The sequence below is a fragment of the Dipodomys spectabilis genome, unplaced genomic scaffold (genome assembly GCF_019054845.1).
Source record: "Dipodomys spectabilis isolate Male_0828 unplaced genomic scaffold, ASM1905484v1 ptg000089l, whole genome shotgun sequence".
Classification (NCBI taxonomy): Eukaryota; Metazoa; Chordata; class Mammalia; order Rodentia; family Heteromyidae; genus Dipodomys; species Dipodomys spectabilis.
The window spans coordinates 12,618,894-12,763,072 of record NW_024870766.1 but is presented as its reverse complement, the minus strand read 5'-3'; the positions used below and the strand labels follow the sequence as shown (position 1 = coordinate 12,763,072).

Here is a 144,179-nt window from a genome sequence, read left to right as displayed (position 1 = left end):
GTCACTTCATACTAAAAGGCTAATTGGCAGTAGTTCTCAAAGAAATTAGTGATGACCATTTCCTGCTTTTAAAAAGTCACTTTGATCATGTTTTAAGAAAGGAAATATGGTCCTGTGAAAAAAAGTCCCTTCATAGAAGCACCAAAAGAAACAATTAAAAAGATGCCATCCTTTTAATCCCAGAACTTGGGAGGCAGATACAAGAGGAAGATGAGTTCAGTCACCCTGGGATACATAGCTAAACACTGTCAAAAGAAAGAGGAAAGCAAGAGAGAGAGAGATAAAGGAGTGGGAAGGAGAGGGGGGGAGAGAAGGGTGGGAAGGAGAGAGGAAAGGAAAAAGGAAAGAATGAACTAACCAGAGGAACAGAAACAAAATAGAAACAGAAAGAAACAAAAGTATGTGGAACAAATTAAGTACAGCACAGTAGGATGACTACAGTTTACAATGATATGTGTGAAGAACTAAAAAAGGGATGTTCAAATTTTCTCAACACAAGAACAGACATGTATTTAGGAGCTGGAACTATTAGTAACCTTAATTTGATCATTTCATATGTATTTTGGATTATCATACTATATCTCATAAATAATATGCGTTATTATATGTCAGTTAAGATGTTTAATTAAAATAAAAGAAACACCATTATTGTCCAGTGAAATATGAAGTATTTGTGAGAAGACAATACCACTTGTAGAGTTCATGCTTTCCAAGCAACAGAAACAGAAATTGGACATTACTTATATGTGGGCAATAACTGATTCTAGTTTTAAAAATTTCATAAACCATCTGACTTGCAGTAGTATCATTACAAAGAGAACTCTACCAAATAGAGACAGAAGATATTCCATGTCTAGAGAATTCCCCCTCCTCAGTGTTATCTGGTTCTATGAAAAGTATTTTAAAGCTTTGTAAATTATAGATAGATAGATGATAGCATTAAAAACTGGTTGTTTTCTGTAGAAAGGCAAATCTTGCCTAGAAATGGCTCTGGTGAGTTCCTTCTCCACTGTAAAAACAGTTTATTCTGTCTACATTAGCTCATTTATTTAACCACATATCTTTACCCCTTGATCTTGAACTAGTTTTGATATCTTACTAGTTTCAACATTAATAAATATAATAAGCACATCTTCATTTTTTGTCTAAGAGAAATAAGATTATCCAACTTTATAAATTATATTTAAAGATACAATTTATTGTAATTATTATGAAATTATTTTAAATAATTTCAATTATTTTGGCCTTGAAAATCAGGATTGGCTAGTAGAATATATTTTCAAAGGAACATTCAAGATGTTCACTAATAAAAATAATATAGAATGGTTTGTTCTTATTATATATAATAGAAATTACAAACTGATTTAAATCCAAAATTATTTTGATCTTGACCATTGATATGGCAGCTATATTGTGATAGAAATGTTTGTCATATTTTAAGTATAAACTTTTTTTTTAAGTTGCTCTTTTCTAAAGAAAATATCTAGATAAGCCACTAGGTGGCAAAGTATCATTTTGCAATGTCAAATTTCAAGGAAGACTGAACTAAGTTCAATGTTATTGTAATTGAAAATAGGAATTTTCACTGGATTATAACTTGAAAACACTTATTAAACATTTCTTTATGTAAATTAACTTATGAACCATCATTGTTTTAAGGGAAAGAAAACAATCTTCACAAATGCTCTACAAACAATAACAGAAGTAAAATTATTAGGATAAAACTATTTCACACTTTTGCCTGGGCAGAACTCTGATCCTTAGCTTTCCCTCTGCCTCCTACATAGCTAAGACTATAGGCTTGCATCACTCCACTCAGTTATTTTGTTGTTGTTGTTGTTTTGGTTTGGTTGTGATACACTCTTGCTATCTGACTAAAGCTAACCTCACACTCCTGATATTCCTGCCTCAGCCTCCGGAGTGCTAGGATTACAAACATGCATAACCAGGCCTGACAGGTTTGCATTTTTCCCATTTCATTTTTTCTTTTTCTTTATTGTCAAGGTGATGTACGGTGGGGATACAGTTCCATAAGAAAGTACATTTCTTGTCAAACTTGTTACCCCTTCCCTCATTTCCCCCCTACGTTTTCTCCTACCACCGCCCCCCCCCCCCCACATTCCTGCAAATTGTACAGGTCATTTTAATTCGGCAAAAATTGCTTTAGATGCTATACATTTTAAGTGACACGATGTCAGTACAAATCTTCTCTGTGTGTGTGGAGAGGGAGGGTATCTGTGTCTGTGTGTAGTATCGGGGATCAAACCCTGGATTTCACACTTCTTCTGAGCTCTAGCAACATACCACAAAATCTGACCATACACTCTACCAAACTCTGTCCAGCTATTAAAGCTTGTGTAGCCAGGGAAGATCCAGGAGACCTGGTGAGGAAACAGGCAGAAACGGGGAAAGTGTCTATTCTTGGTAAAACTTCCCCTGGTAGGGTTTGAGAGTATGCTATAGGCTGCTGCTCCCTCCAAAGATGCTATCACTCTGAACAGAGCAAGCAGAAAAGGAAACAATCAAGCTTGGAGCCCCCAAGAGCTGAAGTTGGAGCTGGCAGAACAACTAAGAATTGAAAGAGATAGCCCAAAGCAAGGGAACTACAGAAAGGAGGAGCCCAAACCAGAGCATCGACTGTTTCAATCCTTGGTTCACCATGAAGTTGCTTAATTCAGGCTCAGAGGAGGCCTGCAGAGACCCACACTGAAAAGGAAGAACTATCTGGAAAGTGAGAGACTGAATAGAAATATTAACTGTTGTTACTATTGTTTTATTAGGTATACACAGTGAGAACACAGATTTGCTGTTTGGCTCTGTAAACAAATTATAAAACAAACTATAAAAACTATAAAAACAAACAAACTATAAAATATGTTATATAAGACCTCTTAATAAGTAAATAAATAAAACTTTAAAAAAAGAAGACATTTTCTTGGGAATGCAAGACATTCCAGAGCCACTGCAAAATATTAGCATAGTCTATTTGTTCAACCAAAAATTATCAGACATGCAAAAACAGAGTAGTGTAATTTCTGAAAGGTTTCATGTGTTAGATTTAGCAACGGAGACTTCAAAGTAACTGCTATAATTATGTTTAAATGATTAAACGAAGGTGCCACTTTAATGAATATACTAATAAGGGATTTTCGCAGAAAAAAAAGCAGCAGTATATCTGATGTTAGAATACAATGAAAATGAAAAATAAGGTAGGTGTCTATAGCAGTAGGTTTGGGATTACAGAAAAATCTGTAAACTTGAAGATAATTCAATAAAATTATCCAATCAAATGCTTATCATGGTGGCATATACCTGTAATCCCAGCTTATCAGGAGGCAAAGGCGTTTAGATTTGGACTTCCACACCCTGTCTATTCATAGTTAATGAAACTCTATCACCCAACAAAATACAATAATAACAAAAGACTGGCGTATAACTGATGGAAGACATTGCCCTTTGAATATGTGTGTTACTTTGACGCTAGTGTAGAAATACCAATGTTAGTAACTGCCCTGACCATTTTTCCTTCTAAACAAAATCATGCCAATCTTCAGCCCCAATTGGACCAACCCCATTATCTTAGACAGAAATTGGAAACACTGAAGATGGGGAAGGAAGTCAATCATAGCAGGAAGTCAAGGCAAAAGAATGCCAAGAAGTAGGGTTTGGGTGATTAGTTGCGCGTTGCATTGAATTTGTGGTAGGTAAGAAATGGTAAGTACAATTGGAAATTGAGAACATGAAACATCAAAGACAAGAAGGTAGAGAAATGAAGTTAGAAAAGATCTCCATATTCAACATGCCTCCAACTGAGCATGCTTGATATTTGTGGAAAACTGTAGACATTAAACCCCAGACCCCTGTAGAAAGGGATTGTGAAAAGACTTACACAGTAAACAGTGCTATGTTTGCTATGTTATACTTTTTTCCCAAGGTTCTTTTGATATTTGGTATCAACTGGAACCACAGTTAACATTTTCACCTAAGCCTTCTACCATGGTAACATTTATATGCAACACACTATGTTTGTTAAGCTGAAACAGCATTTTTTCCTTATGAGGTTGCTACTTATAAATGTCATCTGCACATTTCATTGCTACCAGCTCATTAAATCACTAAGCAAATATTTATTAAGATCTTTTGTATTCAAGGCACGTCATTACCTGTGGCTTTCTGAGAGTGAAAATTAGCAGGAACCACAGGAAGATACTAAATGAGAGAAATATTATCAAAGAAGAAAATCAGTTTGCCAGCTAATTTACAGCTTCTACATGCCTAACCACAGAAAGGAAATAAAGGAAAATTGCCTATTTGAATGCCAATTCTTCAGAGAATTAAGACATAAACAATCAGGGGAGACAAATTTAGCGTGCCAGACAAGAGTGAGCCTAGGCAGAAGAAATAGCCAGCATCAAAGCCCTGCTGAGAATGTGCATTTAACAGCTACATCTTAAGAGGAGAAATTACACTGCTTAGGTAATGAGTGGTCAAACCACAATATCTTCACTCAAAGTTGATTTCTCTTCCTAAAGCAATAGAACAGTGAGACAAAATGTGCTGAGATGACAGTCTACGTAAAATCAAATGTTCCTGCTCAAGTGCCTTCAATATTTACTATTGTAGAACAAAACATTCTGTAAGAATAGGAACATAGATAAAATGGAATATCAGAAAAGTTATCAAAGAGAAGATCAAGTAATGATAAGGGAAATGTTAATGATATATTATTTTAAAATGGCATTTGGAGAGTATGAATATAGTTTATCTCTTTCTACATTTCTCCTCCCAAGTTAATAGTTAAGTTTGGTCTCTGTGAGCTTTGCTTGTGAAAAGAGATGTAAGCTCCAAGGGTGAGTAAGGGGATATTTCCAGGGCCAGTGTCTATGTGTGGCATAGCATAAAACCTCAGACTGAAAGGTGAACTTGTGCTAGGAGGTATGCTGACACTAAATGTGGGAACACAAAAAGAGTTCTGAGGACTTTGGCACAGGAAGAAGGGGTTTGGCTCAGCATCTCATGGTGTAAGAGAAGCCAGGAAGATTTCCAAGAGGGAGTCAGCCTGCAGAGTAGTGCCCTGCCAGAATGGAAAGAGAAAGTGGAATGAAATAATAATAATAATAATTGATGATGATCATCATGCTGATTTACATATAAAGATACTGATAAAATTAGTAAGTGTATTAGAGATGAGTACTGCCAGGTTTCTCACTGTTAAAGAATTATGATATACACAAGAGAAAATGAAAATGAACCTTGTGGTGCTTGATTGAAATTGGAATTGTATTCCAGTCAGAAAGGGATTTCTACTAATTGGTGTTAGATTGGAATTGGAATGAGATACTAAGGTTAACTCATGTCTGAAAGAGAAAAAGGAGAGAAGGAAAGAGAGAGAATATATATGTAAATTTGTATAATGCAATATTCTCCCTTATCCATGGCTTAGCATTCTGCAGTTTTAGTTACATACAGCCAACTGTGGTCTAAAAATACAGTACAGTATAAGAAGATACTTTCAAAGAAGGAGGGGAAAGAGAGACATAAAGAGGTCACATGTGAATAACTTTTATCACAGCATGCTTTTATAATTTTTGACTTCATCATTATTATTGAAAACCTGCTGAACACAGTCTATAAACTAAACCATAAATAGGTATATATAAAACTAAATATATATTAAACCCATTTAGTACTAGATGAGACTAGTTATTCACTAGAAATCTTGGAACATATTACCAGTAGATGAGGAATAATTGCTCTCTTTCTGTCTCTCTCCTCTCCCGTCTCTCTCTCTCTCTCTCTCTCCCCCCATACACACACACACACACACACACACACACACACACCACACACTACCTTGGTCAGCCTAAGTTGCCATAACAAACTATTATACCCAAGTTATCTTAGAAATAACAGAAATTTATTTTGTGCCATTCTGAAGACAAGATAGGCACCCACACATCAGATTTTATGAGAACTTTCTTCCTGACTTGCAGACAGAAGATGCTTTCTTTGAGTCAACAGGTGGCCTTTTCTCTTTCACTGAGTGTTCATGTGGAGAAAAAGGTTCTTTCCTTCTCCCTATAAAACTAACAATCCCACCAAATTAGAATCCCACAATTATAACCTCTATTCACTCAAGAGTTTGTGAAAGTTGTATCCCCAAGTACAGGTATATGAGAACTAGGGTATCAACATATCAATGGGTGTCACAACGCAGTCCACAATATACTTGTATATAGGGATATATACACATGTGCAAGCATATGTACACCCAGCCTCCAGATCTTGATTATTTTGTTGTTGTTGTTGGTCATGGGGTTTGAGCTCGCTCTGAGCGCTGTCCCTCAGCTCTTCAGCTCAAGGCTAGGACTCTACCACTTGAGCCACAGCGCCAGTTCTGGTTTTCTGGTGGTTTATTGGAGATAAGAGTTTCACAGACTTCACAGTAAGTGAGTCACTAGCTTCTCAAGAGCCTAAGATCTAAGGATTGATTTTGAATCCTACCTGAGGAGAAAAATCTGTGAGACTCTCTCTCCAATTAACTGGCAAATTATCAGACTGTAGGTATGGTTATAGGTATGGTGATATAGCATCATATCTGAATTCAGGATCCAGGACAGGCACAAAAATAGGCTTATTTTCAAGATAATAATACCAATGACATTAGTCCCTTATAATTCATTAAATAAAATAGGAATCCAAAACTCTATAATAGTAAACATGGGGCCAAGTGTGGTGGTAAATGCCTCTAGCCTCTAAAAGGAACAAGGTTTAGCCACACTAGCCAAAGACCAAGACCTTACCTGGAAAACAAACAAAAAGCAAATGGACTGGGGATGTGGCTCAAGTGGTAGAAAACTTTCCTAGCTGAATTCAATCCCTCGTACTGCAAATAGCAGTGCAGTAGTGGCAACGGTGGTAGTTGTAATGAACTAATAATATACATTACGTCCATGTATCATACAATCTTCTGTTTCTCCCTGGTTTTCCCCCTCCTCTCACTCTTTTGGATGGCCCCATCCCTTTCCTCTGGCTACTCCATGCTGTCCATCTTCAGTCCCGAGTACCTCCTGTCACATCCTCTGGCAATCGCTCAGCTCAGCCAATCTTCAGTCTTTCTCAGTTCTCCCACTCCCTGCAAACCTACATCCCCAAAGCAAACATGCTTAATTAAATTTATTTTCTTACTTTTGCATGTGTTCCAACCTAACTACTTCTTCATTAGTACAACACAAATCACTGGCAGCTTCCTTTCTTCTAGTAAACTTATTCTGCCATTCATCAACTGTGTATTTAAGTTTTATTGTGCATTAGCATGAGACAAACAGCCCTTACTTTTATGTAACTTATAATACAGCAAGGACTGATGAATAATTTACTAAGTAATTAAAAACTGACCTTATAGGAAAACTGTGGTGACTGACATGAGGAAAGCTACAGGAGCCATGAGAATAAAAGATCACAATAAAAGATTTAACCTGGAGGATCCTAAAATGTATCCATAAGACAATTGTGCTTAAGCCATGGTCTGAAAGGAAGTACTTTTGATTTGTAGGATTAAACACACAAAAGCTCCAGGTGATGCCTACTTCCCATTCAAAATGTTCAGGGCAGGAAGAGGACAATGCACTTAGAAGTGGAACACGCCAGGAAAGCTGAAGAGCAGTGAGGGAGGCACAGGGAAGCGGGTTGAGAGGCACTTGGGGATGATTCAACATGAGTTTGAAGCTAGGTGAGAAGGAGAGAGAGAGGAGTTGAAGATGGCTTCCGAATTTCTGATTTTAGTAAGCGCTCTTATGATTGCAGCTATTTCCTTTCAAAGAGAACACGAGAGTGATCCCAGACTTGGAGTGAAGAGGATAGCACAGGTTTGCTTTCAGCTTCTCATACGATGCTATTTATTTGTCTGTGGAGCTTCTTGGTGACATAGAGAGCTCAAAGAAGACACGTGATAAAAAGAATCAAAGGGAGAACCTGCACAACAGTGATACGCACAAGACAATATGTTGGAAATGGTCTGTACCACTTGGGGGAAGTGGGGGAGGGAAAGAGGAAAGGGGGTAACAAGTTAGACAAGGAATATACTCACTACCTTACTTATATAACTGTAAGCCCCCCTCTACATCACCTTGACAATAAAGTAAAAATTAAATTAGTTTGGCTTACCCCTGCAATTCTAGCTACTGAGAAGGCTGAGATCTGAGATACATGGTTCAAAGCCAGCTGGAGCATGAAATTCCATGAGACCCTTATCTCCAATTAATTAACAAAAAGCGCTGGGAGTGCAGCTGTGACTCAAGTGGTAGAGTGCTAGCCTTGAGCAGAAAAAGATAAGGCACAGTATTCAAGGGCCAAGTTCAAGCCCCAGGACTGGCATCACAAACAAAAACAAAAAACTAAACAAACAAACAAAACACAAATACTCACACATTTGTATACAGCTATGTGGAGAAGAAGTTTCTGAAACTGAAGAGTCAAGACCTTTTATACCCAGAAGCCTAAGAACAGAAGTCTTTCTAAATAACTTCTAAAAGAAGTTATTTCCTGTCATAATTTCTCCTCTCACATGAGAAAGAATAAGGACTGAAATCCAGCCATTGGCATTAACTATTCAAAAATTATCATGCCTGTGGAATGGTCTATTCCGCTTTCAAACAGGCCAGTCAGTGAGTGGACTAGTACAGGGTGTGGCCATATCAGGAGCCATTTCTGACTGACTCGTCTCCATTTCATACCAGTTCACCACAGCATTTCTTCACCCCACCAATTGATTACCCTCAGAGATACTAACCTATTTTTCCAACTCTAGCTTGAATTTCTCCCCTCCACAAGCCCTTCTACTTTATGTTTTGATATATAGTTGCAATCATTCATAATCATAATCACTGTGATTCTTATTCTTTTATTTTTTAGTCTGCCAAGGGGCTTGAATTCTAGGCCTGAGTGCTGTCCCTCAGCTCTTCAGCTCAAGGCTAGTGTTCTACCACTTGAGCCACAGTGGCACTTCCAGTTTTCTGAGTGGTTTATTAGAGATAAGAGTCTCACTGACTTTTCCTGTCTAGATTGGCTTTGAACTGTGATCCTCAGAGCTCAGCCTCCTGAGTAGCTAGGATTGCAGGTGTGAGCCACTGGTGCCCAGCTTCACTGTGATTCTCTCTCTCTCTCACTCTCTCTCTCTAGATAGATAGATAGATAGATAGATAGATAGATAGATAGATAGATAGAGATATATAGGTATAGATATGTTTTTAATTGTAAAAATACTGTACAACAGAGGTTACAGTTACATGAGTAAGGTAATGAGTATATTTCCTTTCAAGCATTGTTACCTCCTCCTTTGTTTTCCCCTACCATACCTTCCCTCCCCACCTTCCAACTCCTCCCACTGCCCCCCTTCCAAAGTTGTAAAGTTTGTTTTCAACATAGTGTCTTGTACATCTCATTGTTACAATGGGTCAACCTGTATCCCTATTTAAGCATTTTGTTATTTCCCTTCCTCTTCCCCAAGTTAGAAAAATGTATATACAAGATGCAGAGCACCAGCATCAATACAGTGAAAACAGGGGTTATACCGTGGGGAAAGAATATACCGAAGAAACAAGAAAATCACATCGTACATTATAAGTACATTTAAAACAATAGCAAGCAAGAAAAAAAAACACTGTGTCCCTATCTTGGGGTCCATTTCGCTTAACATGCATAGTTATTTCTTCCTATAAAATAATCCTTGTCCTTTAGGGACACAGATAATGTGTCTTGCCTGCACCGTGACTTGCACATGGGGACACTAATACGAGTTTAGCTGTACTTTCCAGATTTTCTATTACTCATGAGTTGCTTTTCAATGGATTTTTTATTATCTTGTTTTTCCTTTCATGTGCTTTCTGACAAAGGCTGACAAGATGTTTCCAAGTGAGCTCTGCCAGGTGTCGCCTCACTCACAGTCACCATGGATACGAGTTTTGCTGTTCAGTTTTGTGAGTCAGAAATCTTAATCTCACCAGTTAATCTAATGGAGACACTAGGTTCTAGAAAGTATTCCTAGCAACCAAGTTACCCAAAAAGATGTATGCGCATAAATTCTTACCTATTCCAAAGATGATATGACACATCTATGTACTACATGTTCCAAATGCTAAGTGATCTTGACACAACAAAATGATAAATATAAAATATTTAACGTTTTCCATAGTTGATGTGTTGCAAAAAGAGAAAAAGAGTGAGGCAGGAAGCTGTAGATGCAATGATTGTACAAGATGAACTAAGAAATACATGGTGCATTTGGATCAGAGACCAAGGTATCAAATCTAACTACAAATCCTACACACTGAATCTCTTCATCAGTGTGAGCATCTTCCTTTTGTAATGATGCATATTATATACATTTCCACCCAGGTACATAAAGTATTTGGGTCCACATTTGCTGCCTCTATTTCTCTCCCATCTTCCACCCCCGCCCCCCTCACCATTTATCTCCTCCCTTTCTAACTTCTTACAAGTTGTTATGTCGAAAAATGAACTTTACAAGTTTGGCCGGAGTGGGGGGGATATGCGGGAAAGAGGGGAGGTGGGGGAGGAAATGGGAAGGGATAGGAAAGGGAAATAAAGGAGGAGGCAACAATGCTAATGCTTGATAAGAAATGCACTCATTATCTTGCCCATGTAATTGTAACTCTTCTGTACAGTATTTTCACAATAAAAAAAAAAAAAAAGAAATCCTCTCTTGAAGCTTCTTTGCGTACAACACAGCCTATCAGATAGAGCAACTGTGAGAATCAAATGATTCACACAATGAATGAGACCAGCCTGGGATGATATCTTTAGGATAGTAGGAAATACAAGGTAAACATTTATTCTCATTTCTTCACCTTTTGGTATGCCAATATTTTTTTCCAGTTCTACATTTTGAGAAAATGTATACTTACTCTTCCATCCACATTACTTTTGTGACTGAAATATGGAGAGTATTTTATTTTTTCAACATTATTTTTAGAGATCGTGGGGCTTGAACTCATGGCATGGGCACTATCCCTAAGCTCTTTTGCTCAAGGTTATTACTCTACCACTTTGAGCCACAACTTCACTTCCAGTTTTTGAATGGTTAATTGGAGATGAGTCTTAGGGGGACTTTTCTGCACAGGCAGGGGCTTCAAACTTCAATCCTCAGATATCAGCCTCCTGACCAGCTAGGATTATAGGCCTGAGCCACCAGCGTCTGGCATTTTTCAACACTTAAGGAATCATTGAGATAACAGATTCTAGTGACTCTGGAAAGTAAATACTATCATTTCATTTAAATGTATACACAGAACCAACAGGTTGACCTCATCTCTAAGCCCAGATTATCAAAGCATGACAGAATATCCAAAAGTTAGCTTTGGAAAATCGAAGTGTAGGTGAATATTCTTAGACCTTTTATATCTAGGAAAGCAGAATTTGCAAGTGTGTTGTTATCGATGTAAAACAAGATCAGGCTCTGAGACTTACTAACCTGCTGTTCTGGTTAAGATCATATATTAATTTGAGTGGGCTATGGCATCCAGACATTTTGCCAAGCATTATTTCTGCATATATCTGTGAGGATGTATCTGGATGCAATTGAATCAGTAAGCTGAGTAGAGAGAATTATCCTTCCTAGTGTGAATGAGTTTTATCCAATGATTTGAGAGCCTGAATAAAACAAATGTGCTGTAACGTCTTTTACCAAGAAAGAAGTTTTCTTGTTTGACTTCATTGACTGCATTCTTTCCTGTCTTTGGGAAAGAACTGAAATATTAGCTCTTAAGTCATGGGCCTGCTTGCCTTCAGATTGGGACTGCATTATTGCATCTCTGATCCTGACCATGCAGTCAGCCAGCCAGTTACAGATTTGGGGCCTTGTTAATAACCATAAAATGAACCAGTTTCGCGTGTGTGTGTGTGTGTGTGTGTGTGTGTGTGTGTGTGTGTGTGTGTTGTGAATGTATACACTATTTACTCTACTGCTTTGAATTCCCTGGAGGAACTGAGGAAATGAGAGCTTGGGTAGGGTGCTAGGTACTCTGTCCCTTAGTGTTGATTTCTGCCACTTAGTGTCTCCATCTATTTTAATTATAACATAGATTTTCTATGCATATTTAGAAGTCTTGCCTGGTCTGAATATGTTGCAGGGCACGCAGGTGAACAGATTTCTGCTTTGTTTCTCTACAGCTAACAATCTATTGCAGATTTTCTTTCTCTGAGATACGTGACTTCTTTTTTATATTTACAGCATTACATAATTATGTAATTTTTTACAAGGGAACTACATAGATTAGTTATGTTTTATTGAAGATACCTTAAATTTCAGTTAGCTAGCCACTATCAGAATCTGTACCACCTTTTGTTTTCCATTATAGAAATTGTTTTCTATATAAAAATTAAATCATTTCCTATAGTTCATTTTGCATAGTCTCTGGAATGTACACTGCAGGTGAACTGTAGTATAATTTTTTCAACACAAAAATTGTGTACTGAAGAACACAAATCTGTTGCTTTGAAGACAACACAAATCTTAAAAAATTAGTAAATATAATGCACTTTAGTTGATCATATAATATTTATTACAGACTGTAAGTTCTGACATGAATTTTCTTCTACCAGTTAAACTTGATAAATAAATAAAACTCTTTTATCTATCTTATAGCTAATGGAAAACAAATAAACATCTTTCTTTGATATTAGTCATTAATGTTAAATGATTTTGAAAAAATGGCAAAAATCATGACTCTCAGACAGATAATAAAAATGAACAAATATTAAAATGTTATTTAGTAATCAATGACAGAACTAGACAGATATTAAAACTTCTTCAAAGAAGAATCCAAAAAGCAGACACATTTATAGATGAAGAATATTGAATAAAAATGTACATGTGATACAAAACTGTTTTCTACAAGAAGGGAAAGGGAGAGTGGGGGTGGTACAATGGAGCCTTTCCTTAATAAGAAATAAGTTTTTCTATAGAGGAAAAAAATCTGTATTGTTATTAGTTATTTAAACCATTGCAAACATCTATAATTAGAATCATTAGTCAAAGAGGTATCTCATAGAGTCTACGCAATATTATTTTTCACAGAAACACAAATAAGTCTTTACATTTAAAATTTATTTCTTAATCTGTTTTTGAAAGCTATCTGTCATGGAAAATTTCAATATTTAAACCTGCTTGGTAGCTTTAATATGTACCAACCAGATATTTCATAGAATTTCTGAGGAATCTGTAAAAGTCTCATTCCTCCATCCCAGTCAGAGGCACATATCACTTCAGATGCCTAAATTAATTCTAAGAGAAAATTGTCCAACAGTCCAAATTCTGTGAGCTTGAGCTGGGGACAGCTTTTAGGAGCTATGAGAAGTAAAAAGAAAGAAGCTGGACAGTAAAAAGAAAGAAGCTAAGATTCCCAAACAAGGAGCATGTATATAGTATATATTCAGTTATAATAAAGTTTATGGTTTAACTGAGCTGAGTCATGCAGAGTTTTCTGTTTGTAGTTTTTTTTCCAAAATGAATAAATTATTTTACTGAGTCTCAGAACCTTTTACTAGATTGACTCTATTTCCTGTTTGTATCCCATTGCTTCTGATCTATGTCTAATCAGTCATACTGTTAAAAATAAAAGCACACAACAATAACACACTCCCACACATGCACTAAAACTTTTTCACAACAATCCTACCAAATGGAGAATAATGTATTTTGAACTTATTGATGAAAATGCTGAGCATTTCATTGGTTACATGGCCTATCCATGAAGCTATTAAACAGCTGAAACTAAATTAATTTTTTTCAGTGAGATTTTTATTATTACAGCTAGGCAATGACTAGATGTCAGAGTTACCAGAATGAAAAGAAGAGATCAACTGAGGCTAGCATTAAACATAGTTATTCAGGGACATCATGGATCTAGACTAAAAATAATTTATAAGCAATTAATCAATTTGACCATTAATCAATGGCTAAATTCCTTTGTAGATATTTTTTTACTCTTTTATTACAATGAACTTTTGATTTCAATGGACAGGAATATAAAAGCAACTCTATTCATTGTTCTTACATGTTCTGAGAGTAGGTTATCTGATTTAAGGTTTCAGACCTACATATGCATGTTAATGCTGTATCATTTCAAGCATTTAAGAAATATTGTCTTCTGAGATATGGATTTAGATCAAACTGTATCTGATGATTACTTTTTCTAAAGATATTTATCTAACTATTTTTGTCCAAGAATTTCCTAATGCATTGGTTTAAATTATGAATGGTTATGGAGTAGGCTATTGTGTTTCTCTTGATCATTTCTTGTTGTTGAAAGCATACACTGTGGGGAAAAAAAAAAAGAAACACACACTCTCAGTCAGCCGATGCATTAAACTTTCATCAGAAAGTGTTTCTCCTCTGTCTCGATCCCAGGGTGAATGAGATTACGATGGGAGGTGTAGAAATGCCTGCATATTTGAAGAAGTGGAGTCTGCCCTCACTCTGAATTCGTCAGGGAACAGGTTTGAGCTTTGCAAAAAAGGTATGTCCAGTGTGTTATAGAATTACAGCAAGTGGGGGAGGCGTTCCAACTGATGCATTTAAGCAATTCTCAGGCCCTCAGTTAAACTTGGTTAATTGTCGAGTGTAGTTTGTGTTAAACCATAGTAAATAATCAACACAATTTCCTCCACACGATGTGCCATTAGACGTTGCTTCCCTAAAGAGTTTGATTAGATCACAGCTTTTTTCATAGAATTCTTTCATGTATACATTTCACAACCAATTATTTATTTACTTATGTTTCTTCAAATATTAATTCAGATTTTCCACACACAGCTTCTTGAAAGCAGTAACATCATCATGCATCCATAATCAAACACATTGATCTATAGAGAACAACTGTTCAAAGAAGTATTGCTTGGCAAGTGCAATGCTACACACCTGTATTTACAGTACTTAATAGTCTGAGGGAGAAAGGTGAGATGGGGATTTCATAAGCTTTTTTTTTTCTGGGCTGGCCTGGAACTTGGATCCTTCCAATCAGCGTCCACATAGTTGGGAGGACAGACAGGCATCATCAACTATGCTTAGTAATTGAGATTGCTTCGCGTAAATGTTTTGCTCAACCTGGACTAGCACTGTTATTCTGTCAAAATTAGGTTTGTAAAGTAAAAAGAATCAAGCAACTTTAAATAGTCACATTTTACAATTCAATGATAAGCCTCCATGGTATTTTCACCAATAATAGAATGAGTCAACACAAATTCATCACTTTAAGGCAGAAGGGCATTTGTATGCTAATATGCTATCCCTTATTCTAAAATTATGGTTCCAAATTCTACTGTGATTGTTTAGCCATTTAAGTTACTGAATATTACTCTTACTACTTCAGATAATATTAGATTTAGCTTTGTTTCCTTCCTGTTTCAAAAGCTGAAGCACTGAGTTTTTATATTACAGGTTTCCTTTATCAAAACCTGAGAAGCAGCAGAGAGAAATTCATTTTAAAGGTACAAAAACATGAATAAAAAAGATTAGGTTCTATCTACCAAATCTCCAAACTGTTTCAGAGAGAATAGTTGTGACGGAATTAACACCCACCAAGGGCATTTGTGTCTGTAGTCTTTAATTCATCTCCAGTGTTGGAGTCTGCCTGCAAATTAAACTGAACGCATGGTCTCTGCCTCTTCAATTCCTGATGTGTCAGAGCGCTTCCTGCAAATCGTACCTTTGTTGTCTTAATTTCAGCTATTTCCTCTCTCTTTTTCTGTTCCTTTTGTCATGTCTATTTGTTATCTCTCCAGTAATCAATTGTGCCCTAAGTCAAGAAATATGATTTGGTGGCTAACACAAATAGATTGTTTTGAGCAAAGTAAGAAATAGAAGATTGTCATCACCACCTACCAACCCCTCAATAGATTTTTCAGAAAAGACACCCATATGAAAGCATTTATACGTATGACTTAATCTTCTTAAGGATACTTTTAATATTCTCAGTAATTACTGTATTCTAATTTACTTGTTTGATTGTTTTTTGTGCTCTTTGAGGAGGAACAATTCAGCTTGTTTTCTTTCAGTGTTTTTCAGAGCAATTTTATTTCTTTATACCAGGCTCCCAAATATCTCCATTAACACAAAGAGCTCTATTCTTCCATTCAATGTGAAAGAATTGTACAAATAACCATCCATTACACATCACTGAATTGTGAAGAATAAATAGCACCCTTGAAATACCAAACACATTATTTCATATTATGCATATCAATCATTTAAAAATCTATTGTTTCACACTTCAAACTTTTGCATTGGAAAATGTGAGCATTGACATTTATAGAATATTAATACAGTGACCACCATAGATGATTTTCCACCTTTGGCATATTACTTTTAGAGTCTATAGATTTCCAGAAACTTCACATCATTTTCTAAACATTTTAATTATTTTGAAACTGGAAAGTGGAAGAGTCACCAGACATTATATCTAATTTATGAGTTCCTAACATCATTGCAAGAAGTAAATGAATTGTGCCCCAAAGAGATCCCAGTCAGACATAATTTTACACATGGATAAACTTCTTTCCTTAATTACCAGTAAGTTGGCAAGAACATTATTTATCATGCATCCATTACTTTTATATTTTAGTTAGTATATAATTCAATTCTTATATTTAAAAGATGTTTTTTGATCATAATATTCTATTAATTGATCAAATGAGCCAGGTTAGATTTGCATTTCTGTTAGCAGAAATCTTGAATGTAAAGCAAATATTAGAGTAAGTACTGATGTGTTTGATTTTCAATTGGCCTTTCTACTTTGTAATCCTTGTGATGGTATAAGGTGAACAGATTCTCTTTTCAGGTAAATCTCCTATGACACTATAATTTCTTGATAATATCTGAGTTTGTGGCCTAGTGACTGATACATGGGAGATACAGGTATATTGACTCCATCAGCGCTAATTAAATCATTTGTATAACAAATTCTGACAGGTTTTCTAAATTGTCAGAAAACCATAGATTTATTGCAGTGTACATTCCTACATTCTTAGTCAAGATCTCCAAGGAATAGGCATCAAACCTGTTTCCTGATTGGACTGCTAGATTTTTGTAGATGGAATTAGTAACTACAGGAAACAGACAAAAGTACATTTGATAATGTGAACACATTCTGGTTTGCATTGTACATATTATGTTCTTGTCAGAGTCTCATTCAGAAATTAAGAAGTCAGTGTACCTGCAGGAAGCCCATTTCCTCTACAGTCAAGTCCTATGCTTAGGGTAGGACCTCTTCACTGTCAAGCAGTAGCTTCCAATGGCAGAGCTCAAGTAGGATAGATTGCACTAGGGCTTGACTGCAGAAATCTGTGCCTGCATCCTTATGAAAGAAATGGGAGCTCAGAAAGAGCTGTGTTCCTCATCAATCCTCCTGCCCCTTTTTCTCACAGGTTGTCCACCTTGTCTTCCTTAGAGATACCAGATCTGAATCATTATTCATCTTATACCAATTAATGGTCCATTGCCAAAAGAAACACACGTTTCCTAGAGTATGTAGCACTGCCCACTGCCTTTTCTGACCCAATGTCTCTTTCTTCCCATCTTCTGTTACTGTCATTACTGGGGTAAGTCTTGAAGGGCAAAGCATGGAAAAATCGATGTAAGAGACCCATCCAATGGGAGTATGGATACAGATAAACATAAATAAATTTCTGACATCTCTATGATATTCCTTACCAATCCTTGGTCAAATTTGTACTATAAGAATTGTCCTAGTGCATCTACACTGAGAACATCTACATATGTTCTAGCTGTGTTGGGGCAGGTGGATTTGATGGCCAATGCCTCCTGATTACCAATGGAATCTATGTCTTCTCTAGCAAGGAGTGCCATCTATGCTTTATTTTAGCACCATCTATGCTTTATTTTAGACTAGTATACTATCTTTTTTTTAAATGATTATCTTACAAAGTAGAATAAACTCTATTACATAGAAATGCTGGTCATTAAGCTAATACTTTTATGGATGTTTACAGCAAGAATATCTGAGTCATTTCCTAAATTATTTCCCAAGTTAGAAAATACCTGATATGATATTTTATTCTAATTTTAGCTTTCAATCTCTTTGATGTTTGGAATGTTGATGACTAAACGGAATTACTCATTTTAAAACAGCATTATTTTCTGCATTAGGATTCAGTTTGCATTCCTGCAGGAAGGATATTTTCTTCATTTCTGATTCTATTTTTAGTAAGCAATAAATAGGATAATATTTTATGTCAATGACTTGTGAGTTCTATATGGATTTACAAAATCAATATCCATGTTAGAAAGCTTTTATTGGCATTAAATTTTATTTCAAGCTATTACTGATTTGTAATGCTATCTCCCTTAATTACTCCAAGAACAAATCAGTCTACCTTAAGTCACTTAAAGCCCCTAAGTACTTACAATTAGTATTGACTAAATGAGGAATTTTAAATTCTTGGATAGATAAATGATCAAAACAATTTCACAATTTATCTTACATACAAGTAACTGATTCATCTTAAATTAGGAATGTACAAAATGTGTAGTAATCACTAAGTTAGATGATAGTAGAAATTTGATTATAATTTTTTAAAATATTTCAATAATTAATTCAATATAAGGTACTTTTATTAGGTCTGGAAATTTCTAAAAGTGGTTATGATATCAAGAACTTTCTAAAAGCAAAATCTCCACTTTTGCCTTCTTAGTTTCTTTAATACAAATTTTATTAACATACATATATACACCCTATGCATAGTAGTCATTCAAATGACAAGTTTTACATATCAGCGAATATATACAGAGTATAGTCAGCCTCTAGACAAAGGACAGAAATACTACAGATAACATTGCTTTTCTGATTAAAAAATGTGGACGTAGGTATTTATATGAATTTGTTTAATAAAAATAATATATTTCTGGGCTGGAAAGGTGGCTCAGTGATAGAGCGCTTGCCTTGCATGCCTGAGGCCCTGGGTTCGATTCCTCAGCACCACATAAGCAAAAAGGAAAAAGCTGGAAGTGGTGCTGTGGCTCAAGTGGTAGAGCGCTAGCCTTGAGCTGAAGAGCTGAGGGACAGCGCCCAAGCCCAGAGTTCAGGCCCCATGACCTGACCTCCCTCCCAATATATATATATTTCTGAGTTCATTTTAAATATAGTTATTTAAAAAATCATTTCTTTGGAATACAGTGATATGGATATCTAAATTTCACATTTATTGCTCAGGAGTGAACAAAAACAGAAAACAAATCCCTTTACTTGAAAGCTGTCTTACTTTGACAGTCTTTTATAGGCTAGATCAGGCACATTGAGGAACCTAAGCAACTCCATTTTACTTAAAACCCCATCTCAGTTCTAGACTTAACTCGTGACCCACTTTAGCCCCAATGCCAGGAATTATGACAGAAAGCCATGCACAAACAATTCTTGGAGCCATAGATGGTGTTCGCTTAAGGCAGGATGTCGAGATGTCTGAAATTCCAGAACAGCACTCCTAGGGTCCGGTGATCATTATCTAAACCAGAATCCCTGCAGTTTAGCACGTTTCCTCTTGAGAACCCCTGTGGTGCAAGCCAACCAGTTTAAAGTACATCGGCCCTCTTGAACTAACCAACAACCTGTTTCTGGTCCTTTCCCGCTTTGTGTAGTGTGTCAGTCATACTATAGAGTTGTTTTATGATTTTCCCGCGGATGCGTAGTGATTTGTTACAAGATGCTATAATGTATGCAAAGTTCCTGCCTTCCCTAAAAAAAGGTATACAAAGTGCTGTATCTGGGGCTCCAGGGCTCTGTCTCCAAGTCATTGGTTTGCTGCCTTGTCCGCCTGGGGACCAAGATCGAGATTGCACTAAAGTCTCCTTTGCTTTTACATTGGTGACGGTAAGGATTTCTGAATTCGGCATTATAACATAAATGTCCAAAAAATATCATTTTGAAGGAAAATTCACATAATTATTACTAGTTAAATTTTACTAGTAAAATTTCATTTGTCTTCTTAAGCCAAACTGGAAAATGGCACTTAGTAACACTAAGCATACACATTTTTTTTGAGGCATATGTTATCATTTTTTTTTAATTGAGAGAATACCATACAGAGGAGTTTCATATACATGGGTAAGATAACGAGTACATTTCTTATCAAGCATTGTTGCCTCTTCTTTGTTTCCCCTTCCCATCCCTTCCCATCCTCCCCCCACCCCTCACCTAATCTTCCCCCACCCCCCACCAAAGTTGTAAAGTTCGCTTTTCGACATAAAGACTTGTACATCTCATTGTTGCAATGGGTCCACCTGTATCCCTAGTTAAACGATTTTTTTCCCTTCCCCTCCACGAATTATAACAACATCAAATACAGTGAAAGCAGGGGTTATACCGTGGGGGAGGGACATACAAAGCAACAAAGGCATCATCTCATAAATATGTTAGAAACAATTGCATGAAAGGAAAAAAAACACAAAATTTGCAGAGCTTCTGCATGGCAAAGGACATACCTCGCAAGATCAATAGAAAGACCGCCGATTGGGAGAAGATCTTCACTAGCCATACAACAGACAAGGGTCTCATATCTAAAATATACTTGGAACTCAAAACATTAAATCCCCAAAAACAAATCTTCAAAGAAAAAACGGCCCAATAAATAAGTGGGCTAAAGACTAAAGAGAAACTTCTCTCAAGAGGAAAGAAGGATGGCCAATAGACACATGAAGAAATGCTCAACCTCTCTAGCCATAAAAGAAATGCAAATCAAAACAACATTGAGATACCACCTCACCCCATTTAGAATGACTATAATCAAGAACTCTAATAACAACAGATGCTGGAGGGGATGTAGACAGAAGGGAACCTTACTGCATTGTTGGTAGGAGTGTAAACTTGTTCAACCATTTTGGAAAGCAGTATGGAGGTTCCTCAAAAGACTCCACATAGAGCTCCCCTATGACCCAGCAATCCCACTTTTGGGCATTTACCCAAATGTTTACAAACAAGACCACACTAAAGCTACCAGCACGACTATGTTTATTACAGCATTATTTACCATAGCTAAGATATGGAACCAACCCAGATGCCCCTCAGTAGATGAATGGATCAAGAAAATGTGGTATATATATATACACAATGGAATTCTATGCCTCCATCAGAAACAATGACATTGCCCCATTTGTTAGGAAATGGAAAGACTTGGAAAAAATTATATTAAGTGAAGTAAGCCAGGCCCAAAGAAACATAGGTCCCATGGTTTCCCTTATTTGCAATAACTAGTATATGTCTGAGTCAAGCAGAAAAGGTCAAATAAGTTGATGTTAGGGGAATGAACCCCAAGAGAAGTATTCAAATTTTTTTTGTTTTTTTTTTCCCTTTCAAGCGTCCACATTTTTTAAGAGAAAAGTGTCTCCATGTATTCCAGGCTGTTTAAATGCTGATCAGCCTGCCTCCACCTCCCTGGCACTGTCATTGCAGATGTGCATCACAATACAGCTCAACAGCTTTCTTCTAATGAACAGTATGTAAGAAAATTCAGAGCAAGAAAGTTCATAACATATATTATGGTCAGGTTTGTAAACTATTATCCAATGATTTCCATTAAATCTTCATATTCAATCCATTAATAAGCAGTAATAAAATAGTTTACAATATTCCATTCTACTATAGAAACAAAAAAGGCAAATTTGTATTGCTTCCAATGTAAGTCTCCTTTAATAGTCTTTTGCTACAAAGCTTTGATAGTTGCACAAAGCGTAACATACTTATTTTTTGTAGCAGTAGCTCATTATCACTATCTGCATACAAAGATCTATATTAGGATAATTGTAAAATTAAAAGTAGTACTGTGGACAATAGGCTAAGTGCACTGCTGAAAATAAAAAATCAATTTAATATTATAAAATATTAAATAGGTATAGCAAGAGATTGAAATAAACAAATATCAATTTAACCAGTTATAGGCAATTAATGCAGATGCAAATAAAGCATTAGAAACAGTTTGGAGGATGGTTTGTACAGACCACTAGGTGACACTGTTTTGTGATAAACTCCTTGAGTGAAATAATTCATATCTAATTTATAGCTTTTTATGTTTCTTTTGTAGCCACATATTGAATTGGGAAGCTAACTAATTATATTTATTAGGTGTGTTATATTTTACCTGGAATAAGTTAAACCAGCACAGTAATGAAAGTAATACCATATTTGAAAGAAGTGATAAGCAGAGTTGATTAATATCAATGTAAATTTTGGGCTGTTAAAATCAACCAATTATCAATCAGTGATCAAGGGATGTATGAACTGAAACCTTCAGCAGTTGCAATGCATGCAGTAAAATGTCTCTATAAGCATATTTAAAGTGTTCATTATTTGATTCCAAAGTACCTTCCTTTCTTACAAGTGTTTATAGAAAGTGAAGAGTGAAAACACAAACACGATGATACACGAAAACTTCCTGAATGCAAATCTCCTTAATTTGTCAGTTAGCATTATGTAGGGGTCCATATCAAAGCTAAAGAGGGTGAGATTTTCTTCAGATGCCATCAACTTATTGATATCCAAATACAAAAGACACTTTTCTTATAAAAAGATAAGTATTGAAGTCTGATTTTATTGGTTCCTTAAAATGAGCCTAAATAAAATCATTAATCTCAGTGTCAGTTAGAGTTAACGCTCTGTTGGACTTACATGTAGCATTTTCTTAATAGCTGTGGAAATTTGGTAGAAACTTGTAAGTATGTGAGAATTTGTACTTTTTAACTAACACAAAAGTTTAAATAATTATTAACACTCCTTTGACTGCCCAACAAGATAATTAAAGGAGAAAGCTTTAAAGTCTAAGCTATTATTGTTAATAGACTATTGTAGTGTTAGATGATGATAATAAGCTGTCCTCTGATATCCACAATAATATATTGTCATAGCACAGGGTGCTGTATTTTTAGTTGTTTCTTCCTGTATAATATCTCAAAATTTGGCAGCTTAATGGTACTAACCATTTGTCTCTATCATTCAGTTTCTTAAGCTCAGGAATCCAGGAGTGGCCTAATGGTACAGTTCTAGTACACATTTTCTCACATGGTTGTTAAGCTGTCAGCCAGGGCTATAGTCATTTCAAGTCTCAACTGAAGGATCCACTTCCAAGTTCATGATCTCTTTTCAAGCATCTGTTTTACAGCCATCTTTGGTTGCAATCCGAAGGCTTTCATTTCTCACCAGATAAGTTTCTCTATTGGTTTGAGTACAATTCAGGTAGCTTGCAGGCTTGAAAAGGAGTAACATGAAAGTCAGTGAGCACCTGACAGAAGGTACTGTCTCTTCATAAGTGGCTTACCATTGTCACTCAAGCAAGGTGACTGTACCCTGGTACAAATACTCATGGGTGTGGAATCCTGGAAGTAATCTTAGAAACTACCTACCACATCAACACTGAAGTCCTCACATATTTCCTAAAGTTAACTAATGGTTTTCTAAAATGAATATTGCTTTATCAACTTTCAACTGATGACACAACTGATGTAATTAAAAAGTATTCATAAAATTAAAATTAAAAAATATTCACATAATGCTAGCATAGCACCAGGCTACTGATTTTGTGAACTATACATAGAACAGTGAAAAGAGTCTGTTGTTATATTTTATATCATCCTGGCAGATTTTCTGACTAATAAAAATGAATCACTAAAATAAGACAGAATAGCTCATTGACATTGTTTTCTAAAGTCATTTATTTCTTCTAATTATAATTGTATATGTTATATAATACATAATCTTGGCAAAGAGATGGCTTATTGTGAATTTGTCTAAATACTTTTCTTCTATATAAAAAATAAAATTTCCCTGACGAGTCTTGTTGAAATATGATTGTTTTAGTTTTACTTCTCAGTGCACACTGAAATGTTCAAGAGATTTGGCTGCACTAATTTTGCCCATTTTACTAATTTTTCTGATAAAACTCATTTGCTTTTTGCCTGTCCCAAGTATGTATTTCTCCATATGATATAAGATTGACATATATATTTCCAGAAAGTGCCAATTAAAGCTTTCACATTTCATTTTATTATCCTCTAGTGACTGGGAAAATAATTCCCCCAGAGCCTGAATGACCTGATAAATGATTTTGGCTTCTAACTGATATGTTACATGTAAAATATGTCATATGTAAAATGCCCGACTATGCAAAGGGAAGACTAATTTGACCACTCATATCCTTTACTTCCTTTTGAAGACAATTTCATGCCCTTTAGAAAACACAGTATGCTTTTTTCTTTGTTGTTGTCTCATTGCTACTTTCAATACATTCAGACTATATTCTCCCGTAAGTATTTGGTTATTCCATTAGACCCTGTCACATGCAACTTGATTATGGTAGAATTTCTGTGGCCTCTTGGGAAAGTGCATGGATTGGAAAGGTTACAATTCAACCCTATACCTTCAGCAATAGGATGTCATAGCTTCAACCTGATGATTATGTCATAAAAACTAAAGTTGGTGAGGTCAAAGGAGAGGTCAACACCATTTCCCTAGTCCACACCTCGCTTACCTAAACTAGTCTTGTTATGTTTGCATACAAAGCTAGAAGAATCTATTCAAATTCAGTCCAGAGCTAGGATGATAAAAATCAAACTAAATCAGAGTTAAAACATAGAATACTTCTCCTCTGCATTCAGAATTTACAAAAGCATTTATCTGCCTGTCAGATAAACAAAGCTATCATAACTTGAAACTATGTAAAGGTTTTTAGTTGCCTTGAGAAGAGAGCAGAAATTCTGTGACTTCTCTCAGTAATATGAAGTTCTGACATATCCATGCTATATAAGGACCTGAAAGATAAAATTATTTTATTCTGATTGGAGCCCAACTGATGAACCAGCAATACCAGCTGTGAATAAAAATAAGCAAGCCACAGAACCTGATAACATTATCTTGACATTTAAAGACAATCACAATTACTAATATCAAAGCTCAAGGCCACCCTGGAAAATAAACATGCATACACATATACAATTTATTCTAATCATTCCTTGGTTAGCTGTAAGAATATAAACATGTTATGTAATTTTTTTCCTTCTTCTTCAAAGAAAGGGCACCAGTTAGTATAAGTATTGTATTAAACTTCGCGTTTCAGAAGTAAATTATTTACATGCCTTCCGTAGCATTCCTTTCTGGGACTACCAAATGTTAGCCTTGTTCCTTTTCTAGGAGCTGTTTCAAAATCAATAGGAAGTTCATACATAAGTAAATTTTCCTTGTTTATTAGTGATCTAATTGACCTTCTCCCTTTGTGGAAAACTAGCTTTTTCTCCATTTGAAGTTTGTCTCAACATTCTTTCATTTCATAATGACTTGTGCAGTTTTCTCTTTTCCTTGGAATCAGTTATAACATCTACCTGATACCTTCATGTCTTATAAGAAAAACAAACTCACTAATATGCACTTGTTTTTATATTAATGTAAGTTTTAAGTATACCTTTTTCTCCAAAATTAGCTTTTAATATGTACAGAGTATGGCCCATAACAGAAATTCAAGAATATAAATCCCAGTCCTGCTTTTATGTACTCCTATTTTATTTTGAATTCTTCACACCATTATATTTTCACAAAATTACTGCCGAATATGTTTTAATAAAGTACCAATGTATGCGATGTATATTAGTGAGTCACAAAGATATTCTATCTCTCAAGCATTCACCTCCCACAAGCCATGAGCCATATTTATAACTTTTTTCTCTAGTACTTACCTCTGAATTCATGCAGCTATTTCATATCATCAGTTTTAGAAAGTTCCTATTGTGTTCATGCCATGATGAATTAGAATCTAGAACTCTCCTACCCTGACTGTTCAAATATTATTTAGAGCAGTTCAGTATTTATCATTGTATGTTGTGTGAATGGTACTCCTGAGGGTCTATAATGTAGGAACAGGAAATAAATCATTCTCTATCATGCAAGCATTATTTAGTTTTCTACCAAATAGTGAACTTCAATTATTCTGTCCTTTTTCATGTTATATTCGTTAACTATTGCTGCTTAACAAATGATTTAGAGCAGCAGTAAACATTTATTATCTTTCCCAACTTGTGTGGGTCAGGATTTCAGAAGTGGCTAAACCTGTAATTTTGGTTTGGAATCTCTCATGAGGTCATAGGAGCCTGGTCAGGGCTGCAGTCACGTAAGGACTTGAAGTGAGACTGGATATTACCTTACTTTCAGGGCCCTCTTTATGGGCTGCTTGAGCATCTTTGTAACATGATGGTTGCCTTCGTGCAAAGTGAGAAAGAGAAATGTGGAAAGAAGTTTTTTTGTGATCTAAGTTCAGAAATTACACTATCATATCTTTAGGAAACAAACAAATGGATGGAATTCCTTGAGACATAATTAATATACCACACAACCAGCCTATTAAAATTATTTTTCATAGAGAGGTCTAACTCTAGTTGGAGTAAGCCTTGAATGCATTATCCCTCTTCCTCTGCCTTCCAAGAACTAGCATTGAAATATACAGCACCATACCTGTTAACGCACCCATCTACCTTATTCAATTTAATGGTTTTTAGCATATTCAAATATATTTGCAGCCAACACCACAGACACAGCCTTCACAGCCAAACACCACAGCCTTCTCCCTTCTTTTTATCTCCTCTCCTCAAGGCATGATGACAGGCTTCTAGGTATATCTGTAACAGAAAAGTCATTAACATAGACTGCATGTGCTTACACACCTTTAATTTGAAGTTTATATCCTTAAGTCTTAAAATGTGTATACTGTTGGTAACTTATTCTTTTTCCCCTTTCCTCTGTAACATAATAAATGGATGCTGAACATCATGAAATTATTAATTTTCTATTATTTCCATGTATGTGTGTATGCATGTGTGTGTATGCGTGTGTCTGTGTATTGATGTTTTGGTCCTTTATCTTTCTATTATTTTATTTCATTTATTTTTATATTTTTGTTCTCTTGGGTTTCTTCCCATAGTATTCTAATTTTGTTACATCTTCTTGAGAATAGTAAACTTTTCACATTAAAATATTTTTTCTGAAGCTGGGTGCCAGGTGGTGGCTCACACCTGTAATCCTAGGTACTCAGGAGTCTGAGATTTTAGGATTACAGTTCAAAGCCAGCTCTGGAAAGGAAACTCCAAGAGGTTCTTATCTCCAACAACAACAACAACAACAACAACAAAAAAAAAAAACTACTCAGAAAAAGCTGGAAGTGGTGCTGTGGCTCAAGTGCTACCTTTGCAAAGAGGCTCAGAGAAAGTGCCCAGACCCTGAGTTCAAACCCCAGGACTGGACAAAAATAATCTGTAAATATTGTTTATGTTTTAATATTAGTTGCTTAACCTGTTTTATACCTTTGCTCAATTATTTATACCTTATTTCTAAATTAATTTATTCTTAAAACATTAGCCCACATTAGCCACTTTCATTGTAGCATTTCCATCCGTACATAAAATGTACCCCACCAATCCCTTCTTCTCTATTAGCTTCCCTTATTTCCTCCATCCCACTTTAAAAACAATTTCAACTGGTTTTATTATTTCTATTTTCATACACCCAGAGTAAGTATATTGATCATAATCACTCTCTCCATTTATATATTCAACTTCATACTGATTCTACTCCTTAACAAAACCTGCCACATTTTCTTGTAAGCATCTTTGCCAAGGTATTTAGATAAGTCTATATTATATTATAATGGAAATAATTCCTTTTCTTACTCTCTTGCTCCTAAATCCCATTTTTAAAGTTTTCAGTGAAATTTCTGGGACCATTTTCATTATATAGACAAAATAGATTTTGATACTACATCCTCCCCATTATTTAAGATACAGCAAAAATAACAGGAAATATAATATTTAATATTAACTAAAGTCAATGGTCTCAACTCTCCAATCAAATGACATAGAACAGCAAGTTGAATTAAAAAGTAAGACCCAATGATTTATTGACTACAAAAAAAAATACCTCAATGACAAAGACAAATATCAGCTTAAGGTTTAAGAACGAAATAAAAATTCCAAGTTAATGAAACAGAAAGTAGGCAAGAAAGGGTACATTTATTGATTACTATAGTTTTAGTAAGATGTTCCGAAGAAAATAAAGCTGCAGTGTAGGATTAATAACATAGGTTTTGCAAATATAAACAAAAATATTCATTTCTATTGTTTCCATTTGTAGTAGGTACATATTTTTCAGGAGGAATAACCTCTTCCTGGAACCTACGTCTTCTTAGAACCTGTAAGTGTGGTCTTCTTTGGAAATACTGCCTATGCAGATGTGATCAATTTAAGATATGATCATACTAGATTAGAGTGGACACTACAGCCAACCTGATCACTGAACCAATAAGAAAAGGGAAATTTATAGAAAGGAATGTGAAGACAGAAATAGTGAGTGGAATGATACATCTATAAGCCAAGGAATAACAAGGATGTTGACAAACACCAGAATGTAAGAGACAAGGAAGTGACCTTCCTTGGAAAATTCAGAGGGAACCAAGTCCTGCTGACACCTTGATTTCAACTTTTGCCCTGCTGAACCATGAGAGAATAGACATCTGTTACAAGTCACTCAGATATGGTACTTCAAGGTAGCCCTAGCAAACAAACACACCACTGGTACATGAAGATGAATGTAGAATTTAGCAGAAACAGAAAGATTAACTTACTTTTCGATAAACCTGTCTCAGATTGATACTCCCTTTTTTAAAAACCTTGGTTTTTTTTGAGTAACAGAAGACTCCGACAGCTCAGCGCCCAGCACCTCTTCCCTGTAATCCCAATAGCACTGACGATGTTAGCAACACCATATGAACACTGTCTCTCATGACCAGGTCAGCTAAGGCAACACTAACAGTATTTTTTTACTCTGATGATAATTAAAGATAAAATTGCAGTTTTATATCTTTAGCTAATTAGTAGTGTAGATAATGACTGTTTTCATATATAATTTTGGAGCCTGTGCAGTTTGATGCCTTCTTCTCTACAGCTGGATTGGCATGTATTTTTCTTTTATGCTTACAGAATTGTCTTGATGTTCTTATAATTTGACAGAATTTTTTTTTGCCTCAAGACTAGTGGAAGACTGAAGGAAATAAAGAAAACACGAAGACAACGCCAGAAAATGATGAGGTCAAGAAGCAAAGAGTCAACTTGATCAAATGTCATGGAGTCCAAGTAAAACACTGTGTGGAGAGTGTTTATGTAAAGGTAGTCTTCGGTATCTTGAGAGAGGCTGTGAGCGGGCAAATCACTACAGGCTTATAACTGAATTATAAGTGAGGAAATAGGTAGGTGTGGAATGTTCTGCTCTGTCAAGTAGTTTGGTTTTGACAGGAAAGAAAAGGGCAGTTACAGCGTAGTATTTTTAGAACGAAAAACACTGGGAGTGTTTACATGCAAAAGGGAAAGAAACAGTCTGACAGGAAAGGGTCTGTGTAGACGAAGTTGAAGACATAGGAAAGATGGAAATTAGAAAAGAGGGAGTGATGGACCTAACAAAGGTAGAGAGAGTTGATAAAGGATAAAAAGGAGAGAGAAAAACATAGACACAGATAATTAAGAGATAACAAATCATTAGATATTTTCTTGAGCACGTATGGATGTGAACAACTTGTATGGTTTTTAGTTTTGTGCACAAGCAAGTCTCTACAACTAAAAAAATAAAATAAAAAGAGTGAGTAGATGCATGTTTGTGTAGTGGCAGTTAAGTGGGAAAGAATAGGAAATTGAAAACTCTTGACTTTCTGTGGATTTAAAATCAAGTCATGTGTGAAGTACACTTATAGAAACTAAATTTAATAACCTGAAAATTTTATGTCAAAGTCAAAATAGGAATAAAAATTATCAAATGAGCAAAACCTCCAAGAACTCTCTTTAAAGCAAAAGGAAGAATCACTGAGCACATGGGTTCTTAGGGTGCCATTATCAGAAATTATGGATTTCATAGAGCCTAGCCCTCTTTTATTTTTAGTTCATTTACAAAAGAATAAATGACAGGTACTGACTGTGGTTCAGACACTAAGAGATCAGGAGGTTCTGTTATTTTACCTCTGAAGGCTTTAAGTATCCTGTTTCGATTGAAAAAATAAACAGTGCTTCCTCTAAAAGACATCCATTGAGGATGTGGCTTTAGAAGACAAAAGTTTTACTATTTTTGCCTAAGTACATGCTCTTAAGGATCTAAGAAAATACTCATGAAAATTATATTTAACTTTCCATCTAGTTGCATTATTTTATTTCAGAATAAATAAAACCTGGTAAAAAGAAGTCTATGGAACCTCTAAATAAAATAAAACTTTGTGACATAAATTTCAAATATCAGTAAAACTAGTTGCTTGAAGCACTTTATGCAAAATTGCTTTCTGAAAGGAGAAATGTACTCATCAGTTAAGCCGATGATTTATTCAATCCTATCAATTAAAGAAACGCATTTATAATTGAACATTACACAAATGTTCATCAGAACACCAAGACACATAATAAGACTGTTGTTTACGAAGGTAAATCTTACAGAGATTTTTATGAAGCCTAAAAATTGAAGAGGCATTGGGAAGATATTTTCGCAGTGACGTTTATATTCATAAATTCCCTTCTTGATTTTTATTATGCCGATAAGAGTGTTTTAGAGAAAATGGGGAAGTGCCACAGGTACAATTTTTGTACTGACTTCAGGCATATACTACATGGAATTCATCTCATTTCCAAGCGAAATTACAAATTGGTGCAAATCAATCCAAGCTTGAATGAAGACTCTGCCTGCTATAGCAGATTAAGAGATGGGTAATGGCAAAAGAGCAAAGTTGCATGAAATGTGTTACCTGATTTTTGGCTTTTATTTTTTTCTACTGAGGATTGTTTCTGAATGAAATTTAGTTGTGCAAATGAAAACACAATGTCATGTTCAAGAATTCTTTTTTAAAAAAAGGCTATAGAATTATGGAAATGATACCAGCCTCATTAAAAAAAAAAACTTTCTTGTACTCATGCAAATGAGACTGCTTTAACTCAAAGATTAGATACAAATTGAGGGTTCTGATTACTATAGGAAAAGAAGAATTGGATTTTTTTAAATGCCTTTTTTGTAATGTATCTAGGTAATAATATAAAGCATTTCAAGACATATTGAGAAAGAAGCAAAGAGTGAGCTGAAAGAATTGTTTCCATTCACTGCATAATTAAATGATAGTGAACATTAGTAGTAAGGTTTAGGATAAAATTGAAACTTAATTTACAGATTAGGAAGGAGTAGAGCAAAAGTTATGCACAGTGTTATCAAGCATCTTTGTGTTACTATTAGGATTAGGGCTATCGGTAAAAAAAAATAATATATATACAGTCTACATTGTATTTCTATTGCATAGCACTCATACACACATAATATATATTTATTTAGAGAGATTTTTAATAAATAATTTTTATGACAAAGATACTATTACTCTTACATGGAAAATGCAATTAGCCATCTTATCTATTCTCCTAACCATAGAGATATTCTGTATTTCCATTTTAAATCTTTACCCTCACCTCTATTTTCACTACTTATTTTTCTATTTTTTTTCTTATCTTCCCAGAAAAAAAGCCTTTTGCTTAATCTAACATAATTTCTCCAATTCATCCATTAAAGTTCTCATATTTAACTTTGTTCTCTTTTATCCTCACTCTATTTTTTCAAGGTCATCAAGATCAGACTTGACAAGTCCATAGGAATTTCTTTACTTTCAACCTACTTGGCTTTTGGTCAGAATCCCAGGCACTGGCAATGATGATCTTCTGGAAATCTCTCCTCCTGAACCAGCCTGTACATAATCATTAAGGACATTTCCTCTTACCTCACTATCACTTCAAATTCAATCTCTGATTTGGGTCCTCTTTTGCTCTTTCTGATTTAAGCTCTCATTTTTCATAATATTCATATTTTCTTTTTAGGATATTCCTTTCTTTCCTGTGGCTTTAAGGCATTCTTTTTTTTTTTGGGGGGGGGGGTCCGGTAGTGGGGCCTGAACTCTGGGCCTGGGCGCTGTCCCTCAGCTCTTCAGCCCAAGGCTAGTGCTCTAGTGCTTGAGCCACAGCACCACTTCCGGCTTTTTTCTTTTTGCTTATGTGGTGCTGAGGAATCGAACCCAGGGCCTCAGGCATGCAAGGCAAGTGCTCTACCACTGAGCCAACTTCCCAGCCCATAAGGCATTCTTCTCTATGACCTGAATCTCTACCTGAGTTGTCACTTAACCTCTCATGTGTTAAACTGCCTGTCTGATATCTTCACATAGATACCTAGTAGGAGTGAAATGCTTACACATCCCTCTTCTTTTGTTTTCCATCTTACAGTATGGCCTTGGCCAATTTCTCAAACAGAACAAAACAAGAACAAAAAATTCTAACAATCATGCTCAATTATTTTTCCTCTATACCATACAATTCCTGGCATCCAAATTGATCATCAGGTCCTGTTCACACTCAGAGTTACCACTGCCATTTTTTTAAACTTCTTTCTGATCTTTTCTGAAATAGTTACTATCCTTGCTTTTCTGTGCATCCTTTTAAAATAAATTAAATTACATCCTACTTTGCTTTATCCTCTCAAACTGTTCCCACTCCGTTTTCACATCACTAAGCTCTTCTCCATCTCACAATACAAATATGTCCTCCAGACCCTCTCTGAAAGATGCCATGGTTCAGCTCCCTGGCTTCACTATGCTGTTTTAGTATCCATATGAACTTCATTTTTGAGCTATCTATGAGTTTCATAATGTATGTTATAATGTACTATGTAAAATATAATATAGTTATAACTTATAAAATGAGACTTCCAACATTTGTAAAAAGCTAAGTCATTTCTAGTTTTCTGAAGAAATATATTATGGTGACAATTTCATCTCTCTAAGTAAACTTCTTTATAATTTAAAGCAGTAATTTTTAATAGAATACAAGTCTTTGGATTTAATTCATTTAAATTTCTTGTCTATTTCTGTCACTTTTGTCTGTGTTTGGGAATATACCCTAAGGACAATGTTCCATAACAAAAATAAGTGCATGTGCAGGTACCCTAAGAGCAATCCTGTTGAGAAAACACATTAGCTCTATACTGTTGTCATCTATTTAGGTTCTGTTCAGATGTTTGACAAGATGTGTAATGGAATGCTTCTTGGACCAGCTACAGGGAAGCCTTCACTCTCTGAGAACCCATCCTCTTTCATCCACTCCACTATACTCTAGAGCAGAGGAGATAAACAAAGTCAGACTGTCTTGCTTCTTCCAGTGTGCTTCTTCCATATGCTCAATATTTCAGTATTAGATGTTAAGTATGTATTTCAGACACCAATATTCAGTACCTCAGGGTCTTATTAGGTAGTTTTGTTTGTTTGTTTGTTTCTGGGTAGTTATGGGACTTGAACTATGGGCCTGGGTGCTATCCCTCAGCTCTCAGCTGAAGTCTAGCTCTCTACCACTTGAGACACAGTGCCACTTCTGGTTTTCTGAGTGGTTTATTGGAGATAAGAATCTCATGGACTTTTCCTGCCCAGGCTGGCTTTGAACCATGATCTTCAGATCTCAGCCTACTGAGTAGCTAGAATTATAGGTGTGAGCCACCGGCACCCTGCCTATTAGGTAGTTTCATAGGAACATAGCACAGGCTTCAAGTTAGTGTGAAGTGGAAAATAAACATTTATTATTGCTGGAAAATTTGTTTTAGAATTTAAATTGGTCGATATTTGGGGGAGGGGGGTTAGTAAGGCATTAAAACAGTCTTGGTATATGAAAATTGGCCAGCAGAGTTTGAAGGAGGTAAGAGACCCAAGAAAGAGACATTTAGATCCAGGGTTACACAAACTGCAATTTATTGGGGCCATATGGACAGAAGCATGTCTTGAACAGCAGTAAGACAAAAAGATCCTTAAATCTAGGGGAGAGAGGGAGGGGCAGAGGGAGAGATAGAGATAGAGAGAAAGAGAGAGAAGGATCTTTTATGCTGAGCTTGACAAAGGTATAAATGGCTACCTGAAAAACTGAAAAACTTAAACATGGGTTAGAAACCACTCAATATGCCTTGCTGTTCAATTACTATACCACCCTCACCTGACTATCTCATTGATCACTTGTCCAAAAGGGCTTAGGAGATGGCCAATACCACGTGAAGAACAAAATAGCAATCAGAACCAAGACGGCTAAATTCCATAAAATGGATTCTCCACATTTAAGCTACTTCCCACCTAAAACTAAACACTATGACTTTCTTGAGCAGTACAGTTCAATAATTGCAATATATTTGTTTGTATTTTGTCCCCAAGTCCTTTATTGGAAGTTTTACATAATTGTAACTGAACTTATATAGATAATAAGTGAAATCCAAACAATGTTCAAATTGTAATGTTTCAGCCTTTTTTATAACTCAATTGAAAATCTAGTTTAAAGACACCCCTTTCGCATTATCGCTGAACTGTCACCTGGAAGCTTTGATTCTTTTCTGCCTCTGCCAAGACTGATTATATAAGAAAGGATATGCTAGTTAGTTCCTCCCAAAGAAAAGTTCCTCATCTATAATTTTGGGACAATAAATCCTATACTGTCTACTTCACAGAATTCTTGGAATCCTAGAGAAATTTTAATAATAAATACAACAACAAACTCTACAATAGTTGCTGAACAACTGTTACCTATACAAGTAGTCTTATATTCCTATATTAGGAGTCTTAAAATTGCAAGCAGTAGAAATCAACTCAAATTATCAAGGAAACACAAGGTGGAAAAAGGATTGTATTGTAAAAACACAAAAACATAGCCTGGGAAAGTGGCTCAGTGGTACAGTGCTTGCCTTGCAGGCATGAGGCCCTGGGTTCCATTCCTCAGCATCACATAAGCAAAAAGAAAAAAAAGCCAGAGGTGGCGCTGTGGCTCAAGTGGTAGAGTGCTAGCCTTGAGCTGAAGAGCTGAGGGACAGCGCCCAGGCCCAGAGTTCAGGCCCCACAACCGGACCCAAGGGAAAACACACACACACACACACACACACACACACACACACACACACACACACACACACACACACACACACACAAACATTTTCAGGGACATATCAAGGTTTCCCAAATAAGTGGAACCAATTCTTTTTTTTTTTTTTTAATTTTTTTTGAGGAATTATTTCTTAATTCTTCTCTTTTATTTATTCTCTATCCAAAGCATTATGTAAAGAAATAAAATAATTTTTTTTCTGTCAATTTTTACATGAAAATATGGCTGCTCACAAATCTATAGTATTTTACTGGTCTACCTAAAAACACTTAGATATCCTTTATTTCTACCTATGCATTCATAGGTAACCAAGCTAGGCTAGACTACAAGTAATCAATGATATGAAATAACCATTGGTTAAATGGAGATATTCTCCCATGTATTAGAAAGAGAGACCTACACCCCACCTTCCCAAAAATGATGTATCCTCTAGGTATCCAGTATTTTCTTTTCTTTCACATTCCCAAGTACCTTTACACATGAGTGAAATGAAAAGAAAATGTATTATCCTAACAGACAGAAGGAAAATTTCTCTGAGGGATGGAGCTATTTAATTGCAAGGGGAAAAGGACACTTTGGTAAACCATTTGAAAGAGAAGGGGAGGGCTTGAATGCATTGGTACCACCTGAGTCCCAAGTGGAAAGTAGTGCTTAGGGTGCTCTGAGACAGAAAATAAAAGGTACTAAATATTGCTCCTAAATGCATTAGGGAGGAAAGAAATGAGAAAGAGTGCAAAAGAAAGGGACCAGACTTGCTGTGCATTAGATCTCTATGGCATAAAGGACTTGTGCAAATCTGTCTTGTAGAACATTATCTCTTCCAGTGCTTTCCATGTCCCACGTTTAAGAACAACATCCTAGGGGCCTGGCTTACTTCACTTATTTGCAATAAGTAGTGTATGTCTGAGACAAGCAGAAAAGGTTGGATAAGATGATGCTAAGCGAAATGAACTCCAAGATAGGGACACAAGTGGTTTTTTCTTCCTTGCTATTGTTTCTAATGTATTTATAAGGTACCATGTGATTTTTTTTTCTGTTGCTTTGTATGTCCCCCCCCCCCACAGTATAACCTCTGTTTTCATTGTGTTTGATGTAGGTATAATTTGGGGAGGGGAAAGGAAAAAAATAAATTGTTTAAATAGGGATACAGATGACCCATTTCAACAACGAGATGTACAAGACGCTATGTGGAAAAACAAACTTTACAATTTAGGGGGGGTGGGAGTGGGGGTGTAGTTGAGGAGGTGGGAGTGGGGGTGTAGTTGAGGAGTGGGGAGGGAAGGAATAGTAGGGGAAAAACAAAGGAGGAGGCAACAATGCTGGATAAGAAATGTACTCATTACCTTGCTCATGTAACTGTAACCCATTTGTACAGTATTTTTACAATATAAAACTTAATTTAAAAAAAGAACAGCATCCTATAAGTGAATTTTAGCTCCACTTGTGTAATTTTTGTTATTTTTGGACCTTATTGGACAATGTTTGCAGAGAAATATCTTAATGAGGAGACAAGGAAGAGAGAGAGAGAGCACACAGAGAGACAGAGAAAGAGAGAGAGAGAGAGAGCAGACAAAGAGACAGAGAGACAGAGAAACAGAGAGAGGTGGGCAGAATTGACATATCTGGACCACATCAGTAAGGAATAGATGGAATGTATGTTAAAGCAGAAGCAGAGTGCATAGCACTCAGGATCTCAGGATGACAAGGGCTGGGAGTCGGCAGCTGATCTGAGTTGTAAATGCATTTCCTATCATCTTCCCAAGAACTTATCAAGAAATTACAATAGACGTCATTACTGTTTGACAGATGAGGAAGCTGAGGATAATCATTTACCCAACATCCTATCGCAAATTAATCTCAGAGTAGAAACAAAGTCTATATGACTCTTCCCTGAATAGACATATCTTTTTGCACTTTCCTTCCTTCTTTCATCTATTAGGAGAGTGACAGAGCAGTAGCAGCATAAGTTAGTGGCAGAAATCAAGAAGATATTGCTTTAAAAGAAATGCTTTTAGCACTTTTATGAAACCACTAAGATTGCCTTTTAGTCATTTTTCCATTCATTAAATATCTATTTGTTGAAGTTATACTCTACCGTGAGAGGATAGGTGAAAATTCTTTGCTAATGAGTAATAGTAATTTGAACAAAGGAAGCTTCAAGTCAGGAAATCAAAAGGAGAGTAAATGCAAAGGAGGGACTTATATTTCATAGCATCCTGCAAGTTTTTTTTATTTTCCTCAAGTGCCTGAAATTTCAGTAATATACAAGGTTTAACTATGGTTTTAGCAGTCAAGGTGACAAAGGGAGAATTCAAGATTAACTATATAACTCTCATATATGTGAGAGTGGGAATGTAATGACCTATCAATCTTGAAAAGTATCATGACAATGTCATGAAAATGTTAAAACACAGTGGAGTTGCCATATGACCCAGGAGTTCCATTCCCAGTGAGAAGGTCAAGAGAAGTAAAAATAACTATTTAAACCACTACTGTTGCATATTCAAATCAGCACTATTCACAGTAGTCAAAAAGTAGAAACAATTCAATTGATAAATAGAGAAACAAGATTCAGCTTATCCATATATAGAATAATTACATTAGGTGGTAAAGAGCAATTGTTCTGCCATGATATAATATGGCCACATATTGTATGACTACAGTCATATGAACAATCCAGAATAGGCAAGACCAAAGACAGAAAAGAAATTAGTAGTTTTCAGGAGTTGAGGCCAGTGAGGAATTAAGAATGACTAATAAAGAGGATAAGTATTGTTGGAGGGGACAATGAAATGTTCCAGGGTTGTTGGTAATGGGCATACAACATAATGCCTATATTAAAAAAAATTCTGAATTCTTCATTTCATAATGGTGATCTATCCCAATTGAATAAAACTAGTCACTATAATTAGCTTATAAATATATAAGTAAATGTGTTGAGTAGCATGCAAGTGTATGCAAACAAATTAACTGAAAAATGGTAGATCCAAGGGAGAAGTCAAATAGTATAATTCATTAGAAAGGCCAAGTCGAAGTTCAGCAAAATAAACACCAGGAAGCAGGAACTCACAAAGGGTGAGGTGGCATCAAGGGAAAGGGGCAAACAAATGAAGAGAATGGGAAGAACACAGACAGGAATCATCCAATAAAATTAAGAAGATTGAGGGATGGAGGGGGTAGGGAAGGAATGGGTGAGAATGTTGAAGGTGATTCATTGATCAAGAAGTGTTGCATTCATAAATGGCCTTGTTAATGGTAACTGCTTTCTACAACTACTTAAAGATAATTAAAAAAATAAAATTGTATTTCTATTTATGTACCAATAAAGGACAACAAAACCTGTGCCAAGGGGCTGAGAGGTTGGCTCAGTGGAAGAGTGCTTGCCTTGCATGCTTGGGTTCAATTCCTTAGCTCCACATAAGCAAAAAAAAAAAAAAAGGAAGTGGTGCTGTGGCTCAAGTGGTAGGGTGCAAGCCTTGAGCTGAAGAGCTGAAGGACAGCGCCCAGGCCCAGAGTTCAAGCCCCATGACCGACAAAAAAAAACCTGTGCCAAAATGAGCACTAAGCCCACTACCATCACAGTACTTTCATTGCTGCATTTTCCTGTCTGATGTGTCCCCATGTTGGTCAGCACTTGCTTCAGTCACTCCTTCATGTGAGAAACAGTCTCAACAGTCCTAAGGAAGATGGTCTTCTAAGAAAGAACCATGCCTTGCTTTACTTTTCCTTTACCAATGTTCTGCTTCAATTGTGGTATTCCTGGTACTGTCCTCAAATTTTTGTTTTTGGGGAAAAACATCCCAAAACAAAAACCTGTTAGCACTATGTAGAGTCTTTTGAGAAACCTCCATACTGCTTTCCAAAGTGGTTGAATAAGTTTACACTCCCACCAACAATGCAGTAGGGTTCCCTTCTGTCCACATCCCCTCCAGCATCTGTTGTTTCTAGAGTTCTTGATTATAGCCATTCTAAATGGGGTGAGGTGGTATCTCAATGTTGTTTTGATTTGCATTTCTTTTATGGCTAGGAAGGTTGAGCATTTCTTCATGTGTCTATTGGCCATCCTTCTTTCCTTTTCAGAGAAGTTTCTCTGTAAGTCTTTAGGCCACCTATGTATTGGGCAGTTGATTCTTTGAGGATTTGTTGTTGGAGTGGCACTGTAGCTTAGTGGCACTGTAGCTCAAATCGTAGAGCACTCTCCTTGAGCTGAAGAGCTGAGGGACAACACCCATGCCTAGAGTTCAAGCCCCACAACCAACAACAACAACAACAAAAGGCAAAGGAAAAGGATTTGTTGTTGGGAGATTTAATTTTTTGAGTTCCAGGTATGTTTCAGATATGAGACCCTTGTCCGTTGTATGGCTAGTGAAGATCTCCCAATCTGTGGGTTTTCTATTGATCTTGCTAGCTATGTCCTTTGCCAAGCAGAAGCTCTGCAATTTCATGCAGTCCCACTTGTCCAACCTTTCTTTGATTTGTTGTGTTTCTGGGTCTCTTTTAAGAAAAATTCAGGTGTGCCAAGGAGACCTAGGGTTTCTCCTATTCCAACCTGTAATGTTTTCAAAGTGTCTGCTTTGAGCTCACCTATGACCCAACAATCCCACTTTTGGACATTTACCCAAATGATCACAAACAAGACCATACTAAAGCTACCACCACAACTATGTTTATTGTAGCATTATTTACCATAGCTAAGATATGGAACCAACCCAGATGCCCCTCAGTAGATGAATGGATCAAGAAAATGTGGTATGTATATATATATATATATATACACATATATACTCAATGGAATTCTAGGTCTCCATTACAAAGAATGCCATTGCCCCATTTGTTAGGAAATAGAAAGACTTGGAAAAAATTATATTAAGTGAAGTAAGCCAGGTCCAAAGAAACATAGGTCCCATGGTTTCCCTTATTTGCAATAACTAGTATATGTCTGAGACAAGCAGAAATGGTCAGATAAGTTGATGTTAGGCAAAATGAACCCCAAGATAAGGACTCAAATGGTTTTTCTTTCTTGCTATTGTTTCTAATATATTTATAAGATGATTTTTGTTGCTTTGTATGTCCTTCCCCCACAGTATAACCCCTGTTTTCACTGTATTTGACGTTGGTATAATTTGTGGAGGGGAAGGGAAAAAAACAAATCATTTAAATAGAGATACAGGTGGACCCATTACAACAATGAGATGTACAAGACATTATGTCGAAAAACGAACTTTATAACTTTGGCAGGGAAGGGAGTGGGGAAGAGGGGCATGAGAGGGGGTTGAAGGGGGGGGGAGATGGGAAGGGATGGGAAGGGGAAACAAAGGAGGAGGCAACAATGCTTGAGAAGAAATGTACTCATTATCTTGCCCATGTAATTGTAACCCCTCTGTACAGAATTTTCACAATGAAACAAACAAACAAACAAAAAACACCTGTTAGCGGTTTCCTTGCATATGGTAGGTCCATCTTTCCTTTGTTTTAAAATGATCAGTGCTTGAGGTAAGACTTAGAGAATTATTTTTACCTTTTCCTTTCTAAGAGCAAGAAAGTGCCTTTCCAACCTAAATCTTCTTTCTCTTCTTAGATTCTTGTAAAAGGAACAGAATAGGGATTATAACACCCTTTCCTCAGTCACTTTGCAGCCACACATACCCAAAGTATAGCCAGTTAAAGGGAAGAGGATAAAGCTCTGGCTGGAGTTGGAGAGCTAAGCAGCAGCTTTTAATATGAAGCCATTACAAGTGTGGCAATCAATGTGCTTGGATGAGCTTGTGGAACCCAGGTCAGTTCTCAGCCCATTTACCCACCAGGGTACCTCAAATCAGAAACTCTCACAGTAGATCTACCTGAGTCTGTCTCTTTTTGGAATTCCAAAGCATGATATACAAGCAAAGCAGGGGGCTTGTGAGTACAATTTCAAGAAACAGAGTTCTGAGACCCATTTTCTGTTTAAGGCTTGAGCTGATAGTAAAATTGTGAGGTTGAAGGTAAGGCAAAGGAGGGAAGAAGACATAATTCATTTTGTCACACTTTTTTACCTTACTTACGTATCCTGCAAATCAGATTTGGGATCTAATCTCTTTCCAAATTTGGCTGATTGACTCATTTTTTTTTCATGCTGTGGGGTTGGAGATATGAAAATGAATAATTTCATGTCTCAACGCTTGACATTCATGGCACTTTTTTCCATTTAGTGACCTGGAACTCTTAAAGGCCTCCTTTCTTTAAAAAAATCAATGCAAAACCTATTTTGTCCCTTTTAATCCCTACTTTATATGTAGCCTAATAAGATATTGCTATTCAACAAATGTTTGCTAAATTCCTTAATACCAGTAGTTGGAACAATATGGCTACCAAGAGTAATTAGAACAGAAAAGCTCTCTGATCTTCTCTCAATCCTACTGGCCTGGCTCCTACTCCCAGTTCTCCATCAGCCCAGCTGTCACAGTTCCTGCTGAGCTGAACAAGAGACACACATGTCAGCTTCACAGCTCGAACAGAGAACTGCAGTGAAAGGAAAACGGCTGAGCCAGCAGGAAGCATAAACAGAGGGGGAGGTGACAGTATAGCTATTTTTTAATCCAATGTAGTAAATAAACACAGACTTTATCAAACCAGGTAGCTCTTTCCTTGGGAAGCCAGGCTTTGCTCCAATCGGCTCACTCAAGTTTTAGCTTAATCCTATATTAGAATAGCATGTTTGACACTTCCATGGAGTCAAATAAACATAAGCATAAGGGAAGACATGTCCTTGTTCTTAAGCATATTCTCAGAGTTATGAAAACACAACGCAAAAGTAGTTCATACAAAATTTTATTATTGCTCACCAAGCTGAAATTTGGTATTGTTTCATGAATTTGACTATAAAGTAATTTTATTATTTTGAATCTTATCCACTCCCTTCATCTTTGCCCTGGAAGCCCTCAATTTCCCCTGCATTGTAAGTTCTTTCACTGGCCTATTTAGGTCTTATGCTTTGATCTCACAGTGCAGAAAGAAAACAGTACTGTAATTATAGGCACATGATGAGATAGATACTATATATTATGCGTCATGTTATGTAATCATTAAAACATTGTAGACATCTCCAGTTTTAAAGAAGAAATGGGGACTGGGAAGGTGGCTCAGTGGCAAAGTGCTTGCCTTGCATGCATGAGGCCCTGGGTTCGATTTCTCAGCATCACATAAGCAGAAAAAGCTGGAAGTGGCGCTGTGGCTCACCTAGAGCGCTCGCCTTGAGCTGAAGAGCTGAGGGACAGTGCCCAGGCCCAGAGATCAAGCCCCACAACTGGCAAAAAATAAAAATAAATAAAAAAAGAAGAAATGGACACAAATATCAGTTTAGAAGTAAATATAGAATAACTTCAGAATGAAGTCTGATCATCAGTTGGTTATCACTGCACAATGATATAGGATCTAGTCCTGTCTACTTTGCAATCCTCTTTGTCTTATTCCTACCTCTTACATCTTCATTATTGTACTTCAGTCAACACAATTTCTGATTATTTCAGTTACTTTGTTAACTTTGGGTTCTTCTGTCCAACATCAGTTCTACCTAGACTTTGGACTTAGCACTCCGCCAATGAGAGAAACTAGACTCTATACGCTATTCCCCTAGAATTTGATCAGCTCTGACTCATCACCCTAAACATTCTGCTGGAAGGAGCCATCTCTTCCTTCAGAGTGATACCTTGCTGTGGCCTTTGGGGTGCATCCCTGATAACACCTACATTTTAGGCCCTGTTTTAATGAGGGTGTTCCTTAGCATAATACAGAGCAAGCTGGAGAAATAGACCCAGGCTGCTGTCATCATTTCTGCCCAATTCAGGACTCTTGAGCAATATCTGCTCAAGTTGGTATATGCAGAGGTCTCTATAGGCCTGGCTGAAATCTCAGAGCTGTACCTTGGTTTAAGATTGTTCCTGAAACATGTTTCCTCTCTATGTCTTCTTCCCAGGTTTGAGATTTGCACCATATTCAAATATTTCCAAATGTACTATGTCTCCCTCATTCTTCATATGCATTTCCTCCAATAAATTAGAATCACATGTAATTCTGTCCCACTACCCACCTCTCAATAAGCTCAAATGGCTCTTATAAAATAGTTTCATATCTGCATAGCACATACAGCTATTTAATTTTTTATTCAAGTTAACTGACATATTTATTTATTACTTACTTATTTATATATTTTAAGTTTTTTTTTATTGTGAAAATACCGTACAGAGGGGTTACAATTACATGAGCAAGGTAATGAGTACATTTCTTGTCAAGCATTGTTGCCTCCTCCTTTGTTTCCCCTTACCATCCCTACCCTTCCATTCCCCCCCTCCTCACAAAGTTGTAAAGTTCGTTTTTTTGTACATCGCATTGTTGCAATGAGTCCACCTGAATCCCTATTTAAACAATTTGTTTTTTCCCTTCCCCTCCACAAATTATACCAACATGAAATACAGTGAAAACAGGGGTTATACCATGGGGGAGGGACATACAAAGCAACAAAGAAATCATCCTATGACAACAGAAACAATAGCAAGAAAGAAAAACCATTTGAGTCCTTATCTTGGGGTTCATTTTGCCTAACATCAACTTATCTGACCATTTCTGCTTGTCTCAGACATATACTAGTTATTGCAAATAAGGGAAACCATGAGACCTATGTTTCTTTGGGCCTGGCTTACTTCACTTCCACTTCCTAACAAATGGGGCAATGTCATTGTTTCTGATGGAGGCATAGAATTCCATTGTGTATATATACCACATTTTCTTGATCCATTCATCTACTGAGGGGCATCTGGGTTGGTTCCATATCTTAGCCATGGTAGATAAAGCTGCAATAAACATAGTTGTGCTGGTATCTTTAGTATGGTCTTGTTTGTGATCATTTGGGTAAATGCCCAAAAGTGGGATTGCTGGGTCATAGGGGAGCTGTATATGGAGTCTTTTGAGGAACCTCCATACTACATTCCAAAGTGGTTGAACAAGTTTACACTCCCACCAACAATGCAGAAAGGTTCCCTTCTGTCTACATCCCCTCCAGCATCTGTTGTTATTAGAGTTCTTGATTATAGCCATTCTAACTGGGGTGAGGTGTTATCTCAGTGTTGTTTTGATTTGCATTTCTTTTATGGCTAGGGAGGTTGAGCATTTCTTCATGTGTCTATTGGCTATCCTTCTTTCCTCTTCAGAGAAGTTTCTCTTTAAGTCTTTAGCCCACTTATTTATTGGACAGTTGTTTCTTTGAGGATGTTTTGTTGAGGGATTTATTTTTTTGAGTTCCAAGTATATTTTAGATATGAGACCCTTGTCTGTTGTATGGCTAGTGAAGATCTTCTCCCAATCCGTTGGCTTTCTATTGATCTTGCTAGCTATGTCCTTTAATATCTCTCTTATTACTACATCCACCTCTACCTCCTTGTAGTTTTTCTAATTCATTACTTCTAATGTTTGAGAGTAGTTTGTAACTCATTATAGATCTCCAACTGGTATTATGAATGAATTAATGAATTTAGAAGACTCTACTTCTCTAAATTCGGCTTCTCCTCATGGTTTGGTTTCTTTAGAGTTTACTATTTTTTTTTGGGGGGGGGTCCAGTTGTGGGGCCTGAACTCTGGGCTTGGGTGCTGTCCCTCAGCTCTTCAGCTCAAGGCTAATGCTCTACCACTTGAGCCACATCACTATTTCCGGCTTTTTTCTTTTTCCTTATGTGGTGCTGAGGAATCGAACCCAGGGCCTCATGCATGCAAGGCAAGTGCTCTACCACTGAGCCACCTTCTCAGCCCCTAGAGTTTACTATTTTAGATCCTGGACACAGACAATACAAGAGGCAAAATATTTGCCCTTCTGAATTATTTTCAAGTGAAGAAAGACAGGTAATAAACTTCCACACAAATATACATGCTATATGATAAAAGTTATAAAGAAATTATAGTAGGTAGTAAAAGAATATGGTGGGTGGAAAAAGACTTCCCTCCCTGATATGGTGACATTTGAACAGAGATTTGAATGAAATAAGGGAGTGAGTCAAGCAGCTATGTGTCTGATTGTTTCAGGTAGGTAGAATATAAGTATAAAGATCCAATGATGGTATATATTTGGAAGCTCAAGGAATAGCCTAGCAGTCAGTAAGACTGAACCACAGACACCAAGAGTAAGAGTGATTGGAAATGACATAGATGAAAATGAGTGGATATGGTGAACCTGGTAATGCCTTATATGATATCACAAGAAATTCAGATGACATATTTTTTTTTTGCCAGTCGTGGGGCCTGAACTCTGGGCCTGGGCACTGTCCCTCAGCTCTTCAGCTCAAGGCTCTACCACTTGAGCCATAGCATCACTTCCAGCTTTTTTTTTTTTTTTCTGTTTATGTGGTGCTGAGGAATTGAACCCAGGGCCTCATGCATGCAAGGCAAGCACTCAACCACTGAGCCACCTTCCCAACCTTAGATGGCATTTTTTGAAGATAGAAATTATATGACATAAAAAATTAGATGGAATTTTTCTAAGAGGGAAAGCAAATGGATACCTCCAATTGACACTTCAAAAGGATAACTGTGGTTACTAGGTGAACAATAACATACAATAAGGTAGAAGCAGAGGAAGTAGAGGGCAGGTTATTACAATATTTTACTGATAGTGTGGACTAACCCTAGCTATACCCATGTTAGATGAGAGACACAAGACTCTGACTCCATTTGATTGTAGAGTTAATTGAAATTTGGAGACAGATTGAATACACAAGTTTTGCGGGGAATGAAAGAACTAAGGATGTTTCCAACTTTTGAACTTGAACAAATGGAAGAGTGGAGTTGCTTATTATTGTGCTTTGCCCAAGCTAACTTTTGCTTTTGTACAGCTAGAGTTACAAGATAAGCAAAGAATAGAATCTACCAGATTTCAAATTTCTCCTGTTGAGTTTAACAGTGGTCTTTTTTGAAGGTGTAAGAAAGAGAATAATTGTCCTGATAAAAATGGAGTGAAAGCTGAATAGAAACTACCATATGACAGGGTATGAAAGACAGAGAAATGACACAAGATCAGTGGATGGAAGGTCTCTTTGGTATTGAAGAAAAAAATGATGACAATTAGGTCAGGAGGTATGTGATGAAGCATTGGAGTTAAAGTCACAAAGTGGGGTAGCTGTGTTCTTTGCTCTTTACTATAGGAAACTACTTTTCTTCTCCTGACTAAGGTTTAAGAAATCATGACAAAAATGAATAGTAAATTCTATACCTTCCTTTCCAACTGGTATCTCACCTGCCTACCACATTCTATGGTTAAAATTTGTGGTTCTATTCAGTCAACGTCTTTAATCTCAGTGCTTGCCTACTTCTTGGTCCTCCTATATGGTAAAGGCTCTATTCAAAATAGTATATCAAAATGCTTTGCTACATGTGTCCACCATCTGTCCTTTAGAAATCCATTAGTACTGGGAGCTTGTGTATAATCTAATTCAATACAATTTTGTTTATATCTTGATATTAAATTAGATGCTGAAGGACTTTCTAATATGTGTGTAGTTAAACACAGAAGTTTGAATCACTCTAAGATTACTTGATTATATGCCTAGAGCTTATAATTGCTATTGACAGTTCATTTTATTTATATCTTTCCCAATGAATGTTTTATGCATGAGATAGATGGGAGGAGGAGAAATTCATATACATGTATATATCCTTTATTTACATATTATTGTTGTCACTGGCCTCATCAACTCATCAACAATAATCTCAACATATACTTAGCAGGAAGAAACATCTCCAAAGTTAATTTTAATTTGGAGTAATTAAAATTCTTTAAGTGTTAAAATATATTAAGGAAAGATGGTATTTTTGTTACAAGTGCTAACAAACTAGTTTGAATCTCGGAGTTGGACTTGATCTTAAAAGTTCATACTAATGGAGGTTGTACCCAATATGAGATCAACTAATCTTGATTTTTACATTTTAATCAAGAATGAACAAGCTTTTGAAATTACCTATTTCTTTTTGTTGGAATTGTATACAACTTTTTCTTACCCAAAGCAAAATTTTACTTTCTGTAGTTTTTTTATTTTCAATACTTCTAAATTAATGATACAAAAGTGATACACAAAATGGCTATTGTTTCTGGCCTCTCCTCGGTTGTTTGGAAATAACATTGAGATCACTTGGCTTTCCCATTCCTAAATTAAATTCCACTAGTTCCTCCAAATGCACTTTCTGACATAGTTTAGATTTCCTTTAAAACCTGATGCTCTCAGCTAAATATGTTCTAATTTGTGTCTTAACATATGTTTGTTTCTTGACATATGATGCTCAGAATTATTCAGCAATAAAAAGGAATGAAATAATGAGACATGTTAAATGAAAGAAGTTAGTTATACAAGACCACATACTACATGATTTCGTTTATTAAAATGTACAGAATAGGGAACTATGACAAAACATTAGATTAGTGATTGTCTGAAACTGGAAGAGTGGAAGAATTAGGGATGATGACTGAAGAGTATGGAATTGTTTTTTTGGATGTAGAAAATGTTCTACAATGGCCTGTGTGCAACTCTTTGGATATATTAAAAGCTACTCAACTGCACACTTTAAATAGGTAAAGCCTATGGAACAAGATTTATATTTCAATAAAGTTGTTATGACAAATATGACATTCAGAAAGGAAAACAGTACTCTGAGAGAGTACTTTAACCTCTGTAATTTAAATTGCACTCGTTCACTCTTTATAAAAGCGATGAGTTAATAATGTCTACTCCACCCTCTTGACAGGGTTATTGAATCATAGTTTGCAGCTCATAATTATGTAAGTTATTAGTTCTCAGAATTACCCTCTTACCACCTCATACTCTATTGCCACTACCATCCCCTTGTTGCTAACTCTTTTGTTTTACACATGATGATTAAAAAGCCATTTCCTAACCCCTGGAGAATCTCGGGACAGTTAGTACTAAACGTATTCAGTTCAACTCTTCATTTTAATATTTAAATCTCTCTTTTGATTTTGTTTTACATGTCCTATCAGTGTCAAAATGCATTTCTATGTTAGTTGTTAACTTCTATCTATATTAATCCTTTAGCTGGTGGTTCCTCTGAAACAAAATATTCCTTATTTTAGATTGTATGCTTATGTCTCCACAAAACTTCTAACTTGAAGTCTTAACACCCAATATGATGGTATTTGGAGAGATCTTTGGTAGCTAAGTAGGTTTAGATGAGATTATAAAGTGAGATTAGTGACCTTGTCCTAAGGCTTGAATACTCGGCCAGGGCACTGTCCCTGAGCTTTTTTGCTCAAGGGTAACACTTGAGCCACAGTTCTACTTCCAGGCTTTTTTTTTTTTTGGTCCTCGGGCTTGAACTCTGGGCTTGGGCCCTGTCCCTGCCCTCTTCAGTTCAAGGCATGCTACCACTTGAGCCATAGCACCACTTCCAGTTTTCTAGTGGTTTATTGGAGATAAGGGTCTCTCGGACTTTCCTGCCCTGGCTGGCTTTGAACCATGATCCTCTTATCTCAGCCTCCTGAGTAGCTAGGATTATAGGTGTGAGCCACTGGCACCTGTCAACTTCCAGATTTTTGTGCTTAATTGGATATAAGATTATCATGAACTTTCCTTCTTGGGCTGGATTTGAACTTTGATTCTCAGATGTTAGCCTTCTGAGTAGCTAGTACTACCATATTCCTGTCCACAAATGTCCTTTTTTCTCTCTTTTTTTCCTTCTTTTTTTCTCCCTGTTTTCATCACCATGTGAGGATACAGCAAGAAGCTGACCCTCTAAAGGAAGAAAGCCCTTCCTGGAAAAGTCAATCAACTGGTATCTTAATCTCAGATTTACTGACTTCAAGAAATGTGAGAAATTGTTGTTTATGAAATTTTGCTGTAGAAGCATATACTGACAAACTTTAAATCACACACCAATTCTGTCATTACTTCCTTCAAAATTTTTTCCAAATGATTTTCTCCTATAATTTCTGCACACATTGATAACTATCTTACATCACATCCTTTTAGAAGTTTTACTTCATACAAGGCAAATTGGCAGTTCTTATTCTCTGTGTATTTTACATTTAACTCCTCATTCCCTTAGTAAACTTTTCACTGGCTATAGGCAATACGTATAATATTGTCAGTTTTCCATTTCTCCAAAGCACAGCTTTTGCAATTGTTTCTACCAGTGCTGAGTCATAATTAATTCCTCTTTGACTAAGACTTTTGGTCCTACACTCTACCTGGTGAAGCAAGTAGTTATAAATCCACTGTATAACTGCAGCAATAGTAGTCACCAGACACTATGTTGAAAATGAGCTATATAACTTGTGACTGGATGGGGGGGAATTGGGAGAAAGTGAGGAAACATTGTCCAAAAGAAAATGTACTGTTCACATGATGAGTTATGCAACTGTAACCCCTCTGTACATCACCTTTATTGTTATTATAAATGATTTAAAAATGTAAAAATGTTCCTTTCAAACTAGTCATCTCTTGTAATATGTTTTTGAACAAAGCTTCAAAGTTGATTTTTTTGTTTTCTTTTTTTATTGTTAAGGTGAAGTACAGAGGAGGTTTTAATTACATAAGTAAGGTAATGGGTACACTTATTTCTTGTCAACCTTGTTACTTCTGCCTTCATTTTTCTCCTACTTTCCCTCCTCCCAACCCCCTTCTCAAGTTGTACAGATGTTTCCAACAAATTGTCTTGTGTATGTTGCATTGATTCCCCTTGTTCTTTGTCTCACCATTCTGTTGTTCCCCTTCCCTTCTCCAATTCAACTAAATGTATAAACAAAGATTTTGCAACTAAAACAATGAAAACCTCGTGGCAATAGCTAATCCTAAATAGCTAGTACACAAACACCATTGAATGTTAATTTTATTACATTTAATCCTAGAGTTCCTGGTGAACATCCAATTTCCAGGAGTTACAGAAAGGGTAGCAGTTGCTCTGTTTTGGTTGTTATTACATTACAAAAGTCCGTCGTGTATGTTTTGAGCCCAACAGGGTTTGATTATTGTAGGAGAGCCAGAAAGGAAGTGAGAAAAGGTAGCTAACTGGTATGCTGGCCTCAATGATCCACCTTAAAGCTATTTTGCCTGCATCATCAGTCCAGCTTACGTTTAGAAAACTCAAGGCAGTTTTTCCAAAATTATTATGTAGAAAACAAAACTTTCAGATGGAAACAACAATTTCCTTAACAACAACAACATAGAAATGTTTTTCGATACTAGTTTTGTGGTCTAGTCAGTCAATGTTTCCTGTGTATCTATCAGGTGTACCAGAGCTACTGGGAGAGACTAGACATTCATTTATTCCTTCATTCATTGCTTCTATTTCCCTGAATCTCTTGCTGGAAGACTGGTGCAATAGTGTGGAACAATTCCTCATTGTAAGCCATCAATTATCCCATAAATAATAGTCAAGGAAACTAGGTACTGCATAAAGGAACGACATGCCCACTGGTTGGTGTAGGAGGTCCTTAACAGGGTCATAAATATGGATTTGGAACTCGGCAAGGGAGCTTACTTGTGTACTCAAAGGGATCTGCTCCTGTCAGAGAACAGACTTGTTTGTGTGGGTGTGTTTTATCGCCCTTGTCATTTCAAAATATACTTTTGCTTCTTCGTCTCACATTTTCGTAGAGTGAAGAAATCCTTCAAAATGGGTTCTGTTAAGGAAGGTGAGAATGGATAGAGGACAGGAAAGCGAGAGGGAAGGCAAGAGAAAACACGAAGGAAGTTGATCCTGGTTTCCCCGGCGATCCCCTTCTCCAGGGCCCCGGTTCCTCTCCAAGCTCCTCTGGGCTCCCCTGTTTGCCCCAAGGCCAGCGGTCTGGGCCAACCTAGCCAACCCCAGCACCCTTCCGCGGCTGCGGGCGTCGGGCATGCTCCGATGCCGCCCAGCCCACGACTGGCTTCTTTCCTTCCAACTTTGGCAGCTCGCCCACCGGCCCACCCCACCCAAAAGGACAGGCACACACAGATTCCCAGGCACAGCGAGGAGGGGCGAAACCACCCCACTCAGCCGCGGAGGGCGCGGGCGCGGGGCAGGGCGAGGGCCAGGAGGCCACAGCCCGGCTGGGCAGCTCCGGGCTCCGGGGTAACTTGCAGGTCGCGCGCCTGGCCTGGCCGGGGTCGGGGGAGGGGGGGTGGGGCCGCGGGTGGGCGGCGAGCGCGCGCCGCGGGGGCGGGGTGGGCGCTGTCCGAGGGCACGTGCGCGGGGGCGGGCGGGTGCACGCGTTGGGAGTGGTCGCGGGTGGTGGGAGGGGCCGGCCGGGGCGGGGCCGCGGCGGCGGCGGGCGCGCGCGGACGCTGGAGAGCTCGCCCGGGTTTGGCGCGGCTGCGGCTCTGCCGGCGGCGGGAGGGCCGTTAGCGATTGAACCCCGAATCTTCCAGGCCAGGACTTGCGGGGCGAAGTAGGGGGGTGGGTGGGAGGGTGGTGTTGCTGAGCAGCCGCCGGACTGTGCAGGTGAACGGCCGCCGCCTGGGGAGACTCCGAGTAGGACGTGCCGGGAGCGGTGTGGCCACCGTCGGGAGGTGTCCGAACGCACGCCCGCCCGCGCGCCCGCATTGAGCCCGGGCGCATTCACCTGTGCTCGGCCCCGGCCCCGGCGCTCCAGGCACCATGGGCTGCACGCTGAGCGCCGAGGACAAGGCGGCGGTGGAGCGGAGTAAGATGATCGACCGGAACCTCCGCGAGGATGGCGAGAAGGCGGCGCGGGAGGTCAAGCTGCTGCTGCTCGGTGAGGGCCGCGGCGGGGCCCTGGGCGATCCGGAGCCGGGAGGGCGGCGGGCGCGTCGGTCAACGTCCCGGGGAAGGTTCGGAGCGGACCCGGAGCCGGAGCCCTGGCTGGAGCAGAGCCGAGGCGGGCTCCCCTCCCCGGCTCCCCCCCCCCCGCCCCCCTTCGCCGGCGCGGCTCCCCGGGCGGAGAGAACTCTCCTCCCCGGGCCCCGCGCCGCGTGGGGAGCCCGGGAGCGCGTGGAGGCGGCGGGGCGCGCGCGCCGAGACCCTCTTTGCTTTGAAGTTGAACTCAGCCTTGGGGAGGGGCGATCGTGATACAACATAACCCCATGGACCCCCGGGGTTGTGGAACACCCTTCATCTGGGGTGTTCCGCCCAGGTCATCTTTGTTGTGGTTGTGTGTTTATTTTTGGAGTATTCTTCTCTGTCGGGGGTGGGGGGAGCGCCACGCTGGGTGAAGTCAGCGAACCTTTGTTGGGGCCTCGGTGGGCTTGGATGTCTCGCCTGTCAATTTCCGATGGCGTCCCCGAGAGCGAAAAGAGCACGGATTGTATTGAGCCTACGCGAAGGATGGACTGCGCCGGGCGCTGGGGTTTCAGATGGTTGGGGGCATGGAGCATGCTGAACTTGGGGTGGCGTTTGCGCCAGTCATAAGAAAGGGAAGATGCTCCCGGGAAGGAAACTGCCGGGAAAGGAGCGACAGGGCCGTGGGGACAGGGTGGGTTCTGATGAGTGAGGTTTGCTAAGACCAAGCCAGGCGTTCATTTGTTCCTAGCAGCACCTTTGTCTGGCTGAAATCTCAGGCGGAGGTCTTTTCCAATTGCTTGAAGCCGACTGAGCACAGTGATCGGAAGGAGCCAAGATTCTGACCGTGGGTTACATGAAGAAAAAAAAAAAGTCACAGCTTTAAGATTTCCAGTTTCAGGGAGTTAAGGCTTCCTTTCGTTGGCCTGTTTTCTGCCCACATGCCATCGTTATTTTGGTGGATGAAAGATTTCTAAGAATCTTCATTTGCACTTCCAAGCCTTTGCTTGCATTTTTTAATAACAGTTGTAAGGAAAGAAATATTACTGCACAAACCTGTTTTCAGTAAGCTTCTGTGTCATTGGTTTAATGACCGCAGGATTCCCCCCCCCCCCCCCTTACTCTCCATTACTAGTAGGTTTAGAAGAACCAAACTTGGCAGGATTAAAAGTAATAATGATCTGAGTCATTTTGCAAGCACACTGTGAAGTAAGTTCACATTTTAAAGACCTGGGTACTTGTTGTTGTTTTGGGTTTTATTTTTCCCACCCACTTCAGCCTCTGACAGCAAACACTGTTAACCCTTTATATTTTTATTTTTTTAATGAGAACGTTGTATTTTGACTAAGTCAGTGGATTTTTAAAGCACCAACCACAGAAGAGACACTCCTGATACGGAACCTGAGAACGGAACCTGAGGGACGATTTAAAAGTTATTGTCTGCAGTTTCTGTACCCTGCTCTCATGAATTACCTCAGTGAGCTTGTGCGTGACTCTGAGCCAGTCATCTACCGTGGTTATGGCAATTGGAAAATGAGTCCTCTTGCAGTGGTGGTTTATCTTCTGATAAGTAGATGACTTAGAAATGGGCTGGGGTAAAGGTCAGCAGAAGACAAATGTTCAAAAGAGATAGGTTTCTTACCTAGCACTACTGGTATGTTGGGTTTGCTAGTTCATCGTTGGGCAGGCCGACTCTCCTGCATTGTAGAATGTTCAGCATCTTTAGCTTCTACTCTTTAGATGCTAATAGCAGCCCTTTAATCCGTGACCCTCAAGTGTTGGCACGTGTTCCCTGGGGACAGAATTTCACCTCTGAGGAGAACCATTGTGCTAGTTAACAATTAAATATAGTTGGCTATGTAATTCAACCCAAAGTTAAGCCTCTGCAGCCCTCTGTGGTGAGTTACGAAAGAAATGTACACTAGTTCTCATTTTCACAAGAACATAGGGAATTCTTTCTCCACACCGGTGACATTAGAAAAATCTCAGAATGATATTTAAGGTATTTATGTAACTAAATTCCTCCCGTGTATTTTCAAGTTTTTATTTTTCCATGTTTTTTCTTCTGTCTGTAGGATTATCTCATCCCTGTTTTGCTGGGCTACCCTCCTCATCTGCCTTGTACTACTCTGTTCTCCTCTTTTCCCACAGTTCCAACACTAGCTTCTTTAAATAGAATCCTGACTTATTTAATAAATTCGTGGAATAATTGAAAACGTTTTTTCACCCCCAAATTTCAAATTTCACGTTATCAATAGATTGTGACCTTTGGCCCATTCTGGGTGTTCAGCATCTCCCTGGAGTCATTCCCTCTAAATGATGGCAGTGGAATGAACTGGAGATGAAAAATGGTTTCTAGGTAACCTGCAATCAATGGGATGTTTGTTTACATCAGTTTTATTTTTTCTTCTTCCATTGTTTTCCCCATCAATATATATTTAATGCATAAAACGCTCCAAAGTACATTTAAAAGTTTCTTAAATACCCTATTACATTTAAGATGACAAGATTACAATTCTGTTGTAATATATAGTTGTGTGCTCCTGTTGTATTAAGAGATTTGTACATTATGAGTAAGGAATTTGGTACTGGGTGCCTAACTCCTGTGATTTCCATCATAGATGTTTCACTGTTCTAATTAATCCCAGTAAACTAAGACTGGGACCCCAAAGAAATTAGAGTTTGGGTAGTTTTAAGTCTTACAGGGTTAGTTTTCAGATTTCAGAATTATGGTACACTGCTTATCCTTAATAAATCATATTTTTAACCATGATTTTCAAAGATTTAAGGTATTAGTTTATAACACCATAATTTCTCTGCATTAATGGCTTCTTAATTGAAATTTCACTGTAAGGCATAGGGTTAGATTTTCTTTTCTTCCACCTCACTATTCCACTATCTCAAGTCTTCCCTTTACCCACCCACCTTCACGAGTGAGTGAACCGAAATCCACATCTTCATCTTTATCTTTAGCTTAGTTTAAATTTAACAGGGTTGAGAGAGAATAAGGAGAGGAATTGGAATACTTCAATGGGTATTTTTCCACGGCTATCAGTAGCCAGCTTTTGGGGATGCTGTATCATTAATCTTTTCAGTCTCTTTGAACTTGTCCTAGGACTACTTTAGTTGGGAAATTCTGTCATTGCAGGAGTTGTAACTTTACATTCTTCAGTTATTTCATCACCTTTGGCCCAGGATGTTAGGTATCAGTAAGCTTGTTTCCTTGAATAAATGGATCAGGTATTTCAACGTGGCTTGCATGCTTGTCTCTTCCTGATTGTCTTGTATTATTTTAATAGAAGCTACAGGTAGTATAATAGTATGTCGAATGTACTTGTTTTCCTAAACCTGATTTTCACTCTCATACTTATGGTAGAGTGCTAGCCTTGAGCAAAGGAAGCATAGAGACAGTGCTCAGGCCCTGAGTTCAAGCCCCATGACTGAAAAAAAAAAAAAGGAAATTGTTGTCTTCATTGCCTGCAAAATAAATTTTTTCTCTTATATCTGGCTCTCTTTTAGTCTTTGTACTGTTTTCCTCAGGCTTTCCTCTAGTCATAGACTATTCAGAGAAAGTTATCAATTCTAATGTATTTTCTCTAGGCTTCTGGTGTTGTTTAGTCTGTTTTTTTTTTTTTTTTCTGCCTGTTTTCCTACTACTGTGGACAATTTAGGGGCAGAATCTTTACATTATCTTTGTCTACATAATAGTCCATCTATTTAGTCACGCTTTAAATAATGTTAAAAATGTGTTTTAAATTATAGCTTTGTTATGGGCTTGAATCTTTGGGAATCAGAAGTGGACTGTGGTTGTCCAAAGAGACATGGTGTAACCATGCAGTCTGTGAATGTGTACCTGAAAATCTAACATTTTTAGTGTTTATGGCAACATACAACTACCTACTAGTATGCACAAAGTAAATAGTAAAACCACACGATGACAAAAATAAATACAGCATCTAAAAGCAATTGAGTTGAATATTTTATTTTCCGTATTTATAAGAGGATGTTACAAACAGATTATTTGATAAATTAGGTAAGTTTTAGGAAATCACAATGTATACTTGTTGAAGGATGTCTGCTGTGGTTTTTTTTAGTTATGATCTGATCCACTAAATATTTTTTGTAGGGTAGATCCCATTTTTTATGATTTATTTTTGACCTCTTTTCTATAAAAGCATGGGTGAACCTGTGGCATTTATCAAGATTAGTAAATACAATGCCTACTTTATAGGACATAGTAAAGGATATTAGGAAATACTATAATGACTACCTTGTAGACTGACTACCTTTAGAAGGTGTCTTAAGCCTGGAAAGGGATTTCCTGTGCTTTTAAATAAAACGTTGACTACCCAGTCACAATCTTAATTTTTATTCTGTTATGCATTTCTTACTGCCTTGGAAAATTCAAGTTATAACACGTTGAAATAAAGTGACTTGAGTGTGTTGGCTACATTTCTAGGTCACATATTTCTTACCACATGTCCTGGCATGCATTCGTCCAGTGGTACTACCCAGAGTATACTGTGTGGTGAAGTATTTGAGCTTATGAACTAAGTAAGTTTCATAGTACTTGATCTTGTAATGTTTAGTTTGTTTTCTGTCCCAATTTGTTGAATAATAATTAAAAGACTTACAAGAAATAGGAAAAAATAACTTTAAAAATGGCTATTTATTTACCACATATTTAGTGGCCATGTATAATTTAGAACCATATAGAATTTTTTTATACAGTTCTGGAGGTTAGAAGTCGAAAAGTGATTTTTACTGGGATAAAATTAGGATTACAACAGAATTTCATTTTTTTCTCCAGCCTGTCTAAAGGCTACCTGCCTTCATTGTCTTAAGGGTTGCTTTCCCCATCTTCAAAGACAGCAGGTAGTTTGTCTTGTGCAGCTATTTTTCCTGATTCTCTCTTTCAATTATGAGGACTCTTGTGGTTACTGTAGGTCCACCCATGTCTTCTAGGTGAACAACCTAATTTCACGATTCCTGATTATAAAGTTTCTTGTACCTGTGATGTATCAGTCCTGGGTTTCAGTGATTGATTTAAGCTATGTCTCTTTGGGACTCCTACCCTACATATCCCAATCTATGCTTTGGCCCTCCAAGATCCAAATTTCTTCTTCATATAAAACTCATTTATTGTCTTTTAATATCTACAGATCTTCAATTCATTATAGCACCACCTCCAAAGCTAGTGGTTTAATTGATGAATGAGATTCTGGGTATAGTTAATACTGGGATAAATCTTTTACATTTATGAACCTACAAAATAGAAAGACAGTGAAAGGATAGGAGAGACACAGTATGGATATTCCTTATCAAAAGGGAGAAAATGGAAATTTAAAAACGGAGTTGTTAGTTTTGAGAACTTTCAAAACCTTAGTAGATTTCAAGTCCTGGGAGCATTTCTTTGTGACTCTGGCAATTTCTGGCCACAAGATTCTGTCCTGTCACCATCTTAGCTTCTAATGAAAGGTAGCAAATGTCTGTAGCCTGTTTTCTTTTTCATAGAAAGGTATGTGTGCGTTGCTTCATTTTGTATTCTCACTATTTTCTTTTTACTAACCCCTTTTAATTATAACCAACCAGGAAAACAAAACCTGACCAGGTGCTTGGGCATCTCATCTTGTAAATATCCATCATCACAGCTTGTAAGGTTTGCTCTGAACATGACTGCAGGATATTATTCTGCTAAGCTTTCTATTTCTCTATAACAAGTGTTCCCTCCCAGTCCTGTAGTTTCTACTGAAATATTCTTTCATCCACAAATTCTCTAGCACCACTTAAAGTCCATGTATCTGTCAACAGTCTGTTCATGGTAATTTAGAAATTTTCTAAGGTGAAATATACTTTTAACTTCTTGGTCCACCTTGCTAGGAAATACATTGTGTAGCTTTTAGTGTCATGTCAAGGCCATCTCAGCCTTTTCTAGCATGTTCCTCAGAATTCTTTCAGTCAGTCCCTGCCCATAACCAATTCCAGATCGGTTTCTCCCTTTTGAGATATTTGTCATAGTAGTACTCCTCTTCTGAATATATTCATTGATATTTATGTATGATGGAGTACATAATATTTATGATTTCATAATTTTTAATCATGTATAACATCAAAATGGTTATCCTAAAATTGCCATTGTCTGGCATTCACATATTGAACCCATGAAATTTTATGCATGTCATGTGAGACAGTAAGACTTGCATCATTCTCCATCTTGTCAGTGAAGTTTTTCCTGATTTTCCTGTTTAATTTTTTTTTTTTTTTTGTCAAACTGGTTGTTGCCTCCAACTACGAGTGTGGATCCTTTAGGGCTTGCTTATCATCTTGATGGAATGGAGCATAAAAGCCTTTTTATAAATGTTGGTTAGAATGGATAGATCGGTGAACAATAGATTTGATTAGAGGTCCTCTAAAGAGAAAGAACTAAAACATTTTCCTTGTACCTTGGGTAATTTGAATTTATTATAGTAACTGAAACCCACTACATTGTTGCTAACAAAATTCTAAAATTTAGTTTTGGGGACCAAATTCTTCTTTTTGCATGAAAATTACTGTGATTCTTGGCAAAGGGAGCAATAGAGTGAAATGTAATTGTGTGTGTGTGTGTGTGTGTGTGTGTGTGTGGTGTATGACACATTACTATTTAGTGCTTAATTGGAGTTAAGAGTCTCACAGACTTCTCTGCCAGGGCTGGCTTTGAATTTTGATCCTCAGATCTCAGCCTCCTGAGTAGCTAGGGTTACAGGAGTAAGGTACTGGTGCCCCGCTGAAAAGTGATACTCATACATGCATATTCTAGATACTTTGTTTTCAACAGAATTGGTACGTTGCTGCTTCATATTTGACTACTTTTTTTAAGTGCATACTGTACAAGGAAGTTTATAATATATTCTCATGAGTATATAGGCCACACAAAATGATGTGATTATAAGTAATCTTGGCTCTCAAGAGCCAGCAGAGTACTCACCTTCCAGACTGTTCCTTATGATTTTTCTAACTTTATGTGGTAAAAATTATTACTAGTGGCATTGGTAAAGAATGTTGTATGTTTTTGGTATCACTTTATGCTTTAGGCTTATCAAAACTTTGCACTCTATATAAGGAAATAATATATGTAAAACATAAAATGTATAAAATGATTTCTCATAATGGCAAATGGGGAAGAAATAGAACAGTGAGAGATGCTAAGGGAACTGACCTTCAGTGTTGTTTTTGTTGGGTGGAAATGGACTGCCTCTCTCAGAGGCAGTTGTAAACTTGTCAGTTTCCTTCATGTATTTCCCAGCTTACTGTTTGATCCTAATTGGCTCTTGGCTCTGCCTTCTCCAGAAATACAGAAGTGACATTTCTGAGAGTTGTTTTCTTCCATTCCCTACTGATAAGGAATTTTGTCTTTCAAAGGTTCATTTAGCTCTCTAGGGAGACTACACATAGGTCAGACAAGAAAATTAACCAAAAACTCTAGGGTTAAAATTTTCCTTTAAATCTTGGGCAAGTTTGTCAGATTTTTTTCTTCAGTGCTGAATAATGAATATCTCTACCTCCTAAAGAGTTTTTTTCTTCAGTGCTGAATAATGAATATCTCTACCTCCTAAAGAAAGGTGGGGACAAATAAAATTAGTGTACAGAAATACTTAGAATAAGTATTTAGAATAGAAGAGAATAAGGGTTATTATTCGAAACACTTTCAAGACTGAAACTAGCCCTTGCTTACAGTTTGATCCATTAATGGTCTTTTTGTTGGCTTTTCTTAGCAAAGATACATGTATAGTAGAGACTACAAGAAGTAAAAATCAAATTTGGTTACTAGTATTTAATCCTACCATAGATTGCTTATAGAACACAGATTTCTTCCTGGGCCTAGACCAGGCAGAATTTGTACTTAAGAATTTGATATAAAATGAATTTTAGGCAACTGAAAGACTTCAAAAAAGAATACTCCATTTTAATTGTTCCTTATTAGAATAAATACAATGATTTCTTACAGATTTTCATTTTAGCATTCTTGCAAATAAAACAAAAGCTGTTAGTGTTCATTATAAAATATTTGAATGGATTCAGAAGAATGTGTTTTTTCTCATGGAGTTTATGATTACTTGCACATGATTTAAAGTCTTTCTGAAATTTCTGTATTTTTGATTAGAAGATTTTTCAGTGAAACCCTTCAAAATTGCTTTTAAGTGAGATGTATCTGTTGAAAAGTGGTAGTGACATTGATTTAGAAATGATGAGGAATTAATCTGGGGTAGTATTTGTGTCTTGTAATAAATTATAAAAGAAATCTCTTAAGATCTAGCCTGGACTTGTTGAATTCTTTCTAAGGCACATATGTTTCAGAGCATCTTTCAGTAATGCTTGTGTCTAATCTTTATTATATACTTTTCGTGCTTGGACACATTCTTTTTTTGGCACCCTTAAGACTTACTGATTTTCTTCATGGTATGTAAGAAGCATAAAACTTGTATGCAAAGCTGCCTACAAGGAATTAGGAGAAAATTGCCTTGTAAGAGTTAGTTGTCTGAAAGTAATCTAATTTCAGCAATTAAATTTATTGTATGGTTTATAATAGGTCCATATATGGGAGCTCACAGAGATTTCAGAAATGGAACATATCAATGGATCAAATCAAAATGTGTATGCAAGGGTGAATGGTTAACTGGGACTGGGGGTATGGTGCTCCCCTTATTCAGGATGACTGCTCTTCACGTGCCTCTGTTCATTCCTTCTCTGGCCCCAAGAGGAAGAATCACCCCTCTTTTATTATTAATATTCTGTGACCTCTGGGCCCTGCCTGCAAGACTTCTCTGTCCTAGTTCATAAGCAGTACAAGTAATACAATTCAAACAAAACATAATTCTTAATTTGTTATTTCTTCATTTGAACATTACAGAATATTAGTCTGTATTTTTTGAGTATGTTTCTATTTATTCTTCACATTGCTTTTCTTTAAGTTAGGGACTTTTCCATTGATAAGAAAGTACTTATGGGGGGGCTGGGAAGGTGGCACAGTGGTAGAGCGCTTGCCTTGCATGCCTGAGGCCCTGGGTTCGATTCCTCAGCACCACATAAGCAAAAAGAAAAAAGCTGGAAATGGTGCTGTGGCTCAAGTGGTAGAGCGCTAGCCTTGAGCTGAAGAGCTGAGGGACAGTGCCCAGGCCCAGAGTTCAGGCCCCACAAGCCGACCTCCCCCCCCCCCCCCCCAAAAAAAAAAGAAAGTACTTACGGGACGCAGGTGGCTCATGCCTGTAATCCTAGCTGCTTAGAGGCTGAGAGCTGAGAATTACGGTTCAAAGCCAGCTGGGGCAGAAAAGTTCCCATGACTCTTGCCTCCAATTAACCACTCAAAAACTGGAAGTGGAAATGTGACTCAAAGTGGTGGAGCCCAAGCCTTGAGTCAGAGAGCTCAGAATGGCACCCAGGCCCTGAGTTCAGGTTCCACAGAGGACCAAAAGGAAAAGAAAAGACAACCAAGTATTCCATAGATTAGAAGAATTGAGAAATATAATGCCCATGTAACCGACCTGTCCATGTTTATCTGGAGAGACTATGTCTTATGTCTATTCTCTCCTCTCCTTCTGGATGGATTACTTTAATACATGTAGTTTGGGCTTCTCTAACTTCTATTTTTAACTGTATGCCTTTAATTCTACTCATCTTCATTTGGTCTGTTCAGAAATCACCTAATGTGCCTTTTACTGTGTTGATCTTTTCATTTTAATGGTGTTACATTTCACTCCTAGAAATTATTTCTAATGTTTATTTTAAAAAATTAGTCTCATTTTTAAAAATTACCATAATGATTTTAAAGCTTGAAAAGTTCATTTGGAGTTCAGCTGTTCTTGTCTGGACTGTGTCTGGGATATGAGTTCTGGCCTGGCTTAGTGTTCAGTCCTGTGCTAGGGAATGTAGAGAAGAGGTTTTTTTTTTCTAACTTACCTTAGCAAGGTATGTCTAAAACTGAATGCATTATTTCTCATAATTTATTTAACTACTTGCTTCTTTCTCATTTTTTCTTAGTTGGTGGTACCTCTAATCTTGATGCCTCATTTATTTTCTCACACAGAAAATCAAAAGCCTTGTATGTTCTTACTATTTTATTCACTCTCCAGCCTTATATTTTGTGGTTCAGTAACATGAAATCAGTTGCTTCCCACAAGTGTGTGTGTGTGTGTGTGTGTGTGTGTGTGTGTGTGTGTGCATGTGCATGCATGCTTGGCACTTGTGTTTGGAAGGGTCTCCTTAGCACTGTGTTATGGATCCTCATTAACTTTTCAGGCTTTGTGAAATTGCTTCTCTGTTGTATCAACTGCTGATGTGTGGGTGTGCCTGTAAGTCCATGTCTCTCCCATCAGTCACTGCCAGGACCATCTCTTATTATCTTGGCCCTACTTTGTCTCCTGTAGTCTCTGAGTCCCTCCCCAGTAGCCCTTTCTGCAGCGCCAGTTCGTTAGCTACCTGGAGACTTCTGCCTTCTCCAGCCATATCTAATGATAAGAAAATCACACATATCCCTTCACTGGTGCTGAGAGAGATCAGCCTGGCTGTTTCTTTGCCATGCTTTACACCAGAATGTGGAGACTTTCTCATCCCAAATGGGCTGCTCTGATTTAGCACATTGTTTATTTCCTCTGGCTTGTCATTCATCTTTGGAACTTTGGTACAGAAGGAGCAAGATAGACTTCTGGCTTTATTCCTCTCTCAGCCCCATTTGCTTTCTGTGATGCTATTAGATGATTTGCCCACTGCCTACAGTCTTGTAGGCATTGTCTAGGGTCACTTGGGAAAATAAGCCACTTTTATATACCTCTGTTTCTGTCTGGATGAGACTGTTGCTTCTCTTTTTAGTCAAGAGAGAATGTAAACAGACTAATAGTTTTCAAAACTTTTGTAATATTGCATTATATATCCTCTGTTCTAAGTTCTTTTTTCTTAAATTAATTCCCCTGCACAATTATTCCTGTTACATTGTTATTTTTCTTTTGGAGCCGCTATTCTTAATCTTTAATATGTATATAAATAATTTCAGATTACTTATTTGATTTGCAGTGCTGGTAACCAAAAGTAGACCATTGAACATAGGAGACAAGTGGTTTACCACTGAGCTCTTCCCCAGCTAGCAGATTTTGGATTCAAGTCTAGAGGGAGGCTTGAGATTCTGCATTACCCACAAGATCCCAGACAGGGCTGCACTGCTGGCATACAGCAAGTCCATACTTGGAGAAACAGAGTTTTGGAGAAGTTAATCTTAAAAAAAGCAACAAGCAAACACATTTTTGATGTCTTAACTGGTTTCTGCCAGATTCATGAAAGCTACCATAATCTTTTTTTATTTTAATTATGTTTACATCATAGAACAAAGGGGTTCATTCAGTTCATCATGTCAGTATATGCCTCTTGATCAGTGTCATCCCTACCACCATTCTTGTCCATGTCTATCAATCTCACCCCTCTCTTCATATTACCTGGCTCCAGTTTCACATCTGTACATTGAATATTATGACTGGAATTGTCAAGCTTAATCTTATCAGTAAATTATTTACAGATGTGCCATGTGCAAAATAGGCTATCACTACATTTTTTTTACATTTGCATATGTGCACACTTATTGTCCCTTAAGCCTCTGATGTTAGTCTGGAATCTTGCTTTTGTAGTGTGTCTTGTCCAAAATTACTCAATGTTTTCTGAAATGTAAGCATGTACATTCTGAGCAACAGAAATGAATTAATGATAATCATGTCTGTATTTATAAATGTGCAAGAAATTTTTAAGTGAAGTTCTTTTGATGATAGGATAATTCAGGCCAAGTTGAAAGTGTCCCCATAATGTTTTTATGACTGTTTTCTTCTGGTAGTTTTCATGATGAAATTACTTTGTCAGAAGTAAATAAAAGTTTTATTGCCGTAAACTGAATGCTTATGTCCCTAGCAATTCATGTTTATGATCACTGAAAGTAGGGTCTTTGGACAGTCATTAGGGTTAGATTTGAACAGGATTGTTGGACCTTCATGGTGGGATTGAAACAGATCTTGAAGGCACCCTGATCTTGAAATTCTAGTCTCTAGATATGTGAGAAATAAATGCTTATTTTTTTATGACACCCCAGCTATAAATGCTGTCAAAGCATCCCTAACCAACCAATGCCTTTTTAGTGTGCAAAGATGCTATAGTCATCTGATGAAGCATATAGTAATTGATGTTGAAATAATTTGTTATGTTATTTTTGTATAACTTACTAAAGACACATGCAAGATAATTTTCTTTGCCTTTGGAAGAGAGTTCTGATCTTAACAAACAAGACTAACCTTTATGTTAATGTTTAGTGATAACTAATTACAAAATATGAGCTATTTTGTGATTGAATAAAGCCAAACTATTTTCTAGCTTCTTTTTCTCATATTTTTTTTTTTCTGGTTGGGCTTGAAGTTAATCATCACATCTGGTTCTTATAAAGCATTTGTGATTCATTCAACATAATGTATAAAATGACAGTTCTATGGTCCATATGTTCTAACTATCAGGGAATGGAGTAATCCTTGGGAAGCTGCTATGAATTAGAGGAAACATTCTTTAAACATTTGCCAGTAGGTCAAACAATATGGTTATTCAACTAATTTCATTATGAATTTAAGAATTTAAGGAATGAGTTCTTCATACTTTCTCTCAACCCTTGGTCATATAGTAGATCAGTTTAAATTTTGTTTTGAATGACTGCAATTTACTAGTCAGGTTGAATTTTGTTGTTTTTGATCACCTATTCCAGAAAGTTCACAGCAAATCCTAAGTAATGAGCTTTACAGTAATTCATACTCTGTCTAAAATTTCACAATTAATTTCTGAATAGTTATCAACTAGCAAATGTAGATCATTGTAGACTCAGAAGCACATCCATAATGGCTTAAAGCTCTAAGAAGTAACTAGTGTTAGAGAGTTATTTTGAGTTAAATATAAAACTCTTAATGTCTCTCTTTAGAGAATCAGCAGGACTTGGGCTTTATAATTGAGACATGTCTGTTGTTAATTGTATTTGGCTACTTAATTATGCTTTAATCATCAATGAGCAGGTGTTTTAAAATTAAAACATGAAAATATCAAACTTTGTAGGATTATTTATCTAAATACCAGATAGGGAATTTAATGTCAATTTTCTGAATGTAAACAAAATACTGTTTGGAATTTCTAGAATATGAGGAAATATGTACAAGTATGATATACCTGTATATATTTTTTTACTACAAATACATCATCAAATAAGCTGGCTGTCCTGTGTATAATCTTATCAATGTAACATTTAGTGATTAAAACTGTATCAAAATATGTATCTTTCAAAAATATACGTTTATGTTAAATTCTGAAAATTTGTAATACCACTATACTATTCTACAAGATTGAAGGTTACCTTTCAAGTTATTTGTTCATGTATATGTACATATTCAAGAAATTCCAAACAATCTCTTTTTGAAGACTAGTTAATTCTTCAAATGATATAATGTATATTTCATTGACACAGGGCATTTTCAAGGATGAATATACAATTATTGAGTTTATAATAGTGTATGTGAGTGCCTTAAACACTCAACTTTTTTTCTCATAGTGATTTTTTGTGATATGGATTCAAGATTGCTTCATACTTTACTGTTATTCCCTCACCATAGAGAAAATGACACATTCTGAAATTTTCTTGGGCATCAAGTAATTACAAAGTGTTTTTCCCATCCAGCTATCTCTGTTTCTATAATTTCATACTTAATAATTATATATTCTCTAAATTGATACCTTTAGTGTTAGATAAGTAAGTGTTTGGCTGATGTCTAATGAATAATGTTGATTTCAGGTTGGGTTCTTTATGTGCTGGAAGACATACTTCCTAAGCTAGCTGTAGTAAAGGGAATATTGTAAGAAGACTCAAAGTGTCACAAAGCTGAATGTCTGTTAGCTCCTTGGTCAGACACTAGAACTCTTGCCATGGACTTTGGATTGGTATGATTTTCATATTGTCTTCTGATGCCTACCTTCATGAGTTCTAAGCTCAGTTCATATCATCACTGCCCTAAGCTCTTAATTGACATTCAAAAAGCAGATCTGAACTTCAGCTCCTGCTTCTCTCCTCATGGAGTCCTTTGACAGGTTAACATGGGGTCTAGCAGTCTACTCTTGTCCTCAGAGTTTTGTAGGGCATGTAGAAGTCCCTGCCCACTTCTCTGCAAAGTCATGGAAAGTGCTTCAGAATGTTAAAGTTAGGATACTGCTTCCAAATCCTGTATATGGCCAGTACTAAGAAACCAAAAAAGAGGTTTTATCAAGCAATTCTCTTTGTGATATTTATATTAAAATAATCTTTCATATTTTGGAGTGCTGAGTCATCAGAGCAGTATATTACTAATTGATATGTCAGTTCAATTTAAATAGTATTATGAAGTAGGAGCAATTTAGAGTAGAAGAAATTATGGGTATTACTCATATTGGTTCTGGTGTTTAGGATTTTTTTTTTTGTTGGGGGAGGGGGGCCTGGTCGTCGGTGCCTGAACTCTGGGCCTGGGCGCTGTCCCTCAGCTCTTCAGCTCAAGGCTAGCGCTGTACCACTTGAGCCACAGCGCCACTTCCGGCTTCTTTTTTTTTCTGCTTATGTGTTGCTGAGGAATCGAACCCAGGCCTCATACATACAAGGCAAGCGCTCTACCACTGAGCCACCTTCCCAGCCCCCAGGTATTTAGATTTTTAAATGTTGATTCTCTATAAAGTATGTATAATTATTCACCTTTGGGAAAATGCATATTTGAGCAAGTTTCTTTTTCACTGGAGTTTCAGCAATTGACTCATATTACACATCTGCATTTTTGTTTTATTATTTATGCGTCACTTTATATTTTCTTTAAATTTTATTTAATGGTTATATAATCTACTTTATAGCTCTTCCATAATTTAATCACACAAATGTTGAAATTTGAGCTCTTCCAATTAGTAGTCATATTTTACATAGATGGCCATATCTATATATCCTTAATCGTGTTTCTGATTATTTTGTTAAATTACTAGGTTAGACATTTTGTTGAGCTGTTTTAAGACTTCTGTTCATGGGAAAACCAGAAGATGGATCCAGATCGTAGTAATGTTTTAGTTTTTAAGGAAGATGCTGGATGCTTAGATGTTGATTATCTAATTTTCTACATGTTTTGTATGACAATGACATACATAAATAGGCAGAAATTTTATAATTGTAGGTCAGTTCATGTTAGTCTTGTCATATCATTTTTCAGTGCTTCCACATCCTGTTATTTCCCAAGCTTTGTTTATTCGTTATTTGCATTGTATGGTGCATCACCCTTTTTATATTTCATCTTCATGCAAGTTGGCCTGTTGTAATCTCTTCCTACCTGCTGGTCTGGCATACATAATTTCCATTCAGAATGACAGCTTTGATCTTATCGATCATTCCCCATAAGTCTCTGATTGTTTACAGAAGAGCACCCTGTTTATTAACATGGTATTCAAGAGTTTCCACCTGGCTTTCAGTATTTCCCATGACTCTCCTTTGCCACCCTTTTAGTCGTTCTCAGGGTTTCCTGTCTCATACACATTTGCTCCTGCTGTTCGTCTTCCTTAGAATACCTAGCTGTTCCCACTTTTGTCCATCTGTGTCTGTGTACAGAATTTGGTATGTTTTTTTTTACTCACAATTGAGTATCTGAATCCTAACTATAATCATTCTTCAGTATTGCTAATACAAATTTAAATGCCTTGCAATATCACTTGTGTATACAATTATGCAAACATAATTAGGTTTGTATAAATTCATGTTTCTCAGTCTTAAGCACACCCGATTCTGAAAATTTGCATACAAAGGTACACACTAGTGGAATTTTCACTAACGTACCTTGTTCTGTGCTGGATGTGACGCCATTGAGGAGGAGGCTGCCTCTGCGTTTGGCATGCCTACTACCAGATGGCTCAGATGCTTCAGTTTCTCCACCTTTTTCTCTCATTGCAAAACCCTCATCCTGGAAATGGATCCCACCTCAGTCAATAAACTTTTCAGTGAGACATGTAGGAGATCACGAATCATAAGACTAATTAGCATTCTTATCAAGGGCTGCTTCTAAACATGAGAAAAGTGCATCTGTATCCAACTTTAAATTGCCTATGTGCAGATAATCATTCAATAAATACTTAATTAGCTATTTTCTGCTATAGGTTGTAATATAGAAGTCTTTCCCTCCAGAAGTTTAGTGGTAGAAGAAAAGGCAAGCCCTGGTATGTGGAAAGGATAGATGTCGGAAAGTGGCACTTTAACCTTCTACAGGAAGACACCTGAACCTCAGAAAGAGAACTAAGAGGCTGGGAAGGTGGCTCAGTGGCTAGCCTTGAGCTGAAGAGCCGAGGGACAGCGCCCAGGCCCAGACTTCAGGCCTCACAACTGGCCGACAAAAGAAAAAAAAAAAGAGAGAGCGAACTGAGAGTTCTGCAGATATTAAAGGTTTAATACTTTCCTATACTTAAATCCAAGGAGAGCTTGAATCTTACATTATTTCATGTGGACATCTACAACTCTGATGTTTGAGTGGTTTTCCCCACTTGGGAATAAGGCCTGATCAAGTGAATGTTGAGTAAATATAATACACTCAAAGAGCAAATTAACTATAACTTATACTAGTAATAATTGATATGACTAATCAAGTGTTCAAATCAGATACTTTTAAAGGTAAGACTAAATGTTAAATAAATGTTTTATAAAGTGGTGTGTTTTGTTTATTTGATTGTTTTAAGTGAATGGGAGGAGCCAGTTTCTGTATGTAATCTGGAGATAGTAGAAATTCAGATTTTTTTACCTTATGTCTTCAATATTTAGGATGAAATATTTCAAATGAACTTCATTAAAAAAAACCCAAGGCAATGGAGTGTCCTGAATCTTTGAAGAGTTAATTACACTTAATATACTATATTTACTGCACAATGAATATAGACTATTCTGTTTCGGAGACGTTTTTTTAAATCAATGACTGGAAATGGTGCTGTGGCTCAAGTGGTAGAGCACTTGTTTTGAGCTGAAGAGCACAGGGACAGGGATGAAGCCCAGAGTTTAAGCCCCACAACTGACCAAAAAAAAAAAAAAATCAATGACTTTTCCATTAACCAAAAACTCAAATATTAAATCTGTGAGACTATATCACCGTGGACTAGAATTCTTATGCCAACATCTTGATTGTGAAGAGAATAGACAAATTGTTTGTCATGTCTGACATAGTTTTAAAGAAGAATCAAACTGTTTCTCTCTTTTCTTTCCTCTTCTTCCCTCTCTTCCTCTTTTCTTCCCTCTCTTTGTTCCTTCCTTTATTGGCAATACTGAGGATCTAACTCAAGATCCCTATGTGCATCTTAGGCAAGCATACCACACCCAATCTCTTGTTTTTACATATTTTTATACCCTAGATTCCAAGTTATGATTGTAAAATATGTATTTTTAAAAGCCATAAGCTGAAAAAAATTTGAATGTTGCTAAGAAACTAAAAGTCTACTCTAGAACTCTAAGAACACAAAAATCACAAAACCAGTAATTTGTTTTTATAGAAAAAATATGATATTTATGTTTTCAGTTCTAAAAGCTCATTTGGAAGTTAGACTCCTGAAATACATTGTAATTGTTTTTATATTCTCAAATGTAATTAGTTTGTTTCTATTTTTATTTCATTGTTTGTTAATTAAATGTTAAATCTCAGGAAAAAAAACCAACAGCAGTAATCTGAATTAATATTTTCCTTGAATGCCAATTTGTCTCAATCATTACATTGAAAATTAAAACCATTTGAGCTCTGTGGGCTAACTAGGATTATACTGAGGGTATTTTTTCTGTGATTGTCTAGAAAAAAATGAGTTAATATACAAACAAATTAGAGGAGGCTGAGATAGAGTAATTTCCTTCAAAATGCTAAAATAGTAAAAATATGTATGACTATTTCCAGTCAGTTTATTTGAGAGGCCTTAACATATAATAACCTAGATGCCTTTCTCCAAAAGCCACATGAAAAGACATGACCTTTGTGTCATGGTCAAGAAGTAAAAGATTAGTAGATAGAAAAAGAAAAAAAACCCTTTATTATTATTTCTAATTTTCTTGCTTCTAACACATTACCTACTATTCCTACCCTTAGTCTTACGTTCTGTGTGATTGAGTTCATTTTAGTTTACACCTAATAGTAATTCAGGTATCCAGACACCTAAGTTTTAGTGGAAGTGGATTTGTGTAGCTATTGAATGGATTTTTTTTAAGAACTAGAAGGTATACTTTTATTTTATTTGCTATTTTTATACTTACAATGTATTTGAGTCCTGAGATGTATCATGTTAAGGACATATTTTGAAGCATCGGTGTGAATTTGGTGGATTTTGTGTGGCTGCAGTTGTGAAAATTAGCATTGTACTGGGAACTTAAGGATTTGAGAAAGAAAAGTTCACATTTCTCCTAATTGTATGAAGTCTGGCTGTGGAAAGCATGGCAGAGACTGGTGATCATGAGATGCTGCAAAACTTTTGTGTATGTTAATTTCCACACTGAAGTTACTGGGCAGTTGCAGTATTCTGCTTCTTATTTGAATGTGTCTTAGATAAATTATGTCCTAGGGTATTTTATATTCTTCCTTAGAATCATGTAGCTTCATGATCAGCAAATTACACAGCTTAATTAGTGTACCTTTTCAGTATTTTCTTTATCCATACTAAAGGATATATTTTATGACCAAGAGAAAACTATAAGATATCACTTAAAAATGGTATTTTTCTCAAGTTGCAAGACCTTAAAAAGGCTTGACTATTAATAACTGAAGGTTTGGGATTAGAATGTCTGTCTGGGCCATGGTCCAGAATTACCAGAAGGGTATAATTGTGAAAGACTTGGAGTTATAATTTACAGATAATAATATTTCCTTGGTTATATTTTTCTACAAAATATTGTTTCTTGTCTAATGAGATGGACTATTGTAGGACAGATGGATTGTTAAACAGTACAGAACAAATAATACATAGATCATTTTTCCCTTTTAATCTGCTCTTGAACTCATTTTAAAATGTGCTGTTTATGTTATAAATATGTTTCTAAGTACAATGCAGAGAGTTTTCAGAGTTATTGACTCAATATGTGGGATGGTGCAAGCTTTGAATTATTGAGCTCTTGTTGGTAAAAGTAAACGTTTAATGTTTTTGTAGTCTTCAATCAGGGATGGGGAACCTATTTTCTGCCAAGTACCATTTGGGTATTTATAACACCATCGACCATATAAAACTGTCAATGCAGGCAGTTGGGGTTGGGCAGCAGATGAGAAATGACTGTGTCTGTCCAGTGACATACCAAATGACTTATCAGGCCTTAAATGGCCTAGGCCAGATAGTCTTCAACTGTGTCTGACATGAATAAGGGCAAAACATTCTTAGTTGATATTATTATTTTTTGGATATTTTCATCATAGTGATTTTCCCTTGCACAAGTAACTCATTTGTTGTTTTAATATCAATTTTAAATTATTTATTTTATTTTTTTATTTTTTGCCATTACTAGGGCTTGAACTCAGAGTCTGGGAGCTGTCCCTTTGCTTTTGTGCTCAAAGCTGGTACTCTCCCACTCCAGATCTGGCTTCTTGGTGGTTAATTGGAGACCAGAATCTCACCAACTCTCCTGTCCAGGCGAGACTTGAACCCTCATCCTCAGATTTCAGCCTTTTAGTATCTAGAATTATAAAGATAAACCACCAGCACACAGATAAATAATTCTTCATTTCTATCAGATTTTATTTTGGTATGTTCAAGGTCTATATTAAGTTTTTATGATCACAGAGTTTTGTGTTAAAGGTTTTGTTTTTATTTATTCTGAATTCATACAATTGCATCAGGATTAATTTTAAAGACTATGTGCTTACTTTCTTTAAATATATTTTATGTAGTCTACTTTTGAAGACTGAACTCATAGTTATTAAGGTGTCAGAGTCACTGAGTAGGCTGGTGTCTTTATTATTAAAAATCAGTGAATATAATTGAGGTTTTGAAATCTTAAGTAGCAGTGGTATTCCATGAGGAATGATAGCAGAGTTATGCAGTTAGATGTTTTAAGTAAAAAAAAAAAATCACTGTCACTGAACAGACTATTAGGAAGCTAAGGTAAGTATCAGCAGGCAAAACTGCTTCTCCCTTGACATTAAAAAGTAAGCTGTTGGAACAAACCTTGGTTATCCCAAGATGTTGTATTCATTTGTATAATCCACTGAAACATGTTCCCCCACCTTAAAAATTACGTTGTATTTATATTCATCAAGCATTTATTGTACACTTACCATGTGCTATGTGTACTGATAGGAGTAAAGGAAAACCAGGAACAGAATAGTCTTCTACTCTGGTTCTAACAGTGAGGGAGACACTGTTCTATATGGTAAAACAAACCCCTCAGCCCTTATATATTACCTGTCTACTTTCTCTAAAGGAGGGCTTCTGAGTAGAGATGGAATTGTGGCTTTCTAACATTACTTTTTAGAGTGGTTGTAGATTTACAACAGTATTGACCAGAATAGGGTGAGTTTCCTTCATTTTACTTTATTTGTGTGCTTGGAGTCTACTCTTAAAGGCTTCAGACTGACCTCAATTTAAATCTTTTTTTTTTTTTTTTGTCGGTCATGGGGCTTGAACTCTGGGCCTGGACGCTGTCCTTCAGCTCTTCAGCTCAAGGAGAGTGCTCTACCGCTTGAGCCACAGCGCCACTTCTGTTTTTCTAGTGGTTTATTGGAGATAAGAGTCTCACAGACTTTCCTGTTGGGCTGGCTTTAAACCCCGATCCTCAGATCTCAGACTTATGAGTAGCTAGGATTACAGGTGTGAGCCACCGGTGCCCAGCTTCAGTTTAAATCTTATTGACCTTGCTTTAATTGGTGGCTGATTATGGTATATTTCTTACATATGTGAAGTCATTCATCTGTGAAGTCATAAAGCACCTGCATACAGGATTGTGTGACAATTAAAAGAGTATGTCTCTAATGGTAGTTTAGAGAGCTTGTTAGAAGTAAAGTGCTGATTTTAACTTCTCTCATATGGTTGGGTCACTCGCTGCTAGCCATCAGTGAATGAAGAAGTCCCTCTTACTTTCCTTCATAGATCATTACTTAGTGGTGGTTATCCTGTACATCAGCTCCCTTCAGCTGCTCTGGGATGCTCTTGTAAATGATTATATCAACATCAACATCATTCAAGTGACCTTTGTATACTGTAGGTTTCTCTGTTTTGAGTTAAAGTAATTGCAGGCATTTCTCCTAGAAACTAAGAGGGAAGCAGAACTGCTAACATATGTAACCATGCAATTGTCAGCAGGGTGGAGATTAAAATTCAGCACCCCACAGAGCAAAGTGCCTAAATTCTCCAGACAGTACTTTGGTAACTACAAAATCAGGATGAGTGAAACCAGAAATGTTGTAAGAACTTTTCGGTTTAAAACACACACACACATGTATACAATATCTGTATCTGTCATTCTACAAGATGGGTTCTACTATGTTCAACTTTGTGTTTTAGATGGATAGTTTGCAGGTAACTGGAATATATCATGGTTTTTACATCATGGAATAAAGTAAATAAGGAGAACCTCAGTTTTAACTCAGTGTTTGGAAATTGACCATACACTTTCTAGCCACTTTTGGTTACAGGTTTCAAAGATTTCCACTACATTTTAAAATAAGTACTTGTAATATCTATTGCAAATCAGTCTTCATTATTAGATACTTGTGAGTGCAGTTGGGCTTGGTGACATATCTCTACAATCCTGCTACTTGGAAACTAATGCAGGAAGGTAGTGAGTTGTTGGCCAGCCTGTATTTATAGTTGGGTCCATATCTCAAACACACAGACACACACACAGACACACACACACACACACACACACACACACACACACACACACACACACACACACACAATTTATAGATAGCTGGCTGCTGCTGGCTCATACCTGTAATCCTAGCTATTTAGGAGATCTGGAGGATGGCAGTTTAAAGCCAGTCTGGACAGAAGTGTCTGTGAAATGTCATCTCTAATTAATCAGCAAAAAGCTAGATTAGAGTCATTATTCAAGTGGTAGAGTACCAGATAAACCAACAATGTGGGTAATTTCAAGACCTGAGTTAAGGGTAAAGAAGTATGTAGATATTTGCCAGTGTTTCTATCGTGAGCACTTAAAACCTAAGACATTGAAGAAGTTCTTTTTTTTTTTTTATGGTCATGGGGCTTGAACTCTGGGCCTGGGCACTGTCCCTCAGCATCTTTAGCTTAAGGCTAGCACTCTACTACTTGAGCCACAGCACCACTTCTGGTTTTCTGGTGGTTAATTGTAGATAACTGTCTCATAGACTTTCCTGCTGGGGCTGGCACTGAACTATCTTCTTCAGATCTCAGCCTCCTGAGTAGCTAGGATTATAGGGTAGAGATCTTGTATATACATTTTATCTAATTTGGGCAGGGGAAGGGGAATAACAAATGCTGAAATAAGGACACAAGTTGACCCATTGCAACAATGAGACTCGCAAGATACTATTGGAAATGAACCTTACAACCTGGGGGTGGGGAGGGAAGGGATAGTAGAAGAAAAAGGAGCAGGTATGCTCAACAAGAAATGTGCTCATTACCTTACTCATGTAACTAACCCCTCTCTCCTGTGTCTTTACAAGAAAATAAAATTTTAAAAGAGTATTACCTTGAATTATTATTGTAGCATTTTATGATCCCTTTATTAAGGAGAATATTTGATAAGACAGCTTGAGTAACTCCAGAGGAAAGGCAGGGAGTATGTTTGTTAAAATATTTCTCTTTTAGTAATAATTCTGTTGTTTAGAAAAAATTTTCTGAAAACATTTGTTAAGAGTTGATATTGTATGGTATACTACCTGTAAAACAGTCTTCAGCCAAACACATAATTTCCATAAATCAAGTAAAGTAGCTTCCTGGTTACAAAATCACTTCCTAGTTATAACTAAGAGGTATTAGAGAAAGTTTAGATTTTAGAAGTACATGTAGTGCTTTTTTGAATCTTAATCTGTGAATATGAATTGTAAATTCTCAAAAAATAATACACACCTTGTTTAACTGTGTAGGTTGGTACCCACAAACGACTTGTTGATATTCTTCATATAGAGTTTATCAACTTGCTATGGTCTTATTACCTCATTTGATTCTGGGTAGGTTTTAGCAGTCAAACATCTAAGTATTGGAGGAGTTGTAGGTACATTATGAAGGTATGTGGTTATGTTTTGGTGATTAGTTTGTGTTAAGAAGAAAATTGAGTTTTAAATCAGCAGCCTCATGTTACTTTGAGAAATGTTTAAGAGATTAATTGAATGTAGTTGTAGTGATTGAAGAGAAATTTGGTTAGAAGATGTTGGTTTGGAGATGAGAGATTTTGCATGTGCACTACTTACCTCTGTCTATGTCAGTGAAAATTTCTACTCATTAATCTAGCTGGTAAGGACAGGTAAGGATTTCTTTAGTAGTTGTATATCTTTAGAAGTATATAGCTCTGTGATATAAACTCACTGGGTTCTCATTTAATTTAATTTAAATGTACATTTATCTATAATGTTATTTTTGCTCAAACTAAGTTGGTTTCTAAAGTGGAAGCTTGACAGTCTAAAATGTCCTGAGTCACAGACTGAAGAAAAATTGAATCCAGAGATTGTTGCCATTGCTTGGTCTATTTACCTACTGAGATAATTCCAATTATCCCTGCATCTCTTGGCTGCAAGAATTGTGTAGCATGAGTTAAGTCACCAGAAATATGTGCTCTATTGGCCTACTTATTAACTCACTTTCGTGTCAGTGTCCTAAGGGTTCTATAATATTGAACCTTTTAATTCACGTAAAGGCACTTTGAACTGAATTCTTATGTCCCCTCAAATTCTGCTAAAGCCCCACCTCACACTATGAAGGTATTTTGAAGTGGATTTTTGGTGAGGTGACTAACCGGGATCATGGAATTGATACTCCACCCGCAAAGAACTCCTCTACAATGAGAGAATACGACAAGGAAAGTAGCCATCTATTATAATCAGTAGGAAAGCCATGGCCAAGACCTGACCATGCTGGCAATCCTACTTCAGACTGACAGCCTCCAAAACTGGGAGAAATTGTTCCTTAAACCTAATCTGTGGTATTCTGTTGTAGCAGTTCCGGTTGATCAAGACAGTTTTCTAGTGGCACAGGAAGTTTTCCTAGTTCTTTCTCTAAGGCATTTGTTTTCAGTGCTGCTGGAAGTCCCTGAGGAGGGTTGTATGGTACTTGTTTTGTAGATGAGGAGACATGTACTCATCTCTTCTCATAATTCTCAGCCTGGAGGTACTCAGCTGTATGTCAGGGGTAAAACAAGAACAGGAAAAGAGGAATGCTGCCTTCCACCATTTGTTTTTTGTTGAGGCATAGGGAAAATTAGCTTTTTTTTTTTTTTTCTTCAAATTTAGGTTTTTCTGAAAATTTTACTCTTGGTGCTGTCACTTAAGGAGCCATGGAAACTCTCTCCACCTAGAAGGAAAACTTGGAATTTGTATGAATACTTTGCAGGTGGGGGAGAGGCATCTGAGACACTTGCCTGGGAGAAGTGACAAATAGTCCTTGTTTGCTCTCTCTCTCTCTTTCTCTCTTTTGCTCTCTCTGTCTCTTTCTGTTTCTGTATGTGTGTGTGTGTGTGTGTGTGTGTATGTGTGTATGCGTGTCTAAAATTCCATTTTATTCATCCACTAGAAAGAATGATATTACACCTTATGGAAAGACCTGGAAAAAATTATGTTAAGTAAAGTATATTAGGCCCAGAAATTCAAAGGATTTACCTTGTAAACTTTAAAGTAAATACATTGGATGGTATGCAAGTGTTTGCACATGTATTACGTGAACCGAGGCCGATTGAAGAGAGAACTCAAACAGTGTAATTCTTTAGAAAGGCAAAGTCTAAAGTTTCATAAAATAAACACCAAGAAGCTGATATTTGAACAGTGTTGGGTAGAGTCAAGGGGAAAATGGTGGACAAATGAAAAAGGAAAGAATGATGTCAGAATTGGGGGGGGGGGATGGAGTGAGGCAGATGGGGGAGGGAAGGGATAGTGGGAGAACAACAAGGGCGGGGGTAGCAATGCTCAACAAGAAACGTACTCACTGCCTTACTCATGTAACTGTAACCCCTCTGTACAGCATCTTTGCAATAAAAAAACTACTTAAAAAAGAATTCAATATATATACTACAAGATGAGAAGAGCGAGAGAAGGGGTGTAATATTGTGAGGGGGATTGGGACAGAATCACGGAAAGAGGTGGCATAGATAAGGATGCATTCATAAACTGGTTTGTTACATGGCAATTCATTTGCACGACTACTTAAAGATTTTTTTTAATGGAAAATCATCCTTGTATAGTTGTGAACTAGAATTTGGCCTGGCTGGATGTGATGGATGGGCTTTGAAACACCGTGTGAGAAGAGACAGAAGAGAACTGAAGTGATCTACAGTGGAGGAAAATGGGAAGAAAGAGTGGATGTGTGAGAGTTAGTACTCACAACAGTCACAAAGACCCGGGAGACTCAGCGGGGCAGCCTGAAGGTGGTCTACTACATCCTGGTTTCATTTGTATCCACAGGACTTGGTTTATTCCTTTGCCAATAGATGTGTCAGTTGTCTTTATTACAGCATCTGAAAGGGCTTAGCTATTAGCACACCATGATCCCGATCCCATTCCCCTTCACAATATTGTTTAAATAATTTTGGTCCCATCATCGTATCTTTACTACATTATAACAGACCACTCAGCACCCACTGGTTTCTGTGGGTACCACTCGGGTTTGTGGAGTCAGGCTGCATTCTGAGTACTAATGTTACACCGTGCTGGATTTCTGTGCATCCTCATAGTAATATGGTATATTTATATGTATAGTCTCCATATTGTCTGTGTTTTCCTAATCATATTCAACTGAAATGCACTAATATATCTGCTTTGCTCAAACCACTAACACAATTTTCTTAATGGGACATTTTTAATGTAGGTTCTGTACTTTACATACATTTTAATACATGTAAAAGCAGTTTGTTTTAGACAGGCCATACTGACTTTTTGAGATAGAAGTATTAATTTTCTTTCTATCTTTTGACTCACCTCATTGCCAAAGAGTAAATTCTGGACATCATCCACATGTTGGCACTAAAAGCTTATAAAGCCTTGTTTATGTAGAGGTTTGCCATTGGATACTTAAAAAAAGCATTGTTTATGTACAGGTTTGCCACTGGATACTAACTCACCAGAATCCAATCTAGCATAATTTTTAAAAATTCCACCTTTACTAGGATTGTTTTTAATCTTTATTTTTGTTTCCATTTTTCCTTTTTAAATTTATTTTTATTAACATGCATTAATTGTTGACATTTCCAGAGTTTTTTTTAATACCAACTTTACTGAGATTGTTTCTAATCTTTTTTATATTTCCTTTTTTTCTTTTTACGCTTATTTTTATTAACATATATTACCTGTTGACATTTCAACAGGTTTCATTGTTTTATTTTCATGCATGCAAATAAACTACCTTGGCCTTGTCCCTCTTCATTCACTCTTTCAGTTAACCCTTTCTCCCAGTGCTGCTCATCTCCAGGTCAGAGATTTTTATTTTCTTTTCATTCCCCACCTCCCCCTGGGTGCATGAGTGTAAATAATAACACTGTATTTTTGTATTGAGCCCAAGAATAGCATGAGACATACAAGTAAAGCCTTGCTGCAGTGAGGTCACTCTTGGTCTCAGATGCTGCCATTCTTTGTCTTCTGATTGATAATCCTACATGGGAACCTGGGATACTTCGTTGGCTTTTCTGAATACTTACAATATTTCTGTTAATGAGGTTGCTTTAAAATGATCAGAAATTGGCTCTCAGCCATATCCATTTCCCACTTCCCACTTTAATTTGTGATGTTAGTCCATTTCTCTTTTTCTCTAACAGGCTTGGTAAGTTTTTAGAATCAGTTTGATAAGTTTGTAAAAATACCAGCTATGGGAGAAGTGAGAAGGATGACTTATAATTGTTGGAAATTTCAGAGCATTAGAGCACTACCAACATCTTTACTCAGCCTGTAAGCAGTAAGGATAGGCATCAGAGAAAAGTGTTTATGGGAGTTTCAAGTCAGAGCTCATGAGAAAAAGCTGAGGAAGGTATTATGTGTTCCCAGTGAGGACTGGGGATATTGATGGCTCCTTTATGTAAGGATGTATTTTGGTGGCCAGCTGCTTCTCACAACCCACAGAGACCAAGCAAAAGGAAATGGATTTAAGATGTGTTACTTAAGCATTTATACTGAGTATGAATGGAATTTTATGATTCTAAATATTATTTGTCTCTGGAGTGATTTTTGAAATAAGTTATGATTTCTCTCCGCTCTAACTTCCAAAAATAATGAATTTTCATCTGTCAGAAATATTGGAGTTTTAGTGTTCCTAAAAGCTAACAGATAACCAGTGACCTTCACAAGTCCTTTTCTTGCTCAGGGACAGTCTTTTCACAGATCTGCCCTCCCATGTAGACCTCTGTTACATTAGATGCAGCTTTGTTCTTTCTGTCATTTAAAGTGCCTTTAGTATTCTATTTTGAATCTGCTAATGGAAAAGTGGAAGTGCAGTTAGTGTGCTATTCTCAGTGTAAAAATAAAACTCTAGTTCATGTCTGCAGCCAAAACAGAAATACTTCATGTAGTATTTCAGTAGTTTAAAAACCGTGAACTACTTGGTAAGTTATACATACAAACAAAATATTAAGGTAAGTGTTTTCAGACAGTTACTTTATCAATTGCACTGTCTCTCCTGTTTTACCTTACTTTGAATTTCAATGGGAATTAAAAACAGTGGAAGTAAACTAATATGAATTTTGTCTTCTGAATCTCTGTTTATGGATGGTGTGACATTGGACAGGACAGGTTATTTAAAGTCACTGTTAACCTCAGTTTTACCATTGATAATATAGCATGGGAATGGCATTGTTCATGTTAAAAATTAGTGGACTGCCAGGAGCAGTGACTTATACCTCCAAATCCTAAGCTACTCAGAAGGTTGAGATCTAGAGGTTATGGTTCTAAGCCAGCCCAGGAAGGGGAGTTCTTGATACTCTTATCCTCAGTTAACCACAGATAAAAAAGAAGTGTTCTTGTTTCAGTGTTTTGTTACAAGGATACAGGATGACCCATTGCAACAATGATACCCACAAGACACTATATTGGAAATGAACTTTACTATTTTGCCGGGGGAGGGGGAGGGAAGGGATAGTGGGAGAACAACAAATGTGAGGGTAACAATGTTTGACAAGAAATGTACTTATTACCTTACTCGTGTAACTGTAACCCCTCTGTACAGCATCATTACAATAACATAAAACGAAAACAAAAGGACATGGAGCTGTGGTTCAAGTGATATTCCGCTTCGAGAGAGAAAAGCTAAGGGACAGTGTCCAGGCCTTGAGTTCAATCTAGTACTGGCATTAGCACACACACACACATGTATGCACACGTGCACATGCACACGATTCTAGTGGAAAATGAATGCAAAATGCTAAGTACATTGCATATTTCATAGTCAGAACTTAATGATTTTCCTGCACTAGCAAAAACAGTATAGTGTGCTCATCACTGTTCACTGGGCATTATGCTAAGCCCTGAGCATGGAAGGAGGAAAGTATTCATTGTCTACTCTGGGGAAATGTCATACTTTCGTGGGAAATGTACAAACAAGTAATAAAAGAATGATCATAGAAATAGAAACTTGTAGAAAGTGCAGTTAGATTAATTTTAGTTGGTCTTTGGGGAAAACATAACTTCCAAACTGTTCAAAACAAAACAAAAAAAAGGTTAAAAGACCTATTACAAGCAGTGACATCATTTTTTAGGTTATTTTCTTTGTGAAAAATAGTTTGAAATGTTGTCTTTACAAACATTTTCTTTTTTTTTTTTTATGGGCCCTGGAGAGAGGAGTGTTCAGTCTTTTTTTTTTTTTATTTTTTTTTTTTTTAATTTTTTATTTTTTTTAATTTTTTTTTTTTATTGTAAAGCTACTATACAGAGGGTTACAGTTACATGAGTGAGGTTATGAGTACACTTCCTCTTGAACATTGTTACCCCCTCCATTGTTTTCCCCCTACCATCCCCTCCCTCCCTCCCTTCCCCGAGGTTCTTTTTTTTTTTTTTTTGATTGTGATTAAATGATTACATAATTTCAAAGTCACAAGTTCATTCTAACTTCCCTGGAGCAAATTGTCTACCACAGTCTGTAATATATAACAGTGTTCACATGTTATATACCATATTTGTGATCAGCAGCATGGGTATATTTAGTAGTGGTTCAACCAGATGAGCGGGAGTTCTTTGTTTCTTAAGTCCTGTTAGTTTTGTCGTATCACCTAACCTTTTGGATTTAGCATCCACTTATCAGGGAGACCATGTACCGTTTGTCTCTTCGTTCTTGGCTTACCTCGCTCAACATGATTCCTTCTAGCTCCATCCATTTCCCTGCAAATGCCATTATTTTGTCATTTCTAATGGCTGCATAATATTCCATTGTGTATAGATACCACAATTTTTGGATCCATTCATCTGTGGTGGGGCACCTAGGTTGTTTCCATATCCTAGCTATTGCGAACAGTGCTGCAATAAACATGGAGGTGCACGTGTCCTTGTATATTGGTTCCTGTTGTTCAGGGTAGATGCCTAGGAGTGGTATGACTGGGTCGTAAGGGAGGTCAATCTTTAGCTTTCTAAGGACCCTCCAGACTGCTTTCCAAAGTGGTTGTATAAGTGTACATTCCCACCAGCAGTGTAATAGTGTTCCTCTTTCTCCACATCCCCTCCAGCATTTGTCGTTGGCTGATTTGTGGATGTGGGACATTCTGACTGGGGTAAGGTGGTATCTCAGGGTTGTCTTTATTTGCATTTCCTTCACCACCAGGGATGATGAACATTTCCTCATGTGTTTCTTTGCCATTTTTATTTCTTCATTTGAGAAGTCCCTCTTTAGTTCCCTTGCCCATTTAGTAATTGGTTTGTTAGGTTTGGGAGGGATTAGTTTCTTGAGTTCCCTGTATATACAGGATGTTAACCCCTTGTCTGATATATTGCTGGTAAATATTTTTTCCCAATTAGTTGGTTGTCTTTCTAGCTTAGTTGCAATAGATTTAGCTGTGCAGAAGCTTTTTATTTTAAGGTAGTCCCATTTGTCGAGTCTCTCTCCAACTTGTTGTGACCCTGGGACTCTGTTCAGGAAGTTCCTTCCTGTGCCTATTAGTTCAAGTGTCTCTCCTACTCTGTCCTGTAGTAGTTTCAGAGATTCAGGTTTAATGTTAAGGTCTTTAATCCATTTTGAGTTGATGTTGGTGCATGGTGATAGGCTGGGGTCCACTTTTAGTTTTCTGCATGTGGCTGCCCAGTTTTCCCAGCACCAGCGGTTGAAGAGGCTGTGTTTCTTACATTGTATGTCTTTGGCTCCTTTGTCGAATATCAGCTGGCTGTAGGCCTGTGGATTTATATCTGGATCTTCTATTCTGTTCCATTGGTCTTCGGGTCTGTTTTTGTGCCAGTACCGTGCTGTCTTTGTGATTATAGCTCTGTAGTAGAGTTTGAAGTTCAGCATGGATAGCCCTCCCATATTGTCTTTATCCCCTAGAATTGTTTTGGCTATTCTAGGTCTTTTGTTGTTCCATATAAATTTTTGGACTGTTTTCTGTATTTCAGTGATGTACGTCATTGGGATTTTAATAGGAATTGCATTGAATTTGTATATTAGTTTTGGAAGTATCACCATCTTTACTATATTAAGTCGGCCTATCCAGGAGCATGGGAGGTCTTTCCATTTCCTAGTGTCTTCTGCAATTTCTTTCTTTAACTTTTTATAGTTCTCATTAAATAGTTCTTTTACATCTTTGGTTAGGTTAATTCCTAAATATTTTATTTTTTGGGAAGTTATTGTGAATGGGGTTGCTCCCTTTATTTCCCTCTCTTCCTGTGCGTTATCAGTGTATAGGAAGGCAACTGATTTTTGTGGGTTTATTTTGTATCCTGCTATTTTGCTGAAGTGACTTATGATTTCTAAAAGTTTGGGGATGGAGTTTTTGGGATCGTGGAGGTATAGTATCATGTCGTCTGCAAAAAGGGATAGTTTCACTTCTTCTTTCCCTATGCGGATCCCTTTAATGTCTTTTTCTTGCCTTATTGCCCTGGCTAAGGGTTCTAGGACTATGTTGAAGAGGAGTGGAGACAGTGGACATCCTTGCCTTGTTCCCTTTACAAACATTTTCAAGGTTAGCAGTGGAAATCCATGTTTTGTTTGCTTGCGAATGAATACAGAACACTCTTGGAGGCGGGGCAGAATCACTTCAAGTGTGAATATTTACACGTTGTTGTTAACTTTATATTCTCAGTCGAATGTTACATTCAGCAGAGATGTTGGAATTAGTCATACTGAATTCTGTTTCTAGTTTGTTTCTTTAACTCTACATGTGATCATTTTGTTTGAGGCCTTTCAAACTGCATTGGAGTTTGATAGTAATATGATGTTTACAAAGTTCTTTTCAGTTTCCATTCTTCCCTCCTTATTCTAATCATTAATCATGGTGTCCTCAGTGGAAGAAGTGTTACACATAAATCTTCTGTGTGTTCTGTTTGATAAAGTAAACACAGTGACTTTTAAAAAGTAACTTATTCCAGTCCCCTAAGTGGGTAGCAGCTTGACAGGTGCTCTTTGCTGTTATTCTGTTTTTTTTTTTTTTTTTTTAAATCTTATTAGCATCAATCAGTTATACAAGGGGATTTCATCTTAATATGTTCATTATTGCATACTCTGATCAGACTCACCCCTCCATCAGTCTCCCTCACCTGTCCTCTCCCTGCACAATCCAACCTCATTCTGCATTGTTTTTACACATAAAATATTTTGACCATATCAATCCTGTTTTGCCTTCCTTATTTGCTCTCTCTCTCTCTCCCATTGGTACCCCTACTTTGGACAGGAACCATTTTCTATTCCTCCCTTCTCTTCCCTTCCCTTTTCCATTTTCCCTTTTTCCCTTTTCCCTTTTCTCTTGTGTTTGCTAATTCTTTAAAGGGAAAATTTCACCATGCATCTATAGTGTTGTAATAAGAATGAACCCTGGTTTACTCTCATTTCTACTATGGCTACAGCCCCTTACTCATCAACAGGTTACTATCTTCTTTCACAGAGGCCACATATTCATCTATTGTTCACACTCTAACATGTTCCCTTCTATCCCCTCAAAGAGTTCTGCAGTTACAAATATGTTTGTCTATGTTGCACATATACGAATGCATATATATGTACATAAGTTTCTATGAGCTTTTATGTATACGTTTATCATTTTAATCTTCAGGGCTATAAGTCTTGAAGACCTAAAAGTCTACAAAGTCTACAGAATGTTTGTGTAATGGCAGATTTCTTACCTCCAAAGTATGTTTACTTGAGATGTGGTGAGTTGGATGGTAGTGTCAGTAAGGAGGTGAATAGATGGCACACTCCTGCTTCTCTTCATAACTGAACTTCATCTGAGAATCATTGGTGGTGTCATGGGCTTCGTAGATTTGGGAAGAAATCTTGGAGTTAACCCTGGTCTAGCCTCCCTGCTACGATGAAAATCTGGCTAGTGTGTATTCAGCCTTTAAGTAGTCCTACATGGATTGAAGAAAGATAAAAACATGTTTTTTTTTTTTTTTCTCCTTGAAATGCTTAGCATTCAGTTGGAAATTTAAATGTACATTTACAGTGCCCATAACATCTGTCAACAGGCATATGTACTGCTTATAATTAAAATGGTCAAAACCAGACATAATGGTGCACATTTACAATTCCAGCTACTTGGGAGGCTGAGATAGGAAGAACAGAAGTTCAAGGCCAGCTTGGACTACATATTGGGACTTAGTCTCAAAAATTGACAAAAGATTTTTTTTTTAAAGATGATGTATGGGTTTGTGATGGCTAATGATGATTGACAATATGGTTGCTTTAAGGGGGAGCCTAGCTTAGTTAAAAACACACTTGTAAGCTTATAGTCAAGGGAATCTCTGAAGAGGGGATTAACTAGGGAGAAAGACTTGTCTTAAATGTGAGTGAACTCTCCAATAGACTAGAGACCTGGACAGAAGGAAAAGGAAAATGGCAAAAGGATGTTTTGCATAAGCATTCTGTTTCTCTCTACTTCCTGGCCACAAGGTGAGCTGGTCTACCAAACCCACATCTACCCACATGTACATGGTGGACTGGAGCCCCTGAAACTTGGAAGCAAAATACATGCTCCTCTCTTACGTTGTTTTCTTAAGGTGTGTATAGTCATAGTGACACAAAACTAAACACAGTGTTCATGTGGGTAGCAGAGTCTGATGTTATGAGCATTTTCAGTTCACCAGTAGGCTATCCAGGCAGTCATGAAAACACTGTGCAGAGTACAGGACAATTTGTCATTAATAGAATTGTTTTGTAGAGTACAGCCAAGAGTGTATCCATCTACTCTAATCACCCAAAGATGCTCTTAAATTTTTCCATTACAGGCCCTCAGCTCACTCCATGGGATCTTCAGCCAGCTTCAGGATAGTTGCCTCATGCCAGAGAACACATGGACCTGTGTGTTTGAAAAGTGCTCTAGACAGCTCTACTATGTATTTAAATCTACATGGTTTTGTTTGTTTTATGGAATCTTTTTGAGGGGACGAGGGGAACTGTATTAAGATTTAAACTCATGGCTTTGCACTTCAGCTTCACCTTTAGCAGGTTTTGCTTTAATTATTTTTCAGTTATAGTCTCATGCCTTTTTCTCAGGCCAGCACAGCATTAATAAAAAAGAACCAATTATTTGAATAGCAGAGTTCTCTAAAGAAGATATATAAATGACCAATATGTATCTTAATGCTGTGCTGGTGATCGAACCTAGGGACTCACTCAGTATGGTGAGTTACTAGTGCTTTATCATTGAACCACACTCCCAAGCCTCTCTGATTTTTACTTGGTTTATTTGTCATTTGCTGTCGAATTATAGGAGTTCTGCATATTCTGGATATTAATCTCTCACCAGGTAAATGATTTGCAAAAATTTCCTTATTACAGATATTTCCTTATTACTGTGGGTCACCTTTCATGATTTTTTTTTTATCTCTTGTGATGTACAAAATTTTTATTTTTATATCTAATTTACTATTTTTTTCTTTTGTTGGTGTACTTTGGTGTAATGTCCAGTAAATCATTGCCAAAAACTGTTCCATGAGGGCTGGGAAGGTGGCTCAGTGGTAGAGTGCTTGCCTTGCATGCATGAAGCCCTGGGTTCGATTCCTCAGCACCACATAAGCAGAAAAAGCCAGAAATGGCGCTAGAGTGCTAGAGCAGTAGCCTTGAGCTAAAGAGCTGAGGGACAGTGCCCAGGCCCAGAGTTCAGGCCCCATAACCGGCCAAAAAACAAACAAACAAACAAACAAAAACTGTTCCATGAAAATTTCCCCCTATATTTACTTCTAAAAGTGCTGTTAAGTTTTATTTCTTATATCTAGGCCTTCAGTCTATTTTGAGTTAGCTATGGATATGTGTGAGGGAATAGATATCTAGCTTATTGGATTTTTAAACTTTTTTTCTTTTATGAGCTTAGCTATTTTACTACTTTGATTTCTTAATCCTCTTTTCATACATAACTTATTTCTGCTTATTTATAAATTATACTGATATGTAGCATGTATTTTTAAAATATGTACATTTAATTTGTAAAATTTTCTACAATTTTACCTTTAGTTAACAATTTTTTCAGTTTTAATTATCATATATTTTACATCCAATTTTTTTTTTTACTTACTGAGTAATAAATATCAACTTCGGGTGCTGTTTTCCCTTCTAAGATGATTATGCTTATTATACAGTGAGATATGATCGTTATAAAAAGAACTTTCCCATCAGATTTATAAAATGTCTGAAAATGAAAACAGTACATCCTGGTTTCAGGGACACCAACATTTTATGTAAACTGGATTGATGGATTGTGTATATAGATATTCCTTGTATCCTATACAGTTAACTTATGTAGAGCCATCACATTTTTAAACAGTTTATTATCCTTAAGTAGTTGTACAAAGGATTTGTCATTCAACAAAGCAGTATAAGTACAATGCATCTTGTTTGATGTCACCTCTTTCATCTTTCTCCCCCATCGCTCCCAAGACCACTCCTTCCCTCAATTTCCTTAATTTTGTAGGCTATATATTAAATTTAGTGACTAAATTTTTTACGTCTTCCTCTCTTCCTTGGTCTGCTCCTCTCCCCTTAACCCTTCCCTCCACCTTTTAAGTGCCTGTTTCATGATGTTTATTTTGTTGGACTCTGAGGTAGCCTTTCTACAGAATTACTCCTTTGAATTTCCCCTGAATCTACCATATTTCAGTTAATTCATTTGTGGATTCTTGCATACCACCTTAAAGTGTTTACTTGTATATTCATAAATTCATTCAAGCTTCCACATATGAGAAAAATGTAATCCTTTATCATATTGGATGAGTGCATTTATTATCAATGTATTTGTATCATATATAGATCTAGATATATAAAGTACATATGTTTATGTATGTCAATAGATGTGTATATGTGTTTATATGTGTGTATGTGTAAATGTATGGTTTAATGACTCTTCTATTGCTAGGCAATAGGTTAGTTATACTTTTTTCATGTTGTTAAAATTCATAAATGTTTTCAGACAGTTGCCACAAAGAGCTTGAATTTAGGATTGTTTTGGTTTTTCTGTCACTTGGGTATTTGCAATGTTACAGCAGCTCTGCTCCAAGCAATATATGGGCCCACTTGTACATTCACATATTTCTGAACGTTCAGCTTACGTTTTTAGTTTTACTATGAATATTTTTCAAGGTAACAGATTATCTGATCATTATGGCTACAGCTTCTGTATATTTCTCGCCTATCAATTCTTTTGTTTCTTTTTTTTTCTTTCTTTCTTCCTTTTTTTTTTTTTTGGCAAGTCATGGGGCTTGAATTCAGGAGCTAGGCACTGTCCCTGAGCTCTTTTGCTCAAGGCTAGTGCTGTTCTACTTTGAGCCACCTTACCACTTCCAGTTTTCTGGTTAATTGGAGATCAGAAACTCTGAGCTTTCCTGCTGGAGTTGGCTTTGACCACAATACTCAGATCTCAGCCTCCTGAGTAGCTAGGATTTTAGGCATGAGCCACCAGTGCCTGGTTGTTTCTGTTTCTTTTTGTTTTTAGGCAGGGGCTTGTGCTTTTGTCCAGCCCACACTCAAACTATAGCCCTCTTATTTCCACCTCCCAAGTGGCTGGGATTATAGTGTATACTACCACTCCCTGCCCCCACTTTTGTTATTTCTTAAAACCTAAGTATACTGAATTATTAATGGCATACTGAATCCAACCTCAAACCTGATGATAGATCTAGAGGATGTTATTTGTGTAGTTCTGAATATACATATATATATATATATATTACTTTTAACTCACCCCATCCTCACATCTCACAGGAGGTGTATTGTGGCATTGTTCAAAAGACTTTTGAGAAGGAAAATCTGCATAACTATTGAAACATTTAATGTTTAAGATTCTGTAGTCCTCAAGCAGTTGGGATAAGACACAAAAATGTTGTTAAATTAGGACCCAATACTTCATTCTCTTACTGATGATCATATTAAAATTTTTAAATAACTTGTTAAAGTCTCTACCTACATAAACCTTTCCTCTAATTAGCAGCTAGCACTTTACCAAGTTTTAGCCAGTCTTGAGGGATTTGATGCAATATTTATCCTCATTATAAATGAAATAGATAATTCCTTGTTTGTTATAGAGATTACTAGCTAAAATTTAGTAACTTGTTGCCTTCTTGAACATTGTTGTATGTATTTTTAGAGCTTTAGGTTTCTGTTTCTGATTCGAAGGGACTAGGTTTAGGCTGCATCAGTATTTATCATTTTAGGATCTCTTTAGTTTGGTGGAGACAGAGATGAGGAAAAGCAGGAAGGCTTGTCTTAACGTTGATTCAGTTTGGACTTTGACCCTCTTCAAATGGCTATAACCAGAATGAATGAGCTCACACAGCAGTCACTTTAATTTTAACGTAACTTCATAAGTCAAATAATGTTAATGATTTCCAGAGCTGTAAACTGTAATCTAGTAGTTTTCAGGTTTTGTTCTAGTTCTTTTTAACTTATATTTTGATATAAATGACTTGGTGAAATTCTCTTTCCCTCTGTGTGTGTATATGTGTGTGTGTGTGTGTGTGTGTGTGTGTGTGTGTGTGTGTGTGTGTGTGTGTGTGTGTGTGTGTGTATGTATTATATCACTTGTGTGAAGAGGATAACAATCGTATTGACAGGATACATGTTTGTATATTTTTACATCAAATCATTAATAGATGATTGTTGTTCTGGAGACACATTTGCTTCCATACAACTGTTGTTATTGACCTTGAACTCTAATCTCTTTAATGTCATATAGTATAACTTTTCTTTGCACATAAGTGCTTTTCGGCTCTTGATCAAAGACATCTTATTTCCTTTGATCTTCATTCCACTTAAACATTCGTTTCTACACCCTCTCCTGTATATAGTCTTGTGATTGTCTTTCCTAGAAGACTAATGATATTTGAAATTTTAGTAGATTGTGTATTTTGGTATTATTTATACTCAACACATTTTATTTCCTTTTATTTTTCTATAAATTTGTATTGTCATTTTCTTACTTTTCATTAACTTAGTCCTCCCAATGAGCTACACTGTACTCTCTAAATGAACTCTTGTTGAGACGTGTTAGTGGGAGGTGTTGGTGTTTTGGGAAAGCCATTCTTATGTGCTAAACATTCACTCCTTTTCCTTACTACACAATCTGAATTGTTTCCTGCTACCTGTTCTCCACTTCCTGTGAGCAAGGACCACAACTCCTATTCTACAGATGGTCCACTATGTCTAACAGGATGTCTGTCATATGGAAAGTCCTCAATCCAATTTTGAATGAATAGGTGTTGTAACTTCCTTTGCATCACTATCTGGGCTGAACTTCAGATAATTAGAGGATCTATGCTTTATTCAACTTTGGCTTAATTTTCCCACATAGTGTTTGATACAAGGGGCAGAAATACTGGCTGTGTGAATTAGGTCAATTATTTTACATGACTATAAAGTTCTTGGATATATGAGAAAAAGTGAAATGTATTTAGATGTATTTAAATGTATTGCTCTAGAAAGCTTAGATGCTTTGCTAAGAAGTTTGCAGCAGGGTTGATATAGTCTTCAACATCCTAGAAAAATAGTTCTGAGAGGAAATGGAGGTAATTAAATTTTGAATTGATATTCTAGGGGAAGATCCTCTGTGCCGAATTTATCTGTTAAAAACAACCAGTCTTAAGATGAAATCTTAAAAATAAGATAAAATAAAAATTACAACAGTACCTTGAATACTTTTTTCAGTTGAAAGCATATTAGTAGAATTTGTTTTCAGCAATTTTTTGATTGTACCATCATGGCTTGTTTTTTTTTTTTTTTTTTTTTAACAGTAATTCTCTGTTAGAGTTGTTCCCCCCCCCCCCCCCCCGTCCTAATGTGTTTTTCAAATGACTAAGAATTTAAAGTATTCTTTGAAGAGTTCTTATTTTAAAGCTTCTTTGCCTTCCTATTTTTCCCTCCCCTCACCCAATTCAGTAACATTCTTTTTGTAGCTTTCCTCATTCCTTATCTTTCTAAGGTATTCAACAATTATCAGAAGGAAAAAAATTAAAAAATAAACTCATTTTTGCATATGTTGAAATCAGAGCTAGTTTCTGGCCAATGGGATTTGATGGTAATTTCTGGATTTTTTTTTTAATGAGAAAAGGTCATTCCTATAATGGTATGGGGTCACTCTCCCCATCCCCCAGTGGCATCCAGCTCCTGTACAGATGGGATCATGAAGAGCTATGGGACACTTGAAATGGAAGTCATGTTAGACTATGCTTCAAAACCTGTTACTTACTTATTAACCCTCAGGGTTACAATAGTTGATTCATATGACTGCCTACATGGAGATGGGAAAATTATTTTAATTTGTCTCAACTCAGGCTGTCTCCTGTTGATTAGTAGTAAAAAAGTAACAAGTTGTTCAGAAACTTCAAAAGTTAAGTCTAATTTGTGTGTGTGTTGCCAGTACTACTGGGGACCGAATTCTAGCACTCTCACTTGGCTTTATGCTCACAGGTGCTGTGTTACTAGAGCCACAGTGCCATTTCTGGCTTTTTTTTTTTTTTTTTTTTTTTGATGGTTAACTGAAAGTGAGAGTCACAGTTTTTTGTTTCTCTAGTCTGACTTTGAACTGTGCTCCTCAGATATCAGCCTCCTTAATAGCTAGAATTATAAGAGTGAGCCACCAATGCCTGGCTTCAAGTCTGATCATTTGATCAGTTCATTTTAAATAATGTGTGGATAGCAGTGTTTTATCAACTGACACTTATTTCCTGTTCTTCTCACTAATTCCTGTGAGAGACAAAGTTTAAGTACGTGGGGGGAAAAGAGTGGTTTACGTGAGCTCATTCTAGCCAAGAGAGTCTGGATCCTTAGATGTGATAAACTCTGCCTCCTCTGATGGCATCAAGCAAGATGCCATTGGCTAGAGGAATGGAAATCCTGGTGCTTGCTTGAAGTTCCTTACCCAAGTTCCTTGTAAGTACAGGTCTTGAATCACTGGTTAGGTAGGTCTTTGTAGTGCTACACAGTGTTTGTCAGTTCTTTTACCATACTGAGCCATGGAATTAGCCTGGCGTCTAACAACTTGTTACTAGTACTTAGAAATTGGAGGTGGTTGGGTTAGGAAAATGATTTGAGATACTTTTGTGTTTCAATAGGTCATGATCATTTTTAGGAACTGGGCAATAAGGGGACTCAATCAGGGAGAAAGTTTAGGGGACAAATGGAGGCAGGGATATTCAGGAAACTTTTGAGAGTAAAAGTTATTTGCTGTGACTGGAGTGTGAGATTTATGTGCATGAGTGATAAGAGAGGAAGGTGGGTAGATGCAAATGAGTCTAAAGAAGATGATTTTATTCAAGTTTCATCATGAGAGAAATGCGGCTGAATTTTTCTAAATAAATTACATAATTTGATTCAGTCTTAGGCACAATGTAAAAATTTGGAAATTGCATAAATGTTTGAGAAATTATGTCACATTACTCACATAAAAACACTATGCTTTTCCATGTATTTCTCTCCATGCACATTTCTTGTTATATGAATGCATATGTATTTATAGATCATCTATAGGCCTATGTGTATCAGTTGTTATTCATAGTTTTTTTTTTTGGGGGGGGGGTCTGGTCGTGGGGCCTGAACTCTGGGCCTGGGCGCTGTCCCTCAGCTCTTCAGCTAAAGGCGAGTGCTCTACCACTTGAGCCACAGCGCCACTTCCGGCATTTTTCTTTTTGCTTATGTGGTGCTGAGGAATTGAACCCAGGGCCTCCAGCCTGCAAGGCAAGCCCTCTACCCACCTTCTCAGCCCCCCTCCTCATAGTTTTAATACTTTGCTTTATTTGTTCTTTTAGAAAGTCACTGTATATGTAGTGTCTGGTACACAGAGGTTTATGAATGATTGAATTATTTTCCTGAAGTGAATTTTGTCCCTGGGAAACAAATTCCCACACTACCCCAGGACTCTTTTAACTACCTCCTGCTTCTTGTCAGTGCTCTTGTTTTTCTTACCAATTGATGTATTGAAGACATCTATGATTTTATTCTCATTAATTATGAATACTCTCTCTTTTCCGTAGTTTTCTTTCCATTGTATTCATGATCTTAAATACTATTGATTTTGTACTACATGTTGGTGGCTCATGACTATAATCCTAATTATTCAAGAGTCTAAGCTATAAGGATTGTGGTTCAAACCCAGCCTGGGCAGAAAAGTCCATAAAATTCTTACTTCCAATTCATTAGAAAAAAGCTGGACGTGGAAGTGTAGTTTAAACGGTAAAGCATCAGCTTGAACAAAATGGAGAGACTCAGGTCCTTAGCTCAAGCCCTACTACTAGCAGGAAAAAAAAATACACACACACACACACACATACACACACACACACACACGCACACACACAGAAGCTTTTTAATTATACAACTATGTTTATATGCACACCTTTGTTTGTATTATTAAATTTAACCAACCTTAAAAAATCAACATAATGTTGGTTTTATATCAGTGAAGCTTAATTTTACTACAAGGACCTAAAGAAGGTCTCTAGTCCTCCTTTTTCTTTAGCTCATTCCATAGGTCTGTAGTGTAGAGTTATAGAAACTTTGTTCCAGTTAGTTGGCTGCAATATGTGGAATAGTTTGGAATGGTTACTAGAATAACAATCTGAGTTAGTAATAGTCCTGTATTCAGGGGAGAAACAAAATTCTGTCTTTTGGAAGGAAGGAAGCTAGACTCTCATTTTAACACCTAAAATGGGAGTTTGGGCTCTATTTCCTTCTATGTTTACATTTCAGAGTTGATTCCAAGATCTGGAATACACTTTAGGCCTTCAGGCTGTCAAAAGGCCTATTTGGTTTTAAGAGAACATGCATGCATCTCATAGGGAAAGAAAAGTACTTCTAATTATAAATTTCAAAACTAAATGCTTCAGGGGAAAGGAGGGAGGGGAATAGCTTGTGCTTTTAACTTAGAGAACTAAACCTCTAATTCAAAAGTATGTTCACTACTTTTCTTACCCTTTTGTGCTCATCTTAGGAGCAGGTTCATCTTTGTAATCTCATGGTAGAAATGCGATAAACAGTGTGACCTAAATGCACTAATAGTTTAGTTTTATTTCATTTAAATAAATAATTATTATTGTTTTGTCTTTGTGAAAACATTTAGAATGGTTAAATTCTACATAACTAATTGGGCTTTCTGCAAAGGAGACCTCAGCGGGCGTTAGCAGCTTATCAGCCAGGAAGAGGTGAAAATGTGACAAAGAATACATGACAGATTAATACAAGCATTTGGTTTCTGAAGTCAGACTTTTTTTTTTGTTTTGTTTTGAAATTCTGCCAGTATTTAAACTTTAAAGTTGCCTACAATTTACTTTAACAGAATTGGGGCAGTGACACATAATTTGATTGTAATTTTTGTATAGTAACTTTCATGATTCTGATGAAGTTATGAGGATATAGCCAGTAATTACCTGGGTAAGATCTTGATGAGTTTCCAGTTTTCCCTCACTTCCTTAATGTCCCCTGCCAACTAGCTGTAAACATTTCCCTTTCATTGATCCCATTACTGATCTCCTGTGCTTTTGAAGGGCCCCCAAGGCCCAAACTTCCTTTCCTATAGGTATGACCTTAGGTGTTCCTTCACCCTTGCAGCATCTCTGTTCACTTTCCTTTCTGTTAAGCTTCACTTCACACACCTACTGGGCTCTGCCTTTGCTCTCTGAGATGGAATTTTCCATCAGCCACTTCCTCCTTGAAGGGGGGGGAAGGGAGGGGAGGGCTCCTCTCAGTGCACCCACATTGGACATAATTGTCACTAGTCGAACATGACCACGTACAGGCATTTTTAGCAGGCAGGAGTGACAGACCCTCTTTTCCCCCCCTGCTGTGGTGTCCTTCACTTCACCTTGAGAAAAGGTTAACAGATATTTACAGTTCACTTGGTCACCTTGACCTACCAGGCCTTATGACCTGAATGAACACACACTTAGCTCTTTCTGTTACATGCTGTGTCTGGATTTCTTTTGAATTTGCTCTTGGTAGAGTGAGAGCTTTTTTTCTTTTTAAATTACATTCTGAATTTAAGTGAAAAGTAATAACTGCCTGGGTGAACATTTCTCAGAAAATATGCCCTTTACTCCTTGCTTCATCCCCTTACCATCCCCCTGTGAGTTGTGGTGTTGTTTTTATTTTAATATTATTGGTGCTTCTAGCCTTCTTCAACTTGACTGTTCTGAGATTACTGTAGAAAACAACCTTTGACTCTTTCCTGTGCGGGTGTATGGAAAGAGAGTATCAGTATTTAGAATACTAAAGCCATCACCATATGGCATTTGTGATGTTCTTGTTGGAAGTCTCTGTATAAAAATGAGGATTGAAAATTAATTACATAAATTACTAAGCTTTGAAAGATACTTGCTGGGTTTCTACTTCCAGATAACTGTTTCACAAAGAGTGCCTTGCCTCTAGTAAAGAGAACAGAAATCCAATTACTAAGATTGCCATCTCCACTCTTTCATGTTAAATAGACCACAATTTCTAAAGCCATAGGCCACATGCTCCTTACTAAGTAAGCAGTATTCCCTGTCACCCAATATTTTAAGAAATATAAAATGATTTTGAATTTAGAGACAATACCTAACATCAAGAGAGGTTCCCCTTCCCCCATCTCATTAAGATTTAAAATTTTTTCTCTTATTCTGCTGCATGGCTCTGAGTTATTCTCAGCCAATATCACTTGAACCTTTCCTGGCCATTGAGTTATTTTCCTCACAGAATGGAACATGGGTGGTTATACATGTAAGCTCTGTGTGTGGACACAGATTGGACATGTCCCCTCACTTGAATCAGGCAGCTACTGATTCAACTTGTCACAATATAGACACCAGTGAAGCTGCTACTGGATAACCCTCCTAGAATCTGCCTACCCCACAGCCTTCCCACAGTGGTCTGAGTAGATGAACGTGGATTAGAGAAGTATGTGAAGGCCATAATGCCTTCAATTGTGCTGTTGATAAATAATGGGTTGTTTATCTTAATTGGCAGGTGCCTTAAAAGATTCAAAGGCTGTCTGTGAATGAGAGTGAACACCCTTTTTTGTTTCCTCAGTGCCTGATTTTCTGTGTACTGTGAGGGCATCTTGGAAAAATTTCTGAACTGTCAAATAATGAGTAAGTTTGCAGCAGTTGTCTTTGTAAATTTTTCAGATAGGCCCTTTAACTAGAACCCGGTATTAGATAGTGGTGTGTCTGTCTACTTGGGTGTTTTTTGTGCCCGCAAAGGGAAAGGAATAGAGAGAAAGTTGAAGCCTGGAAGCTTACCACCTAATTGTGTAGGACCTTAAATAAATAGCTTAAATAAATGCAACTTCATGTCTGGTTGACTGTGTCTAGCACCAGGGAGATGCTGTGAATTCAAGTAGAAATTTGTGCACTGGGAAAGGTAGTAGGAATCACATGCACAGCAGGTCAGAAGATAGAGATGGGTGATGGAGAAACACCAGGGTGGCAAGAGGAAGCAAAATAAATTGCATTTCGGTGGCGCAAACACTGTGTTTAAAGGTTTGAGGCATGAGCAGCAGTGGGGCTTTTAGAACATTACATTGTACAGTAAGGCTGACATAAAGCACTGTAGGAAAGTCTAGTCGCTGAGCATCCCAGGCTCTGTCTCTCAGAAATTAAATGCCTCCAGGACATGTAATTGTGGCCAAAGAGAACATGTGTTTTCCTCTTTTTGTGTCCTGTGCTCAGATGTTCTCCACATTACACAGAATGTCAAAAGAGCCCAAATCAATTGTTGCTGTGGTTGGATATAAAGATAGCTGCTTTGGTTATGTGGGAAGGGTAGTAAAGTGGGCTCTACCTCTCTCTGTATGTGGTCATTGTGCTAGTAACATTTCATGAAAAGTAAGGTGTAAGAATAGGACTCGTCATGAAAAGACCCTGCATTTGTCCAGAGTGAAGTAAGGTTTTGACAATGACTCCTGTTTTTGTGACTCCTAGGAAAAGAAGGTGAGAAAGCCAAGCGACTTTTGGTCTCATACTGGCAGATAAATATGCTGGATTTAATAATGGTGATTTAACATATATTGTACAAAATATTATATTTTTACTTTGGTTATTTTGTTATTTATGACAAGATTTCACTATGTAGCTCAGACTGGCCTTGAACTCACTTTGTAGAGCAGGCTAGTCTCTATCTTCTGAATACTGGGAACACAGGCATGTTCTGCTTTGCTAGCTTTTTAATTTTTTTTCATGTGAATTCCTGACACCATTGTCATTTTGACTCACTAGAGTCAAAGTTAAGATCATTGGTTAAACAGTTAAATCCTATAAAGAGGAGCAAAAGCTTGAATCAAATTTATACTGCTTCAGTTTATAAAAGAAGATTGAATTTTTAATGTGGTAGAGAATTTACAATCAAGGCAATTTTCAGTTGAGCTATTGAACTTAAATATTATGAAGTGGTACACAAATGGACTTATTTTGGAAACCAATAAAATTCATCTTTCTTTTTTCATAAATTTTATTGTACATTTTAAAGATTCATATGATATTAAGAGATTCATATAGATATATAGTAAAGCAGTTACTGTTGTAAAAATCCAAAATATAGGGCTGGTGGTATCTTAGTTGCAAAATGTGGCCCTGAGTTCAATCTTCAGCACCACAAAAAGTAAAGAATAAGAACAAAAAGAAATATATTCAATACAATATGCTATTATTAACTGTACTATCTGTAGTACTCTTGTACATCAGATGTTTATGCTTGGTCATCCTACAAATTTGCTGCTTTGTATCTCATATTACTATAGAACAGAATTCAGCTATAAGAAATACGTGTGTGTGCACATGTATGCATAGCTCATGTATGGGTGTGCACAAACTCATATGTATACCTGTCAGGGCTGGAGGAAAGTAAGTATGTACCTAGCAAGCTGGATATACCTAAATGATACCTTAATTAGAAATAATTTATTTTATTTTTTAGGTGCTGGTGAATCTGGGAAAAGTACAATTGTGAAACAGATGAAGTAAGTCAATTTAAACTATTGATTTTTAAAAAAAAATCTAATTGTACCCTCTGTCAAAGAAGTGAATGATTTTTTTCTTTGATCTCCTTAGAATTATTCATGAATCTGGTTATTCGGAAGAAGAATGTAAACAGTACAAAGCAGTGGTCTACAGCAACACCATCCAGTCAATTATTGCTATCATTAGGGCTATGGGGAGGTTGAAGATAGACTTTGGTGACTCAGCTCGGGCGGTAAGTTATCAGAGTTGTTGTAGTAGGCCTGATGAATAAAAAGAATTACTCATGTGATAAATACCATACAAAACAGTATAAGCTTGTCAGTGATCAGGAATGTTTTATACAAGTAGCCAAAAGGACAGAAGTGAGTCAGGATCCTTAGATGATAGTGAAATCAGAATATACAGAATCGTGTACTCCCTTTTATATTTACCCAGCCCATCAGGTGATTTGGATAATTTAGTAATCACTGTCATATGTTCTGTAACATGTTTTATTGGTGTAATAATCACGTCTCTTTACAGTGACATAGTATCTTAGCAAAGTGACCTACAAGGAGGAGAGGGTCAGATTCACAGTTTCAGAGGTTCCAGTCTATGGTCAGCTGACCATTGCTGTGAGCCAGAGGCAAGGCTGTGGAGTGAAGAAGTGGCTCACTTTATGGCGAACAGGTGGCAGAGAGAAAGACTGGAAGGGGAAAAAGTTAAGAGAAACCCTTCAAAGACAAGCCTCCAATTTCCTATTTCCCCCAGCCAGACACACCCACTATGAACTCATTGGTAAGGTTAAGTATCCTCATGATCCATGTATCAGTGCTAGTAGATGGGGAGACTAAAACATTGACACATGACCTTTTGATGTCATCTCATAGCCAACCATAATGATTGTGTTTTGTTTTATATATTTTTTGTATATATATATATATATATATATATATATATATACATATATATATATGTATACACACTTATGAGAAGAACAAAGGTAGACAGTTTTCACTTATAGGCATGGGAGTTTCAGTTCTTGTTTGCTGGCCTGTTGGTATTAGGCCTGGGGAAAGGCAGTACACTATGTTCAGAGCATGTAGTATGGGAATCTGCTCACCTCATGGTCTCTAGGAAGCAGTAAGTGAGAAGGGAAGAGACTAATGTTCTATGATCCCATTTGAGGGCATACTCACAGTAACCTGTGACATTTTACCACTTTTCCAATGTTCTGCCATCTTCCAGTTGTCAGTAGTTTGGGTAGTAGTAGTTTGATCCTTCATCCAAGATAGGCATCAATGCCTCATACCCATGATTTAGCTACTATGGAAAATGAGATTTGAGAATTTCCATTCAAAGGCAGCCTGGGAAGACAGATCCTTGAGACTTTTCTCCAGCTAATCAGCAAAACCAAGCAAAAAGTAGAGGCATGGTTCAAGTGGTAGAGTGGCCAGCTATGAGTGAAAAAGTTAATAAGAGAATGAGGCCTGAAGTTCAAGCACATTTTTTTCTTTTAAATAAAAACCATATGTATCAGGGGCTCTTTGGAGATAGCCTGGTTCCATTCTTTATTTTCCTGGTAAAGAAATTGGAGCCTGCAGATTTCATGGTGAGAGGAGTACAGTCCAATTAATCAAGGCTCTGTGCCTTTGATTCATTAGTTGTCCCAACATTGTGTTTTTAGTTTGATTGGAGGCTTTCCTGGTCTTAAGATGCTGTGTTTTCCTTCTTTTTCTTCATCCCTTGTTTGTTGTGTAATCTATTTATTCCAAGTTTGTTATTCATTTCTGGGCCTCTTACTCTCATATAGTAACTGATTAAAACTTGACCTCAAGAAATACTGAACCCTAGCATAAATTTAGAAATTTTTTGGTACAGGTTAGATATTCTATTATTGCAGTTCATTTTTATCATTCCTTAATATTTTATGCATTTAATATGTGTATGTAATCTCCCTACTAATACTATCAAGATTTTCTATTGGTTGACTTACTTTTTCCATTTATCCAAAAGTATAAAACAATGTGATTAAAATATCCACCACTTCAAGTTCTCTTTTAAAATAAAATGAATAAATTTTAATATGATGTTGTGGAATCATATAATAAAACATTTCACACAGAGTTTCTTCTTTGACAAGGGCAGCTAAAGTCTTACTTAACAAAAATTCATATTAGGACTGTGGGTAGATTGTTTTGCCTAGTATGCACAAGGCCCGGAGTTTGATTGCCAGTACTAAATATACATATATTCATATACCTAACACAATTTTATTTTATTAACAACAATCTTTAGGTTGTCAAAAAGTCAAGGTAACAAATCTTGCTAAGGGTATGAAGCAAAAAGAAGAAAAGGAACCCCACTAAACTGTTGGTGATAATATAGATTGGTCCTTTCTTTATGGAAAACAGTAGAAAGATTCCTAAAGGAAAGATTCCTAAAAGGAGATCTAATATATGATCCAACAGTCAGGCCCAAAGAGTTCAAAGTCAACACCCTATCACCATATCCACACTTCCATATTTGTTGTATATTCAGATAGGGAGACAGTGAGCCTAAATGTCGGCCAATGGATGGATACTTTCCTGTCATTCTAGTTTTTATTTTTATTATTTTATTTTTATTTATTAATTTTTTTGTCGGTCGTGTGGCTTGAACTCTGGGCATTATCCCTGTGCTCTTCAGCTCAAGGCAAGCGCTCTATCGCTTGAGTCACAACGCCACTTCCATTTTTTTCTAGTAGTTAATTGGAGATGAGTCTCACTTGACTTTTCTGCCCGGGCTGGCTTTGAACCGTGATCCTCAGATCTCAGCCTCCTCGTAGCTAGGATTATAGGCCTGAGCCACCTGCGCCCAGCTTTGTTTTTGTTTTTTTAATCACCCCTGGGGCTTGAACTCAGGTCTTGAGCTATTTTGCTCAAGGCCAACACTCTACCACTTGAGCAACAGCTCCACTTCTGGATTTTTGGGTAGTTAATTGAAGATAAGAGTCTCAAGGACTTTCCTGCTTGGTCTGTCTTGGAACCAGAGTTCTCAGATCTCAGCCTCCTGAGTAACTAGAATTATAGGTGCAAGCGACTGTTCTTGGCTTGTCCTTCATATTTTATATCATATATTTCTGTCTTTGTTGACAGAGGTTCTATTATACTTACAAAGAACACATAAATAATAAATATTTCTTGATTCTATTAATATTATATACATATATCTCTAAAGTTCATAAGCATGAAAGTTGTATTTGTGTTTAATACATATTTCAATAATTTCTGCTTGTGATAAAATAAAACTTATGGTTCATGCTAAATTTGTTGCAGAGTACTAGATTTTTTTCTTTGCAATTTAGTTAAAATTACTTATTTTTAGGTCCCACTTCTTTTTAAAAAAAAATCTTAAGGGAAAGATAAACATGATTGCCTGTTTCCTTGTCTTAAGCCATTGTGTGTGTGTGTGCGTGTGTGATTTTAGAGATGGTGTTTCATATTTACATATTTCCTAAAGTAAATCCTTCATTGTCTAAGTTTGACTTCATGAGCTGTGGGTGGATTGTGGAGTCCACTAAAGTTCCTGAGGAATGCCTTCAGGGTGAACTGACTTTGACGAGGGGCTTGAAATATGAAGGAATGTATTTGTAGAATGGGGGAGATATTCATCTTGTTATTTCTTTTTTCCTTTTCTTCTCCCACTGTTTAAATTTTTTCTCTTTATTTGACCTCTGTGTTTTTTATTTTTGCTTTTTTTTCCAGGGGGACAGTTGGAGAGGGGACCTGGAAGAGATTATGTTAAGAGAAATGAGCCAGATACAGAGAGGGAAAAATATCTCATGATCTCACTTATATGTGAAATCTAAAAAAAAACCACGGAGACATTTTTGAATGCCACGAAGTATACAGTTTATAAATCCACCCTCTGAAGTCTTTTTGGTTTTTCTTTAGACTCCTTCCTAGAAAGTTTGAAGAGACTATGATTTGATGACCTGTAATGAAGAGTATTAGTCTTCACTGTCAAAAAGTTATTGAAAGCTCACTTGAAAATCTACTTAAGCTGGGTGCCGGTGGCTCATGCCTGTAATCCTAGCTACTCAGTAGGCTGAGATCTGAGGATTGAGTTCAAAAACAACCTGGGCAAGAAAAGCTGAAAGACTCTTATTCCAATAAACCATCAGAAAACCAGAAGTGGCTCTGTGGCTCAAGTGCTAGCCTTGAACTGAAGAGCTGAGGGACAGTGCTCAGGCCCAGAGTTCAAGCCCCATGACTGACCGAGAGAGAGAGAGAGAGAGAGAGAGAGAGAGAATACTTACTTGAAAAGTACTTTATTTAAAGGGAGAAGTTATGTTTGGTATAGTTTAAGAAAAGTAGTCAACCTTAGAACTTTCTCATGAGAAGGTAATTATCTGCAAAATTGAATGATTTTTTACTGCAGTTGCATTAATGATGCTAAGAAGGACTGATGAACATAAGATACAGGGTTTGTTAAGGATATTGTGCACGTGTTGCTGGCTTGCATGCATTTCTCTTGTGGTTTACTAAAAAGGGAAACATATGCTTGAATAATATGTTCTCATGCTGAGAGACTTAATTATTTTTCCTGATGAGTTCCAGCTGAAAAGAAAACGTTTCACAAATTGGCAACAAGATGAATTCATATTGTCAGCTAGTGCATTCAGCTCTCCAGTGTCACCAAATGCAAGGTCTCTTCTAGATACTTAATCGTACTATGTTTCATCACTACAAGAATCTACTGCTATTCTTGGGGGATTGGCTCCAAAACCCTCAGTAGATAACCAGCTTTTGAAAATGCCCAAGTCTATTGTATAAATTGGCATAGCATTTGCATATGATCTACACATAGCACATCTTCCTATATCCTTTAAATACTTTAAATATACCTAAATACAATGTAAATAGCATGCAAGTGGTTATCATTCTGTGTAATTTAGGGAATCATGACAAGAACATATTGTGTACATCTTCGGTTTAGATACATTTTCCTCCATATATTTTTTATGTTAAGAATCCATAGATGCTAACCCCATAGATATCAAAAGGGCAACTGTACTTTGGAAGAATGTCCTTTCAATAACTATGGATTAGTCATTGAATTAACATAGGATGATGAGACCTGTAGCTTTATGTTAATTGAATGGAACTGTTCCAACTGTGAAAGGAACAACTTTTCTTTTTCCTGTCCTTCCTTCCTTTTTCCCTTCTCCCTTTTCCCCTCCTTTCCTTCTTCCCTCCTTTCCTCTCTCCCTCCTTCCCCTTCATCCACCTATCTGTCTGTCTCTCTGTCTCTCTATATATGTCTGTCTGTCAGTCATCTGGAGGCTGTAGAGTTGTTTTATCAAGAAAAAGTAGCTGCTATCTACATGTCACTTTGGAGTACTTAAAATGGGTGCAGTCCAAATGAAGATGTGTTGAATGTATAAACTACACAATTTTGAAGAATATGTATATATACATATATTTGTATATATGTATAAGTAGTGAATTATCTAATATTAAGTTTACATTGATTCCATGTCAAAATAATATTTTTGTATATTGGTTAAATAATTATATTAAACTTAATTTCATATGAGTTTTCATTTTTATTTTCTTTTCATATGAATGTTTGAAAATTGGGATTGCCTTTAGTGACTCATATTTCTGCCTGACAAAACTGATGAAGAATAGTTGATCACTTGTGAATCAGAATAACCAAATGTTAGAAGCTTCAACACAAAGCAAAATTGAATTAACTTTATTTTATCATCTAGAAATGTTTACAGGTTATCCTCTCAACATACTGTGAAGAGGTCTACTCCTAAGTTATGCTTATTTTGTTCTCTATGCCTGAGTTAGTAAATACCTGCTCCTGTCATAAGTTTAATATGTATATTCTTCAAGTTCTCCAAGTACTCTAAGATTATTCTGTAAGTCTGCTTACTCCACATTGTCTTCTCCCTTCTTTTAATTATTTTGCACCTATAATACATATCAGAAAACCAACACTTAATTACATTCTACAACATTTACTTGCATTCTACTTTTAGAAAAGCTATAATGGTATTTAGATATGGTGTTTCTTGGATTAAAAATATTTTTAGGATGGAAGTTAGCTATAGATTTTTTGTTTTCTCAAAACCATCATTAGTTTCCCTCCCTTTGCATGTTACAATTTAGTGATTCTTTCAGCTTCCTAATGCCATACAACATACATAAAATTCTTGTGATTGATGATCATGCAGTTTTTGGTTTAGCCAGTTTTTAAAGTGCTGCTTTTGAAAAAGAAAAGCTATGACACATCTATAAAACACGTAAAGATTGGGGCTGGGAAGGTGGCTCAGTGGTAGAGCGCTTGCCTTGCATGCCTGAGGCCCTGGGTTCCATTCCTAGAAAAAAGCCGGAAGTGTCGCTGTGGCTCAAGTTGTAGAGCACTAGCCTTGAGCTGAAGAGCTGAGGGACAGCGCCCAGCCCAGAGTTCAGTGCCCACCACCGAACCCAAAAAAAAAAAAAAACACGTAAAGAAACTTCCCTTTTACATACTGATTTTTTCTCTAACTTCTCTGTATTGTCTTTTTAAAATCTCTAATCTCTTCCTTTCCTTTCTACATATTTTGTTTTCAAATGTTCAGGATGATGCCCGTCAACTCTTTGTGCTTGCTGGAGCTGCTGAAGAAGGTTTTATGACTGCAGAACTTGCTGGAGTTATAAAGAGATTGTGGAAAGACAGTGGTGTACAAGCCTGTTTCAACAGGTCCCGGGAGTACCAGCTTAATGATTCCGCTGCGTAGTAAGTAATCATAACTTCAGAACCAAACTATGGTGAATAATGACTTGCAAATCAAACAGACCTACAAGCCAGTTTTATTGCAGACTTGACTGACATTTTCTTGGTACAACTCAGATATTAAGGGTGACACAATTTGAAAGCTGTGTGTGTGTGTGTGTGTGTGTGTGTGTGTAACTATTTTGTCAATGAGATTTCTTTTTTCTTACAATGTGATATGTCATTGTGTATATGGAATTTATAGCACAGATGAAAGTAATGGGGGATTATCATCAACAAAATAAAAGGAGTTTCTTAATTCGGCCATTTCAATACACAGAGAGTATCCTTAATCTAAAAATCCAGAAAATGCAAAAATCTATGATACTTCTGGTTTCAGGCATTTCGGATAAGTTATACTCATCCTGTAGAGGTGACACAGGCTATAATATTTCTATGCCAGTATAGCATCATATCACATACACTTCACTGTAAAACATTTTTAACTCTGTCAAATATTCAGAGATTGAGGAATTATGACAAATAAAATATTCAGAGATTGAGGAACTATCATCATATATAAGCGTGTAGAAGGCCCTTGGTTAGACCTATAGCACTGAAAAACTAACAAACAAAAATTTAAGAACTCCTTTTGTTTACAAGACCCAAACACCACTTTAAATTTACAATAGCTTGTACCTTTGGCAGTGAAACTGATTTTATTTATTTTCAGAGATACTGCATTTGCTTTAGTATTACACAAGGCGGCATAATACTCCCCATGCTCTAACTTAGAATTTATTCTAGTCTTTTCATGTGAGATAGTATATACTCCCTTGGGCTTAGTTTCCCAAGAATTAAGACATGACCATTCCTGTCTTCATTCTGTTTTATAGTTTCTAAAGTGATTGATATTCCCTATTGCTCACCAATTATTTTGTGTTTATGTTTATACCTCTCATTCATGAGTCCTTCTTTGGTAACTCAGTTCCACATTCTTTTCTTCATACCTGGACTTTCTGTGATTATCATTTCCAAAACTTGACACAAAGTCACTTGCTTTCTTATAATGCATCTTGTGGTACTACTACATTTTTATATCACAGCATAGTTGACAGCATTGTCAGAGTTTTAGATGAATGACTAAGAGCTGTCATTAGGGAGTAAAGGGGATATTTATTTCTAGAGGAGTAGTAGATAGAAGCCACAAGCATGCACTTTTTTCTCACGTGCAACCTAAGACACAAATTCACATTTTACCTGAAGCTTCCTTGTTTTTCCTCCAAAGTTAGGACTTTTAAAATCCTTAAAAATGGCTTGGCGCACTGGTGGCTCACACTTACAATCCTTGCTACTCAGAAGGCTGAGATCTGAGGTTCATGGTTCAAAGTCAGTCTGGGCAGCAAAGTCTGTGAAACTCTTATTTCCAATGAACTACTTAGAAAAATCCAGAAGTGGCTCTGTGGCTCAAGTGATAAAGCTCTAGCCTTGAGCCAAAGAAGCTGAGGGATAGTGCTCAGACCCTGAGTTCAAGCCCTAGGACTGGAAAAAAAAAGAACCTTAACAAAGAAGGAACATATACAAATAAACAGAGTTGCATAAAAAAATATAATGAAGTTTTATGTTTGTTTCAACTCAAGGTTTCTCACTTTTTAGGCAGATGTTTGTATCCTCAAGTAAACCTCCTGCATAGTTTTGCTCTAGGTGGTTTTCAGATAGGGTATGTCATTCTTTACCTAGGACTAGCTTCAGTCTATAATTGGTTTACCTATACTTTTTGGCATAGTTAGGACATGGTTTAGAGTCATTAGCTTGTAGTGACGAATTTTAAGAATTGAACCAGGATATTCATTAGCTTAGGGGTTGTTTATAAAGTTACTGTCTCTGAGTTGCTGTACTTACAAACCAAAGTGTACAAATTAAAAAAAAAACACACTAAAAGATATGTGGCTGGGAAAGTGTGAACATTGTTATTTCACTAGGCAGTGTATGACATAAAAGCTTAATTTGGCTGTTTACACTATTACACAGAACATAAAAAATTTCCAGTGTGTTCAGCTTATCTCATACATTGACAAATGTTTTCGTCTTTGTTTTGGTGATCTTCATTGATTATACTTACTATTAGCATGTTATTTTGATGTTTCTTCAGCTATCTGAATGACTTGGACAGAATAGCACAAAACAATTATATACCAACTCAGCAAGATGTGCTCAGAACTAGAGTGAAAACTACAGGAATTGTGGAAACTCATTTCACTTTCAAAGAACTTCACTTTAAGTGAGTACCTTTCAAACAGGATTTACAAATTCATACTTAAAACACATTGCTTTAGAGGTAAAAGGCATAATAATAAGCATAAGCATACTTTGGGAGCTGGAAAACTTTCCTTAAGTGATTGAGCAACAAATTGGGACAAAAAAAAGCAAAAGGAAGGACTTTAAACGAAGAATATTTTATTTTTCTGGGAGAAAAAATAGGCAAATGCCTTTTGCCTCTAATTGTTACAGTAATGTAAGAAAAAGTAGGGTATTTTCTGTTTTCTTTTTTTTGTTTTTATGTTTAAATAAAAAATATTTCTCTGGCTGGGAAGGTGGCTCAGTGGTAGACTGCTTGCCTTGAGTGCATGAGGCCCTGGTTTCAATTCCTCAGTACCACATAAGTAGAAAAACCCAGGAGAGTGCTGTGTCCCAAAGTGATAGAGCGCTAGCCTTGAGCTGAAGAGCTGAGGGACAGTGCCCAGGCCCAGAGTTCAGGCCCCACAACCAACCAAAAGAAAAAAATTCTCTAATGTACCATAGCAACCTTGGGGAAAACTGCTGTGTGTAATTAGGGAAAAAAAGAGAAAGATTCTTACTTGAGGACTATGTGGTTACTTACGGAAATAATGACAATGAGGGTGTGTTTTTAAAATTTTTCATGGAAATTTTTATTCCTAGCAAGCTGATATTTGCAATGTTTTCTGATGAAAAATATGTATTTGAAGTGTACGGAATATGAGCTTTTTAAGGTCTCCAGAGAGAAACATTGAATTTTAGCTGGCAGCAATGGAAAGAATCTTGAGAGTTCATTTTGCCCTCATTTTATAATAAACCAAACTCACAACTAACCAGTAAATTGTTAGGTTGAAATTTACAAAACTGTTTTTCTCCTTTTCCAATAAATACCAATTTTCAAGAAATGAGAAAAACTGGTGGACCTAAATACAACTGAATCTAATGTGTTAATTTGAAGATTCTTGTTTTCTTTCTTTACTTTTTTGGGGGTGCTGGTAACTGTGTCTTGAACTCGGGGCCTGGGTACTGTTTCTTAGCAGTTTCTTTGATCTGGTTTACTTCACTTAATATGATTTTTTTCTAAGTTCTTCCATTTCCTTACAAATGGCCTGTGCTGTCATTCTTTCTTGTGGAAGCATAGAATTCCATTGTGTATATATACCACATTTTCTTGATCCATTCATCTACTGAGGGGCATTTGGGTTGGTTCCATATCTTAAAATATATTTTGAACTAAAAAAATTAAATCTCCCAAAAACAAATCCTCAAAGAAACAACAGCCCATTAATAAGTGGCCTAAAGCCTTTAAAGAGAAACTTCTCTTAAGAGGAAATAAAAATGGCCAATAGACACATGAAGAAATGTCCAACATCCCTGGCCATGAAAGAAATGCAAATCAAAACAGCATTGAGATTCTGTCTCACCCCAGTTAAAATGACTATAATCAAGAAATCTAATAACAACAGATCCTGGCAGGGATGTGGCCAAAAGAGAATGCTACTACACTGTTGGTGGGAATGTAAACTCGTTCAACCACTCTGGAAAGTAGTATGGAGTTTCCTCAAAAGACTCCTCATAGAGTTCCCCAATGACCCAGTAATCCCACTTCTGGGCATTTAACCAAATGACCACCAACAAGGACATATTAAAGCTACCAGCACAACTATGTTTATTACAGCATTACTACTACTACTACTACTATTATTTTGCATGTCCTGGGGCTTGAACTTAGGGCCTGGGCACTGTCCCTAAGCTTCTTTTGCTCAAGACTAGTACTCTACCACTTGAACCAAAGTGCCACTTCCAGCTTTTTCTGAGTAGTTTGCTGGAAATAAGAGTCTTACAAACTTTTCTGCCCTGACTGGCTCAAACTGTGATCCTCAAACCTCAACCTCCTGAATACCTAGGATTACAGGCATGAGCCACTAGCACTTAGATAATTCAGATACTTTAAAAAGTGTCTAGTGGATGCCAGTGGCTCACACATTGTAATTTTAGTGACTCAGGAAGCTGAGATTTGAAGATCCTAGTTTTAAGCCAGCTTGGGCAAAAAACAAATCCACGAGACGTTTCTCCAGCAAAAATCAGAAGTGGCTCAAGTGGTAGAGCACCATCCTTGAGTGGAGAAGCCAAGAGAGAGCGTAAGGCCAAGTTCAAGCCACAGTTTGTCTGTCTGTCTCTCTCTCTCTTTCCCTCTCCCTCTCCTTTCCCCTCCCTCTCTTTCTCTCTCCCCTCTGCCATCTCCACACACACACACAAACATCAGTCAGTCACATTTTCCATGTACCAGTTAAATGTCCTACAGAAGGGACACCGAACCACAGAACACAAAGAGCTTGAACAGTGTGTGAGTTCCCATGAGATTCAGTATCTAACTCATTCACTTTAATTAGATGTGTTCTCATGCCCCATATTAATGCCTACACATTCCCTACAATGTATACGTGCTAGTTAACATGTATTATGGAAAATAAAAAATTTTAAAATCCTAGAAGTAAATGTACCATATATGTGCAATCTTTTCTTCTTTGATTTTCTTGCTTTAACAGGAAGGGCTTTACTTTATGTTTCATTTTTGTTTCTTGTTTTTTTTTGTCATAATGGTTAAGGTTGGTTTTTAAATTTAAATTTTATTTTCTTGTAAAGATGCTGTACAGAGAGGTTACAGTTACATTAGTAAGTTCATGAGTACAGTCTTGGCATTGTTACCCCCTCCTTTGTTTTTCTCCCACTATTCTTTCCCTCCCCTGTCTCTCTACTCCGCAAAGTTATAAGGCTCTTTTCCAACATAGTCTCTTGTGAGTACCATTGTTGCAATGGGTCATCCTGCTTTTAAGGGAAACTGCAGTGGCAGGCATGTGTTAGATGCAGCCAGCTCCCTTCACAGACCTGTGCAGAGACTGAGCGTGCCCTGGGTATCTGGATCTACCGAATACTGGGTTAAGAAAAAAGTAGATCTATTCCAAATATATTGTTTCTGTGAGTTAAACTTTTTGGTTTGTTTTGAGAAAAAGTCTTGCGCCGTGGGCCTTGAACTCCTGATCCTATTGCCTCAGCCTTCTCAGTGCTGACATTATAGTTGTATCTCAGCATGCAGACATTTTCTTCTGAGAAGTAGCCTATGTAATGGAATACCTGCCTAGCAAGCAAAAGACCCCAGTTGCATCCTCAACCCAAACTATTTTTTTCTGCATTCAAGTTTTAAACTAAATATCCCTTGTTTGCTTTATAAAGACTATTTCACTTTTCTCTTTTATTTTGACTTAAAATGTTATGATTCAAGATAATCATCCCATATAATGATTTAACATGGATTATCGATTACATTTTGCTTCAGGTATTACCAGTACTAGAAATAAATGTGCCAGAATGTTAGAATTTCTAAAGCATCTTAATAAGAGGTTGCTAGTCAGAGATAAAAAAATAATCATCAGATAATTTCCTAAGGAAAGCTCAGTAACAAGTTTAAAGATAGTTAAATAGCTTTAGCTGTACATACTCTTGATTTCTTCTATAGAATTTTAAAATATAATACATGTGTTACTGTTACTTATCACTGATCTAACAGTGGCTTACATAATTGAAGTTTCCAAAGGACAAAAGTTCAATTTCAGTTTCCCATGGCTTCTTCACGACCACAAAATTTTGTCTAGCTTTTTAAACTGAAGATACAGATCATAATTAGTTCATCTGGCAGTATTTATTTAGTACTTGAATACATAATATGGTTTTGCATATGCTTTTACTTCTTTAAAAATTCTTTTGAAATCTCGTAGTGGACAATTTTTGCTGCTGAGGTTTCTCACCGATCATTTACCTTTTACTGTGCTTGTTATACTTCTGTAATATTAAATGACATATCATTTGTCTATAGGACAACTGTTATTTATCCTTAAATTATGAAATGATTTTTAATTGTAAGGAAGTTCACCATTAGAATAAGTCTATAGAATGCACATTTTTAAGCTGGTATACCTGAGATTGTGTTTTTTTTTTTAATTTTTGGTTTACTTAATTTTTTAATGACCATGGTCTGAGAAAAACTTTTATTTTGGTAATGTTAGGCTCCACTGCAGACTGAGTAGGGAATATGTAGTGGGAGAGTTAGCATCTAAGGATTCTGGGTTTATATACTCCTATTAAGAAGCTATGAAAACCCCATTAGGATTCCTGACAGTCTTGCCCTTCATAGGACACTTAATAAGAAAATGAGTTCTTGTCTATTTAAGGCTTTGTATATGGTGACAGATGGCAATGACATGTGTTAAATCAATTATTTGGTACTTAAAGCAGTTACTTAGTTCTATATGAAATTGCTCCAAATTTGATTCCTTGCACTCTTAAAATATTACTTACAGATTGTATTTACAGCCTGCACATGTAGCTAAGCATCACTAGATAATTTTTCGAGTTGTCATTTTAACATTAAGCAAGCCATAGGATTCAGTGAATTTGACTGATCCATAATTCTTCTAGGAAACCCATTTGTCCAACTCATTCCATTTTGACTCCTGGAGTGAGGTACAGTGTCATGGAATATATTTTAGTGACTTTTTCTGATGGCTAACTTAAAAGATAACCACCAGTTTGTCTAGAATTTCAAATAAATGGTCTCATTTGGGATCTGTGCTCCTTAAATCGCTAGCTTTGCTAACATAGTGGCTCCAGCTTTCCATTTTGTATGTTGAATATGCCTGAAGGAGAGCAGAAATGTGTTTAGAATCATTCCACAGAGGATCTGTGAAAGTAGTCTGCACTTTGTATCTCTGTGTGTATTTCATGTTGGAATTCTTTTTCTGATTTTAACTGCAAAATATTCTTTTTGTTGTTTTTAGGTTTTTTTTTTTAATTTTTTATTATGAAAATACTGTACAGAGGAGTTACAATTACATGGGCAAGATAATGAGTACATTTCTTATCAAGCATTGTTGCTTTCTCCTTTGTTTCCTCTTCCTATCCCTTCCCATATCCCGCCCACCCCTCCCCCCACACCAAAGTTGTAAAGTTCGTTTTTCCACATAATGACTTGTACATCTCATTGTTGCAATGGGGTCCACCTGTATCCCCATTTAAACAATTTGTTTTCTCCCTTCCCCTCAAATTATACCAACATCAAATACAGTGAAAGCAGGGGTTATATCGTGGGGGAGGGACATACAAAGCAACAAAGAAATCATCTTATAAATATGTTAGAAACAATCGCATGAAAGTAAAAAAACATTTGAATACTTATCTTGGAGTTCATTTCACCTAACATCAACATATCTGACCTTTTCTGCTTGTCTCAGACATATACTAGTTATTACAAATAAGGGAAACCATGGGGCCTATGTTTCTTTGGGACTGGCTTACTTATTTTTTCCACGTCTTTCCATTTCCTAACAAATGGGGCAATGTCATTCTTTCTGATGGAGGCATAGAATTCCATTGTGTATATATACCACATTTTCTTGATCCATTCATCTACTGAGGAGCATCTAGTTGGTTCCATATCTTAGCTATGGTAAATAATGCTATAAACATAGTTGTGCTGGTAGTATAAACTTGTTCAACCACTTTGGAAAGTAATATGGAGGTTCTTCAAAAGACTCCACGTAGAGCTCCCCTATGACCCAGCAATCCCACTTTTGGGCATTTACCCAAATGATCACAAACAAGACCATACTAAAGCTACCAGCACAACTCTATTTTTTATTATTTTGTCAGTTGTGGGTCTTAACTCTGGGCCTGCACACTGTCCCTCAGCTCTTCAGCTCAAGGCTAGCACTCCAGCCACAGTGTCACTTCTGGTTTTCTGGTGGTTAATTGGAGATAAGAGTCTCATGGACTTTCTTGCCTGGGCTGAGTTTGAACCATGATCCTCAGTAGCTAGGATTACAGGTGTGAGCCACCGGCACCCAGCTTGCGAAATATATTTATATATTTAATTTCTGATTGTATTAACAAATTCAAAATGAGACAGTAAGGAATTTGTAATAATGAGAAGTTTATGAACTAGGGGCATACCTCGAGTGGCAGAGTGACTGCCTACCAAGTAAGGGTTCCATGAAGTAGTTTGTTTTTCCAATGTTAGGGTTGTAACATGAGCAAAAAGGGACAAGGCCATTGTCTTTACCCTCTTGGAGAAGAGTTGGAGAGGAGATAAATAAATGAGAGTCTAATGTTTAGGAGATGGTAATTGTTAGGGAGGAAAGTCAAATATGGAGAAAAATGTGAGAAATAGAATAAGAAAAAAAGATTACCAAATTTCTCCTCTCACCTTGTGGAGCTTAGGAAATGAAATCCAAATGTCAGCAAGGCCAGGCTCCTTCTGACAGCTCTGAGAGAGAATCTTCCTTGCTACGTTCTAGATTGTGATGATAGCTGGCAATTCATAGCATTCTTTGCCTTGTGTTTTTATCTGTTCAATATCTGCCTTGTTACATACATGTTGTTATTTCATGTGGGTGGGGTGAGAATGAGCTCCTTTTGGCCTAGAAGTTCATTCCTCTTATTTTCTACCTGATCTCATTTTATTGGAAGCATTAACAACATTCACATTGCTTGAAAATTTCTTCAGCAAATATCTAAGCTTATTTCTGTAAATTGTGCCTTCCATCTAACAGTCGAAGGTAATTTAACCAATTGTTTGTGACTTATCACAAATATCGCCTTTCTTGCAGTGTGTAAGAACCTGTTTTTCATATCCTTTTGGCCTCATTGGAAGTATTGATCAGTGTTAAATTATCTACTATTATATATATGTAAATATATACATGTGTGTATATATTTTGTACATATGTATGCATACACATATAAATGTATATACATATGTTATCAGAATGCCCCAAAAGTTATATAAATAAAAACTTTCTTGCTGTCCTCTATTAGCTGAGCTCATATCAGAAGCAACTTTAATATTTAAATTTCTACTAACTTTTTCTTTTCAAGATACTTTAGATTTTTTTTTCCTGTAAATTACTTTAAGATTTCATCAGTTTCTACTTTCTACTTAATTCCAAAGCTAAAAAATTCACAGTTTTAGATATTTGTTACAAGAACAACTGTCTCTTGGTATTATTATCTCTATCAGTCAGTATTCTCCTGAGAAACGGAACAATAGGGCTAAGTTATTTGAAGAATAGCATATTTTACTGAACAGTTTCTGGCAACACCAAAATGCAAACTGCCTAAATTGTGACAGAAGTAGCCAATGCTAAGTGATTGTACTCAGAGTTGGTTTATAGGGCAGTACTGCTCTGTAGGGAAAAATTATTTTTTGCCAGGAAACTAAATAGGGACTATTTTAATTAGTGCCCCTTTAGATAAATGAAGCCTTTGAAATGCACCAGTTTCACATGTTGTTTCCATTATATAAGTGGTTATTTCTAGGTTGCATAATGTAGTCTATGCAAATTTAAACTTTTGCTTTACTTTATAAACTCTTGCTGGGAGACAGAGGAAAAGGCCATTGCCATTCTAAGAGTGAGTTACACACTGTATACTAACATAAAATAGTTCATTATTATCTATTATCTATTATCATTATTATCTATTAAATGAAAGTATTTTTACTCCATATTTCAAAGCCATATTTCAATTTCTTTTTTCCCCCAGTTCCATGGTTTTATTTAATAATCTAAGCAAATCCTTTCTGGATTTGATTTGCTTCACCTGCACTATCTTACCTGGAATTGTTTCTCCTTTACTTTCTTATTGGCTCTGAGAAAAGTCATTTCTCCGTAGGAGAAGGGCAGCCATGTCCTTGCTTGTAATGTTCCATGACTGGCAAGTTGAATATGTTCTCTGTGATCCCTGCATTCCTCATGATTCATGTGACTCTCAGTGTTTACAAGTCGTGTAGTCCATTAATTTATGTTTGCTCTAATGTTCTAACTGTTTTCAGATGTTAATGCATGACTTACATGACTTATTTTTAGAATCATTTTGTTCTTGCTTTAGAGATACCTTCCTTGCAATTAAAAAAAGAGATTTTTAAAAAAAGAGAGTTTTTTCTTCCTTTGAGAATCTGTGGGTGACATTGTTTTCTTCCTACTAAAGACTTTCCTTCTTCCTTCCCATCTTTCCCCTGTTCTTGGAACTTTCTTTTCTTTTTTTTTTTTTTTTTTTTAGCATGACAGATCAGAGCTTGTTTGTTGTGCTTACAGGATGTTTGATGTGGGAGGTCAGAGGTCTGAGCGGAAGAAGTGGATCCACTGTTTTGAGGGGGTGACTGCGATCATCTTCTGTGTGGCACTGAGCGACTATGACCTGGTTCTAGCCGAAGATGAAGAAATGGCAAGTAGAACCACTTTGAAGGGTTGAGAGTGAAATAGGAAGAGTTGGGGATGCCGCCAAGAACTTTTCTGAGAAAAATTCTTGAGCAATTTTTGCTTATGCCTGAATTATATGAAAGTTCAGGCTCTTTCCTTGAGTTTTTTTTTTGTTTGTGTTACGAAAGAGAAGTATGGCTGAAAAAGCATAGAGACATCAGACATATCTTGAGGAAAAGACTGAGACTCAAGCTCATCTCAGCACTGCATACTTAATTGTGAATTTCCTGTATCTAGACCTTACTTGCTGAATGAAAATCAAGTTAGTTTACAGTCGTCCAAGGCTCCTTTCTTTTGTTATTTCTGCCTGTATAGCAATCTTTGATATCTATTACACTCTGCTACTTTCATGTCATTTTCAGATGTGCCTCAGGATTTCATTAATTTTAAATGCAAATTATAGCTCTTGCATTTGCAATCTTTGTTGTTGTTGTTGGTGGTGGTGGTTGTGGAGCTTGAACTCTGGGCCTGGGTGCTGTTGCTGAGCACTTTCACTCAAGGCTAGTACTCTACCACTTGAGCCACAGTGCCCCTTGTGGTTTTCTTGTGGTTAATTGGAGATAAGAGTCTCACCGATGGGCTGGGAAGGTGGCTCAGTGGTAGAGCGCTTGTCTTGCATGCCTGGGGCCCTGGGTTCGATTCCTCAGCACCACATAAGCAAAAAGAAAAAAGCCGGAAGTGGCGCTGTAGCTCAGGTGGTAGAGCGCTAGCCTTGAGCTGAAGAGCTGAGGGACAGCGCCCAGGCCCAGAGTTCAGGCCCCACGACCAACCAAAAAAAAGAGTCTCACCGACTTTCCTGCCCTGGCTAGCTTAGAACTGCAATCCATAGATCTCAGCATCCTGAGTAGCTGGGATTACAGGCAGGAGCCACTGGCACCCAGCTTGCAGTGAATTTTTCAATTGAAATAAAAAAGAAGTAGAAATGTCAGTTGTGTATTTTTTAACAAGTATCTCTATTTCAGTGCATTAGGTCTAATAATACAACACTGAATGAATTTCAGAACTGTAAAATATATCAGGGCCCTTGAGCAGTTAGTGGAATTGTAAGGAACAGAAATTGTAAGTCGCTTCCCTAAGATGTACAGTGTTGGAATCACTAATTTCACTTGTTCAGTGTATCTATGTGTAAAATAAAATAGAGTGACCTGTGCAACAGTGACATTCGTCTTCAAATATCCATGCTTGGGTAGTCCTCGGCCCCAAAACATTGTGCATCAGGAACTTGCCAGGCGCAGCACATGCCCCATAGCGGGCAGTGAGTAAGGTATGACGAGTGTGAACAGCACTGAGGGGTGATGGCGGAGCCTCGTCTCCCTGCAATCAAAGTGGGCATTTTCTAAAATGAAAAAAAAAAGTGTTCTTTGTGGCAGAGGACTGATTCTGGAGGTGCCAGCATAGCATATCTACCAACCACCTGGAGAACCTAGTTAGAGGGGGCCTACTGGTGGTGAGCTTAGGCAAGGAATTTGCTCATTTTGGTCACACCAGGGAAAAAGAAGGCAATCAGCCTCCTAAGTCTGAACTTAAGGTTACTCAGAAGAGATCTAGGATTAGATCAACAAGGACCAAAGTTAGGGAAGGGATGACATTGTCCAAAAAGAAATGTACTCTCTCCCTAACTTATGTAACTGTAACCCCTCTGTACATCATCTTTATAATAACAATAAAAAAATTTAAAAAGGGCCAGAAATGTGCATATTCAAGGAATCTTGTTCATTGCTGGCTCCCAGGCTGTCCAGGAGTAATTCTTCCCAGGGAGGGTTCTCTTCAGTTCTGCCATAGGATATAAGCAAACAGAGTCCACTTTTCTTCACATAAGCTGGATAGAAAGACATGCAGTTAATCAGGAAAACAATAGGAGTTAATTAGGGCAGCAATGAAGTCCTTCTTTAGAATATTATTTGTATTTCCACTGCATTCTACCTTCTTGCAACATGTATTTTCAAAATATTCCTCAAAGTCATTTCCCTTAAATGAAAACTTGTTTTTATTATCTATTACAGAATCGAATGCATGAAAGCATGAAATTGTTTGACAGCATATGTAACAACAAATGGTTTACAGATACATCTATTATACTCTTTCTCAACAAGAAGGATCTCTTTGAAGAAAAAATCAAAAAGAGCCCTCTCACTATATGCTATCCAGAATATGCAGGTATTTTTATCTTTTTTGAATAACTTATAAATTCATATATTTCTAAGTGAAACTTTCCCTAAGGCCAGATTTTTTTGTTTCAGTCTTTGAATTTAGGGATTCTTATACCTTGAAGGGATAGTACTTATCCAGTTGTTCTTTAGCAGATAGTTCATTAAGACACTGGTGGAATTATGGAATATATCATGCTCATTTTGTGGAAGAAGCTACTAGATCCTTTCCAGTAATGACTCCAAGTCTTTATGGGTGTCTGGTGGTGCATTGCCAAATAAGACATGTCTCTCCTCACTGTCTAATCTCAGAGACAGACCTACTAGTAAACAGACAACAAACAGCAGTAGCAATGTATTACCAAGATGGAATGTGCATGAACACTAATGTTCAGGAAGAAGGAATTGTGAGGCAGCTAATTCTCCTGTCAGGGAAGGATTTAGAAGAAATCTAAGCTTTGAAATGAATGCTAGCAGTGCTTTTCTTTTCCTGTGGTGGAAAATGTACCGCAGTGAGGAAAACTGACTTGATGTACAGTCATAGCTTTTGAAATTAGCTCTTTGCTCCTGAACCAAGGCAGTTGATGTGTCTTAAGTTTCTATAGCCCATTTATAAAGTCAGGAATTGGGCTATGTTCGCTCAGTTCTTTCACGCACCTTCCTCTACCCCAGGATGCTATTGAAAATGAGTACTGGGAACTTCGTGTTTTGGGAACAGAACTACTTCACACACAGACACACACAGACACACAGACACAGACACACACAGACACACACACACACACACACACACACACACACAGTCTTTCACCACAGTGACTCAGCTTTCATCTGTTTTACGCATTAGGTTTCTGAATAAGATTTTATTTTAGTGAAGAGATTTCTGTGCCTTCTTTTTTTAAGGAACAGTATGAGTACCGCTACTTTGTATAACCTCCAAATCTAAATATTCTGAAGAGAGAATTTACCCTTATCCCATCCTTCCTGTTCAAAAAAGAAAAAAAAACACAACTGTTTCAAGACTTCATCTCATGATTTGTGTCGTAAATGCTGATAAACAGCATTTCAGTCTGTTCTGCTGACTTGTACCATGGGTCCTGACTGCCCCTTCTCAGTCAGGTGAGAGCCAGCTCACATAGCCCCACTTACACAGGTGAGAATATGAATTCACTAAAGCCACAGTCCAGTTCCAGACCCATGTCAATTGTACCCACACCATTACAACTCAACTACCATAATTATATGCCCCTTAAAACCCAAAGGGAAACAATTCTTTGATAAAACATGCTACCATGATTTTATCCCTTTTTATATGCTGTGAAATTATACTTTGGTTCAAAATAATTTCATACTGTCATTCCCTTGCAAACTTTTTGCTTTCTTGTTGAAAATCATACTACACAAAGTCACCTTCAGGAATATTTTAGTGCTCCTTAGGAATAAAAATCACTTTCAGTTCAAACTCCAAGATTGCATTTATCCAGAATCAAAGTGGATCAGCTTCTCCTCTGTCTGGGTTTCTTTATCATTTTTTTTATGATGAAGTAGCCATTTATGTGATACTTCATAATACCAGAGTTTCCAAATGAATCCACAAATCTTGTGTAGCTAGGGATTTCAGAAAGCCAAGACTGTACTTGTTAACCCTGCCCTTGCCAGGTGTGTAAGGTTAACAGTCTTCACTTATACTATCAAGTTAGTGAACATCTCTGGTCTTAAGAGTCTTTGCAGAGAAAAAAATAATTCTTTCGCATCCCCTATGTTACAACTGTAATTTAAATTCTGCCCTACCTGGAACAGGTAATTCAGTTCCCTTCTCTTTCAACTTGCAGCTCTCAATTCTTAATTTTTTTCTGTCACTGGAATTTGAACTCAATGTCTTGCTCCTCTTATGCAAGAACTCTACACCATCAGACGCGTCTCCAGGTCTTTGTTTTTCAGGTTAATTTTTATGCAGAGTCTCCTGTGTTCTGGCCCAGGCCAGCCCCAGACTATCATGCCCCCTGCCCACATCCTTCCCCAGCAGCTTGGGTTAAGGAATACACTGTCATACCCTGCTTGTTCTGTTGAGATGGGGGTATCACTAACTTTTGCCCCAGGCTGGCATGGCATCCCTATTCTCCCCTTCTCGGCTTCTTTAGTATCTGGGATTACAGGTATGAGCCACAGTACACTGAAGATATTCGTTCTGTGGCTATATCCAATGGCTCTATCTTTGGCTCTACCAAAACTTTGCAATCCCGAATCCCTTGGTTGGATTAACCCCTACCACTGCTACTGTACAATTCCTCCTTTTTACTATGTATTTCCATTTCACCCAATCCCATAGACACTCTTATCCTCCATAGTCAAACTCATTCTCACTGTATTAAATCCTGAGTTTCTCTCTGGAGTCAGGCTACCAGCTGCCTAATGACTTTATAGCATGGAAAATTCAAGCAAAATGAATACTGTGTTTATTCCTCAGATCTTTCCTTCTTTGTCTTTTGATTGTATTATCTGTTCAGTGGTCCATTATCAATTGTGGTTTTATTTATACTGATCTTTATTCTGGACAGTTTCATCACATGTTAGAAAATATTATACACAAACACCTCGACACACACTTTGCTATTGTTTTCTTAAGGTTGTAAATTAGATTGAATAATGTGCTCATTAGTTTGTTCATATATCTAGTAGCTCTTGGGGTATAATAATTTGCAAGCTCCCTAGCAAATGTGTGTGTGTGTGTGTGTGTGTGTGTGTGTGTGTGTGTGTGTGTGTGTCTGTGTGTGTGTGTGTCTGTGTCTGTGTATCTATAGATATATGTTTCCACCTATCTACAGATAAATAGCAAGTGAGCTATTATTTCTAAAATATATCCATAATGCATGCATACATACACATATACCTGTATAAATAGAGGTAGAGGCAGACCGTACTGGAATTTGAACGCAGAGCCTCACTATGGGTCATCTTGCTTTCTCAGCTGATGCCCTACCAGTTGAACCACTCCAGCAGTCCAGATTTTGGTTGGTTATTTTGGAAATGTAGTCTCATGGTTTCTACTGCCTAATAAGTTGGCTTCAAACCAGAATCCTCAGGATCTCAGCCTCCTGAGTAGCTAGGATTACAGAAGTGATCTAGCAGAACCTAGTTCTCAATGCATATTTTAAATTAAGAGATTATGAGTTAATAAAATAAAACTTAATTTGTAAAACAATATGATTATAGGCTGGCAATATAAAGTATGAAAATATAAACTTTTTCAAAGCCTATAATTTTATTACTTTTTCTTCATTCATAATGAGTTCCATAATTGATGCAGTCATAAAGCACATTAAACATAATGTTCCGATGGGCTTCTGTCCTATTGCATTTTTGCTTTGGCATTACAGATAATGTGTGAGATTTAACAGGAGATAGGAGGACTATGGGATGTGGTCAGTAATGGAGAATTACAAAAACTGAGGTGACATGCTCTGTAGTTCGTAGGAGGTTTGAAAAGACAGAGAGCCCATCTGGATCCAATTTTGGACAGATGTAAAAGCGAGTCAGAGATTCCAGCTGGTGCAGGTCAGTGGGCAGGAAATGGTGAGAACGTATGACAGTTAGCCTGTCATATCCTTTTACATGCAGCGACCCCAACACATTCCACAGCAGGCTGGCTAGCAGAGGACCTGGAAAGCAGATAAATAATTTTGCTTTACTTTACAAAAGAAGGGCTTAAACAACTTTACTTTTTTTCAAATGCCCATTTTATTGAATCATTTAATACCATACAGTAATATATTATATCATTATCATTGTATCTATACAATATATATTATACTCAATATATACACACTCAAGTGTGAAACATTGAAATTTTAAAAGGAAACAAACAAAAAATGTAAACAATATCTACCATCCAGATCAAGAGACAGGACATTTCAGGTTATTTCCTGAAGTAGACTGTAGGGCTACCACTAACATTTTTTCTATGTCTTCTAGAAAACATAAAGCATGCACATCTATCAAGTGTACACCTAAAAACTGAATTTCTGGGTCAGAATCACAGTTGTGTCTGTGTATCTTTAAATACTGCCAGTTTCTGACATGTTCTAGCTCAGAGGAAGTCAGTAGTAGTTTCCTGAGTGGCAAGAATATCCAGTTCACTGTTTCATAACCTCATAGCCTTAAGTCACATGGTCTACCCTTGTCCATTTTTTTAAATGAAAGCAATGCTATTAATATGTAAATAGGAAAACAAATAATAATGATTCTCTAGATGCAACCAGCATTGCTGATGGACCACTAAGCTAGACATCTAGTAGCTGCATATACAGTGATGTATAGTCTACGAAGTGGCATGTGTGCAACTGAGTTCGGTGTTTCAAGGTCCATCTTGCTCAGTGGTATTTTTAAATTTTGCCGTTGCTTCTTTCCCTTCCCCATCCCAGGATCCAACACCTATGAAGAGGCAGCAGCATATATTCTTTATCAGTTTGAAGACCTCAATAAAAGAAAGGACACAAAGGAAATATACACCCACTTCACATGTGCCACAGATACCAAGAATGTGCAGTTTGTTTTTGATGCTGTAACAGATGTCATCATAAAAAATAATCTAAAAGATTGTGGTCTCTTTTAAGTTTTGCAGATAGTGATGAAACCCGTTTTCAAGCCAAATGAGTACTTATATATGGATCTCTCTAGACTAGAGTCTTGCAGTGACACAGAGTATAGTATACAACCAATGCATCTGAACCTGACCAAAGTTGTTCTGTTTTGTGTGTTTAACTGAAAACAATTCAGGGACCTTTTTAGCGGTAATAAAAATGGTCCTAGAGAGAAGGTCATTGTTAAAGCTGGGCTCTAGTATATTGATGATTTCTGTGTAAGTGTAAATATGCAGATGTATGTATAATGTATTTATAACTTTAATTTTCCATATGAGTTTTAGGAGTGGCAACCTTTAATTCTAGTATGATGGCTTTGGAAATAACATAAATATTAAGTACCTTGTACCAAATGACAGATGATTACTGAGTTTTCCAGTTTTAAAAAGCTTTATTTATGTTCCTGTTCTGTAAATTTTTAGGTGTAGTAATTAATACTAGGAAATGTCATAGCCTGTATGTATACTTGTATTCATAAAAATGTTATTTGTACAAACATTGCACAGACTATTTTAATAACATGATTTGTTCTTTGAATTTAATGTGTTTTATTGAAATGTTCTTAAAGAGGATGAGTATACCTGTCTTTTAGTCAATTATTTAAGCATTATGAGCATTTTAATTATTGTTTTTCTTTTAAAGAGTGCATGCTCCTCTGTAGGTTTGAAAAATGAAAATTTTAGATTTTTTTGAGGATATACTATCTTAGATCACCAATTCTTAATTTTTATTCATTTTGTTGCTTTCACTTTGAATTTTAATATCTGGATGGTATTCATGCATTTCCATAAAGGTAATGCCTGATTAATTTTATACACTTTAAACAATTGCATTTTTATTTAAAACTAAGTTTTAGGTGGACATTGAGAGCATTTTTGTGGGCAAAATTTTTTAGCATAATGAATTTTGAGACATTCATTTGTGTATTTCCTTTGGGAAATCCCTTAGTACTTCCTGTATATGAGAATTCCTTATTTGGAAAGTATGGAGAAAGATCTTTGAATTCTCTATTGCTGATATTATGCAAGCTTTAAATTCATATGTGTAACAAATTTCACACTGTCAAATTACTTTTTACTCTAATTAAATTTACTCCACTTGCTTAAATGTGTATTTCTTTATGCTATTATTCCTGAGAATTATATGGACAATTGCATTTAGAAAATGAGTAAAAGTATTTAACTAAAGCAGTGATTAGATGTATGCTCTAGTAAGTATTACATATCAGCTAGATATTAAAACTTGGTAGAATCATTTTTCTTTTCATTATTTACAGTGTGTCTTTGTGACCTTATTTGGGTAAAATGAACAGCATTCCCTGCCCATTTCCTGATTTTTTTTAACTCATCCTGAAATCAGTCTTTCAGTAAACTATGCTAGTAAGTAGTGACTAAATTTGGTTATGTGTTGTCATTTTGTTTAAAAACAAGTATGTTTGTTGAAGTATGTGCCTATATGTGTATCTGGATAACAATGAGGTACTTTCATATTGGTTTCATTTGAGGGATTTGTTTCCTTGTAAAGAAATTCCAAGTTATCAAAATTCCTTAAGTGTTAGCTTAGATTTTTTTATGTGCCTTTCATGAAAGCTATGTTTCCATTCATTTTACTGATGGAAGACCTGTAAGATCCACATTGTGTTATTGTGTATGAAATTTAACTATAATGCATAAATTTGAATGATGAGAAATAAGGTTTAAAAGCCACAAAGAAGCACATATTTGTGACCATCATTGGATTCCTCAACTCTATTATGTGTAATTGTGTTACTAACAAATCCTAATAAATTTAAATTTTTAAAATTTTACAAACCTGTTTACTCAACCATTTTGCATTCAAATTTTAAGTATTGATATAGTGTATCTTTGTTTCTTCTTCCACAATGACCTATTATTTTACAGTTGTATCTGTTTCAAAAGCTTGAGATTCCCTTGCCTGGGTTTTCTCCTGCCCTTCTTGCCCAAAATATGAGACCATATTTTCAATCATGTTGCCTAACTCCACTTCTAAGAACTCATCCTACTTTAGCTCAGTATGCCCCAAACCAAATCCATCCATCATTCTCTCAGCAACCAAGTCTCGCTTTTAACATTGCCATTGTAGTGACAGCTGTGGTTTGGGTGTTGAATATCTCTCGAAGGTCCCTATGTTAGAGATGTGGGCCCAGGGTGGGTTGGGAAGTGGTAGAGTCTTTGTGAGATGGGTCCATGTGGAGTGTATGGAACTTTGGTGTCTTCCTCTTAACTTAATATATAAGTGTTTTTACTCTGCTTCATGCCCCCCCACTTTGGCCACAGCATTAACACAATGAAGCCAGTCAATCATGGCCTGAAATCCACACCTGAGTCAAAACCAACTTTTTCTGCTGATAGGATCATTCTTTCTGGGATGTTGTTACAGTAACAGAAAGCTGGCTAACAAAACTATGTAAGTGACAACCTTATTTCTCTTTCCATGGGGAACTGTTGAAGCATATAGACCTCTTGGTATCCTTTGTCTATCTCTGTTTACTTACAAATCTGCTTTTCCAAAGCCACACCTGTTTGATGGAGATGTTTTTGGTGGTTTTTAATTAGTATTTCTGTTTTCTATTTACATGACATCTTGAATTCAAGTCTACTGAACTTCCACTTGACATAGTAATTAATTAACCTTCCCCTTAAGTTTTGTGTTTTGCATCTTGCACTTAGCTCAGTTATCCTCATTTGGATAACATTGTTGCCTTCTATGCTGTGACCTGCATTGGCTCATGATTTATCAGTAAATTATTAACTGAACTTCCACTTGACATAGTAATTAATTAACCTTCCCCTTAAGTTTTGTGTTTTGCATCTTGCACTTAGCTCAGTTATCCTCATTTGGATAACATTGTTGCCTTCTATGCTGTGACCTGCATTGGCTCATGATTTATCAGTAAATTATTAACTGAGCCTTCATTCAGAGCTCTGGTTTTCCTCTCAGCATTATACTATACTGTTTATCATTCTTTGAAATAATGCCTGGAATATAAAACATCTTCATTTGTGTGTGTTTTTTATTAGCACTATTATTTGTGAGATTTCTTTTAGATTCCACTGTAACTATTCTTCAATCTGCTCTTTTGAGAACTGCCAATAGTGTTTTTTACTTCCTGTCTTTAGGCTCAAGGCCTAACTAGCTAATTCAATCATGTTCAATCTCTTACTGAAAAAGTACTGAATCAATAAAATACTTTTTTTTGTTGTTTTTTACTGAATTCTGGCAATATCTATGAGATAAGTGAATCTCAAAGATTCCTTAAAGTTAATTTGATGATGGCCAAATAAAAGTTTCAGATCAGAAAGTTATGGTTTTATGTCAAAGGACCCCAAAGAATGCTACCTTGTTGCTAGAAATTTATTAAGTGCCTCTACCTACTCATTTACCCCATCTAGTCTCTTTTGAATAATGCTACTTCTTAAAAGTAAAAAGATAATACTGCTTAAGTTTTTCAGGGAAGCTACCTATGCTATCCTTGCATCAACTGGATTTGAAACTACTTAAGAAACAGTTCTATGCTTTTTTTTTTTTTTTTTTTTTTGTCAGTCATGGGGCTTGAACTCGGCCTAAGCGCTGTCCCTCAGCTCTTCAGCTCATGGCTAGCACTCTACCACTTGAACCACAGTGCCCACTTCCAGTTTTCTGGTGATTTATTGGAGCTAAGAGTTTCATGGCTTTTCCTACCCCGGCTCGCTTTGAACAGCAATTCTCAGATCCCAGTCACCTGAGTAGGATTACAGGTATGAGCCACCGAGCCACTGGCACCTGGCTTCTGTGCATTTTTAAATCTCTTATTTTATCTACAGAACCACACCTGGTCCCTTGGGAGATGAATTTATTTAATAATGGTCATTTACAAATGGTCATTGTTGGGTGAATTTAAAGAAAAGCGAAATGAGATGGTGAAAGTTCTGTATACCAGCATCCAATATGGATCTAAGCTCTGATACATTTCTAATTGATTGATTAACTTGAGGCAAGTTATTTAATCTCACTCTGCCTTTTTTTATCACCTGGAAAAAATGTGACCCTAATAGACTGCAAACAGTTGTCAATCTTAAGTTCACAGTGCATGCTGAGCACTTCCAAGGGAACATAAAATAAGTTTTTCTGTGATCTAGTTATAAAGAATATATCTTTAAAATTGTAACTCCTGTTGAATAGTTATGGGCATGAACTTTGGATGACAGATCTCAAAACAAAATAACTATCATAATTCATCTTGATAGTTAAAACAGTTTATATTGATGCCAGAAAATATGAATGATAGAAAACATGGATCAACTTTTGGGTATTTCTGTGTCATTTATAGTCTAGCCAAAACCATGACAGATTTGCTATTTTAAAGTTACTTTAGGAAAAATATTCAGTTGCTTTTCAAAACACTGTCTGAAGAGTGAAAGTGCATTTATATCAAGTTTTGTATTTCACAACTCTACTGGCCAGTTTCCCAGGCATTTCTTCCAAACCAATAACTGCTTACTTTGCCATTTGTCATGATTTCTTTTATTTAGATGATTTTTTTTAGTTACATTAAAAGTTATGAAAACACATTTCACCAAATCTAGAGACACACATATATGCACACAGTAATTGGACTCAATTGTCCAGGTCAGAGTTGATGAGGTTTGATCCAGAACAGCACCAGTAAGTGTAATAAATCTCTGACCACCATGTACAAAATAAAGCGAAATGAAATAGTTCTAGATTCTTTGATTTTACTGCCCTTTTCATGGCATCTTCATCTATAAAGTGAAGGGAAGTTTTTACCCTCATTGTAAAGAGATAGTTCTTAAGGTCAATAGTTTTTAATGCCAATAAATCTCTTATCTATTGTAATGGATTAAAAAAGGCAATGATATGTTTTTAACAAAGCAAGCACAGAAGACAGTTCTAGGTAGGGACTAGTTACTATTTATAAATGAAGGTGTTATTCAGTTCTTGAATTTTGTAGATCACCTAAAACGGAGTATGTAGAGTAGGACTCAGAGAGCTGAGGACCTAAAGCAATTTATTTTCCCAAGCAGTCTCTATGAGGGGTGTTGTGGTTGGAATGTGTCCAACTATGATTCATGTTTTGTAAACTGAATCCACAAATCTGTGTGTTATTATATTAGGAGGCAGAGCCTATGGGGGGTAATAATGATTGAATGAAGTCACAAAGGTAGCCCCCATTAATTGAACTAGTGGTATTGTAAGAAGAGAGACTTGAATGCCAGCATTTAGACTCTCTTCATGTGTTGCCTCTTTCTATGTCTCATCAGCACTTTGATACTGGGCTTGCAGCCTGTAAACCTGAAGGAATAAATTTCCCTTGCATATCAATTTCTCATTGCCATGTACTCTGTTGGAGCAGCAGCAAACACATGGGACCTCCATTTACTTGAATTTTCTAGGTTTCTTAAATTAGATCTATAATGTGCACTTTTGTTTTCATAAAACTGACAATTTCATCATAAAGCTCATCTTCAATGCAAATCACTGTGAAGATGCTATATTACTTGCAATTATCTATTCTGCTCCTTAACTCATAACATGGAAACCACTGAATGTCACTCTGCCCTACTTTTAAAAATCAGAAAAGAGTGAAGTCAAAGATATTTCCAAACAACTCTGTTTTCATGAAATTAAATAGTTTTGACTTGTCGGGTTGTCACTTGGGAATGTGGACAGCAGCAAATCCATTATTTGTGATTTTCACAGGACTTGATTTGCAATGACATGATGTCTTGTAACATGGTTCCCTTCCTTAGATGCATGCAATTACCTTCCTTTAGGAATCCATATCTAGTAATCTTCATAATGTAATCAACTTCTAATAAATAGGTCATTTTCTCTTTTTGAGACTACCTATTTAGTAGATTACTAATTAATTAAAACTAAATATTTTTCTTCAAAATGAAACTGTTCTAAAGACTACCAACATGTTTCTTTGAAGTGAAAATGGAAAGGTTGGAGTCTATAGCATAGTGCTTTCCTCTCTGATAGACCCCTCCACTCCTCTTCACCGAAAGCATCTTGGTGAATCATTCAAAAGAAAAGCATTTGAAATGTTAGTACAGATATTCTGTCCTTTATGATGCTATAAAATGCAAAGAATATACATTTGTAATACTATATTACTGACTACTTGCCATGTGCTACATAGGCTCTTCTGAGTGCCTTATTAATAATACTTGGAGTTAGTGATCAGAACAGATATGAAGTTTCCATTTCTAGGTAAGGGGGCAAATACAAGAGATATGACTATTTTTCATAGTGTTTGCTGCCCTCGTCAGTGGCAGAGCCAAGAGTCAAATCAAGAATAAGATGTTTATTAATCATATCTTTGAAATCCAGTGGCATGAAGATTTTTCTAAGGATGCTGCATGCTATACTGCAACATACCCAAGTGTACTGCTTGAGTAGCTGTTAATAAGTACACATAATGCAGGTTAGTGTAGCTAATCAATAGCAATGGAAAGCCCTACAATAAAAAAATCAATATGTGTTATCTCTCTGTTATACAAACTCGGGAGCTGTGTGAACACAACAACCATGTGGCTTTAGAGCACTTGAAAAGGAGCTAGTCTGAATTGAGATGCACCATTTTATTGTAAAATACAAATTGTATTTCAAAGACTTAAAAAAATTACACTGAGCTGGTAAGGTATCAAAATGTACCTAGTTCTATATTGGATTAAGTGTCTTTTACTTGTAACTGTACAGTTCACATTATTAATGACTATGGAAAGCCATGTAATTACTCATGTGTGTTGTATTTATATTTCTCTAGAAAGCAGAACATTTCATCATCCCAAACATTTCTAAGTGTGTTCTAAGTTTTACAAAGAGGAATGGAAAACACTATGCTTTCAATAGGAAAGTTCTGAGTCTTGGTGTCTTGAATAAATCACTACTGTAATGACACCCTTAGAAAATGTGGGTCTCATCGAAGCTTTGGACTATTCAAATATACTTGCCTTCCTGGGTGGGAGAATACATTTGCATTTTGAACATGTCAACTATAATAGAAAAGACAAATAGACATTTGAAAATACTCAAGAAGTAGCTTTGGAATTATCATTTTTACTTATTTTTTGTCAGTCATGGGGTTTAAGACCTGACTGCTGTCCCTGAGCTCTTTTGCTCAAGGCTAGTGTTCTATCACTTTGAGCCACAGGGATACTTCCACTTTTCTGGTGGTTAATTGGAGATTAGAGTCTCATGGACTTTTCTACCCAGGTCTCAGCCTCCTGTGTAGCTAGAATTATAGGCTTGAGGCACTGGTACCCAGCTGAAATTATTTTTACTTCTTTATTTTTTTTATTGTCAAGGTGATGTACAGAGGGGTTACAGTTACATAACTAAGGTAATAAGTACATTTCTTGTCAAACTTGTTTCTCCTTCCCTCAATTTTCTCCTACTTTCCCTCCCCCCACCTCTCACACCCCCAAGTTGTACAGATCATTTCCAACATATTGTCTTGTGTATATTTCTGTTGCATTGGTTCCCCCTTGTTCTTTGTCTCACCATTCTGTTGTTCCCCTTCCCTTCCCTTCCCTAATTTAAATAAACATATATTAGTATACATCTAGAATAATCTTAGCAGATGAGCAGAATAGCTCAATAGCTATGTACATATGACCATATAAGATGATGCTAAGCAAAATGAACTCCAAGACATGGACACAAGAGGTTTTTATTTTGTTTTTAATGTACTATGTAATTTTTTTGTTTTCTTTGTATGCTCTTCCCCCTATGGTATATCCTCTATTGACACCGTATTTGATTCTGGTACCCTGGTATTTTATATACTTCTAATACTTATAGTAGAATTAGACCAATGGGGTACTGAAAAAATACCACTACTAATCACTGTAAGATAAACCAATCTCTTCTTGCTCTTCAGGTAAAAAACAAGATTAGATTATTTCATATGTTGCTATTATATTGTAGATGGTGGGGAAGAGGGGCTAGTTGTTTTTTTTTAAATGTTTCAATTACCCCAGCCATTTTTTGTTTCTTCCTTCACATTCACATCTCCCACGGGACTAGGCTGAATGAACACAGTCATGCATGAAAACTGTCCTAAACTTTTCCAGCTAAAGTAGCTCCAGGGAGCTGTGAAGGAAGACAGGAATTACTCAGTAAAACCTAACTTAGGACAGAGTATCAAATATCTGTAGGCCTTAGATGAATATGTTTTTGTTTGCTTGCTTGCTTTTAATACAGAGGACTGCAAACAGCTTGCTCCTTCAGGGTCAATAAAGCTATATCTGCTAATCTCTGTAAAGGAAGTTTAAGAGAGTCTCAAACTTCTACAATGATTTGAGTCATTGGTTGAATGAAAAGAGTTACTGTTCACATGTGCACGTACACTTGTCTATAGAGGGCATGTAAACGTAGATACTAATTTAGGACTATAATGATTTTGAACTTGACACAATTTATTGAAAAATCGAACTATACTGGAAAATATGAACAATTCAACTGGTTACAAATTGAAATAGTTGTGACATTTTAGAAAAATGTGTACATTTTAAAATTTGGAAGTGCCTAAATGGTTTAGCTTGATAGAGTTCTCATAATAGTTGAGAGAGTAATTCTTAAAACCTTTCAATTGCCATTTGATTAAGCAATTACAGATCCAATAAAAGCCTTAATATTCAAGTGAATTAATACCCAGGTGATTTTATATAAACAAATGTCTGAAAAATTGGTGTCTTCTTTATCAAATCCTAGTACTCTTATTTATGCAAGACCTATTGTTATTTACATATAATTCTCCTAATTTTTGCCCATGTTTCTTTCATTAAATGAGTTGAATAGACTTACCTTTTCTGAACTGCATCATGATTCTCACAGGAAATAGAGCTTTTCATGGAAAAGATCAACATCACCCCTGCTACATTTATCTTTTAGGTCTATGGTTTCTCTGGGCATATTAAGTGTGTGCAAAATAAAATCAATGGTAGTTCTGTTTACTAAGCATTAAAAGATTTCCTGTGCTTGGCTGGCAATCTCAGCTCTGGGCTGTTTTCTAAATTTGACTTGTCTTCAGCTTAGCAAAATTGCTAAAGCCATACTCTCCTTTCTGATGAAATACTATCCCTCTTTTCCATGAATCATTGATGCCCTTTATGTTCAGTTGCTGTCAAGAGAAGTTGAAACACATTTGACCTGTTAAGAAAAAGACAGCTGCCAGTTTCATTTATAGGCACTGTGGCTAAGCTCTCATCACAAACCAACTTTAATTAGGTATGTACTCTTTTCAATAACTCTTATTTCCTTAAATCAACTTTAGTAAATTTAATTCTGAGATAAACCAGAAAGCTATTTTGTGTGCCTCAAAAGTTTGGATAAAATGCAAACTATTGACGTTATTCCTTGTGTTCTCAACTCTTATTTTTTTTTTTTCTCGTTTGCACTAATATTTAGACTTAGGTCTAGCAGAGTGTTGCATAGTTTACCTTTGCTTTTCACATGACTTGCTTCTTATTTGGAAAAGCAAAATAAGGGACAGTCATGAAGAAACAAAATTTGCATGAAACAAAACCCTCGCCCCATGTCTCCTATCAGATGACCTTGAACAAGTTACCTAACCTCTCTATGCCTCCATACGTTCTCTCAAAACTGAGCATAGCATTAGTGTCATTCTCCTGTATTGCTGAAAGAAATAGATGTACTAACGATGTCAAACATATGATGTGGTTAATACTAAGAAAGATGGAAATATTAGCTTCTGTCATTTTCCTGGTAGTTTTAGTGATGGCGATGAATATATTACCACGAGGGTTGACAAAAGAAATGGGGGAAGGAGATGGCAAATAATTAATAGCAATTAATAACAAATTCAAGACAAAATGAAGTGGGGCCATCTTTCCCAGTACAGTTCAAGTAAGTCCTTGTGCTATTTTTTCACCCCACTGCACTCTCCATATGAACCTGTGGTCATTATAAATAAAAGCAGTTTGCCATTAGCCAAGGAGTAGGTTTTAGGTTTCATGTTGGAAAAGTTGTGAACTGACTTATGAAAAGAATTGTTAGGGAAGGACTCCATTTTCCTTCCAGAAGGGAAAGACAGGGTAAAAGCTAGTATTTTATTGAGTTTTCAGCCAATCAAGAAACACTAAAGCATCAGCAACAACAACAAAGTCCAAATAAGCTTTTATTGGTTTCCTATTGCTGGAACAAGTTACCACGGAATTACTGGTTTAAAATAATACAAAGTTATTCTTTTAAATTCTAGCAGTCAACAGTCTAAAGTAGGTCCAGAGGACTTCACATCTGGAGGTTGTGGGGGAGAAATCAGTTTCCTTGTATTTTATAGAAGCTAGAAGCTGCCAGTGTTTCTTGGATCATGACCTCCTTCCTTTCTGCAGTCAAACCACTTTTCTCCATTGTCAATTTCTGTCCTTACATTTGCTATATGGTTCTGACCCTACTACCTCCATACTGTAAAGAACTTCCTTGTGATTGTCTTGTACCTACCTTACAATTAGTTCACAATTGTCTCCTCATTCAAAGGTCTTTAATTTCAATCATATCTGCAAAGTTTTATTTGAAATGTAAAATAACAATTGTTCTAAAAATGAGAAAGTGGGTGTCTCTAGGGCATCATTATAGGAGACTGTCTGCTTTCCTTTCTCTGATTTTAGTATCAGAGTATTTAAAATAAAAAACCATTCTATTTACAGTAAAAGACTCAGAATTTTAACACTAAAATACAGACACATTATAGTCAGCTAACTATAATGTACAAAGTCAGAATCAGCTACTCACTGACAGGTACTGACATACAGCTATGTTTCAACTAGGAGGATACCAGTGCAGGGAATTTTTTTATCAGAAAATAATTGATAATCAGAAAAATTTTAATCCAAGTTCTTTCAAGATATCACTATTTAAAAACTCATCCTAAATAATGATAAAGAAGATCAGGTCTCTTTTTTTTTTTTTTTTGGTCCATGTGGGGCTTGAACTCTGGGCTTGGACACTCTCCCTCAGCTCTTCAACTCAAGGCCAGCACTCTACCTCCTGAGCCACAACACCACTTCTGGTTTTCTAGTGGTTTTATTGGAGATAAGTGTCTCACGGACTTTTCTGCCCGGGCTGGCTTTGAACCTTGATCCACAGATGTCAGCCTCCTGAGTAGCTAGAATTACAGGCATGAGCCACTGGCACCTGGCTAGATCAGGTCTTTTTGAATAAATGAAACTTAAAGCTCTAAAAGTGGTCTATCTTGTGCTTATCAAAACTTAGGTTATCATTTCAAATGTGCTCTATTTTGTTTTACAAAGTAGTTTACACAAATTGTTCTAGTATTTTTCAAAAGCAGAAATGATAGATCATGGCTGGATTTCCCTTGGATTTCAGGGAATAATCAGGAAATGTTATTTCTGAAAATACTTTGAGGCTTTCTGAGACATCTTTACTCACCTGTTGCAAATGTCTTATTTACTTAAATTTTAGCAATTCTATTAGTTCCTTATTTTCATATGTGACTGGATCCAACATGATTTGTATCCATCACGTTAAGTTCTACCGGCACAATAACAGTTCTAATTTTGCTTCATAGATTGTTCTTGGTAGTTTTTTTTAGAACCATTTCTCTTATTCTTATTTCATCCTTGTTACTTTGAGATCTAAGAACTAGGCATCTGGAAACCAAAAGGGAAAGAAAGTAGGAAAGTAAGTGGAGTAGAAATATTAGAAAAGCAGAAAATATTCAACAATTGCAGAGCAGTAGTTAAGTAAGAGTCTGTGGTGTAGAGGTGCGTGGCAGAAAGAAAGTCTAGAGTACATATCAATGTCAGTGACCACCCTCTGCAGAAGGTTCAGGCAGGCAAATGCAGTCATTTGTAAAACATGGTATGTGGAAGTGGCGCTGTGGCTCAAGCAGTAGAGCGCTCGCCTTGAGCTGAAGAGTGCAGGGACAGCGCCCAAGCCCAGAGTTCAAGGACCACGACCAACCAAAAAAAAAAGAAAAGAAAAAAAAATGGTACTATGTCATTTGAGAGTTTGAATGGGACTAGGAAAGATGGGAGAGAATGACGGTAGGGATGACATTGTACTCATATTCTGACTAGTTGAACTGAAATCCCTTTGTACAAGTACTTTTAAAAAAACCCTGCAGTTTATTCACATCTTTAATACTTTGTTTGGTTCAACTTGTAGCCAATTTGCACTAAGGCAGCAAAGTTTGCTGTAATGAGCTGCTGGGATGAAGAATTTGTGGAATTTTGAGTTTACCCTCCAGAAAAGTATTTGTGCTTCTTCCTTCTAAGTGAGCATGAGGTCAGACGCAGCTAATCAGATATAGCACCCTGTAAGGAGGCTATTGGAGAAGATAAATATAAGGACAGTGGCCCTTCCATGTTGTGCAGGTACCTGGACCTGCAACGGCATCCACACACAGCATCTCACAGGAGGACAGAGTCCTGCAACCAGTCCAGTAGTGGGGGTAGATTCCTTCTGGTGCTGGAAGCAAAAAAGTACCTTGTATTAAGTTAGCTTTGTGTTGAGTAAGGCCCTTTCTTTTTGGATTACTCAGGTAAAGATTGAGATAGCATAGTAGGTAGACATCTGATACAAGGAACATATAAGACATCCTGTTTTGCATGTATAAGGAAACTTGAAAGCGCAAATGAATTAATAGAATGAGAAAACATGGCTTTATTGATACTACAAGTAAGTTAAATAAGCAGTGCTACATTTATTTCATCAGGTGATGTGAAAACCCTACTTCTGGTTTCTATTTCATATTAACTTAACCCAATTTAACCTTCTCTGATAAGATATGTCCTTATCCAACTATTGAAGCTTAACTCTCACAACCCCTTCAAAACTGCAATTTGTGCCATTGGTCTGGTCTTCACCAAGTCTTGTGAATCAACCAATTGTGAATCACAGTTCACTGTGAATATTTTTCTCTCTCTGGAATGACCTCTATTTAGTTTCTTCTTTGATGTAAGTAAGTAGTCTGTAGTTATTAGCAACTTCATCTTAAATCACATAGCTGTACGCTTCCACCAACATTGCCTACAGAAATTCTAGTTGCAAGCACTTCCTCTTTCTAGAAATTTCCAGCATTTTCTTGCGATGACTCAAAGGGAACAACATTTCCAATAAACTCTTAAAGGTTAAATTCCATGTACAACATTGCCTAAAGATGTTGCCAGTGATGTACTGTTCTCCTGAGTGGTAAATTTAGATATAAAAGGTCACTGCTAGCTTTCCTTGAATCTCCCAAATTCTGCACCTCTAGCTCATCTGCTCATCATCTACCAATTCCTGAAAGTGCCACAGGAGTCTCACTGGCTCCCAAAGATCTGGGTGAATTGTTTGTCAGTGTCTATATTGAATCCATGGCTCCCTCTTATTAAAAAGGAGAATGGCCTATCCTTTAGCCAAAGTCTGTAAAAGAAACTAAGTGCAAATTCAATCGGCTTAAAAACAGTCAGAAAAATATAAACAAATAGACACACTGAATATTGATTCACTTATCTGACAAATCTAAGCATGGGATAGACTTTGAGCACATTTTGTTTCTGGATTACTAGCAAAGCAATTTCATTAAACTTTTCTATACCCTTGAGCCCTATTTCTCTAGGTGGTGACTTCAAGCTTAAGGATCTTCTTATCTACTTTGAAGAAAGATGGTTCCTCAGTCTTAGGGCAACGAGTTCCTACCTTAAGAACCAAAATAAAGTGTGTTCCTCTTTTTTGGTGTCTTATCTCAACAATGATTTAAGTACTGCTTCTGTCACACAGGGCCCACACATTCAATCTCATTCAATAACTAGGTAGACAGGTTATTTTGATGAGCTTTGGTGAGTCTGGGGCTTGGTTAGAGGAAGATAAGATTTTGTGCTTGGCAAGTTCCATCTGTAGAAGAGGAAAATTTTCACAGTAGAAATGGTAATGATGAAGCGTGTTTTGCATGTATGCACTTGCAAGCCTGAATAGATGTATACACATACCACACACACACACACACACACACACACACACACACACACACACACTCCCAATAATTTTCTAGATTGAATTCTACAGAAAAGACTACTATTAACCCAGTCTCAAGGAAATTTATGTCCCATGGTTTCCCTTATTTGCAATAATACATACACTATAATTTATCAGATAAGCTGAAAAGCTCAAAAGCCATGTACATATGACCACATAAGATGATGCGAAGTGAAATGAACCCCAAGATATGGACACAAGAGGTCTGTCTTTATGGTTATTGTTTTAAATGTACCAATTTTATTTTTTTTGTTGTTGTTTCCTTTGTATGTTCTTTCCCCTATGACATATCCCCTGTTGTCACTGTACTGGATTTTGATACCCTGCATCTTGTATATACATTTATCTAATCTGGGGAGGGGAAGCGAAATAACAAAACTCTGAAACAAGGACACAGGATGACCCATTGCAACAATGATACCCACAGAACAGTATATTGGAAATGAACTTTACAACTTCAGTCAGGGGTGGGGGGAGATAAGGTGGAGGGAAGTAGGGGGGGGAGAGAAGGGATAGAGGGACAACAACAAGGGAAGGGTAACATTAATCAACAAATAATGTACTAATTGCCTTACTCATAACTGTAACCCCTCTGTACAGCATCTTTACGATAATATATATATATATGAAAAGACTTCTGTGACTAGGTATAAGAGCTTTGTAGTGGTAAAAGCTCCTTTCTTCAGGTGAAAAGTATGCCCCCTGTGCCAGTATAACTGCCCAGAAAGATCTGTAAATGAGTGTCCAAGATGTCTGCAGTTTCCTTATCTCAGATAACATAGAGTATGTCGCTGTATGTCACTCACCACAGTGTGGTTCACTGGCCATGCCTCTCTTGTGAGGTGAAATGGTTTTTGAAGAACTGAAGCTTGAAAGGAAAATTTCATTTAGGTTCACTCTGGTCAAGCAGAAAGGCTTTTATACATTTGAATCACAGTGATCAAAGCCTCAGGCTCCTAAACACAAATGCATGCATTGGTTGAGTGAGCCCACGAAATCTACCTTCTAATACTTAATTCTATTGTTGGAAATGAATGGTGTCTCACTCCATCTGAGCCCCAAGTTCCATATTAGATTCCATATTAGGACACTGAAATGTTGACCTTTCCCATGTTTATTTAATTCTTCCCTGGTTTGCTATTCACTTAAGGGCTACACAGTTCAAAACACTTAGGTCTTATTGTATGATCAATATGGAGTTGTATAGAAAGAGAATATATTATATGTATTGTGTGCAGTGTTTAGTACATATTTATGAATTTACCATTAGTATTACATATAAATTTTCTTAGAAGCTCACAAAGATCTTAGCCTTCTGAGTAACTAGGATTACAGATGTGAGTTACCAAGTCCTTCTTGAGAAGTGGTGTTTGTATGTTTATTTGTTTGTTTTGAGTAAAACAACAGAATCTCTGAAATGCTTTTCCAGAAGACCATTACTTCATGTATGATAAAAAGCCAAGGACTGATGTGTTAGGATGGTGTAAGAAAAAGCACTCTCACTTTGGGGATGAATCATCTAGAGCCTATGTCTCTCATAACACATTCAATGTAGCTTTCACTCCTAATGTTTTATTACTTTATTTTCCTTTGGTTTGTTTCATAATTATATTCAAATTTTCATTTAGTTTTATTACTTGTTTTAGGTTGGTAGAAATTTGTTTATTGAAAACATAATATATACCAACTCTCTGCAAGTTGTGTGAAGAAAAATGAACAATCAATATAGAAAAATTTCTTCTTTTCCAGTCCATTGGGAATTTCAGAAAAATAAGAAATTGTAATGAAATGTCTCAAGGGCTGGGTACAAATGGCTCATGTCTGTAATCCTAGCTACACAAGAGGCTGAGGTCTGAGAATCACAGTTTAAAGTCAGCCTGGGGAGGAAGGTCTATGAGGTTCTGATCTCAAAATGTCTTAAGGGAAATTCAAGGTTTCCTCAGAAACTTATCTCATTCTTAAGAGTCTAGAGCTGACCACATACTCAGTTTACCAAGACTATGCTGAGTAGAAGGAGGTACATAGTAAAGGCATGTTTCATAATCCTCAGTAGGGATATGGAAATTTTAAATGAATATAGAAGGAATCCAAAATAGAAGCCATTCAAAAAATTTACAATAGATATATAAGTGTATGTTCATGTTTTCTACAGATTCAGCTAATGGAGTAATGAGGTACAGGAAGAAAGCAGTTGACAGGAAAGGGTAACAGGTGTAGACATTAAAATATGCTAAGATGTAGGAAGTGGTTGACCTGTAGAACAAGAATGTGTGGCTCATTACAGCAGCTCTCTCCCTGCCTTCTCAAGTACGACCACTAAGATTTGTAAAATGCTGATACTATGGCAGAGATTCTGATGCAATTTATGTTGACCTGTGTTCTTGAAAACATCATCAGATGGGACCAGTGAGCAGGAGTGAAATCCAGGATAAATCAATGAGTTCACACAGAAACTGACCTATGTATTTTCATCTTTCTTTTTAAAAAAATTTTTTATTATGAAAATACTGTACAATCACATGAGCAAGGTAATGAGTACATTTCTTATCAAGCATTGTTGCCTCCTCCTTTGTTTTTCCCCTCCCATCTCTGCCCTCCCATCTCCACAACTACATCCCCTCCACCAGCCTAAATTGTAAATTGTAAAGTTCATTTATTGACATAGCATCTTGTACATCTCATTGTTGCAATGGGTCAACCTGTATCCTTGTTTAAACATTTTGTTTTTTCCCTTCCACTCCCCAAATTATACCAACATCAATTACAGTGAAAACAGGGGTTATACTGTGGGGGAGGGACATACAAAGCAAAAAAAAAAAAAGTCACGTGGTACCTTATAAATATGTTAGAAACAATAGCAAGAAAGTAATAAACACATATCCTTATCTTGAAGTTCATTTCACTTAATCATCTTTCTTTCTTCTTTCTTTCTTTCTTCTTTCTTTCTTTCCTCCTCCTCCTCCCTCCCTCCCTCCCTCCCTCCCTCCCTCCCTTCCTTCCTTCCTTCCTTCCTTCCTTCCTTCCTTCCTTCCTTCCTTCCTTCCTTCCTTCCTTCCTTCCTTCCTTCCTTCCTTCCTTTTGTTAGTGATGGGTCTTGAACTCAGAACCTGGATGCTGTCTCTGAACTCTTTTGCTCAAGGCTTGAACTCTACCAAGTTGAGCCAAGGTGCCACTTCTGGTTTTTCTGGTGATTATTTGGAGATTATTGTCTCTTGGCCTTTCTTGCCCAGACTGGCTTGTGCTAATTCTGTATGTGACATTTTGTTCAGGAAGTTTAGCTAGTTTTAAAAAAAGCCTTTTACTTACAGAAATTATTGCCAAGGAAAACTTATTTTATAGTCAAGTCTTTAACAATGACAACCAGCAGAATGCCAGTGACTCAAGTCCAATCCGAGCTACCATGGAGGCTGAGAGCAGCCAGCCAAGTTTATGAGGCTCTATTTCAAAAGTAACCAACAAGAAACAGGATTAGAGGTGTACTGCCAGCTAGCACAGAGTGAGGCCCTTATTTCAAAACTCAGCACCACCAGAGAAAAGAAGTAATTTACAAAAAAAAGTCTTCTTTGTTTTTGTTGGTGTATTAGGTGAAATTAGGGGTTTGTACTTGCTAGGCAAGTGCTTTACTGTTGGGCCATGCTTTGCTTTCAGTTATTTTTTAGATAGGCCCTCACATTTTCTTGCCCTAGATGGTTACGATCTACCTGCATCTATCAAACAGCTGGGAATACATGTGTGACACTGTGCCTAGGCCTACAAAATATTTTAAAGTAAGGTTTGCATGCTTTCTTAGAGCATGCATGTATTTTCTTTCATCAGTACTGTTTCCTAGTATACCAAATAAAAGCTACTCAAGGACCCAAACTGTAATAATAATTATATATTTTGTTTCAAAAAATACGTTAATATCATATACCTCAGCATCTATAAAGATGAAAGAAAAAGCTATCGAAATAACATGATCTTGCATGGTTTTGAAAATGAAGGACTGATGATTTCTCTCTAGTCAGAAAGAATAAGCTAAACAGATGGCTTCTTCCTTGAACCCTAAGGCCAAGAGACTGGCTTTTTATTGAAACATGGCCAGCATCCAAGGCTTTGTCCTTTCCTGTCACTCACTCATCACCCATTACCGACTGTAGTAGTCCATAATGAAGGTAACTATGAAATTACCTTTGGGAAGTTTCTTAATGCCTAATGGGAAATGCCAACACTGACTTACCAGCCCAGATTTTGTTACCAAGCAAGAGAAACAATATATTAGGTATCTGCTAAATGCCATTTTACCTCAATTTTTCACAAACCACTCATCTTCAATATGAGGGTCACTGAATTTACAAAAATTATGAAAGAAATAATGCCCTGTCTACAATCTTACTACTACTATGAATATATCCTAGGAAACTAAGAGCAATCTCAAACCTTCAGAGTAATAGAAAATTACTTTGGGATAATTTATTAGTATAGACAAAAGAAAACAAAAAGTTGGAACTTCTGCAAGCCCACGGGGATATTCAGTGTTGATTATTTAAATAATGCAAAAAGTATCAGAAATCAGTACCTGGGTCAGCCTTCACGGAGTGCCCAATCACAAATCAAAACCATTTACTAAATGCCAATGCAAATCATTGAGCTAGATACTTCCCAGCACCGATCATTTCATTCTAATTATATGTGTTACTTAGCATCAGTTACCTATATATTAAAAAGACAGGTTTTGAGCTGTTTGGGATGCATACACCTAATCCTAGCATTTGAGAGTCAGAGGAAATGGATCATGAGTTGGAGGATAGCATGGACTATACAGTGAGACCCTGTTTCAAAAATTAGAAACAAAATTAACTCAAAACAATAAAAAATGGAATAACCAAACACATTACCAAGACAGACATACATAGCATATATTATTAATAGAGTTGTTTTTATTTGTCGGTTGTGGGGCTTGAACTCTAGGTTTGGGCGCTGTCCCTGCACTCTTAAGCTCAAGGTAAGCACTCTACTGTTTGAGCCACAGTGCCACGTCTGATTTTCTAGTGGTTTATTGGAGATAAAAGTCTCAGATCTCAGGCTCCTAGGTAGCTAGGATTACAAGTGTGAGACCCATCAGCATCTGACAAAGATTGAATTTTCATGGTAAAACAAGTATTTCTCATCCATTCATCTACTGAGGCATCTGGGTTGGTTCCATATCTTAGCTATGGTAAATAATGCTACAATAAACATAGTTGTAAAGGTAGCTTTAGTATGGTCTTGTTTGTGATCATTTGGGTAAATGCCCAAAAATGGGATTCATAGGGGAGCTCTATGTGGAGTCTTTTGAGGAACCTCCATACTACTTTCCAAAGTGGTTGAACAAGTTTACACTCCCACCAACAATGCAGTAGGATTCCCTTCTGTCCACATTCCCTCCAGCATCTGTTGTTATTAGAGTTCTTGATTATAGCTATTCTAACTGGAGTGAGGTGGTATCTCAGTGTTGTTTTGATTTGCATTTCTTTTATGGCTAAGGAGGTTGAGCATTTCTTCATGTATCTATTGGCCATCCTTCTTTCCTCTTCAGAGAAGTTTCTCTGTAAGTCTTTAGGCCACTTATTTATTGGGCAGTTGTTTCTTTGAGGATTTGCTGTTGGGGGATTTAATTTTTTGAGTTCCAGGTATATTTTAGATATGAGACCCTTGTCTGTTGTATGGCTAGTGAAGATCTTCTCCCAATCCGTGGGCTATGCCTCCATCAGAAAGAATGACATTGCCCCATTTGTTAGGAAATGAAAAGACTTGGAAAAAATTATATTAAGTGAAGTAAGCCAGACCCAAAGAAACATAGGTCCCATGGTTTCCCTTATTTGCAATAACTAGTATATGTCTGAGACAAGCAGAAAAAGTCAGACAAGTTGATTTTAGATGAAATTAACCCCAAGATAAAGACTCAAATGGTTTTTCTTTCTTGCTATTGTTTCTAACATATTTACAAGATGATTTTTTTGTTACTTTGTATGTCCCTCCCTCACAGTATAACCCTATTTTCACTGTATTTGATGTTGGTATAATCTGTGGAGGGGAAGGGAAAAGACAAATTGTTTATACAGAGATACAGGTGGACCCATTGCAACAATGAGATGTACAAGACGTTATGGCAAAATAATGAACTTTAGGGGGAGGAGAGGGGAGGGGAAGGGGAAACAAAGGAGGAGGCAACAATGCTTGATAAGAAATGTACTCATTACCTTACTCATGCAATTGTAACACCTCTGTATGGTATTTTCACAATAAAAAACAATAATAAAAATGTTTATGAGTAAAATTAAACACAGAGACAAAATGGGATTGATACAATTTGGAAGTTCAATGTTTCCTAAGGGTTTATTTGTTCAAGACTTGGTTTATAGTCTTTTCTTTTTTCAGTCATGAGGCATAACTCAGGGCCAGGATGCTGTCGCTAACATTTTTTGCTCAAGGCTAGTGCTCTACTAATTTGGGCCATAGCTCCACTTTCAGTTTTCTGGTGTTAATTGGAGATAAGAGTTTCAGGGAGACTCTTCTGCCTGGGATGGCTTTGAACCATGATCTTCAAATCTCAGCCTCTGAATATCTAGTATTAGAGGCATGAGCCACCAGCACCCAGCTTGGTCCTCAGATATTGGTAGAAACTTTAGGAGGTGGAGCCTCCTGGAAGGATCTTAGGTCATTGGGAATGTGTCATTGAAGTGAACATTGGGACCCCTCCACCTACACACACACACACACACACACACACACACACACACACACACACATACACACACACACACACACACACACCACACACCCCTCCTCTGGTCTCTCCTTTTGCTTACTGGATGAATTGAGGTAAGGAGTTTCTTGCTTTCTTGCTTACTGGATGAATTTACCAGCTGCTTAACACTGAGATTCTGCCTGATCACAGGCACAGAGAACAACAGGGACAAACGATCATTGATGAAAACTTTAAAACTTTGAGCCCAAATACTTTTCCTCCTTAAAAGCTGTCATGGTAAAGGAAAATTGACTAACATGTGATATTAATGTTTGGTTGGCATTTACATTTTTTGATGTTTCTCTTTGGAAGCAAAATCTAATTCTACCATCTAAATCAGTCCAAAAATATGATCATAATTTGGGGTATTTTTAACAAAAATAAATAAATTTGAAGTAAGTAGATCAAAATACTAAAAAATATGTAGAGCATTCCTCTGTCTCTTTTCCATTTCTTTTGTGCTAACCAGGGCTATGGACTTTCAATGAATGCCATGGTAAAGCAGAAACCAAAAGGATACCATCAAATATCATTAATGGTTCTTGAAATGTTTATAAGTTGATAAGCAAGTGACTTAATCATAAAACTTTGAACAAAAGAAGAAAACCAGCCATAATCTACTTCAATACCCTCACTCCAGAAGAAGAATCTAAATCCCAGAGCAAATGCCAGCACTACAATTAGGCATATCTGGATCATATGTACACTTGACATGTAGCCAATGTATGTAGCAATGCATTCTGGTATGATACAGCATAAATGAGAAAACAGTTCATTGGTGCTCCTCAAGATTTTACGTCCTAGTGTGTTCATAAATGCCCAGCTATTATAACCAATCTGAGTGGAACTTAGATATCTGCAATTTTGACAAGCACTCATTAACAACCACCCAGCTTGGGGGATGAACGTCATCCTTGGCTAATACTAGGAAATACAGAACTGGAAAATGTAAAGTTCTGAACAAAAGTAGAGATTATGCCCAGGAAGCATGCTCTTCCAAACTACTCTCTCCCCTCCCCCATACAAGTGTAATTATTTCCCATTTTCTTAGAATTCTAAAGAAAAGTGAATGCTATTTAAACAAAAAAAAAAAGAAAGAAAAAGGGGAAACCAGAAAGCATTACTTCAAAATTACTTCTCACTTGGGGATCCTTGACAAATCCAGGAGAATCTATTGGGAAGTAGGTAGAAAGTCCCAGGAATCTATGAGTTTCCGAATCACTGTCACTGTGAACTAACCAGTTTGAAATCTCAGCTAGGACATGTTCTATTCATGTATGCTTCATTGATTCTCAAATGTGGCATAGAACAAGAATCACATAGGGGATTCTATAAATAAAGTCCTACCTCAGAGCTTTGGAATAGGTAAGTCTGGAGTGGAGCCAATAATCTGCATTCTTAGCAGGCTTCAAGGTGATGCTGATGATGTTATTCCAAGAATGACATTTTAAAAAATTGTTCTGCTGAATTATGCTATGTTAATTGAGGCTAATGTTTCATTCACAGGAAAATGCCTAGAAGCTGCAACATCTCTGCAAACACCCACACATCTGCCTGTCTTTACTGTTAGAATGATAGGGTGTCCTCTACCTCTTTCCTTCCAAACTTCAAGCCCATGCTTCTAATTACTAGAGCCTAAACTAGAACCTTTTGTGAAGGCTTCTGTCAAAGGCAATTCCTAAGTTGTAGCTGTTACAATGTGGCTAATATAGGGGAAGTAGTGCTAAGTTGTTAACATATAAGGCAAGGAAGATGTACAAGTTAG

The 144,179-nt window shown here is 36.8% G+C and overlaps 1 protein-coding gene across 1 annotated transcript; it reads left to right on the top strand.

Moving 5' to 3' along the window:
* Window positions 1–51,445: 51,445 nt before the first annotated feature.
* Gnai1 (G protein subunit alpha i1) lies at window positions 51,446–123,424 on the top strand. Its single transcript, XM_042684674.1, has 8 exons — window positions 51,446–51,737; window positions 97,469–97,511; window positions 97,603–97,744; window positions 104,108–104,265; window positions 106,394–106,522; window positions 114,666–114,795; window positions 116,834–116,987; window positions 121,399–123,424. The coding sequence occupies exons 1-8, from the start codon at window positions 51,620–51,622 to the stop codon at window positions 121,587–121,589; spliced, it is 1,065 nt and encodes a 354-aa protein (XP_042540608.1). The 5' UTR covers window positions 51,446–51,619; the 3' UTR covers window positions 121,590–123,424.
* Window positions 123,425–144,179: the final 20,755 nt, after the last annotated feature.

What these genes read in the sequence shown, in the direction of transcription:
- Gnai1 (XM_042684674.1), top strand. Translation starts at nt 51,620, where the DNA reads ATGGGCTGCACGCTGAGCGCCGAGGACAAGGCGGCGGTGGAGCGGAGT. An exon ending in ACAATTGTGAAACAGATGAA is followed by an intron (nt 97,512 to 97,602) that starts GTAAGTCAATTT and finishes TGATCTCCTTAG; the next exon opens with AATTATTCATGAATCTGGTT. An exon ending in TTCAAAGAACTTCACTTTAA is followed by an intron (nt 106,523 to 114,665) that starts GTGAGTACCTTT and finishes TTGTGCTTACAG; the next exon opens with GATGTTTGATGTGGGAGGTC.